This window comes from Anomaloglossus baeobatrachus, chromosome 12, assembly GCF_048569485.1.
Source record: "Anomaloglossus baeobatrachus isolate aAnoBae1 chromosome 12, aAnoBae1.hap1, whole genome shotgun sequence".
Lineage (NCBI taxonomy): Eukaryota > Metazoa > Chordata > Amphibia > Anura > Aromobatidae > Anomaloglossus > Anomaloglossus baeobatrachus.
This window is the reverse complement of record NC_134364.1, coordinates 127,522,577-127,665,618: the sequence shown is the minus strand read 5'-3', so window position 1 is coordinate 127,665,618 and position 143,042 is coordinate 127,522,577. Positions and strand designations below refer to the sequence as shown.

At 51.8% G+C, this 143,042-nt stretch overlaps 3 protein-coding genes across 3 annotated transcripts in view; 2 read left to right on the top strand and 1 right to left on the bottom strand.

Annotated features, from left to right (window-relative positions):
• Positions 1 to 22,928: 22,928 nt before the first annotated feature.
• Positions 22,929 to 81,091, bottom strand: LOC142258387 (NACHT, LRR and PYD domains-containing protein 3-like). The gene is given in 10 exon segments (XM_075330972.1): positions 22,929 to 23,872; positions 38,177 to 38,347; positions 38,900 to 39,070; positions 40,581 to 40,751; positions 41,123 to 42,815; positions 62,368 to 62,433; positions 70,423 to 70,594; positions 70,768 to 70,934; positions 77,015 to 77,099; positions 81,051 to 81,091. Coding segments are annotated over 9 exon segments (2,724 nt in total). The 5' UTR covers positions 77,040 to 77,099; positions 81,051 to 81,091; the 3' UTR covers positions 22,929 to 23,784.
• Positions 81,092 to 95,312: 14,221 nt separating this feature from the next.
• On the top strand, positions 95,313 to 100,949 carry CCT3 (chaperonin containing TCP1 subunit 3). Its single transcript, XM_075329548.1, is given in 18 exon segments — positions 95,313 to 95,447; positions 95,798 to 95,859; positions 95,930 to 95,980; positions 96,053 to 96,115; positions 96,193 to 96,289; positions 96,368 to 96,485; positions 96,661 to 96,847; positions 96,929 to 97,078; positions 97,463 to 97,595; positions 98,978 to 99,015; positions 99,018 to 99,061; positions 99,148 to 99,328; positions 99,418 to 99,501; positions 99,504 to 99,581; positions 99,583 to 99,648; positions 99,650 to 99,667; positions 99,736 to 99,867; positions 100,641 to 100,949. Coding segments are annotated over 18 exon segments (1,638 nt in total). The 5' UTR covers positions 95,313 to 95,419; the 3' UTR covers positions 100,749 to 100,949.
• Positions 100,950 to 142,836: 41,887 nt separating this feature from the next.
• The window catches only part of GLMP (glycosylated lysosomal membrane protein), a 5,735-nt gene continuing 5,529 nt past the window's right edge, over positions 142,837 to 143,042 (top strand). Inside the window, exon 1 of the mRNA XM_075331129.1 lies at positions 142,837 to 142,985. Within this exon, the coding sequence (XP_075187244.1) occupies positions 142,905 to 142,985 (81 nt within the window). The 5' untranslated portion in view covers positions 142,837 to 142,904. The remainder of the gene's footprint in view (positions 142,986 to 143,042) is intronic.

The following is a 143,042-nucleotide window of genomic DNA, read 5'->3' as shown; positions in this document are numbered from 1 at the left end:
GACGACATGATGGAGGAGCAGATCGAGATGGAGGAGATTAAGATGGAGGAGGAGGAGATCGAGATGGAGGAGGAGGAGGTGGACTTCCCTCTTAATTTCTTCCCCCTCCTCCAACTCGATCTCCTCCTCCTCTTCCTCCTCCTCCTCCTTCTTGATCTCTTCCTTCTCCTCCTCCTCCTTTATATCGATCTCTTCCTCCTCCTCCTCCTCCTCCATCTCCTTCTCCTCTTCCTCCTTTATCTCGATCTCCTTCTCCATCTCGATCTCCTCCTCCTCCTTCATCTCCTCTTCCATCTCAATCTCTTCCTCCACCCCCTCCATTTCGATTTTTTTTCTCATCCTCCATCTCCTTCTCCTCCTCCATCTTGATTACCTCCTCCACATCCTCCTCCTCCATCTCCTTCTCCCTCATTTCGATCTCCTTCTCCTCCTCCTCCATTTCCTTCTCCTCCTCCTCTTCCTCGTCTCCTCCATCATGTTGTTCTCCTCCACCTCCTCCATCTCAATCTCCTTCTCCTCCTGAGAGATGGAAGAAGAGGAAGAGGAGGAAAGAAAACGAGGAGGGGGAGGAGATCGGGATGGAGGAGGAGGAGGAGGAGGGGGAGGAGATCGAGATGGAGGAGGAAGAGATCGAGAACGAGGAAGAGGAAAAGGTGATCGAGATGGAGGAGTTGATTGAGATGGAGGAAAAGGAGGTGATGGAGATGAAGGAGGAGGTGATCGTGATGGAGGAAGAGGTGATCAAACTGGAGGAGGAGGAGGTGATGGAGGTGGTAGTGAAAGAGAAGGAGGAGGAGGAAAAGGTGATGGAGGAAGAGGAGGAGGTGGGGGAGGAAAAAGAGAAGGAGGAGGTGGGGGAGGAGGAAGAGAAGGAGGAGGTGGTGATGGAGGAGGAGGAAGAGGAGGATGAGATGAAGGAAGAGGACGTGATCGAGATGGAGGAGGAGGAAAAGGAAAGGTGATCGAGATAGAGCAGGAGGATGTGATCGAGATGAAGGAGAAAGTAATCGTGATGGAGGAAGAGAAAGAGGTGATCAAGATGGAGGAGGAAGAGGTGATTGAGATGGAGGAGGAGGTGGTGATCGAGATGGAGGAGGAGGAGGTGATCGAGATAAAGGAGAAGGTGATCGTGATGGAGGAAGAAGAGGTGATCGAGATGGAGGAGGAGGAGAAAGAGAAAGAGGTGATCGAGATGGAGGAGGAGGGGATCGAGGAGGAGTAGTAGGTGATTGAGGAGGAGGAGGAGGAGGAGAAAGAGGTGATCGAGATGGTGGAAGAGGAGGAGTAGGAGATCGAGTTGGAGGAAGAGGAGGATGAGATCAAGATGGAGGAGAAGGAGATCGAGGAGGAGGAGGAGGAGATCGAGGAGGAGGAGATTGAGGAGGAGGAGGAGGAGAAGATCAAGGAGGAGGAGATCGAGGAGGAGGAGAAGATCGAGGAGGAGGAGATCGAGGAGGAGGTGGAGGAGAAGATCGAGGAGTAGGCGGAGATGGAGTTCGAGGAGGAGTTCGAGGAGGAGATCGAGGAGGAGGTCGAGGAGGAGGTGGAGGAGGTGCTGAGGGAGGAGTAGGAGGAGGTGATCGAGATGGAGGAGCAGGAAGAGGTGATTGAGATGGAGGAGGAAGAGGAAGAGGTGATCAAGATGGAGGAGGAAGAGGAAGAGGTGATCGAGATGGAGGAGGAGGAGGAAGAGGTGATCGAGATGGAGGAGGAGGATGTGATCGAGATGGAGGAGAAGGAGAAGGAAGAGGAAGAGATCAAGATGGAGGAGGAGGAGGAGGTGGATGAGGAGGAGATCGAGGAGGAGGTGATGATGGAGGAGGAGAAGGAAGAGATCAAGATGGAGGAGGAGGAGGTGGTGTTGATTGAGGTGGAGGTGGTGGTGGAGGAGGAGGAGGAGGAGGAGGAGGATGTGAAGATGGAGGAAGAGGTGATGGAGATGGAGGAGGTGATCGAGATGAAGGAGAAGGTGATTGTGATGAATGAAGAGGAAGTGGTGATCGAGATGGAGTAGGTGATCAAGATGAAGGAGGACAAGGTGATCGTGATGGAGGAAGAGGAGGAGGAAAAGGTGATCGAGATGGAGGAGGAGGAGGAAGAGGATCGAGATGAAGGAGGAGGAAGAGGTGATCGAGATGGAGGAGGAGGTGATCGAGATGGAGGAGGAGGTGATCGAGATGGAGGAAGAGGAGGAGAAGGTGGAAGTGGAGGAGGAAGAGGAGGTGGAGGTGGAAGTGGAGGAGGAGGAGGTGGAGATAGAGGAGGAGGTGATGAAGGAGGAGGTGGAGGAAGTTGTGATGAAGGATGAGGAAGTGATGAAGGAGGAGGAGGTGATGACAGAGGAGGAGGTGATGGAGGAGGATGTGATCGAGATGAAGGAGAAGGTAATCGTGATGGAGAAAGAGGTGATCAAGATGGAGGAGGCGGAAGAGGTGATCGAGATGGAGGATGCGGAACAGGAAGAGGAAAAGATCGAGATGGAGGAGGAGGAGGAGATGATCGAGATGGAGGAGAAGGAGAAGGAAGAGGAAGAGATCGAGATGGAGGAGAAGGAGGAGGAGGAGGTAATAGAGATGGAGGAGGAGAAGGAGCTTGAGATGGAGGAGAAGAAGATCCAGATTAAAGAGGAGGAGATGGAGATCGAGATGAAAGAGGAGGAGAAGATCGAGATGAAGGAAGAGAAGGAGAGGAGATCGAGATGGAGGAGGAGGAGATCAACATGATGGAGGAGAAGAGGAGGAAGAGGAGGAGGAGGAAATTGAGATGAAGGAAGTAATCGAGATGGAGGAGGAGTAGAAGAAAATTGAGATGGAAGAGGAGAAGGAGATCGAGATGGAAGAGGAGGAGAAGGAGAACGAGATGGAGGAGGAGGAGATGGAGGAAAAGAAGAAAGAGGAGGAGGAGCCAACATGATGGAGAAGATCGAAATGGAGGAGATCAAGATGGAGGAGGAGGTGGACTACCATCTCAATTTCTTCCTCCTCTTCCAACTCGATCTCCTTCTTCTCTTCCTCATCCTCCTCCTTTATCTTGATCTCTTCCTCCTCCTCATCCATCTCCTTCTCCATCTCAATCTCTTCCTCCTCCATTTCGATCTCCTTCTTCACTTCCTCCTTCATCTCGATCACCTTCTCCATCTTGATCTCCTCCTTCATCTCGATCTTCTCCTCCTCCTTCATCTCCTCTTTCATCTCAATCTCCTCCTCCTCCCCCTCCATCTCGATTTTCTTTTTTCTCATCCTCCATCTCCTTCTCCTCCTCCTCAATATCGATTACCTCCTCCACATCGTCCTCCTCCATCTCCATCTCCTTCTCCTCCTCCTCCATCACCTCCTCCATCTCTCTCCATCTCTTCTCCTCCTATTCCATCTATATTACCTCCTCCACCTCCTCCTCCTCCATCTCGATCTCCTCCTTCATCTCGATTTCCTTCTCCTTCTCCTCTTCCTCGTTTCTTCCTTCTCCTCCATTAGGCTGATCTCCTCCTCCTCCTCCATCTCGATCTCCTTCTCCTCCTCATTTATCTCAATCTCCTTTTCCTCCTCCTCCTCTTCCTCCATCTCGATCTCTTCCTTCTCATAGTCTTCCATCTCGATCTCCTGCTCCTTCATCTCGATGTGCTTCTCCTTCATCTTGATCTCCTTCTCCTCCTCCTCCATCTCTATTTCCTCCTCTTCCTCCATCTTGATCTTCTCCTACTCCTCCTCCTCCATCTTGTCGATCTCCTACTCCACCTCCTCTTTTATCTGGAGGAAGAGGAAGAAGAAATTGAGATGGAGGAGGAGGAAGAGGAGGAAGAAAACGAACAGGGGGAGGAGATCGGGATGGAGGAGGAGGAGGAGAAGATGATGATTATGGAGATCGAGATGGAGGAGGAGATCAAGATGGAAGAGGACGAAGAGGAGGAGGAGGAAATAGAGATTGAGGAGGGGGAGGAGATCGAGATGGGGAGGAGGAGAAGGAGGAGATCGAGATGGAGGAGGAGAAGATCGAGAAGGAGGATGGAGGAGGAGGTGATGAAGGAGGAGGTGGAGGAGAAGGTGATGAAGGAGGAGGTGATGGAGGAGGAGGATGTGATCAAGATGAAGGAGAAGGTGATCGTGATGGAGGGAGAGGAAGAGGTGATCAAGATGGAGGAGGAGGAGGTGACTGAGATGAAGGAAGTGATCAAGATGAAGGAGGAGGTGATCGAGATGGAGGAAGAGAAGGAGGAGGTGGAGATCGATTAGGAGGTGATCGAGGAGGAGGTGAAGGAGTAGGAGGAGGAGGTGATGGAAGAGTTGATAGAGGAGGATGAAGTGTTGATGGAGGAGAAGGAGGAGGTGGTGATGGAGGAGGAGGAGAAAGAGGTGGTAATGGAGAAGGAGGAGGATTAGGTGGTGATGGAGGAGGAGGGCGAGGAGGAGGAGGAGGTGGTGATGGCGGAGGAGGAGGAGAAGGAAGAGGTGAAAGAGATGAAGGAGAAGGTGATCGTGATAGAGGAAGAGGAAAAGGTGATCGAGATGGAGGAAGAGGAAAAGGTGATCGAGATGGAGGAGGGGGAATAGGAGGAAGAGGTGATTAAGATGAAGGAGAAGGAGATCGTGATGGAGGAAGAGGTGATCGAGATGGAGGAAGAGGAGGTGAAGGAGATGAAGGAGGAGGTGATCGTGATGGAGGAAGAGGAGGTGAAGGAGATGAAGGAGGAGGTGATCGTGATGGAGGAAGAGGAAAAGGAGGTGATCGAGATGGAGGAAGAAGAAAGGTGATCGAGATGGAGGAGGAGGAATAGGAGGAAGAGGTGAACGAGATGGAGGAGGAGGAAGAGGTGATCGAGATGGAGGAGAAGGTGATCGAGATGGAGGAAGAGGAGGTGAAGGAGATGAAGGAGGAGGTGATCGTGATGGAGGAAGAGGAGGTGAAGGAGATGAAGGAGGAAGAGATCAAGATGGAGGAGGAGGTAATTGAGGAGGGAGTGGAGGAGGAGGTGGATATGGAAAAGGAGGAGTTGATGGAGGAGGAGGTGGTGATGGAGGACGTGGTGATGGAGGAGGTGATCGAGGAGGAGGTGGAGGAGGTGGTGATGGAGGAGGGGGTGATTAAGATGGAAGAGGAAGAAGAGGAGATCGAGATCGAGATGGAGGAGGAGGGGGAGGAGATCGAGATGGAAGAGGAGGGGCAGGAGGAGGAGGATGAGATTGATATGGAGGAGATCGAGATTGATGAGGAGGAGGAGTGGGCATTGGTGTATGACACCTTCATACCTTGATGATGACGTTGTTGCAGCTGCAGTGTTGAACTCTAGGACGTCGAGGCTGGGGTTGTCCTCATCTGGGCCTGTTGGTCGATGAACCTGCAGAAGGGAATAAATGGGGAAAGGTGACCTCATGCACTCTTCTGTACCTTGAAACTGAGGTGTGGGCTTGTGCAGGCATGCACTGTTGCAGGGTAGATTACTGTATGAGCCCTGTTACTAGGCAGATTCCAGAGAGAGTTACAGGGTTCTTAGGGATCTGAAGGTGGGGTATTGGGCTTAAGGAAGTATTTGACTTTGGGCTGTAAAGGAGTTTTTGACTGTTCTGTCCCCATTAAAAGGCGATTGAAGGTAGGTAGTTGGACAGTGATATAAAGACCAAAGAAAAAAAATCCCCTAAAACATTACTTTATTTCTATTATTTAAAACGGTTATACCCCAGAATCATTAATATAATTCTACCAGACGGTAGTCAAGTGAAGGGGGTGAGGTGCAAGAAGCAAGGTAGGGTACGATAAAGTGGTGAATAGGGTGACAGTGTTCACCGCTACTTCCAAAAATTGAATTAGCATTTTTGACAGTGCGGTCCCACTCAGCGCTGCTACTGTACATCTCCATAGAGCAGGGGTGGGCAATTCATTTCCCCATGGGGCCGCATGAGAAATTGGGATGGTTTTAGAGGGCCGGAGTAATATAATTAACTCAGTTCTACCCAATATTACCATCCTCACACATGAACTGACTAGAACTAACATGGATGCCAGGATGTGAGGTCACATATAGGGCTGAAAACACTCCCACAGGCTGGACTAAAAAGAACCAGGGGAACAGCAGGGCCTGACCAGTAGGTGGCAGCAGAGGACAAGTGTGAAACATAAACAACATAAGACATTGATAACAGTGGATAGAATATGAGGTAACCGGTAGGAACGGCACAACATGCGCAACCAACATGCATTACTGTGGGAATCTTCCTGCGCTAAAATGCGGACTATCGGGCCTACCTAACCACCGGCAGCCAAATCAACGTGTCACCACTGGCAGCCAAATCAACCGTGTCACCACCGGCAGCCAAATCAACCGTGTCACCACCGGCAGCCAAATCAACCGTGTCACCACCGGCAGCCAAATCAACCGTGTCACCACCGGCAGCCAAATCAACCGTGTCACCACCGGCAGCCAAATCAACCGTGTCATCACCGGCAGCCAAATCAACCGTGTCACCACCGGCAGCCAAATCAACCGTGTCACCACCGGCAGCCAAATCAACCGTGTCACCACCGGCAGCCAAATCAACCGTGTCACCACCGGCAGCCAAATCAACCGTGTCATCACCGGCAGCCAAACCAACCGTGTCACCACAGGCAGCCAAACCAACCGTGTCACCACAGGCAGCCAAATCAACCGTGTCACCACCGGCAGCCAAACCAACCGTGTCTGCTGCTTCTTCCTCATCCTGCATCACCGTTGAAACTATTGTCCCACAGGTCTCTGGCCGCAGAACCTCCACTTGTTTACCCGCGAGGTGAGTGAGAGCCCGTCAGCTGTTATTGAGGTGCCCATACCTGGTGGTTTTGACCCTTGTGAGACACCGAGCACACCACGTTTCTCAATCCCCCATTACATCTCCACCTACAGCTTCCTCACAGTCCTGCAGTTGGTTGAGTACACCCTGCTCCACCATCTCTCAGCACAGCAGCCAGCCCTCGGTCCGCCACTCACGTAAAAGATCATTTCCCTCCACATAAATGCCAAATTGAAGAGCTTGAACTTGACCATAGGTAAACTGCTGGCTGTGGAAATGCTGCCTATCCGCCTGGTGGATACAGACAGTTTCCGAAACCTGATGGCCGTTGCAGTCCCTCAGTACTAGTTGCCCAGTCACCCAGTCACCATTACTTCTCTAATAAAGCTGTACCTGCGTTTCACCATCATGTTGCAGATATTACCTTTTCCTTGAAAACCTCTGCATCCCAGGGTGCATTTCCCCACTGACACCTGGATGAGAAAACATGGCCATGGGCGTTACATATCGCTGACTGGGCACTGGGTTAGGCTACTTTCACACATCCGTTTTTTTCCATCAGGCACAATCCGGAAAAAAACGGATAAAACGGATCCGGCGCCGGATCCATTTTATCCCCATCGATTTGTATTAGCGCCGGATTGTGCCTGATGGCCTTGCGTTGCATCCGGCTTCTGCCGGATCCATCATAATTGGCTAATATGGCGGCCGGATGGAACGTCTCTTGTAACGTTTTTTGTCTCTGACAAAAAAACGCATCGCGCCCAATGCGCGATACGGCGTGATTTACAATGGAAGCCTGTGGGCGCCGGATCCAGTGTAATGCGTCAAAAAACGGATGCGGCCGCCAGATCCGTTTTTGTAAACTGACATGCTCCAATTTATTGAAAAAAAAACGGATCCAGCAAAAAACGGACAAAACGGATGCAAAAAAAAAAAGATGCGCCGGATCCGTTTTTTGACAGATCTGGTATACCGGATCTGTCAAAAAAAAGGATCAGGCGCATCCGTTTTTGCATATTCTGCGCCAGATACGTTGCATTAGGCACACACCGGATTGTGCCTGATGCCAAAAAACTGATGTGTGAAAGTAGCCTAAAGGGGGCTTTACACGCTACGACATCGCTAGCGAAGTCGTTGGGGTCACAGAATTGGTGACGCACATCCGGCCGCATTTGCGATGCCGTTGCGTGTGACACCTAAGAGCGATTTTGCATCGTCGCAAAAACGTGCAAAATCGCTCATCGGTGACATGGGGGTCTATTCTCAAATATCGTTACTGCAGCAGTAACGAAGTTGTTCCTCGTTCCTGCGGCAGCACACATCGCTCCGTGTGACACTGCAGGAACGAGGAACCTCTCCTTACCTGCTTCCCGGCCGCTATGCGGAAGGAAGGAGGTGGGCGGGATGTTACGTCCCGCTCATCTCCACCCCGCCAGTCACAGCGACGTCGCCGGGCAGGTAAGTACGTGTGACGGGTCTGGGTGATGTTGTGCGGCACGGGCAGCGATTTGCCCGTGTCGCACAAAAGATGGCGGCGGGTACCCACGCTAGCGATATCGGTACCGATATCGCAGCGTGTAAAGCGGCCTTTAGGCGGCTTTCACACATCAGTTTTTTGCCATCAGGCACAATCCGGCAAAAACATGAAAAAACGGATCCGGCATCTATTGCCGCTGGGTCCGTTTTTTCCCCCCATAGACTTTCATTAGCGCCGGATTGTGCCAGATGGCCTTGCGTTTCATCCGTTTTTTGCCGGATCCGGTAAAATTTACTTGTCCGGCGGCCAGATGAAACGTTGAAGTGAATGTTTTTGTACACTGTACGGCGTGTTTTATAATGGAAGCCTATGGACGCCAAATCCGGCGTAATGCGGAAAAAAAAAACGGATCCGGCCGCCGGATCCGTTTTTTTTTAACTGAGCATGCTCAGTATCACACCGGATCTGTCAAAAAACTGAAGGAACTGATGGAAAAAACTGATGCAACTGATCCGTTTTTTTGCCGGATCCGTCGCATCAGTTTTTTTGCCGGATCGTGCCTGATGGAAAAAACTGATGTGTGAAAGCAGCTTTAGGCTGCTTTCACTCCTCCGGTTTTAGCAGAGCCGGCCAATCCGGCTCTCAAACCTGTGCAACGGATGCGGCGACAAAACCGCATCCTTTGCATAAGTTTTTTACATGCGGCCCGTCCAGTTTTTGCCGCTTGCTGCACGCTACTGAGCTTGCGCAGTGGAACAAAAGGCATGCGGAGGCCGGATGCGGTTTTTGCCGCATCACGCCGCATCCGGCGTCCATAGGCATGCATTGGAAAAAGCGCCGCATCGCAGCGTTCGGATGCGGCGCGATGTGGGTTTTTTTGCCGGACAAAAAAACGTGCCAGGCAACGTTCCAGCCGGCTGCCGCATGGGCTAAATATGCCGCATGCGGCAAAAACCGGACCGAACGCAAGGCCATGCGGTACAATCTGGCACTAATGAAAGTCTGTGCGGAAAAAACGCAACCGGCGGCAAAGAAAAATGGTTGCGTTTTGTCTGCAACGTGCTGGATTGTGCCGCACAGCTAAAACCGGATGTGTGAAAGCAGCCTATCTCTGGTGCCTGCGGGGGCAGGTGGGGAAGGGGCTGCTTCCCAAGTCTTGAAATCCCCAAGGCTTGCAGGACAAACCTCTGGATCTACCGCTTCCTCTGCTGCTTCTGTTTCCTGCACCTCCTCTAGGGTCTCCACCTGCACCCTCAACCTCTCCATTAATGTAAGCCATGGAGTTGTGGACCGCTATCCAGGCCGAGTTTGATCAATAGCTGTCTTCACTGAACCTGGAGCCAGGGAAGGCTGTGTGCGATAACAGTGCAAACCTGGTGGTGACACTATGCCTGGGCGACATTATGCCTTGTATGGCTCACATCGTCAACATAGTTGTACAGAAATGTATAGGCCACTATTCCAGCCTGGATGCGCTGCTGCAGATGGCACGGTTGCTGTGTCATACCTCCCAACATTTAAAAATGAGAAAGAGGGACAAAGTATGCGTCGCGCGTAGCGTGCAGCGGCAATTTTAAGCCACGCCCCCTAACCACACCCGTTTTGCAATCTGTCACGCCCACATCCAATCCTTTTCAGCACTGCTGATCACATTGTTTAAGGCTGCATGCCCACGATCAGTATTTGCAGCATTTTGGATGTAGCATGTTTTTGCTGTGTCTAAAACGCCGCATTGTACAGTACAAGCACAGTGGAGGGATTTCCAGATATCCCGTACCCACTGAGCTTGTTTTTTCTGCAGCAAACACTGACCTGCGGAGCGTTTTTCCAGACTGCAGCATATCAATTGTTTGCTGCAGTTGTATGCGTCCTCCGTAGGGAGAACACAGCAGGAGACCGCAGCGCACTGAACCCTGATCGTGGGCACAGGCAGCTGTGGTCTCCTGCGGAGGAGACGTGCAGCTTCGCAGGTCAGGACCCGCTGCCTCCAGGACACAGCGAATCCTGATCGTGGGCACAGGCAGCTGTGGTCTCCTGCGGAGGAGACGTGCAGCTTCGCAGGTCAGGACCCGCTGCCTCCAGGACACAGCGAGTCCTGATCATGGGCACAGGCAGCTGTACTCTCCTGCGGAGGAGACGTGCAGCCCCGCAGGTCAGGACCCGCTGCCTCCAGGACACAGTGAGTCCTGATCGTGGGCACAGGCAGCTGCGGTCTCCTGCGGAGGAGACGTGCAGCCCCGAAGGTCAGGACGTGCTGCCTCCAGGACACAGCGAGTCCTGATCGTGGGCACAGGCAGCTGCGGTCTCCTGCGGAGGAGACGTGCAGCTTCGCAGGTCAGGAGCCGCTGCCTCCAGGACACAGCGAGTCCTGATTGTGGGCACAGGCAGCTGCGGTCTCCTGCGGAGGAGACGTGCAGCCCTGCAGGTCAGGACCCGCTGCTTCCAGGACACAGCGAGTCCTGATTGTGGGCACAGGCAGCTGCGTTCTCCTGCGGAGGAGACGTGCAGCCCCGCAGGTCAGGACGCGCTGCCTCCAGGACACAGTGAGTCCTGATTGTGGGCACAGGCAGCTGCGTTCTCCTGCGGAGGAGACGTGCAGCTTCGCAGGTCAGGACCCGCTGCCTCCAGGACACAGCGAGTCCTGATCGTGGGCACAGGCAGCTGCGGTCTCCTGCGGAGGAGACGTGCAGCCCCGCAGGTCAGGACCCGCTGCCTCCAGGACACACCGAGTCCTGATCGTGCGCACAGGCAGCTGTGGTCTCCTGCGGAGGAGACGTGCAGCCCCGCAGGTCAGGACCCGCTGCCTCCAGGACACACCGAGTCCTGATCGTGGGCACAGGCAGCTGCGGTCTCCTGCGCATTCCCGCCGCAGTCTCTTTTATCTAGGTAATGTTATCTTTGCACAATGATCCTTCCATTCAGTGCCTGGTGCCCTTGATGCAATGGCAGCATGCTCTCCCCTTCTGACACGCAGTAATTGTGATATATGGATACTCTATCTTTGAGCAATCAATACTGCGGAGTGTCCCTGTCAGTGCTGGTTCTCACCGCTGCTGCAGAGACACACATAGACCCTAGTGTGAGTGTATGCGTATCGAGATGTGTATATTGATTTATAAGATATTTATCTCTCACTGTAATTGATATCTGTGGTCTGTGTGTTCTTCTGCTGCTGCGCTGATTCCCATCGCTGACATAGGTATACAGCACATGGTGTCATTTATATAGTATACTTTCCTCTTTGTATTGGGAAGTGGAATATCCGATATCTATGGCTTTCTCTTATATATACTAGGTTTTTCTAGTCCCATATATATTGTATCTTATATTAAGAGTTGCCTTTTGCACCATCTCTGTGAGTATGCTGTTTTGAATTTTCTACCGTGGGCCACAATTTGTCCTGCTTGGATAGGATATTTATACTAATTTTTATAGAATCAGTGTATTATTACTAATTTTGTATTGACTGCGGTGATGTACACCGTTTCCCCTTTTCCCATCACCTCTCCGCATGTTTAAAATCACAATATAAATATCAATAAAAATAAGTTGAACCTATGATCGCCTCTCTCTTGTGTTTTTCGTGTTCATATTGTCCCCTGTAGTATTGCGCCCATATTGTGCCCTGTGGTAATGTCCTCATATTCTCCCCTATGGTATTGTGCCCATATTGTCCCCTGTGGTATTGTGCCCATATTGCCCCTTTATAGTAATGTGCTTATATTGTCCCCTTGTAGTAATGTGTCCACATGGTCCTCTTGTAGTAATGTGCCCATATTGTCCCATCTTGTAGTATTGTGCCCATATTGTCCCATCTTGTAGTATTGTGCCCATATTGTCCCCATCTTGTAGTAATGTGTCCATATTGCCCCCTTGTAGTAATGTACCCATATCGTTCCCTTTGGTAATGTGCCCATATTGCTCCCTTGTAGTAGTGCGCCCATATTGTCCCCTTGTAGTAATGCACCCATATTGCCCCCTTGTCGTAATGTTCACAAACTAAAAAAAAAAAAAAAAAAAAGAGATTTTTCTCACCTGTTCTCTGTTCCCTTGGTGTCCTCTCTACTTGCTTCTTTCAGCCCGCAGGGCTGAGAGCCGTGGCGATTGCTGTCCGGTACACACTGCCAACGACATCAGCTTTTTTTCTACTGGGGAACGGTTTGCAGCGCTGCCCTCCTCACATCTTTACTAATGTCAACCGCGCCAGCCAATCAGAACACACCCACACTAGCTCCTGGCCTCTGATTGGCCAGCGGCAGCTGCCATTAGTAAAGCTGTGTAGAGGCGTGCTTCTCTGCGCGGTGCCGCAAATTATACTTGCCAGAAGGAAAGTGCTGACGGCGGCGGCGGTCCAGTGTGTGTACCGGTGCGCAATTGTCACGGGGTCTAGGTGTCTGCGGGCCGTAAGAAGCAGCCTCAGGGGCTGCATGTGGCCCGCTGGCCATGTGTTTGAGACCTCTGCCCTAGAGCAACCTTAAGATGACACTGCACAAGCTACCGTACCTATCACCAGAATTATTAACGATACCAGGTACTTATATAAACGGTCGTAACAATGATGTAACAAAGCGATTAATCCCATAGTGTTCCGACACGTTTCTCCCCAGTAGCAGATACACGGGTGTTCATCAGGGGACATTACCAACCAGAAACGAAGGAATCCAAGAAAACGAACACCAGGCACCAATCATCGGTAGACCTGTTGAAGTGCTTGTTAAGCACGAAACGGCCGTCGTCTGCTGTGCCGTGCATCCCTCCCCCCTCCCCTCCGCTGTTTTTATATTTTACCTGATGCTGAAAAAAAACGGATTCTTCGGTATACGGCAGCCCGGTGAGTGCCCTCCTATTCTTTTGCTTCTTTGGACATTAACAACCAATATTCAGGGGTCCTAGGTCCAGAGACCCCCCCAGAAAGAAGCTGTGCCAAAGTCTGAGGAAGATACCAAACAGACAGACACAGAATATGGGGTTAGTGTCTTATAACATTCTGTATGATTTAGACAGAGGGTTAGTCCGCTCTCTCCATGCTGATTCACATTAAATATAAGTTGGATGCTGTAAAAATATGAAAATATTATAACACTGCAATAGGCGTTCACATGATGGATAGGAGCAGAGGAGGAAGCACAGATAAGCACTTTTTATACTGTATAAACTGCGTTTGTTATGGAAGGCAGAGATGGTTATAAACTATCTCTGCCTTCACTAAGAGGAGTCCGGCTGTGTCTGACAGGTCCCATTTCCTGCAGCGGTTTCTCTTCAATAACGTTTCATTGTTACGGCGAAGTAAAATGCGTGGACCTCTCAGATATTTAAGTCTATGACCTCAACTAGTATATTTGGTTATAAAGTCTTACAAAAAATACTCAGAAAATGTAAGTTTATTAGTATGTATTAAAAGATAGGAAGTCCAAAAATTAGAAAAAAAACAGAAAAGTAAACATAAATGGGGGGCACTGTACTGTAACTATACCTCTTGCCTCAAGGCCCCCTACCAGGGCTCAGAAGATGTCTACATTGAGTGGGGGCACAAACTGCGCAGGAATAGTGTGCCATCCTACGCAGCAAGGTAGGCCTCAGTACTGGGGTGTAGTAGGGATCGTGCTCACTTTTTATTCATGTGTGTCTCTTTCGGATTTTCTAATTTTTGGACTTTCTGTATATGTTAATACATACTAATAAACTTACATTTTATCAGTATTTTTTGTAACTCTATGTGACCTTTTCAGTCATGGCATCGCTCTTTTTGTTCTTATATTTGGTAATTTAGAGGCTGCATCGGGCAATTTATTGCCATCATCATATAAGGGGTCTAGTATCATTATTCTGGGTACAAGGGGGAGATGGGGCTGGAATGAAGGGTCCTTCTTTTTGATCTGTAACGCAGACTACATGGCTACATGGATAAGTCAGGGCATCTGATCTTTTCTGTTTGTCTTCTCTTTCAGAGCTTCCAAACTCTGCATGGAATTGGTTGGCTTATTGGCGTATAGCCCCTGCCATCGTCATCCCTCTGGGCATTGTGATTGCTGTCATCTGTACCCTCTGTATGTAATAATAATAATAATAATAATCTTTATTTCTTTAGCGCCAACATATTCCGTAGCGCTTTACAATTCAGGAGGATCATATACAAACAAGTAACAGTTATAGAAATACAATATTTAGAGGGGAAAAAAAATACAACCCTGCTCGTGAGAGCTTACAATCTACAATGAGATGGGGGGAGAGGCAAGGTTCAAGTGCTTATTTACAATGACAATCCAACCATCTCACGGAAATGGGGCTGGATAATGGTTTCCTGGACCAGTGGGCCCGAGCCTTGAGATGCCTTTGGGTGCCATGGAGTTTGATGTGGAGCTATGTTGTGAGAGGTTGTAGAGGGACTATGTGAATCGAATCTGATTAGGGAGTGTGATAGGCCGCCCTAAAAAGATGCGTCTGTAACTAATGATATCACAGACTACACAGAAGTCTATGGAGGAAATCTCCCATCTTCATTTACTAAGATAATGGCTATATTTTGGTGTAGACTTCTCGCGCCCCATAAACATGTGACTCTGGATTTCTGCCATAGGGGAACTGTTGGATAGATATTGTGCATTGTAGAAAAAGATGCAGATTGATGAATATACCCAAAATAATGGTGTGATGACATGGACTCTGTCAGTGCCTAGCATGGGTGAAGTTTCTTAAGATTCAGCCAGACATGAAGATCATTTGTTTATAGATGGGGGATAAGCCCCTCATTGTTTCTATAAGACTCTTAGGAGCAGTGGCGTAACTAGAGTGCGATGGGCCCCGGTGCGAAAGTTGGACCTGGGCCCCCCTTCGGACGTTGGTCAGATGAACGGGTACCTGTAGCGATCTAAATCCTATAAAGACATATTAATTGCCCCTTCCCCCCCTTCATTATGCAGTAATGTTCCCAATCCTGGTACATATGTCCCCCATACTGGTATATATGTCCCCATCCTGGTATACATGGTATATAACGTCCCCATCCTGGTATATATTTATCCAATCCTGGGCCGATCCTAGTAAAAATGTTGCACATCCTGGGCCCATCCTAATATATGTCTCCCATCCTGATATACAGTATATGTTCCTCATCCTGGTATATATGGTCTGGGACTGTCTCTAATAATTGCCTCTGCTCCCACATCACTAAGTGTCCTCTGTAGCAAGCGCGGAGTGGCCTGCAGCTGACATTGGAGTGCGTGTCATAGCGCATGACAGTACTACCATGCGCTGCCCCCAGTCATTGTATGGATGTCAGCTCCAGGCCACTGTTTGCCCGGCAGCGTGTATCACAGTGCAGGGACCCAGAGGGTCTATGTGCTGTGATGCATTTTAGCTGGATGTGCGCCCTCAGATGCATATCCAGCTGAAGTAGGAGCTGGGGTCGGCTGGTCCCCTGTACCTTTGGACCTGGTAACAATCTCTGCGTGTGTGATCGTTACGCCCCTGCCTGCTCTCATCACTCCATCCACCAACTATTGGCTGCTGAAGTCAGCTCATGTATTGTAAAGATAAAGCACCCTCCCAGGACATATTGCATCAAATCTACTTTAGGCTATGTGCCCACATTGCGTTTTTATGTGCAGAAAATCTGCACATAAAACACATGTTTGGAATGAAAAAAAGCAACTGAAAAACAAGCATTTTTTATTGCGTTTGCGTGTTTTTTCACCTACTTCTTTTTGAGCGTTTTTTAGTCATGGCGATCATGGGGGTTCAAGAGCTGTATCCCCTGCGGTCACCTGATCTCAAAGCCAGGACCTGGCTCTCGCTGCCAGGAGCAGTACCAGCGCCGCTCTCGGCAGTTTAACCCTCTAAATGCTGCAATCGATGCGATTGCTGCATTCAGAAGGCAGGGAGAGGCATCGCTTACCCCTCTCTGGCGATCGGGTCCCTGTTGTGCAATCACAGGGACCCGATTGCTGCCATGGCAACCCTGGGTCATCACCATGATGACCCCGGTTTACTGAGGTATGCATCGCCTCACAGACCAGGGCACCTACGTCAGCAGAGTTCCCTGCAACAAGATCCCGCGGTAAAGACCACAAGGCCTAGGTGCAGGAAACCCTGGTGACATCACAAGGTGAACTGAGTTCATGGCGGCGGATCTGCAGGAAACCCCGGTGATCCGCAGGCATGAACTCGATTCACCATGTGATATCACCAGACTTCACAGAAGCAATGTCCTGCAGTAAAGACTGAGATGAGGAAATGGCTGCAGGGAGCCCCAGTGTCCTCAAAAAAGAAGAGAACACACAAATATTCAACGTGGGCATTACACATGCATTTTTTTCCTGCATTTTTCACTGACTCCATTGAAGTTAATTGGTGAAAAACCAGGAAAAAATACAGAAACAACTGACACGCTGCTTCTATTTTCAGCAACAAAGACTGCAAAAAACAGCGTGGGCACAGCAAGTGAGGATTCACAGACTTTGCGGGGATGATTTTTCTTTATGATTAAAAAAGCAAGGAAAAACGCATGAAAAAAGCCACGTGTGCACAAGGTCATCTGTGTATGTAGCAGAGGCGTGCACAGTAATTTAGCTGGATTTAGGAACAGGACCTGGCTGTGCGGCTTTCATCAAACTGCTGCACACTTCCCCACTGCTCACCCTGTGACTGATTCTGTGGCCTGGCCCCCATCACCTTATCAGCCTCATCCCCCCCCAAATCCCAAAGTGTCCAAAGCAGCACCTGAACGGTTTACATTAAGATAACATAGAACGTAAAGGTCAGATGCACTTTCCTGCCACAGCTCACCCTCTCCACATGGTCGCACATAACTATATATACAGAGTATATACAGCCTGCGCTGCTGGGACAGAGGGACACTGTAAGTGCTGCCCTCACCTGATCTATCTCCTGCAGAGGCCGGCAGCACAGTGTACAGTAATCCCATGCAGAGACAGGAGGGGGCGGAGCTCACGCTGCCCGGCCGCTGCTACTGAAAATGCACGAACAGCGCAGCTCTTCTCACTGACAGGAGCCGGCTGCTGATCTGCTGCGCGGGCCCTAACCCTGAGGGCCCAGTCGCAATCGCGACCCCTGCGACCGCGGTAGTTACGCCCCTGGGAACGGCCTCCGGATAACGTGTCGCGTAATCCATCACTACCAGGATGTGCTGGTGACCACGGGCTGATTTTACAATGGGTCCGATCAGATCCATAGCAATCCGCTCAAAAGGCACCTCTATAATGGGTAAAGGTATCAGAGGACTACGGAAACGGTGCGTTGGTGCGGTCAACTGACAAACTGGGCAGGACTCACAGAACCTCTTAATTTCTGCGCCGACCCCTGGCCAGTAAAACCGCTGAAACATGCGTTCCCGCGTTTTCTCTTCACCTAGGTGCCCACTCATTAGGTGGTTATGAGCCAATTCCAAGGTCTGACGGCGGTACGGCTGAGGGACCACCAACTGTTCCACTATTTCCCCCCGGATTGTATCAACCCGATAGAGCAACTCTCGCTTTAGAGCCATGTAGGGAGTTTCCAGCCTGGCACCAGGCCGCTGGGGTACCCCATCAATTACCTGTACATTTCCACGTCCAGGAGCCAATGTGGGGTCCCGGAGCTGTGCTGTTCTGAAATTATCTGGAGACACGTTCAACTCCGGGATTGCCTCGGGTGGCTCAACCTCTCCTGCCATTACCTCTAGGGGGAACCTGGCAGGGTTACACTCTGTCCCTATACTGGTGACCCCTACGGCAGGTATCCCTGAGTCGGGATCGTCCGGCTAAGGGCCTGGTTCAATCGAACACCTCGGAGGGCTAGGTCGCCTCCCACATAATGTCCAGAACAGGGGAAAGTCTCTTTCCAAAATAACAGCATATGGAAGTCTTTTCATCACCCCCACTTCATGTTGAACCTCTCCACACGAGGTAGCAATGGTGACCCTTTCCATAGGGTATTCACGTAGGTCTCCATGAATACAAAGTACCCCTACTTTATGTCCCGTAGGGTTTTCCCCGGAGACCAAGGAGGCATGTACAAGAGTCACTAAACTTCCTGAGTCCAACAAAGCCTCTGCTGTATAGCCATTAACACGTACTTTGCAGAGATGGGGCTCCTCCCCCATAGTAACAGTGCTTACGGTACAAACAGTATGGGCATACATTGATACCCGGCGAGCGTACCGGCAGTCCATGGGTTCTGATGTGAGTGGGCACTGTGCCATCACATGCCCGAGCTGATGGCACCGCCAGCACATAACAGCAGAGGTGTCCCTGTTTCGGGTGTCTGACTTTGGGGAACCGGGACTCCTGCTGACCTTAGTCTGGGGTTTACTCTCTGCCAGGGCTGAAGACGGGGCAGCACCCGAGGAGGGACGGGAGTCTTTTACCAACTGTGAAGGGGGCGTATCCCTACGGAGTGCCCGCCGTGAAGCAGCGTCCCGGACCAACTCCTGGGTAGCTGTGTAGCGTTCCACCAAATTCACTAGCTGGTCTAGGGTACCGGGGTCCCCCTGTCCCACCCACCGTTGAATGGGGGCTGGCAAAGTCCGCACAAACCGTTCAATCACCACCCGCTCAATCATCTGTCCGGGGTTCAAGGTCTCCGGCTGCAGCCATTTTTTTACAAGGTCCAGTAAGACATGGGCCTGTGAGCGTGCAGGTTTTCCCTCCTCAAAGGACCACTGGTTCACTCGTTGGGCCCGGAGATAAGTGTTAACCCCCATTCGTGCAAGGATCTCACCTTTCAGTGTGCCATAGTCCTTGGCATCCTCTGTGCTGAGATCCAGGTAGGCTTTTTGGGGTTCACCCACCAAGAATGGGGCCACAACATCAGTCCAACAGTCGATAGACAATTTCTCTCGCTCAGCGGTCCTTTCAAACACGGAGAGAAAGGCTTCTGGGTCATCCTCTGCACTCATCCTCGTAAGTGCTGCCCTTACTCTGTCCTGGGCCGCAGGAAGGACTGGATGACCTGGAGTTACCGCTGGGAGCGCTTCTCGCAGAGCAGAAAGCTGCTTAGCCAACAAGCTGTTTGTCTCCTGTTGCTGAATGAACGCCCGCTGGAGCTGGACATTGGTTTGTTGCTGCTGAGCAGTAGACTGGGCCAGCTGCTTTACAAGATCCTCCATAGTGGCTGCTGAGTTAAACTGTAACTTTGCAGGCTTGATCATAAACATGTGAAAACTGGGTTGTTGCCCCTAGCAACCAGGCTGCAACGCCTGTAAGCTTCGTGGACCCGCCGATCCACCGCAAACAGTCAGCAAAAAAAAAACAATTCCTTTTTTTTTTTTAATTCTCCCGGGTAAGTACCTCTTAGGCCATTGCCCTTAGCAACCAGGCTGCAGTGCCCGCATTCTCCACCATAATGTGAGGTAGCAGCGTTGCTTGGGCAAAGACGTGAGGCAGTGAGGCAGCAGCGTGTTCACACCAACAGTCTATTTATTGTTGCAGCATAAATAGATCCAATTTCCCACTGTCAAAGTCTCTTCCGGATCACAGCCGGTGCATATAGACAAATTCTTTGCATCAAAAAGTCTTGTTACCTTAGGACCCCGTTAACCGCAGGGATCTGTGTAAGGTTCTCCTAGGCTCACACTCTTGGCCTGTGTTCACTCCACACAGAGCCAGCCCAGCTCACACAGCATGTGTTAGCTTCACCAAGCCTGGCTCTCAACTGAGACACACCCTGCTGTGCTCTGCATGATTTAAATGAAAATGCCGGACATGAGGATTGCTACAAAACCTGGACTGGGAGGAGGGATCTGTCTCCCTGTTACCCTTTGTGCTATACTCCCAGTAATAGCTATAGCAAACTCAGAGGGTTTCCAGACACATTCTGGGGGACACATAGCGGTCTTCAAATATTACCCCTGTCACTGCCTCACAATATATATATATATGAGAATTACCTGATATATGGTGATTTGGGTTCTTCCACTGCTGTTAACCACTTAGATTTTGCTGTCATCCTTGGAATAATGGAGGACGGTGCTTTACCCTTTATATGTGACCTGTAATCCCTGGATTGTGGACATTCAGCCGGTGAGCTGTATGTTATTTTGCATCTTTCTTTGCTAGTGAATTTAATGAGTGACAATCTACAGTGCCTCGATCTCATATTGCTCAATTTCAATGGATCCAGTGAGTTACTGGTGATACCAGTCCCGGGTAACTCTAAGGTGTCACCGGGTGTACATATTTATTGCAGTTGACTCTTTTGGTAGCAACCGCTCTACTAATCTGTGTCTGTTGTATGTGGATATGTGGTTTTGCACTTAGCACTTTATTCTGGTAAATTTGGTGATGGTTATCTTCATGTTAGTAAGGGATATAATAGGGGCAGCCGCTGTGGAATGGGGGCACCAAGAAAGTTAGGGTGCTTAAAGCCCCATTGCTAGGCAGGGACCAATTAAGGGTGAGTCATATCCCCGAGGGTCCAGCATCTGAATCTATTAGATTTATTTACCATTGATCTGCACGGCCCCTAGATACAATTACCCTTACACTTTCCATCCGGTGTATCTAACACTATATGCACACTGTGTGTCTCTGGCTGCAGGAATATAACCTTTTTAATTGATATAGAAATAAAGTATACATTTTTATTAGGATTTTTTTTTTGTTTGGTTTAATTAGTTGATGCCCCTGATACTATATCCTTTTGGTCTTTTGGTTTTTTTTTGGACAAGGACCAAGATCGGCAGCAGCAATAGGTGCTGCAGCCGCCCTCCCACTCCGCTGCCAGGAAGACCGTCTCACAGCACCAGAAACAGCCTCAGCATCGTCGGAGCAGCACTGGGTCCGGTGGAAGACTCTCTAGTAAGAGTGGTACCCGGTCCAGTCAGCAAAGCCAACAGCATGACAAACCCGACAGCAGAGGAGCCTCGAGGGGAGAAATGTCTATGGCAGCGCTCCTCCCCCCGACCCGGTACCGCCTCTTTACATCGGAGTGGTGAGTGATCTTTGGGAAAGTTCACTTTGTAAAGAGGGTTTTTGTGTCTCCCCTCCTTCCCTGTTTGTGTTAGGTGGATAAGCCGAAGAGCTTTTACCTTTTATTGAAGCTCTGCCAAAAACAATCCAGAACATTCCATACTCCATACTCTAGGTTGGCGTCTGCTCTACCCCAATAAGAGTTCAGTTTCTCTGCTGTGTTTAGTGTAATCCTCCCGCTGCTACTTCCCTACCTAGGAAGAGGTATCTTGAAAATCCCAGGATTTCAAGGCAGGCAGATTCTGGATCCATGATCCCTTCCAGCGAGCAGGCAACTCGAATCCTATAGGAACACTTACTGTTGCTTGTAGAAGTTTTCAGATTCAATGATGTCGCTGAGTTACTGGGCAATTCACTGCTCATTATAAAAATGATCCAAGCAGTCTATCAGTTTGCCACTGACCCTGGAAGTCCAGGTGGCCTAGGGACTGATACCCCTGTCTTCTCAGCTAGCCCCTTCAGAGGACTCAAAAGTCACCTCAGTCCAGGACCGTCTCCATTTGACACTCTCCTCACACGCACACTTTGACAACTGACTTTTCCTCACACTCAAGTTCCTCCCTCTCTGCTTCAAGGGCTCACAGTCAAGCCTTGTTATCAGCTCATGTGAACAGCCCCAGTATGGGAGTGTAGGCATTTGTGTATATGTAGTGAACAGCAGAGAAACCGAATCTCATTAAAGCTGGCAATCCATGTTATACATATTGAAATACACATGTAGCCATTATTTGTGGCGATCCAGGTACAGGGCGCCACATTATAAGTCAATATTTCTTATATATTTCTATATATGCATGAAATATATCACCTATTGTGGTTGGTCAAGAAATTGCATGACAATAATAAAACACTCACAATGAGACAAAATAAGACATTGTCTAAACTCTTAAAAATTCCTATAGACAATTAAATACACGTGATGGTGTGATATTGTGGGTTATGTACCATTTTGTGTGGGTTCATGTTTTGGGCGTGGTGGTCTGTCTATTCGATATATTGTTTGTCCTCTTAAGTCAGGTTATATCCCCTTGAAATGCTACTGTCCCTAGGTCTGGGGGAGGGGGCCTGGGATCCACCTAAACTCTCTGTTTACCTGAGAGTTTATTTATTCTGGGTGAGACTTACAAGAGAGAAAAAGCAAGATTGAACCTCTGAGGGAGAGGCTGAGGCTGCAGCCAGCACCCCAGAGAGACTGTGAGAAACCCCGATTTCCCTGGAAAAGGACTGCTGCAGGATTGTGACTGAACTCCCGGACATTTATGCCATTTCTGGACTATTTTACCCCTTTTTGTGGTGGATTATTTGATGGTAATTCTGTATTGCATGGAATAAATATGCTTTGGATTGTTCACTCATCTCTTGCTCTGTTGATTGTGTGATATCGGAGAAGGACCCCGTCACAACACACATAGGCATGCATGGAATGCAAGAAAGTTGAATCTTAAATATCCATACTAACCTCCATAATCTGACTGGAGAGGTTTCCGGAAGGAGGAGAGCACATGTACGACAATGTCTTACCTACCTACCGTAGTTTTTATATCTCTCCACCTTTGAAAAATGTCTAATTTTTCAGTTCTTTTAGTTTGCTTTGGTATCCCAACGACGAGCCCCCAACTGTTGGAGCAGTTCTAACTCCAATTAAAAGTTTCTGGGATTCATTCTATGGCACCAGTGAGAATTAAATACACAGACATGTGATTTCCAAAGCTCTCCAAATGAATTTAATGAGAAGCAGATGTTTTATACTCTTCATAAAAATAGGCGTACCATGTACCAATTTAGGTGTTTCTTAAATGATAGCAAATAATAGAATACATAACTTCATAATAAGTAAAAACACTCCCGGCATCCACCCAGCTTAGCCATACCCCTCAACAATTATTTCTTTCAAAAATGAAATCCCACACACTAAGAACTTTTTGGCAGACCTGAAAGACATCACTTCCTTCCTTACTTTAACCTGGACTAAAAATTAAAGAAAAAAAAGTTGTTGTTTTTTTAAATATATAAAAACTAAAATTCCTTACCTCACCTCCGTATTACCTTATTAAAGAAATGTATAAAATATACACGCGCTGCATGTATAAATATCCAATCAAATTATACATTTACAATACGAAAAAAGCCATCGATATAACAAAAAAAATAAAAGTGACATCATTTTAGTTTTATGGTCGCTGCAATTCCAGGAAAAAATGCAAACAAAACATCATATCTACCCCAAAATGATAATTAAAACAACAACTTGACAAGCACATAGTCCTCGTATAGTTCCACTGACATAAAAATTACAACGTTTCGACTCTCAGAAAGCAACAAAACAACATTTGTATTTCATTTTTCAACAAATATTACCATTTTATATAAATTATACAAAAGTTTCCTATCCCCATCATCATTCTGACCTGTAGAATCACATTATCAGGTAATCTGGGGCCCTTTAAAATGTCAGAACATTTACTCGAAGGCTTGATGCAGGGCGTCATTTCTAAAATGGAGTCGCAGTGTATTTGCCCGTCTAGGATTTCTGGTTCAAGGCAAAAAATGATCACAAATAGAAATCTGGCTTCTTGTATGTTCAGTAAGACAGCACCATATCTGGTTTGAGTTCTTCTAGTTTTCTCATTTCTTCCTCCTCCTCCTCAGACAATTTATTACCTATAATACTAGAAAAGAAGACCCCCATAGTGTTATGACTGTATGGAGAGGATTTTCGCACATCTCTGGATAGTCAGTGAAGTGATCAGCTTTATGTCGCATTCAAGAACGAACCACGATGCACGGACAGCCCGCGGGGCTCTTGACCTGGGCTGGACAGCCCGCGGGGCTCCTGACCTGAGCTGGACAGCCCGCGGGGCTCTTGACCTGAGCTGGACAGCCCGCGGGGCTCCTGACCTGAGCTGGACAGCCCGCGGGGCTCCTGACCTGAGCTGGAAATCCCGCGGGGCTCCTGACCTGAGCTGGACAGCCCGCGGGGCTCCTGACCTGAGCTGGACAGCCAGCGGGGCTCCTGACCTGAGCTGGACAGCCAGCGGGGCTCCTGACCTGAGCTGGACAGCCCGCGGGGCTCCTGACCTGAGCTGGACAGCCCGCGGGGCTCCTGACCTGAGCTGGACAGCCAGCGGGGCTCCTGACCTGAGCTGGACAGCCAGCGGGGCTCCTGACCTGAGCTGGACAGCCAGCGGGGCTCCTGACCTGAGCTGGACAGCCAGCGGGGCTCCTGACCTGAGCTGGACAGCCCGCGGGGCTCCTGACCTGAGCTGGACAGCCCGCGGGGCTCCTGACCTGAGCTGGACAGCCAGCGGGGCTCCTGACCTGAGCTGGACAGCCAGTTGGGCTCCTGACCTGAGCTGGACAGCCAGCGGGGCTCCTGACCTGAGCTGGACAGCCAGCGGGGCTCCTGACCTGAGCTGGACAGCCCGCAGGGCTCCTGACCTGAGCTGGACAGCCCGCGGGGCTCCTGACCTGAGCTGGACAGCCAGCGGGGCTCCTGACCTGAACTGGACAGAGCTGGACATTCTTATATATGCCCATCAGGATGTCAAAGGACTCATCAGGGGAAAGGCAAACAGTTCCTCACAGACAGGGCTAAATCTGGTGCTTGCATCAGCCTGGTGGTATGTTCATGCACCAGATTTAACCCTGTCTATGAGGAACTGTTTGCCTTTCCCCCGATGAATCCTATTTAGGGATGAAAAGCGTCGGGGGCACTTTGGGCATTAAGGAAGATGGTAAACAAAAACATACAGTACAGACCAAAAGTTTGGACACACCTCATCTCTAGAACAACTGTTAAGAGGAGACTTTGTGCAGCAGCCTTCATGGTAAAATAGCTGCTAGGAAACCACTGCTAAGGACAGGCAACAAGCAGAAGAGACACAAGGAATGGACATTAGACCAGTGGAAATCTGTGCTTCGGTCTGAGGAGTCCAAATTTGAGATCTTTGGATCCAACCACCGTGTCTTTGTAGAAAAGGTGAACGGATGGACTCTACATGCCTGTTTCCCACCGTGAAGCATGGAGGAGGAGGTGTGATGGTGTGGGGGGGCTCTGCTGGTGACACTGTTTGGGATTTATTCAAAATTGAAGGCATACAGAACCAGCATGGCTACCACAGCATCTTGCAGCGGCGTGCTATTCCATCCGGTTTGCATTTAGTTGGACCATCATTTATTTTTCAACAGGACAATGACCCCAAACACACCTCCAGGCTGTGTAAGTGTGTCGCCCTGGGCAAGCCAGGGGACACAGGTCAAACACCACCACACCCCACACTCCAGGTAGGCACATCACAGCTAACCACAAATCCTTGTTGCCTTCCTCCAGAGGTTGATGATGCACACCAGGGGGTGGGCCAGGCGGTTGGCTCCGCCCACCAAGGAGCTCACAACTCTGGAGGCAGGAAGTAACCAGGCAGATAGCCCAGGCAGGGCAAGTGAGAAGAGCTCAGGGAGAGCTTGAGTGAGGAGTCTAGTCAGGGAGGAGGAAGTGGAAGGAGTGGAGGAGTAGTCTAGACAGGGCAAAAGTAAACAACTAAGTGAAAGTGAAGGAAGGAAAGTAGTAAAGGAGGAAAAGCAAGTAAAGTGACAGAAGAGAAAGACAGCCTGAAGGGTCCAGCTTTGTGAGGGCCAGAACAGCAAGGTCAGCAACGGCGGTGACTGTCTGGAGGGGGACCGTTTGGAAGTTCCTGGAAGGACCCCGTTGGCTGTGTGCCCGGTGGTCTGGAGCAGTGTTCCGAAGGACAGTCAGCACCAGGGCAGGGGCCTCTCGGACCCCGGCAAGGCTAGGAGTCGCCAGATTTGCCAAATCCGTCAGTGACGGGGACGCAGATCCCCCAACAACCAAGTCCCGATTGAAGGCAACAGCCCAACCCGTATTGGAGAGACACCGCCACCGCCACGGCACAAGTTTCTCAGGGCCAGCGCCTGCGGGCAAAGTGTAGAGCTCCTCCGGCCCAGATTGCAGCCGGGGAGCGGGTAACCGGAGGGAATCCACCGCTACCATCAGTCAACACAGGTGCAAGGAAGAGAGACATCACCGTCACCTACCGGGAGTGCAGGTGCAGCCGTCTGTGGGACCGTCCTACCAACCGTTGGTTTACCGTACAAACTGTGTCCGTGTGTCAGGCTGAGTGAGTACCATAATGCCGCAAGGCACAGCGCTGCCCCCGCGTCCCTGCGCCCTCCAGGCCCTACACTTCACATCTCATCACCGGGCCCCGGGATCACCAACCCCTACCCACGGAGGGGCAACACAACACCTGGCTGCTCCGCATCACCATCCCCGGGACCCCCACACTGAGCAGCGGTGGTGCAATCACCACAACCGTGGGTGGCGTCACGAACTATAACAATCCCCACACCCAACAAACACCCCCTTTCACTCACGGGCGAGGAGTGTCGCTCGAGAAACCCCGGGATCCGGCCCACGGCTCGAGCCACCAGGAGCAGCTGCCGGACCCGAGCAGAAGGGGTGAGCGCGGTGTGCTGACACCCTCCTCCCCGCCCGCGACAACTTGGCGTCACGAACAGGATCTTACCGCTCTGCCGTCAGGTAGAGGTGCGCCTTGTTACCGCCGGAGGCATCCGGCAGAAAAATTTCAGAAGCCGCCATCTTTGGCGCGAAAAGTTCCCGCTCGAGCGTCTTCTCGAGCAGTAGAGGCGCGAAGGCCAAAACCCCGCCCCGAGAGAGGAGGGGCCGGAAAGAGCTAAGGGGGACGCGATGGCGGCTGGACGCATGTAGCTGCGGCTATAAATGCAGGGACGCCAGGACCTTGCAAGGATACCGTTCCTGGAAGCAACCAGTGAAGACACCATGTGGATGCCGTCCCGCGACACCGTACCCCCCGCGCCTGGAACCGCGGCGTGGGTGGAGATCCGGACCGCGCAGCTCTATCAACGGCTGCAGGTCAAGATGCAGCTCCTCATGGAGGAGTGGGAGGCCGACATGGCGGACGTTGTAGCCACCGTGCGGAGACGCGAGGAGGAGTCGGAGAAAGGGAGGGTGAGTGACCCACGTCCCAATGCCCTTGCAGGGCCGGTCATCGCGGCTGTGGGGCCCGGTGTGACGGGGTGTACATCAGAGCAAAGAGAGACAACAGGCCGAGGATGATCCAACAGGTTTACTAACAGGAATACAGGAACAGCACACGACAAGTCCAAATAAAACAGATTCGGGGGCACCTCCCGATAATCCAGAGTGCCAGATCACAACGTAATAGTCCTTTTCAGAGTCCCAGAAATCCCACACAATCCACTGGACGGCGAGGTCTGTCCGCAGAATCAGATCTCGCTCCCAACCTCTTCAAAAACTCAACTCCCAACTGCATTTAGAAACAGGAGTGAATTGTCTGAGCTCGTGGGCCCGCCCCTCAAGGGTAGGGGTCTATGCAATGGTTGGGCCCACTAGAAGATTCTAGAAGGTTGGCTCCGAGATGTCTACAGGTTTGTGTAGTTGGCGTTATCCACTGCTTACGAAACAATGAGAAGTTCCCCTGGCTGTGTGGACAAGAGATAATTGCATTATGGGCCCAGAGACACAGGAGATGGGGGAAGGTATGGTTACTTACATCCCAAGACATTTCAAAGTGTTCAGTAAGTACAACCAAAGGAAAGTGACATCACATCCTGACATAGTATTACAGCAAATACAGTGAGAAGGTAAAATACATCATGACAATCCCTTTCCCTCCCAACTTGTGTACGTACTAGGGACCTCTACAGGTCGCTGGTTAAGTACACGCAGGAATGGCTGACAGGACTCAGGGCTCCTCTTGCCTGGACAGTCCATCTGCATTTTGGTGTTGGCTGCCCCTTCTATATTGTATGGTAAAGTTATAGGGCTGCAGAGCCAGGCTCCATCGCAGTAAGCGTCCATTGTCCCCAGAGACTCTGTTCAGCCAGGTGAGGGGATTGTGATCAGTAACCACAGTGAATTCCCGTCCATACAGATACGGCCGTAGTTTCTTAAGGGCCCACACTACAGCCAGACATTCCTTCTCAACAGTTGCATAGGCCACTTCTCGGTCCAGCAGTTTCCGGCTGAGATAGGCGATGGGGTGCTCGTCCCCAGCTGCATTCACCTGGCTGAGGACAGCTCCCAGTCCATAAGCAGAGGCGTCTGTTTGCACAATGAATCTCCTCTTGTAGTCTGGAGCAGCCAGGACAGGATCGCAGATCAAAGCATCCTTCAGCCGGTTAAAAGCCTCATCACAGGCTGGAGTCCAGATCACCAGCCGGGGCATTGTTTTCTTGGTCAGGTCGGTAAGAGGCTTGGCCACAGTACTGAAATGAGAAACAAATTTTCGGTAATAACTGGCAGTGCCCAGAAAAGCCATAACTTGTTTCTTAGTTTGGGGTACAGGCCAGTCTCTAATAGCCTGGATTTTGGCAGGCTCAGGTCGGAGCTTCCCTCCTCCCACTCTATGTCCTAGGTACTGGACTTCCCCCATCCCCAATTGGCATTTATCGGGTCGAATAGTTAGGCCGGCTGCAAGAATCAGGTCCAAAATAATGGCTACTTGATTCAGATGTTCCTCCCATGTGTGGCTGAAGACGGCGATATCATCCAAGTAGGCACAAGCAAAGTCATCACATCCCCGGAGGATCTGATCCATTATTCTCTGGAAGGTGGCCGGGGCATTTTTCATTCCAAAAGGCATGCTTAGAAATTCATACAGACCAAAGGGGGTTATAAAAGCGGACCGTTCTCTCCCTTCATCCGTTAGAGGGATCTGCCAGTATCCCTTACTGAGATCCAAGGTAGTGACATATCGGGACCCAGCCAGTCGGTCTAGAAGTTCGTCAATACGAGGCATTGGGTAAGGATCGCTGACGGTATGGTCGTTTAGTCGCCGATAGTCCACACAAAATCGAGTACTCCCATCCTTCTTGGGTACTAACACCACAGGGGAGGCCCAAGGGCTATGGGAGGCCTGGATTACCCCAAGCTGTAACATCTCCTCCAGTTCGTGCTGCATGGTGTTTCGAACTGATTCAGGTACCCGGTAAGGAGCCAGTTGTATGGGACGGATGCCCTGAGTGTCCACATGATGTTGGGTGACGGTGGTTCGACCTGGTTGGGATGAGAAAGCAGCCCGTCTCTGTTGAAGCACTTCCAGCATCTGGATTTTCTGTAAGGAGTCCAGGTAATCTCCCAGGGGAACCTGTTCCACAGTGGATGGGGCTCTCGCTGCTTCCACGAGATCAGGTAGAGAGTCCTCATCCTCTTGACCATCTTCTGAAGCCAACCGACAGCTTGCTATCATTGGAATGTTCCGGTCATGGTACTCCTTAATCATATTCACATGGACAGTCTTTTGCCTTAGCCCCTGATCATCTAAAGCAAGAAGGTAATTGGTATCATTCAGTTTTCTGAGAACCCGGAAGGGACCCTCCCATGTGGTCTGCAGTTTATTCTGCCGATGGGGAACAATCATTAAGACTTGTTGTCCTTCTACAAACTCCCGATAGCGTGCTTTACGGTCATACCATGTCTTCTGTCTGGTTTGAGCCATACGCAAATGACTCTGTGCAAAACTAGCAAGTTGGGCCAAGGTTTCTCGCAGCTTTAGGACATAAGGGACAACAGGGGTTCCTGTATCTTCAACTTGCCCCTCCCAGTATTCCTTGAGCAGGGTTAAGGGTCCTCGGACCTTTCTTCCATAGAGTAGTTCAAAGGGGGAGAACCCAGTGGACTCCTGGGGAACTTCCCGATAGGCAAACAAGAGATGGGGTAGGTACTTCTCCCAGTCTGAATCTCGGTCCGTGAAGGCCCTCAGCATATTCTTCAGAGTGCCGTTGAATCGTTCACAAAGTCCATTTGTTTGGGGATGATACGGGGTCGTTCGGATCGCTCGTACTCCACAGGTGCGCCACAGACACTGGACCAACTCTGACATAAACTGGGAGCCTTGGTCCGACAAGATCTCACTGGGGAATCCTACTCTGGTAAAAATAATAACCAAGGCCTCGGCCACCTTGGCTGCAGAGATACTTGACAAGGCCACGGCTTCTGGATATCGGGTGGCGTAGTCCACAACAGTGAGAATGTACTGCTTTCCAGATTTACTTGGTTTAGCCAGAGGTCCAATGATATCAACAGCTACTCTTTGAAAGGGTTCTTCTATTATAGGGAGCGGTTGCAGGGGTGCCTTTGGGTGATCTCCGGGTCGCCCTCTACGCCGACATATGTCACAAGTTCGGCAGAAATGCGCCACTGCTTGGGAAATCCCCGGCCAATAAAAAGTTTGAGTCAATCGTCTCTCGGTGCGGGTTTTGCCTTGATGGCCAGCCGTAGGAATGTCATGAGCCAGGTGTAATAGGGGAATTCTGTACTTCTGAGGAACAATCAGCTGTTTGCTCTTGGAATATATCTCTGGGTACCTCCTGCCAGTTCAATGGCAATTCCTGGTCCCTTTTGAATTGCTTGTGGTTGAATTACTCGGGGATCGGCTATGGTGAGGAAAGCCCCAGTGTCACGGAAGCCAACAACTTTTTGGCCATCCAGCACGACCTCCTGTAGATGTTTGTCCTGAAGATCAGAAGAACAGGTGGCTGGAGCTCGCACCCCATAGACTCCGGGTAGGGGAGCCAGGATATCTGAGTCACTTGGCAAGTCATCAGGCACAGAATCCAGCTCTTCTCCTGGTGAAGGTGTCTGTAGGTAATGAACAGGCAAAGGCGGTCTGTAGCTGTTCTGTCTACGAACACCTGGACATTGGAATTGCATGTGCCCAGGCTGCCCACATCCATAACATCTGCGCTCTGGGATTCTTCCTCTGCGTCGTATTCCCAAAGGTGGAGCATGAGTAATGCGAGGCACAGTCACACGAAGGTCCCCATGAGTTGACGGTCTAGGGTGATGGTGAACATTGGGGCCAGAAGGACCAGGGGCCACCAGCGTTGGGGGGTTGGTGTTTTTTTTCTCACTGGGTAGTAGTTTTTTCCACTGAGGCTTGATGGTGAGAGCCTCATCAGCTAGAGCTGCAGCTTCCTCCACAGTGGCTGGTCTCCTTTCACGCACCCATTCCCGGATCTCAGCGGGGCACTTGAAGTAAAACTGCTCTTTTAGGAGGACCTGGAGGACGGTCTCCAAGGTTAAGGCCTCCTCTGCCTCCAACCAACGATGCCACAGATGTTTGAGTTTGTGGGCATACATCTTGAAGGACACTTCCTCATCACATGCTAGAGTACGGAACTGAGTCCTGTAAGTGTCTGGCGTTACAGCATAATGTTCTAGAATAGTCTGTTTAATATCCGCATACTCACAGTTCCACCGAGGGTCCATAGCTCTATAGGCTGCAGCAGCTCCACCCTCTAAGAGCCCAACCAGATGCCGGACGCGCTCCCTTTCTGGGACTTCCATTAATCGACACTGATGCTCAAAGTCCTGGAAGAAGCCCTCAATGTCCCCAGCAGCCTCATTAAACTGCTTGAAGTATTTGCGGGACACTCTGGGAAGTTCCCTCATGATGGGTGCTGGGGTTACAGTCTGTCTGGAACCTCTCGCGGCTTCCACAGCGAGCTGCTTATCCAGCAATGCCATCTCCTCCATCCTGCGCTCCTTCTCTTCAGCTCCACGCATGGCCTCCCTCTTATCTTCTATGGTGGCCTCATCTCCAAGCAGTGCCATCTTTTCCTTGTACCACACAACCCATTGACTTTTTTGGGTATTCACCTCCGGCTCCCGTCTTTGCTCCCCTTGCTGTGGAAATTGTTCCTCGGTGCCATCTTGCAGGCAAGCGTGTTCCAATGCCTCAATTAGTTGCTCCTTAGAGAGTCCTTTGTAGCCGACACCTAATTCACGGGCCTTTGTTTGTAGACTCGCCACAGTCCAGTTCCTGTATCCTGAGGTTCTGGTTTCAGACGTCGATTGGCTGTTGTCCTCCATTTCTTCTGCTCTGATCCCGCTGCTGCCACCAGTTTGTGACGGGGTGTACATCAGAGCAAAGAGAGACAACAGGCCGAGGATGATCCAACAGGTTTACTAACAGGAATACAGGAACAGCACACGACAAGTCCAAATAAAACAGATTCGGGGGCACCTCCCGATAATCCAGAGTGCCAGATCACAACGTAATAGTCCTTTTCAGAGTCCCAGAAATCCCACACAATCCACTGGACGGCGAGGTCTGTCCGCAGAATCAGATCTCGCTCCCAACCTCTTCAAAAACTCAACTCCCAACTGCATTTAGAAACAGGAGTGAATTGTCTGAGCTCGTGGGCCCGCCCCTCAAGGGTAGGGGTCTATGCAATGGTTGGGCCCACTAGAAGATTCTAGAAGGTTGGCTCCGAGATGTCTACAGGTTTGTGTAGTTGGCGTTATCCACTGCTTACGAAACAATGAGAAGTTCCCCTGGCTGTGTGGACAAGAGATAATTGCATTATGGGCCCAGAGACACAGGAGATGGGGGAAGGTATGGTTACTTACATCCCAAGACATTTCAAAGTGTTCAGTAAGTACAACCAAAGGAAAGTGACATCACATCCTGACATAGTATTACAGCAAATACAGTGAGAAGGTAAAATACATCATGACACCCGGTCCAAGCCCTCTCCCCCCGTTGCCTCCCTCGCCACCCGTCTCGGAGGCCGTGACCCCGCCACTAGGCCCGCTACCACCACAACCGGTAGCGATACCCAGCCCGTCCGCCCCAGCGGACCGACCTGTAGCCGGAGCCCGCAACAAACCGGAGGCATTACCATGGAAGGCCCCGAAGATTGTGCCAGAGACCGTCCCCGAGCAGTTTCCCGAGCCGGAGCCGACGACCCGCTCCGAGCCGAAGGCCCGGCTGCGGAAAGCCCCTGTGCCCATCCCCCACACCTCGGCTGAGGTGGCGCCGGGTTGTTGCTGGAAGGCAGCGCCCAAGGCCATGACACCGCGGGATACGCTACCCACCTTCCTGACAGTGGGTAACGTGCTGGATGTCCCGCGGGGCTCAACCCGTGCGCCGGAGCAGGTAGCAGCGCCATACTGGGACAGGGAGCCGACAAAGCTGGGCCTGGAGATCGCGGAGAGGGAGAGAAGGAAAGCCGAGCTGGTGGCCCGAGCCATTCGGGAAAAAGAAAACTTGCGGCAAGCGACCTTCCGTGTCCGGGGCCCGTTCTACGAGGGACAGGTGAGGCGATTCGATATCCGCCGGGGCTACGGATTCATATACGAACCGGGCCTGGAGGCCGAGGTGTTTGTGGCCCGGCGGGACGTGCATGCCCATCTGCCCGAGGAGCATCCTGGCCGCAATCTCATACCAGGGGACATGGTGCGTTACACCCGGCACTGCGGAGAGAGGGGGTGGTTTGCCCTGGACGTAAAGCTGAGGGGCAGCCCGGAGAGCAAGGTGTGCTCTGCATCCCCTCCCTCGGATGAAGCAGAAAAAGGACCGGAGTAGGGCAGCGGATGCCCGTTGCACCGTCCCCGTTGGGACCACCACTGAGTTGCTTGTTTGCTGTGTGTTGTTTGAAAAAGTTTGAAATGATAAGAAGAAAATGATTATACCGAGTTTTTCACCTGATTTGCTTTGTTGATTTGCAACCGGCTGGAGCCGGCACCGTTGTCCCCGTGGGGACCGTTTAAAGTTTATTTGCATGGGAACTATCCATGGACAAGCCCGTGAACTTGCAGGGCACCACAAACGTTAAGTGGCTTGTAAATATGTTGGGTACCGTTACCGTTTCCGCCATACCGCCTCCGGAGAGGCAGGTTGGAGGGAGGGCCCTGAGCAGAGCAGGCCAGGGCCCAGCCACCAAAGGAACCGGTGGCCACCCTCTGGAGGGGAAGGACAGATCCCGCTCGGGTGACTTGTGCTGGACTGTGGGTCAAGGGGTGCTGCCTGGGTTTTAGGGGCAGCATCAGGGCCAGGTTGCTTGGGTGGGAGAGAGCGGAAACCGTGACCGTATACCGTTGCAACGTTTAAGTAAATGTGCCTCCCGTCTTGGGAAGAGTTTTTGATTAAAAATGTATTTATGTTTTGCTTAACCCTGTTATCCCCTTTTTACAGAAAAATAAAACCGGTGTAGGACGGCAGCCCGCGGACGGTCTGCATTTTGCTAAGGGGGAATGTGTCGCCCTGGGCAAGCCAGGGGACACAGGTCAAACACCACCACACCCCACACTCCAGGCAGGCACATCACAGCTAACCACAAATCCTTGTTGCCTTCCTCCAGAGGTTGATGATGCACACCAGGGGGTGAGCCAGGCGGTTGGCTCCGCCCACCAAGGAGCTCACAACTCTGGAGGCAGGAAGTAACCAGGCAGATAGCCCAGGCAGGGCAAGTGAGAAGAGCTCAGGGAGAGCTTGAGTGAGGAGTCTAGTCAGGGAGGAGGAAGTGGAAGGAGTGGAGGAGTAGTCTAGACAGGGCAAAAGTAAACAACTAAGTGAAAGTGAAGGAAGGAAAGTAGTAAAGGAGGAAAAGCAAGTAAAGTGACAGAAGAGAAAGACAGCCTGAAGGGTCCAGCTTTGTGAGGGCCAGAACAGCAAGGTCAGCAACGGCGGTGACTGTCTGGAGGGGGACCGTTTGGAAGTTCCTGGAAGGACCCCGTTGGCTGTGTGCCCGGTGGTCTGGAGCAGTGTTCCGAAGGACAGTCAGCACCAGGGCAGGGGCCTCTCGGACCCCGGCAAGGCTAGGAGTCGCCAGATTTGCCAAATCCGTCAGTGACGGGGACGCAGATCCCCCAACAACCAAGTCCCGATTGAAGGCAACAGCCCAACCCGTATTGGAGAGACACCGCCACCGCCACGGCACAAGTTTCTCAGGGCCAGCGCCTGCGGGCAAAGTGTAGAGCTCCTCCGGCCCAGATTGCAGCCGGGGAGCGGGTAACCGGAGGGAATCCACCGCTACCATCAGTCAACACAGGTGCAAGGAAGAGAGACATCACCGTCACCTACCGGGAGTGCAGGTGCAGCCGTCTGTGGGACCGTCTTACCAGCCGTTGGTTTACCGTACAAACTGTGTCCGTGTGTCAGGCTGAGTGAGTACCATAGTGCCGCAAGGCACAGCGCTGCCCCCGCGTCCCTGCGCCCTCCAGGCCCTACACTTCACATCTCATCACCGGGCCCCGGGATCACCAACCCCTACCCACGGAGGGGCAACACAACACCTGGCTGCTCCGCATCACCATCCCCGGGACCCCCACACTGAGCAGCGGTGGTGCAATCACCACAACCGTGGGTGGCGTCACGAACTATAACAATCCCCACACCCAACAAACACCCCCTTTCACTCACGGGCGAGGAGTGTCGCTCGAGAAACCCCGGGATCCGGCCCACGGCTCGAGCCACCAGGAGCAGCTGCCGGACCCGAGCAGAAGGGGTGAGCGCGGTGTGCTGACACCCTCCTCCCCGCCCGCGACATAAGGGCTATGTGACTAAGAAGGAGAGTGATGGGGTGCTACGCCAGATGACCTGGTCTCCACAGTCACCAGACCTGAACCCAATCGAGATGGTTTGGGGTGAGCTGGACCGCAGAGTGAAGGCAAAAGGGCCAACAAGTGCTAAGCATTTCTGGGAAGTCCTTCAAGACTGTTGGAAAACCATTTCCGGTGACTACCTCTTGAAGCTCATCAAGAGAATACCAAGAGTGTGCAAAGCAGTAACGAAAGCAAAAGGTGGCTACTCTGAAGAACCTAGAATATAAGACATATTTTCAGTTGTTTCACACTTTTTTACGTATTTCATTCCACATGTTTTCATTCATAGTTTTGATGTCTTCAATGTCAATGTGAATCTACAATTTTTAGAGTCATGAAAATAAAGAAAACTCTTTGAATTAGAAGGTGTGTCCAAACTTTTGGTCTGTACTGTATGTGGACCGTCCTTGTAAGGGTGGGAGTCTTTGGGTATTAGGGCAAGGTGAGCTGTATACAAGACCTGATGCCCACCTGGAACTCCATAGTGTAAAGGGCAGGAGGAATCCTGGGTGGGCGAGACCCTTCTGATCCTATAGATTTTGCTGTCTGTAATTGATATCTAGGAGAGCTGTACATGATGGCTTGGGTGATTTGAGCACTGTCTATTTCTAAGCTATTTATTCCCTCCATGATTTAGACAATGATGTATTGTTCTTTGTTGGAATAGCTGATTACACACCTTCATCACTGGTTATACCCTGGTCTGCTGCCGCTCAGGCGAGGTGATTACTGCACAGCGCACTGTGCTCGGGCTCTGTGTTTTGTGTCTTTTTATATGTTTGGGTAATTTAATTTTAATCCTAATTTATTAAAGGTTACGATTTATCCTATCCCTCGCCTAGGTGCTTTAGCTGGGGCATGTTCAATAAACTAGCCTATTTCACCAAGGAACTGTGCCTATGTGAAGCCACCTGCCGCTAAAGTGAGTGCACCCTTACAATGGTCACTTGCTATTTTATCGCACTTTTGATGCTGTGCTTTTTGCTGGGATTGGAAACATCTCTTATCCATATGGCTCTGCCCTGTACACATCTATCCGTGCGTCTCCATCCTGTACACGTCTCTTATACTCATACGTCTGTATCTTTTAGGCCTTTTATACTCACAAGTCTCCATCCTGTACATGCGTCTTCTACTTGCATGTCTCCGTCCTCTACAAGTCTCTTATACGAGGGGCTGCTGATAAGTCTTTGGCTTTGTGATTTTTTTTTTGTTTCTATGAAAGCCTTTTGCGTCTATTATATGTTTTCAAAATGTTGTGTTTGTTGCTTATGGGAACAGTGTTCTCCGCACGCGGGAAAACAAAATGGCGGAGTCTAATGCGATATTCACAGCAACTGAGAGCAGAGGAGGATAAAATTCTTGTTTCTGCAAGGAAAGTCCGCGAAGGATATTCATGGTGATATGTCGCAGACATTGGGGGATCACTGCCCTTCATATTCCACAGGTAAGAACTGGGTTGCCAAATGTAAATCGGGCCACTTCAGCCGCAATGATGAGGAACGTCCTGGACGCCCGAGAGTGGTTGTTGTTCCGGAGATCATCGATGCTGCGCACAACCTCATACTGGAGAATTGAGGAATTTCAGATAAAGCAATAGCAGACATCATGGGGATTTCCCATGAATGTGTTTGTGTCATTATCCATGAACATTTGGACATGAGGACGCGATCTGCAAAGTGGGTCCCAAATGTCTGACAACAGATCAGAGAAGCAGCGAGTGACAACTTCCCGCTCCATTTGTCAGTGTTTCCGGACTGATAAGAACTTCCTGGAGCGACCGGTCACTATGGATGAGACCTGGATTTATTTGTATGACCCTGAAAACAAAGAGCAGTCAAAAGAGTGGAGGCACAGTGGTTCTCCTCGTCCAAAGAAGTTCTGGGTGCAAAAATCAGCCACTAAGGAGATGTCATATGTGGAGGGTGTGCTGCTAGTGGACTACCTTCAAAAGGGTTCCACCATCAATGCAAGATATTACATTGAACTTTTGCACCAATTGAAGGCAACTTTGAAGGCCAAAGGGTGCGGCAAGCTGTCCAAAGGAATCTTGTTCCTGCACGACAATGCCTCCGCTCACACTGCACAAGCAACCACGGCAAAACTGGCAGAGCTGGGCTTCCAGCTGGTGACCACCACCTTATTCACCAGATCTAGCTCCTTCTGACTATCATCTGTTTCTAAAACCTGAAGAAACACCTCAATGTACTAAATTTCACACCATTTCTGATGCCATTGCTGCTATGGATGCCGGGTTTGAAGGACAACCAAAATCCTTCTTTTTGCTAGGCTTACAGAACTTGGAATACCGATGTAAGAAGTGTGATGTCATCAGTGGAGAGTGTGTGGAATAAATAGAAAGTTTCATCATCCTAGCTCGTTTCTTTCTAGGTAAAGCCAAAGACTTATCAGCAGCCCCTTGTACCTGCATGTCTCCGTCCTGTACATCTTTTATACCTGTACGTGTCCAACGTGTACACGTCTCTTATACCCGCACGTCTCCATCCTGCAGACATCTTTTATACTCGTATGTCTCTGTCCTGTACGCGTCTCATATACTTACTCTAATTCCTCTAGCCTGCAGTCTGGACTGGACAGAGCTTCAATCAGGACACTGAAGTGAGGACCCGACAGATCGTTACCAGACAGATATAGTGTCTTCAGGGACTGGTTATTTATTATTACAGACGCTAACTGGATGCAGGACATTTCGGTCAGCTTATTCCTTTCCAATCTATAAGAATAAGATGTTGAGATGTGAGTGACAAAAATTGGTGGTGTAGATATGGTTGAAAACACCCGTCCACCTAATCGTCACCCTCCTTTTTCCTCTTTATGGTCCCCCTACAGTAGAAGATACAAATTTTTCTTTTTCACAATTGAAAGCAAAGCTATACGATATAAGTCCACTCAATGAGTGATTCACGCTGTCAATATCTACCAATGCTGTGTGTAGACTCTCCAGTACAATCAATCACAGCCGTACGGTGCTTGTAAGAGCTGACAAGGAGGACACCATCACAAGCAGGAGGCGGGTGAGACAGGTGAGACCGGCTGATGCTGCATCACATTAGACACAGAAAATCTGCATTCAGAGACAGAGCACAACCTTCATATGTCCCTGGACAGTCAGTAGATAAGAACCAACATCTCGGGAAGAGATACCTCAGACGGGCAATCAATAAATTATTACAGTCTGCTGAGGATAACAAGTGTGGAGCATAAAACATAATAAAATCCATTTGTAATTTGTGTTCTCCGACCTGTGCACCTCTCTAATACTCACTCCAATGTCTCTATTCTGCTGTCTGGACTGGACAGAGCCTCCATCAATTCACTGAAGTGAGGACCATATAGATAGTTAACCGATAAGCCAAGTATCTTCAGGGACATTTGTTTTCTTATTAGAGATGCCAAATGGATACAGCAAGTTTCTGGTAACTCATTACCATCGAATCTGTAAGAATCAATAAACAAGATGTGGGTGAGGTACCACAAAGTGTTAGTAGAACATACAAAGCTGTTCGTGGAGGCGATGTCACGACTGGTGGGACTCTTGTCAACTAAGAGAGCAGGGGCTCTGTGTCTATTGTTTTCCAATCACATTCAATGTCAGAGATAATTTAGAATCTGTATTAGGTTTCAAAACTTAGAAACTCTATGCAGAGGCTCATTGGTAGCACTCACTGGTTAGCAATGCGGTCTTGCATGGCTCCCACCAAAAACATCTCCATGGAGTTTGTATGTTCTTCTGTGTAGACATATTGGTAAGGAATTTAGATTGTATTTTTGTATGCAATATGTGACAACTCAGCGTTTGGCCACTTATGTGGGGGTTGAACTATTCTTAATTAGGCCAGACGTATGGTTCTTTTGTTTGTTAATCCAAGAGAAGTTAGTTGTTGTCTCATGTGACACTTATTGGAGCCCTATTGTATGTAAATGTGGATAGTCTTTTAAATGTGTATTCTCTCAGGCCTTCTGACTACATAGTTCAGAGGAAAATTATGTAGTCGGATTGAACTAGTGACCAATGACAGAGCAGCCATTTCCACCAATCCAGTAAGAGAACTGAGTGGTATGAAAGTATGAAAGTGCCTTGCTTCTGTCACCAGCGGAGTTGTTCTTCATGACCTCAGCGGAGAAGCTATGGTTCCAGCTGGAGGAATCACAGAACTGCTTCACTTGAGTTCACATGAGCTCAGCGGAGAAGCTACAGTTCCAAATGGGGAAACACAGAACTGCTTCACTTGAGTTATTCTACATTACCTTAGTGGAGGAGCTACAGTTCCAGGTGGGGAATCACAGAACTACTTCACTTGAGTTATTCTATGTGAGCTCAGCAGAGAAGCTACGGTTCCAGCTGGAGAATCACAGAACTGCTTCAAGATTTATTCTACAGAATTTCAGCCCAGCATCCACTGTTCCAACTGAAGGTACACAGAACTGCCTCACTGCTCAACACTGAGCCCACAAATTTGCTTGGAGAACCAGGTTGGGACTACTCGGTTGCCTGGCTACATACCTTGTTGTACTCGTTCAGCTTCCTAAGCTTGGCACTATCTCTTCTCAGTGAGTGCCTGCCAAAAGAAGGGTGTTGCTGGACTAGGATATTTGGCCCTTGAAGCCCCAAAGTCACAAAGATTCTAAACCCTGGTGGGCCAGCGGAACAATGAGACTCAGTCACTTGTACCATACTGTGTTTTGCTGGGAATGTACAATATGTTTTTGCCTGTTGGTGAACCAATAAAATCTTACCAATGTGTGGTTCCCTCACCCTGTGTTGTCTGAGTAGTGTTTTGCCCACGAGGAAGGAATGCGAGTGTTCAGTGGGATGAGCCCTGGTCTGAGCGGTCTTTCTGAAAAGAGTGAGGCCAACAGATGACAGCACCCACTGACCCTCATGTCTCCACACAATGTATTGTGTGTATGTATGACTTTGTGCTACCAACACATCTCATACTCACCGTAATTCCTCTATCCTACACTCTGGACTGGACAGAGCCTCCATCAAGTCACCGAAGTGAGGACCAGACAGATGGTTATTAGACAGGTCAAGTCTGCTCAGGGACTGGTTATTCTTTATTGCAGATGCTAGATGTTTGCAGGCAGTGTCTCATAGATCATTACCATCCAAACTGTAAGAATTAGAAGACGTGATGTGGGTGATGTGGCCACAAAGTGTTAGTATAAAACAATGTAGATTGTGACTGAGAAGAGAAAATGTCTTGGGATGTTAGTAAAATACATAAATATCATCACTAGTAGCCGCCTCTTGTATGTGGTGGAGGTCAGGGAAGCCGGCAGCTAAATGATGTGTCCACTGACACCAGAAATCCAGAATCCCTGGACCTTCCTCTGATACATCGAAAAATAAAGCAGGGCTGGGTGATACTAATAGACTTGGCTTCGGCCATACTAATAGACATGAAATATAAATGCAGTAAGTTAATCATATGATTTTCAGAACCTTAAGACGACAAATTATTAAATATAACAAGTATTTTACTTTAGATTCTTCACGTTATGTAACGCTGGTGAAAGTCTTTCCAATCCTTCAGTGTCTAAGGAACATCCAGATAGGTTGAGTTCTTCTACATGTGTGCAGGTCTCCAGGATGAACGCGAGCACCGAGCAGTCTAGAGTTGACATGTGAGCATAAGAAAGGTCAACAATTTTGTCTGATTTCAAGGATCCCAGCGTTAGAGCCTTATTCCGACTTTCAAAAAGATAGGAAAACATATTGAGAAGATGTCGCTTGTTTTTACTTCCCACCATTCTCTGTTGGCCAATAATGAAGTCCTTCACCCAAGTGATGACTTCTCTGGAGGCCTGAGCTGCTCGTGCGTCCAGATATCCAGTTAGGGCTGACCTGGTGGAGTTATCTGATAGACCACACAGGAACCGGAGGAATATTTCACCACGGCCATCAGAATGAGTTTTGGCTTCTTTTAGTGATTTCCGTAACTTCCCAGAATAATCCACATAATGAACCAAGGCGGAGAAGAATTCCTGCACAGTGAGATGTAAGAAGGAATAGGACGCAGTTTCCTCTGATTCCATCAGAAAACTTGATAAAAGCTTTGACGTCTTGTCCACATGGAAAGAATCCAGATCTCGGTCATCAAAAATAACCCTGTGATTCATTACCCCATGTTCTGCCATCCACCCGATGGAGCGCAGGAGCTCCTGGGCGCCACTTTTGTGCAGGCTGTGATTGGACAGGATGTTGGCAATAAATATGGCAAAGAGTTGTGTCACAGTTTTTGGTAATAATGACACCGGCTGATCATTACTTGTGGCCTGGAAGCTCCTGGATAACACTGTACAGATGATCCAGCAGTAGGACGGGAGGTAACAGAACGTGTACAGCGTCTCATTCTGCTTCACGTAAGTAAAAGCCTTTTCTGCCAATTCAGGGTTGGAGAAGAAATTCTCAAAGTAAATCTGTCGTTCTTCTGGAAAAAATCCAACGATTTCTACTACTCTCTGGAAAACACTACAATCTATAGATGCCAGTCTCGTTGGACGACTGGTCATCAGAACGGAACAACCATTCAGAAGAGACTTTTTCACCAAACTGACCACAATCTGACCACAAGGTTCGGCCTGCTTAGGATGAGAGCACAAGTCATGGGATGTGAAATCCAATGTATGAAGACTTTCATCTAATCCATCAAATATAAAGAGAAGTTTCTCTGGATCTTCTAAGATGTTCCCGAGCTTCTCCTCCAGATGTGGGTACTGGTGAAGGATCAGGGTCTCCAGACTAAGATTGTCCAGTCTGTTCAATTCCCGGAATTTGAAGAAAAAGACAAAGGAGAATCTTTGATAGAGATCGCCCCTCGTCCAGTCATAGACAAACTTCTGCATCAGGGTGGTCTTCCCTACACCGGGCACTCCGCTCACCATTACCATATGTGGCACAAGTCTGGATCGTTGACACCAACGGAATAACTTGCTGGTGGAAATGCGTTGTAGTACAATTTGGGTTTTCTTTAAGTATTCCTCATGTTTTACCCCAGTCTCGATAAGCTCATTCTCCGAACGTTGTCTGAAGTTATCAGTCGAAACCACCATGAGGTTCACATAACGAATACAAAATGAGAAACCTTCCTCTCCCTGGAGACATCCTGGAGGTTGATTCTCTAAAAGCTTCTCAGTTGCTTTGTGCAAATGTTTCTTGTGACAGTGTTGGATGTCTATGAAAAATATAAAAAAAATAAGGGTGAAGATCGGATATTGAAAGAAAATGAGAAGTTTTTTTGGGAAAACTTGTATTACATATGATTTTAACATTTGCTGAAATCAGAAATATATTTTATTGGAAAAAACTGATTTGACAAAATTATGGAAACTTTGATTACTCGAAATTTCTGTTTCTTGGAGTCCTTCATCAGAAACAGCAGTGGGTTAAGCTTACTTCATCATTATAGGCCTGAGCACAGATTTATTAGTAGGCATGGATAAACTTATTATTGGATAGACTAATCTAAAATGTATAAACAGCGGTTTGTTCCCTATAAGACCCATATATCCAGGAAACTAAGCAACAATCAATTTATTGGTGGCGGGGTTACTTATGCCATTCTAAACTCCAGTAAACAGAAATTTTGTGTAAGCAAATTCCATATTCCTGATTGTCCTTCGGCAACACAGCAATGGGACATACTAAGCAATATTGGGGAGGGTACATTTTTAGAAGAACGCCTTTTGCGTGCCAAAAACTACCTTTTTTGAGGCAGCCATATCCAATCTGTAATGCTTGAAGAATGCAGAAGAGGAGGACAACATTGCTGCTTTCCAAAGGAGATCACACGGGATGTTCTGGCCAAGAAAATACCGTGACCTAGTAGAATTGGCCTTCATCTTCTAATGCCCACACCGACATACTTGCACTGTCCTGCCCCTCCCCTCCCCCAGCGAGGACGTTAATATCCTCACCTGTCTGGGCGTCCTGTGATGGCGGTCCCGTCTCCGTCCCATGCTGCTGTCTCCCAGAGTGTCTGTGCATATTACAGGCTTCCAACCTCTGGCCATAGGGCGTGTCAGCGGCCATGTTCCTTTTCTTAAAAGGCCAGCATCCTCCTAACCCAAAAGTGCCTCCCAGGTCAGCTAGGAGGTTGCAGATACTTAAGGCACCTCTGCCCTATTGGAGGTGCTTGGACAATGCGTTACTTTAGTTGCTTGTTCTCAGGTCCTCAGTGCTGCTGCTGCTATTTCTGCTGTTGCTGACTGTATCGCTGTTACAGTATCTCCATATTTGCTGCTGCTACCATCTGTACCGCCCCGCGGCCTCTGCTGCAGCCGCCGAGCCGCTCAGATCCGTGCTCGTGTACTGCGTGTGGTGGCTTGAGCCTCTCACGGACCCGGGGGTCATGTCGCTCTGCAAGGGGGTTGGCGCTACGCTCAGGGCGATGCAGGTGTTCGGTTTGGAATGATAGTTCGTGACGCCACCCACGGGTTGTGGTGATCGTGGACACCACCACTGCGGTGAAGGTACGGGGACTCCCGGGAGCGATGTAGTGGCGCAGCTAGGTGTTGACCCCTCCGTGGGCAGGGGATGTTGGTCCCGGGACCCGGTTGGTGAGGGCCGGGGTGCAGGGCGCGGTGTTGCGGTGCAGCGCGGTGCGGTGCCTGATGGCACTGGTGTATTCACTCTGACACAAGACACTGGAGTTGCTGGTAAACCAAACGGAGTGATGAACGGGACCCGCAGCCCGCTGCAGCTTTTCCAGTTAGGGTGACAATGTCCGCCTTTCTCCTGCACCTGTGTGTGAATCTTGACTTCAGTGCCTGGGCACCGGTAGTCTGCTCCCCGGCGTATAAGTGTCGTAGGAGCCTGTTTGCCCTCAGACGCTGGCCCTTTGGATCTCTTGCCTTTGGCGGTGGCACTTATCCGGACTGGCTGGGCTGTTGCCTTCGATCGGGACTTAGGTGGGAATGAACCCCTGAGGTCCAGACCGCAATCAGTTGATTTGACTATGGTGGTGGCTTATAGCCTAGTTCGGGGTCTGAGTACCCTGCCTGGTGCTCCGGTATCCAGTTGGCTCCCCGGTTCGGTTACGGCGGGCCACTACCCTGCCCCGGTCCCTTACGGTTCCACCGGTCGTATTCCCGGTCTCCTGCAGGCGGCCACTACCGTCTGCCTCCTTGCCAATGGTGACCGGGCTCTAACCCAGCCACCTGAGTAGTCTTTGGCAGGCCTCAGCAGAGGTCTGCTTCTGGACACAACCTCCCTCCTTCACTGTCAGAACTCCTCTCTCAACTACTTGAACTTGACTTCTTAGGTTCCCGCCTCCAGGCCTGTGAACTCCGCGGTGGGTGGAGCCAACCACCTGGCTCCACCCCCCCCCCTGGTGTGGACATCAAACCTGGAGGGTGGTGACAAGGTTTTCTGTGTTTGACTGCTGTGACCTAACTGGAAGGGGTGTGATGTTGTGTGTATGACTACCTGGGACGACCTGGATAGTCCAGGGCGTCACACATCCACACCGGCTGTCTCCTACTATAAAAGCTGCTTCAAGTATCCACAATGGCCGCTGCTGCCAACAATCATCCATTCTGGATGGATCCACCCCTCTACCTACTGCTGCTGCCATTTCCACCAGAGACGTTACTGAGTTTGTGGTGCCAGCTGCCAGGGTACCGCAGATCCCCTGGAGCTGCCCTCTGCCAGCTGCTTACCAGCACATGTACCTGCTGCCACAGTTGCAGGCAGTAGTGAAGCCTCAGCGACCGGTCAGTTCGCACCCCCAGTCAAGTGAACGGTACTTTCGGTCCAGTAGACCTACTAATCAGTTCTCGCCCCGCGAGCGTAACGTATCTTCTGGGAAGAATCCAAATCCTGAGGATTATAACCAAATTTGATGCTGGATTTTATTAAATTAGAGAGGGATGCATTGCTAGCCCTGGCACAATTAATTCTTCCCTGATGTTGAATGAAAAAGGCTTCAGAATTTCTGAAAGTCTTCACTCTCCCAAGATAGGTTAGAACAGATCACTTGACATTCAGAACATGTAGAGGATCATCTCCGCTCTCCAAAAGAAATTCTGGTAACACAATCTCTCCTAGCACGGCTCTCAGGATGATGGCTTTGAAGACACAGCCCTGTTCAATGTCTAAAAAACAAAAAGCCAGCACCAAATGTGCACTTCAGCACTAAACATTCCAAACTGTACTTATTATAAAGATTTTGAGATTTTTGGCAAAAAATTGCAATTTCTTGAGCTGCCTCGCCACGTCACGGCAAATCTCATTTGAGGCAGTCCTACACTAAAATATTTCCATAAAATGTGCCATACGGCCTCACATATGAATAGTAGAACTGCTCTTAGCAGCACTCACCTGGTCTATTTCAATCCCGTACCCATGACTGAGTCATGGCTGTGGGCGGGACAGGTCCAAGCAAATGCTGCATGAAGTAAATAGTCTGTGGACAAGGCCTGATGACTTAATGTGAACAGTCACCAACCGCCAAAATCTAGACAGATGGAATACATCCCAAATTGGGGTGCATAGCAAGGTGGAGGTCAACCACCGACCAATTCAATGAAGAAAAAAACAAAAAGCCAGCACCAAATGTGCACTTCAGCACTAAACATTCCAAACTGTACTTATTATAAAAATTTTGAGATTTTTGGCAAAAAATTGCAATTTCCTGTTCAATGTCTGTCAGGGGTTAATGTTCTTAATTTGGCCAGAAACAGGCCCCTTTTGTGTGGTAACTCGTGTTTGTTAATTCATTGTTTTCTGCTGGACTCATCAGAGCCGTCCATTGTCTGAGATTGTGTATTGCTAATGTAATATACATTCCCCAGCCTCTCTGTCTACCTAACTCAGAGGAGCATTATACAGGAGAATTACCTATGCGAATTGGAATGCCACCCAATAAGAGCACAGCCTTGTTCCACCAATCAGGTAAGACCACAATACCCTGGGATGAGTGCCCGGGAGATCTAAAAAGGGACTGCTTCAGTCACCATGGTGTTATTTTTGCTACATGGCTTCAATCTAGGAGTTTCAGTCCCCATTGGAAGTCAATTACCCAGTCTAGGCACTTCGGTGCCAGTTAGGGAATCTGAAACTGGATTACATTGTGCTGGAGCACTGCCGAGGATTCTAGGATTCGGCTGGAGGAAACCCAGGTTGGGACGATACAGTTACCTGGCTACGGACTTTGCTGTGCTCGAGAAGCTTCCTACGCTTGTCACTATCCTGTTCTCGGTGGGTGCCTGCCAAAATCGGAGTGCTGCTGGTTTAGGGTATGTGGCCCTGGAGGTTCCAAAAGCACGAATAGTCTACTCCCTGGTGAGCCAGCGGAAGGGTGAGATTCTGTTGCCTGTTACCTCGTGTGATTTGCATGTTTTTTTGTGTTATATGCCTTTGACTGTTGGGGATCCAATAAAGTCTAATTATTTTGGTTCCCGCACCCTGTGTTGTCTGAGTAGTGTTTTAAATACGGGAAAGATTTCGGGCATTCAGTTGGGATGAGCCCTGGGCCACGCTGTCTTCCTAAAAGCGGCTGGGCCAGCGAACAAGAGCACCCACTGACCCCCGTGTCTGCACAATTCGTGGCAACAGTGGGATACTACTCAACCTGGGTTATCAAGGGGAGCTGCAGAGGACTGGTGTTCGTGGACATCGTCCAGGGGGCTCAAGAACCAGGGAGGCATAAACAGTGGTTACAGAAAGTATTCAGACCCCTTTACATTTTTCACCCTGTTTCATTGCAGCCATTTGGTAGATTCAAAAAAGTTCATTTTTTTCTCATTAATGTGCACTCTGCCCCATCCCCCATCTTAACAGACAAACAACAGAAATGTAGAAATTTTTGCAAATTTATTAAACAAGAAAAACTGAAATATCCCATGGTCATAAGTATTCAGCCCCTTTGCTCAGTGTTGAGTAGAAGCCCCCTCCCTTTTGAGCTAGTAAAAAGAAAAAAAAATGTATTTTTTTGAATTTACCAAATGGCTGCAATGAAACAAAGAGTGAAAAATTTAAAAGGGTGTGAATACTTTCCATACGCACTGTAGACATACCCAGCAGATTATAGGTGAGGCATACAGGTTTCGGACGCCGCCATATCCATCCCCACCAGCTCAGCCTTGGGAAGAGGACCAGAGTGGATAGTAGTGTTCTGCCCACAGGTAAGGAGGTCAGTGTTCAGTTGGGATGAGCCCTGGGCCACGCTGTCTTTCTAAAGGCGGCCGGGCCAGCGGACGAGAGCACCCACTGACCCCCGTGTCTCCACAGGAGAACACCCACTGACCCCCGTGTCTCCACAGGAGAGCACCCACTGACCCCCGTGTCTCCACAAGAGAGCACCCACTGACCCCCGTGTCTCCACAGGAGAGCACCCACTGACCCCCGTGTCTCCACAGGAGAGCACCCACTGACCCCCGTGTCTCCACAGGAGAACACCCACTGACCCCCGTGTCTCCACAGGAGAGCACCCACTGACCCCCGTGTCTCCACAGGAGAACACCCACTGACCCCCGTGTCTCCACAGGAGAGCACCCACTGACCCCCGTGTCTCCACAAGAGAGCACCCACTGACCCCCGTGTCTCCACAGGAGAGCACCCACTGACCCCCGTGTCTCCACAGGAGAGCACCCACTGACCCCCGTGTCTCCACAGGAGAGCACCCACTGACCCCCGTGTCTCACAATGTCATTGTCCATAACTCTTAGAAAAGGCTCTTCAAAAAATCAAAGCTTAAACGTCACTGATTCTTCTTGCTGAAGTGATGGCTTATATTTTGCATCTTGAGCTGACGTTTTCAGTGATACCATTTTGCGCAGATGCTACGTTTTGATCGCCCATTATTTCATTTTTAAAAAATTCTGCGGTGATCAAACAACATAGTTTTGGTATTTGGATTTTTTTGGGGCCATGCCATGTACCAATCAGATTATTTGATTTTATATTTTGATAGATAAAGCATTTCTGAATGTGGCGATACCAAATATGTGTATATTTTTAAGGGCGGTGATTTGAACTTTTAGGGTTTTTTTAAGTTTTTCATAGTTTTAAAAACTTTATATTTAATTTTTTTATTTATTTTACTAGTCCCTCTAGGGGACTTTATGGATCAGCAGTCTGATTCCTTGTGTATTTCTGTTGATCAGAGCTGCACAGCTCTGAACAGCAGAAATGCAGCGTTCCTGTTAGAGCCGACACTCTAAATATATAAAAAAAACTGACCCGCACATCCAATAGTCTTTGAGTCTTTTTCTGACTGAGCTCTCCGCCCTAAGACCTGGCTGTGTTCATAACCATTATAGCATGAGCCTAGCTGCCCATACATGGAGGTTTGTAGTCCAAATAGTGGCATTTTGCCCAGATACGGATGTTTTTAACCCAGATAGTGGCATTTAAGTTAGGTTCCCGGATTACAGAGATTACCTTGGCGTTGGTGTCCGGGCTTACATGCACTGGCCAATACATAAACTAAATATCTCTCTTTTGCAGTAATGCAGTGCCATATTTTCCTTTGTACATTTTTGGCTTTTTCAGTGTGCAACTGTATGCATTTATAGAGCCGGCACTCTGTCAGCTCCAACAGGAAATACGTCATGATAGCGACAGGGGCCGTCGCTACCATTGGCTCCCTGTGATATCGCATCACAGGGCCTCTGATGGCGGTGGGGAACAGTGCTCTACGGCCATTTAAATCGCTCTGTTAAGTTTTGACAGTGCGATCTAAGGGGTTAGCAGGCACGGGTGGATCGTGGATCCTCCCGTTCCTGTCTGCCCCACTTTTGTTGTTCAAATCAGCAGACATGTGTAGGGATCACTGCTGGCTCAAAGCAGCAGTCGGCGGTGTTTACCCTGACATGACCAAGGACGTACTGGTACGTCCTTGGTCCTAAAGGGGTTGCACTGTCTTAGAGAAATTGTAGGATGTCTGCTAATTTAGGGAAAAAAAAATCAAATGGGAAGAGCACCATGCATAAAAGATTTAACACATTCAGTGGTACACACATGTGAGAGAACAGAATCAATTTTGGTCTCTCTAGTATCCATCTTGTACTTAACTCTGATGTCATAGTGATCGAATAACACTGAATGGGAGGGGAAATTCACATTTCTGATCATGCCCTTTTTCTTCCTATTGTCCCATAAGTTGGAGCCAATATTGCTTTGTCTGTTACACTATATAAAGTGCCAACATGTGCCAGTAAAGGATAAGTCATATTTAGTCTACCAAAGAAGGCTGTGCTGTATTGATTTCCTTGAGATCTTGAAACATATTTAGTATTTGGAGTTCAGAAGGCATAAAAGAGAGTGAATTTTGCTAACATAATGTTGGTGCCGAAAACCAGGATCAGGTGCACATTATACCATCTGGATCTTGAGTGAGGAGAACCCTCCAGCCAAAGTGAATTCTAAAGCTGCAGCATAAGGTAAGAAATTTATTCTTACAATTATATTTCACTTTTCTGAGAGGCACTCGCAAGTGTGCTGCGTCTTGTTTGGCTGTTGAGTCGGATCAACTCAATAGATAGGGTATCTTGTATTCCATTTCATGGGATTTTGTAGAGTTTTTAGTGGCTTTGGTGACTTGTATATAATACTTTTATAAATATTATAGAATTTTATCTGTGGTGCCTACCTACATAGGAAAATGTCTGCTAGCACGGATACAAGCTTTAAAGGTATTTAGCCTGAGGGAGCTTGTTGGTGGCTAGTATGGGAGACTTGTTGAGTAAATGGAGAAAAACAGGTACAACTCAAGGAAAGCCTGCAAAGAGAAGAGATAAGGAACGTGAAGGAAAAGAGGCTGTGAAACATTGTAATAGGATATTAAAAGAAGCTGGAATGCCTTCAGAGTCTGGATGTGAGGAAATGGAAGTTATTCTTGAAAGAGTGTCATGGATGGTTGCTTGATAATGGGCTAACGTCTAAAGCTGAACAGTGGAGGAAAGTGGCTGAGGAAGTGACCAGTGGGGGCCGTAAAGAGACCCCAATAGGACACAAAGTGTTGTATGAATGTTTTGACAATGGACAGGACAGACAGACAGAATCAGACAGAACCATTAGTAGCTCCTCCTTATAATGGACCAGGACGTTGGACATGTAAAGTACAGAAAGCAGCCAGACTGGCTTGCAAAGTCTCCATAAGGAGAATAGTGTTCCCCCGTGATCCCCACATAGCTTTCTCATGAGCCAGATCAGACACCCCCATACTTTGCACTGACGAGGGGCAAGCACCCCGAAACACCGTGATTCTGATCTGGCATATATATCCTAAGTTATATGTAAAGGGTTGTTAAAAATCCACATTTAACTTTTAGGAGCGCTACTTCCAATAGGTGGCGCTGCGCTAGAGTTTGTCTCCAGTCCTGGAGAGACAATTAGAATCTACAATGGAAATATTAGTTGTTCAAATTGTAGTTTAACCAGATCTAAGGCCAGTTCCACACATGCTCCTGGTATGCCTGTAATTTCAAGAACCCATGAGGTAGCTGGAGACAATACACCCTGTCCCCCACAACTAATGACTTGGGATTGGGAGGAGGGTGAGGATGCTGCAGGCGGTGGAGCTGATAGAGGATATCTCCAGACACCAACTACTAGTATACCTTATACACAATGGAAGGCAATGCCTCAAAATGTAACTACAGTTGGCTACCGGCCCTGGAGCCTGTCACAAACCACCGGGGGGTCACTCAGAAATCCCCCGCGCTGGCTACCAGTACGTCACAATCGGGGGGTAACAAGTGGGGGGTCACCCCTCCTTTATACCTCCCGACCGACAGACAGAGCACGTGACGCGCTCTCTAGCGCCCCTCTTATAGTCAGGCCAATTATGGAATTGCCCGACAATAAGCAAGGAGGCCGCTATACTACTTATGCCGATTATTGAAGGGTCCCCGGTGAGAGTAGGGTATATATTCCCCCGACCTCCGCGGGCGGAATATATAATATCTTCCCGAATCTCACTGGCCTCCCCACAATAATCCTTGGCACAATTCGCTGCCACCAACCGATTTACGGTAACTATTAGCCGAACACACAGACGTGGGATTCAAGATCGAGATAACAGAACAGCCCAAGATTAATTATATAATTTAATCGCCTAAAGCACACTAGAAACTACAATATATACAATAGGGAATCTACAGAATATACATATGTCAGAGTACAGTTACAGATAAAGCATGGTTTACAACAGGTATGCAATTCAATCAGTTACCTTGTGCGTCTGGCCACAGGGGGGCGCTGTAGACCAGGTTTCCAGGAACTCTCTCACAGGTCTGTCCCAACCAGGCCCCCGAGCAGAAGAACCCTGGAAAATGGCCGAAGTAGGGTTATCAACCTGGGCAGATCCAGGTCCCCTCCTACCTTAGTGACCTCACAGGGAAGCACTGCCACTCCCCCTGCATGGATCAGAATTATCCAGCAAAGGGGATTTTGGCTATAACTTTGCCTGGGAGCGTCGTAGGCAGACGCCAATGCTCTCATTGTGACAGTTATGAATTTAGCTACAGAACGAGGGGACTCATGACCTGTCTGCCAGTTCCCCATTGGCTGATATCACGCCTGGGGCATTTCCCAATGTCCTGTTCCCATAAAAAGGGGGTGCCGGCATCGTCCACATGCGGAGACACCATTTTTATGGTTGCCATATTTATCGGAAATATGGCTTGCGAGATATGAACCATTTTTTACTGGAGTCGTTCTGTCTGGCTATTTCCATAGCCTTGCTAACTAGCTAGCAGCTCCTACTACAGGGTGACGGCAGGGAGTCATCCTGTGTCCATTGTCCTAAAGCCACCTAATTTCCATATCACAGGACATGGCCATGGATTTGTTGCTAAACCAGTTGTGTGAAGGGAAGGGGGTAGTGACACCAGGAGAGGGCTTCCTGACATGACTTGAATGTCATGATTTATCGTCATATCTCCGGATTTACCTCACACCTCCCCCCTTTTGAGGGCGCTAGGGGGCAGCACACTCCGGTGTTCCCCCGTGCGCCCGTCCGCGACCTCTCCTTGTCGGGACAGCCCGTCTGCGTTACCGTGGTCACGGCCCCTTTTGTGGCGAATGGTGAAGTTGTATTGCTGGAGCGCAAGGCTCCATCGCAACAATCGCCCATTCGTCCCAGAGACGGTGTGCAACCAGCTGAGGGGATTGTGGTCCGTCTCCACGATGAAGTGGCGCCCGTATAGATAGGGTTGCAGACGCTGCAGGGCCCACACTATGGCCAGGCACTCCTTCTCCATTGTAGAATAGGCCACTTCCCTTGGTAACAGCTTCCTGCTCAGGTACAAGACTGGGTGCTCTTGGCTCGCAGAGTCCACCTGGCTGAGCACCGCACCGAGGCCGAAGTCACTGGCGTCGGTCTGTACTACAAACGGCCGCGTGAAGTCGGCTGCCTGTAGCACGGGCGGGCTGGACAGGGCGTCCTTTAGGGCCCGGAAGGCTGTCTCGCAGTCCACTGTCCAATCGACTGCAGAGGGCAGCTTCTTCTTGGTGAGGTCCGTCAAGGGCTTTGCCAGGCTACTATAGCATGGAACAAACCTCCTATAGTACCCAGCGGTCCCCAAGAAGGACATCACCTGCTTCTTGGTCCTGGTGGTGGGCCAGGATGCGATGGCCTCCACTTTCTCAGGCTCGGGCTTCAGCGTTCCCCCACCTACCCGGTGACCGAGGTACTGGACCTCGCTCATGGCCAGCTGACACTTTCCCGGCTTGATGGTCAAACCTGCCCGGTGGATCCGCCTGAGCACCTGTGCTAGATGCTCTAGGTGGTCCTCCCAGGTGGGACTGAAGACGGCAATGTCATCTAGGTACGCGGCCGCGTACCCTTCAAGTCCCTTGAGCAGGGTGTTGACCATCCGCTGGAAAGTGGCAGGGGCATTCCTCATCCCGAATGGCATCACCGTGGACTCGTACAGTCCAAATGGGGTAATAAAGGCAGAGCGTTCCCTGGCCTTGCGAGTCAGGGGGATCTGCCAATATCCCCGGCTCAGATCCATGATGGTCAGGTACTGAGCCCCGGCCAACTGATCGAGCAGGTCATCGATGCGTGGCATTGGGTACGCATCGGCGACCGTGACCGCATTGAGCCCCCTGTAGTCCACGCAGAACCGAGTGGTTCGGTCCTTCTTAGGGACGAGGACTACAGGCGAGGCCCAAGCGCTGTTGGATGCCTGGATCACCCCCAGCTCCAGCATCTCGTCAATCTCCTGGCGCATGTGTTGCTGCACCTCCAGGGAGACCCGATATGCTGAACGCTGGATCGGGGGATGATCCCCAGTGTCCACGTGATGGACAGCCAAGTCAGTCCTTCCGGGCTGGTTGGTAAACAACCCCCGGAAGGGGAGGAGGGTGGCCCACAGCTGGGACCGTTGGTCTTCCAAGAGCTGGTGGCCAACCTCCACATCCTCAATGGATCCGCCTGCCCTAACCTGGGCTAGCATATCCAAGAGGGTTTCCGCTTCTCCCTCCTCGGGCAGGTTGCACACGGGGAGCGCACATGCCTCCCGCTCATGATGTGCCTTCATCATGTTCACATGGAAGGGCTTCCGCCTTCCACGGGCAGGGTCCAGGGTGACCAGGTACGTCACAGGGTTGAGCTGCTGGTACACGAGGTATGGGCCTTCCCAGGCTGCCTGAAGCTTGTCCTGTGGTACGGGGACCAGTACCCACACCTCTTGACCCACTTGGTAGGTCCTCTCGCAAGCGTTCTGGTCGTACCAACGCTTCTGATCGGCCTGGGCTTGAGCCATATTGTCGTGTACCAGTTGCGTCAAGGCCTGCATTTTGTCCCGGAAGCGCATGACATACTCGATGACCGACACTCCAGGGGTGGCCAAATCCCCTTCCCAAGCCTCTTTCACCAGAGCCAGGGGGCCCCGCACACGTCGCCCGTACAGGAGCTCAAACGGTGAGAATCCTGTTGAGGCCTGTGGAACCTCCCGGTAAGCAAATAACAGGTGTGGGAGATACCGCTCCCAGTCACGCCCATGGGAGTCGACCAACATCTTAAGCATCTGCTTTAAGGTGCCATTGAACCGCTCGCACAGGCCATTAGTCTGTGGATGGTACGGGCTGGCCACCAGATGTCGCACCTGGACTTGCTTACAGAGGGTCTCCATCAGCTGGGACATGAATTGGGTCCCCCGGTCGGTGAGCATTTCCTGGGGAAAACCCACTCGGGAGAAAATCTCCAGCAATGCGGTGGCCACCTTGTCAGCCCGAATGGACGACAAGGCCACTGCTTCTGGGTACCGGGTGGCATAGTCCACTACCGTCAGTATGAAGCGTTTCCCGGAGCTGCTGGGGATGGCCAGCGGGCCGACCAGATCCACAGCCACCCTCCTGAAAGGCTCATCGATGATGGGCAGAGATACCAGTGGGGCTTTGGGGCGTGGCCCCGCCTTCCCCACTCTCTGACAGGTTTCACACGAACGGCAGTAGGCAGCCACATCGGCCCCCATTTTTGGCCAGTAGAAATGCTGGTTTAACCTGGCCTTGGTCTTAGCGATCCCTAGGTGTCCGGCCATCGGAATCTCATGTGCGATCCGCAACAACTCCGTCCGGAACGGATAGGGTACCACCAACTGTCGGTCCCTGGGCCACGCCTCCGGTGAACCCTGCTGGACCGTGGCCCGGTACAGCCGTCCTTGGTCCCAGACCACTCGCTCCGGGTCCGAGTCCGAGGGAGGCTGTGCCGCCTGCTCCTTAAGAGCTTTCAGGCTGTCGTCAGCTTCTAACGCTGCCTGAAACCCCTGACTAGATGTGGCCAGAATCGACGAGACTGTCACATCTTCGGTCAGTACCCCGGGACCTGTGTCCTGGCCTCCACCTGACTCGGCTGCCACTTGGTCAGAAGGGGAAGAGCTATCGGACCTCCGGGAGGCCCCTTGGCTTCCAGCACTCCCACTGCGGGTGACAGCGGCCACAGCCGCTGCGACCGTGGGTCGTGCCTGCTCCTCCTCCGTTCCTGACCAAGTCGCCGGTTCAGGCAGACCTACCTGGCTTCCTGACACCCCGGTTGTGGGGGAACCCTGCACCGAGATCTTACCTGGGAGCACTTCCGCTCCTGGACCGGCCCCAATCTCACCTGCCTGTTCCCCCCCTGCAGCAACAGAACCCCGCTGTGAAATCTCTGGGGACCCCACATTTGCTGTGGTAGCCCCCACCCCACACACTGGTCCTCCCCCTGCAGCACCCTGCTCTCTGCTTATCCCTGCAGAGGGCAACAGATCCCAGCTCACAGGCTGATTACTTGTAGAGGCATTGTCACACCTTTCTCTGACCCCCTCCCCTGTCACAGCTGCAGCTGCGTGTGTGTCTATGGTGTCTGTGCAAGCAGAAATATCAGAGTTCACTCCCTCCTCCCTTACATCATTCATAGATAACACATTAACATTGTCCGGAGGCACGTCAGCACTGGCTGAAGGTTCAGCCTTTGGGGCGGGGCCAAACTGGGAGGTTATTTGCCCCAAATCTGTCCCAAGTAGCACGTTTGCAGGGATCCGATCAGTTACCCCCACCTCCCTCACCCCTCGCCCTGCGCCCCAGTCCACATAAATGTCAGCAACAGGCAGCGCCGGGTCAATGCCTCCAATCCCGGAGACAGCGAGGGTTTTTCCAGGGATCAAGTCTTGGGGGGACACCATCTCAGGCCGCACCAGAGTCACTTCCGAGGCGCTGTCTCGCAGTCCTATGGTCACAGACTGGCCGACGGTGACAGGTTGGAAGCTGTCCAGGGACCTACCACCACCCCCACCCACACAATACACCTTGGGCGGCCCTTGGGACGGGGACGGAGCCGGGGCCTTGGGACGCTGAGGGCACATGGCCTTGAAGTGTCCAGGTAGGTTGCACTGGTGGCACCGTCTTGGTTCCGCCACGGGCCGGGAGAGGGGAGTTGAGGGGGACACCCCCTGCAGTCTAGGGGCAGGTGGGGCAGTCGCAGAATTCATCTTACCCCCTCTCCAGGTGCTGCTGGTGGCCGCTCTCCTGGCCTCAGGGGCCCGGTTGTTGGTGTAGTCATCGGCAAGGGCAGCTGTAGCCGTGGACCCCTTTGGCTTCTGGTCTCGGATGAACTGGCGGAGATCCTCAGGGCAGTTCCACAAGAGTTGCTCCGTGATGAACAAGTCCAGGATCTCCGGTCCGGTGGAAAGCTGCAGGCCTTGGGTCCAGTGGTCGGCAGCTCGGGCAAGTGCCCGCCGGTGGTCAGCCCAGGAGTCCTTTGGTCCCTTCTGTAGGCTCCGGAACTTCTTGCGGTAGGACTCCGGGGTGAGGTTGTACTGTTGGATCAGGGCCCGCTTGATGGTGTCGTAGCCCTGATCTGCCTCAGCAGGCAAGTCCCCAAGGATATCCAGGGCCTTACCCCTTAAACGGGGGGTCAGGTATTTGGCCCACTGGTCCTTGTTCAGATGGTGCTGCAAGCAAGTCCGCTCAAAAGCAGTCAAGAAAGAGTCCAAGTCTCCATCCTTCTCCAGCACTGGGAAGTCCTCAACACGGACCTTTGGAAGTTTGGTGTCTTGAAGGTCACGTGTGGCTGATGAGGGCCGGAGCTGAGCTAGCTGCAGCTGGTAGTCACGCTCTGCCTGGCGCTCTTCACGCGCTGCCTGCCGCTCTGCCCTGCGCTCTGCCATGAGTATCTCGTAGGTATCCCGGTCTCCAGCCTGGAGAAGGGCCATAGCCATTTGAAGAAGGCTATCCGAGCCTCCCAGGCTCGGTGGAATGGCACGTGGTGATCTGCGGCCCGCTGCGGAGCCTGGTGCTTCACTGTCCATTGCAGAGCGGAGGGCTGGCATCTGGCTCGTTGAGGAACCTTGGGTGAGCTCCTCCTCATCTTGTCCAGCAGTGCCAGGTTGCGCAATGTCCTCGGCAGAACGGTTTTCTGGCGTCGAGCTCCTGGAGGACTCGTGGGCAACCTCCTCATTGCTGTCCACAGCACCGTCCTCCCTCTCTTCGGCTCCTGCCTTAGCATTGGCCAGTTGCATAGCTCTGCTCCTGGTGCCATCAGCCATTCTTGCAGACTTTTGGTCACTGACACAGAACTGACACCTGATGCCTCCACACACCTTACAGTATCTGCACTCTGACACTCTAGTGTTGAGCTAGTCTGAAGACCCCAGCAGCCACAGCTGCTGCAGGCAGTCTTTAGTGTCTGGGAGTATGGGTCTCACACTCCCACACACTATTATCTCGATCCCACCGCTGCCACCAATATGTCACAAACCACCGGGGGGTCACTCAGAAATCCCCCGCGCTGGCTACCAGTACGTCACAATCGGGGGGTAACAAGTGGGGGGTCACCCCTCCTTTATACCTCCCGACCGACAGACAGAGCACGTGACGCGCTCTCTAGCGCCCCTCTTATAGTCAGGCCAATTATGGAATTGCCCGACAATAAGCAAGGAGGCCGCTATACTACTTATGCCGATTATTGAAGGGTCCCCGGTGAGAGTAGGGTATATATTCCCCCGACCTCCGCGGGCGGAATATATAATATCTTCCCGAATCTCACTGGCCTCCCCACAATAATCCTTGGCACAATTCGCTGCCACCAACCGATTTACGGTAACTATTAGCCGAACACACAGACGTGGGATTCAAGATCGAGATAACAGAACAGCCCAAGATTAATTATATAATTTAATCGCCTAAAGCACACTAGAAACTACAATATATACAATAGGGAATCTACAGAATATACATATGTCAGAGTACAGTTACAGATAAAGCATGGTTTACAACAGGTATGCAATTCAATCAGTTACCTTGTGCGTCTGGCCACAGGGGGGCGCTGTAGACCAGGTTTCCAGGAACTCTCTCACAGGTCTGTCCCAACCAGGCCCCCGAGCAGAAGAACCCTGGAAAATGGCCGAAGTAGGGTTATCAACCTGGGCAGATCCAGGTCCCCTCCTACCTTAGTGACCTCACAGGGAAGCACTGCCACTCCCCCTGCATGGATCAGAATTATCCAGCAAAGGGGATTTTGGCTATAACTTTGCCTGGGAGCGTCGTAGGCAGACGCCAATGCTCTCATTGTGACAGTTATGAATTTAGCTACAGAACGAGGGGACTCATGACCTGTCTGCCAGTTCCCCATTGGCTGATATCACGCCTGGGGCATTTCCCAATGTCCTGTTCCCATAAAAAGGGGGTGCCGGCATCGTCCACATGCGGAGACACCATTTTTATGGTTGCCATATTTATCGGAAATATGGCTTGCGAGATATGAACCATTTTTTACTGGAGTCGTTCTGTCTGGCTATTTCCATAGCCTTGCTAACTAGCTAGCAGCTCCTACTACAGGGTGACGGCAGGGAGTCATCCTGTGTCCATTGTCCTAAAGCCACCTAATTTCCATATCACAGGACATGGCCATGGATTTGTTGCTAAACCAGTTGTGTGAAGGGAAGGGGGTAGTGACACCAGGAGAGGGCTTCCTGACATGACTTGAATGTCATGATTTATCGTCATATCTCCGGATTTACCTCACAGAGCCCAAGTGGAACAGTTAGCTATGAAGAAACCACTCCCTAACCCTGGTGAGGAGCCTGTACCATTCTTTAGACAAATTAAGCAGATACAGGTTACTTATAACTATATGTGATGCCCTGGCCTATCAGGTCGTCACAAGGTATTGTGCAATTTGCCCTTCTGCACAGTATCCACCTCCTCCTTGGTTACGGGTCCCTAACCAAATGGTATTGCCAAAGACCAGCTAATCAAAATCCTAGGAACACTCTGCACCACACCAACCAGACACACCAGTGGACGGCCTGAGTGGAATAGGGTCGCCCACTTGGGAGGTTGGTTAAGGGGAGGTCAGGAGTGTCAGTCAGTTGGAGTAAGAGAGGGAGAGTGTAGTGTTTTAGGTGAAAGTGAGAGGAGAGGTCAGGAGCTGGGCTCCTTGGAAGTACTAGGTAGCAGACGTTGGTCTGGGCCTGGTAGGAGCTGGAACCCCGGTCGCAGGGGATCGTGACAAGGGGCACGGCATTGTCGTGGAGGACAGCCGGCAGCCTTGTACCATCATCGGGCAGGGGCCAGGGCACGATTGGGTACGTGGACTTAGGTCAGGGAGTAGATGCCGGCAACCTGACAATTTACCGGACAAGAATGGAGCCTTCAAGATCCGCTCTCCACCCGCTCCAAAATCGGGGTACTAGTGCAACAAGAGGGATAGGACTTTCCACAAATACGGTCCAAGAAATCCCAAGCGTGAACCCTGAGAGCAAGCTCCCTCAGTTAGCCACACTGGGGAGCGGGACCCGACTAGTTTCAGGCTACAGGGACTAACCAGAGAGAAACAAGATGCCAAGGGAAAGGTCACAGATCAACAGGCAACACCAACTGGCACGGGATCCAGGCGTGCTCCCCCTCAGCGGCAGCGGTGTCCAGAACTTTGGTTTACTACAGTTGTCGGTGTCAGCGTTATTGGACTGAGTGAGTACGCAAGTGACCCTTACCTCCCCAACGGCATCTCCCTGTCACCATCACCGAGTCTTGGGGCATCTCCCCTACCCGTGGAGGGGTTAAACACCTGGCTGCCCACTCCATCGCCACCGGGTACTCCCAGCCGCAGCAGTGATACTCCACCTTACCACACACCACGGGTGGCGTCACGAACTATTCCACACAATATCCCCTTCATGGAGAATAACCACATCCGATTCCTTTGATGACCTCTACTTGTGTTTTTTTGCAAGATTAGTAGCAAAGGTCTGGAAGACATTCGAGAGCTGAGCCTTCAACCAGCTCAGGACCTGCACGTCTTTGTTTTGAGCGTATGTCACATAAGTGTCCTGACCATAGTCATCTAGCAGGGGTGTTCTGGCTGAATCAGGGCAGTGGATCAGCATGGTGAGCCAGGACGCGAACATGCTGGAGGTCTCACGATGATGGGAAGACTCATGCAGACCACCATTAGACCACCACCGGTGGTGTGAGAAGTCTGCGCATGCGCCAAAGCAAAGCCAGATTTCTGCAAGATACTACTGAAATGTATCCGTAGTTATTCATACCTTACACTCCGTTCACTGCTGAAGAGGAAAACCCTCCTGATAAACCAGCTCCACAGCATGGGAAGGAGACCACCACTGTACAGTTTTTTGGGGCAATTTCATACAAGGTCCACGATACCAGCTTATGTGGATGTGAAACACACAGATACAAACCTGTCTGAAGACAGAAGGAAATATTGGGTACATAGGTGTTATGGGGGACACATGGTGGTCTATCCATTTTTAATCATTGCTAATTAAACTATGTTCTGCCCAATGAGGCTGAAGTAAACTTAACCCATTACTGTGCTGCCGAAGGATGATCAGGAAGAAGATTCAGTGATAGCTCCATCAAGTGCATGAGTTTATGAAGCTGTAAAAATGGCGCAGGCGGCACAATATATGTGTTACAAATTGCTGAGTACACCTCCAGCTCACGGCTGCGGCACACTTATAATTTACTGTAATTTATATCTCTTTTTGTAGATCATTTCTTTTCAAATATTTTGCTACTTTCTTCAAGCAAATAATCTAAAATTACCGCCTCCATGAGAATAAGCCATACACACAGCACAGGTATGGTGCAGGCCCAGCTCCTGAGTCCACTCAGTACAACCACAGCCATACATCACACATTGAAGGGGATAAACATGGCTAAATCACGGCAAAAAGGGGCACAAATTACGCCATAGTTCAGGTACTGTAGCTTAGTGAATCGGCCCCGATGTCTACCTATTGTTTGATTGTAGTGTAATACGGTATATCCTAAACTGCAGCATGAAGTGGCAGCCCAATTTGACAGACAGCCACATCTGTGCGACACCCGTCACACTTCTTTTGCCTGTGTTTTTTGGTCAAGAAAAGCTTGTAACAGTGTTTATTTTACATGTATTTTTATGGCCATTTTTTGTGTTTTTTTCTATGCTATGTGTGTTTTAGTAACTGCGGGTTTCATAGAAGGATTTGGCTTGACAATCTTTTACAGGGAGGCTTCTGCTGCAGTCAGTTGTCCTACAGCCACACACAGGACAGGGAGCAGGAGGAAGGGAAATGGGCAATCTCAGGACAACAGAGATTATCTCTGCATACACCTCTATGTTTTACTTGTAATATGAGGCAATGTAGGGTCATGTTACTGAACACTCCCGTAAAGGGGGCTTTACATGCAGCGACATCGCTAGCGATGTCGCTCGTGAAAGCACCCGCCCCCGTTTGTGCGTCACGGGCAAATCGCTGCCCGTGGCGTACAAAATCGCTAGTACCCGTCACAAGTACTTACCTTCCTAGCGACGTCGCTGTGGCCGGCAAACTGCCTCTTTTCAAAGGGAGCGGTTCGTGCGGCGTCACACGACAGGCGTCCAATTGAAGCGGAGGAGTGGAGAGCAGCCGCGTGAAAGTCGTTCCTGGGGTGTCACACGTAGCGATGTGTGCTGCCTCAGGAACGACGAACAACCTGCGTCCTGCACGAGCAACGACATTTGGGAAATGGACGACTTGACAACAATCAACGATTTTGTGAGTATTTTGCATCATTAGCGGTTGCTCGTAAGTATCACACGCAACGGCGTCGCTAACAAGGCCGGATGTGCAGCACGAATTCCGTGACCCCAACGACATCTCGTTAGCGATGTCGTTGCGTGTAACGGGGCCTTTAGAATATGGAATCATGAAACATTTCTAGTTCAAGTTTTATTTTTTGTAAAAATAAAGGAGGCGATGTAGTAATATACTTTATTTTCCAGGGAACCAATTCATATATTGTCCACTTACCTGTCAGTTCTGGGTGAAGGTGATGTCCGTTTTCATCCACTAGGATTTCCTCCACCAGAGTGTTACCTAATAAAAAGGTTTTGGTCAATTTTGTAAAGATGGGGAGGAAATCGAATCACAATTCTGGACATTTAGCTTGGTACATGTACTGTACTGACTGTGCCTGTCATGAACTGAGCCGGGAGGGTCACTCTGACGTCCCTTCGCTCGGTCGGGACTCTGTCAATCTGTGATGAAAGACACCTCGCAGCCCGACCCTGACGTCTCTAATACGTTGGAGCCACACGATATGACCTCATCACTTCCGCCAACACACGACGATCCGCACCCCCAAGGGGTACGTAAGGTTAGCTTGGCGCAATGTAACACTGATACCTCCTGCCCCAAGGGACAGGGAGGCACGGGGATAGAGCAGGCCGCGCAAGCTCTGGCGTGGCACGCAGCTCTCACAGCCTCAATCAGCCACCAGAACCTTTCCACTAGCCCGAATGGAATAGTATTCTGATGGTCCAGTACAGTGGGGTAGACTGCCACCTGTTCCTCGTTAGATATAGGCCTGGTCCGTTAACAGGACTATATTTAGTCAGTAACCAGCCCAGGTAGCGTTTAATATTAAGTCAAACTCATGGACATGGGGTTCGGGGATCGAGGTAAAAGAAACAGCTCAAGATTAAATTTTATATTTAATTGCCTTAAGGGCACACTAGATCATACACTATATACAAGGTGGAATTTACAGAATATATATGTCCGAAGTACAGTTACAGATAAATGACGGTTGCAAACAGGTACACAGATGGATCAGTTACCTAGTTCCTTTATGATTGGTCCTGGTACTGTCTTGGTACAGGGGGGCGCTGTGGAGCCATGGGTTTCCTCACACGAGTGCCGCACGTGACCTCTCAGAGAAGAACACTCACAAAATGTCCACTCTGACTTTTGTGAACCTACGTATCTCCTATATCCCAATCTACTGTTAACGGTTGATGACTTAGACGGAGGATGGTACATACAAATCTAAGCGCAACCCAGGGTCACCGTCCTATGGATGGATATAGCTGCTAAGAGCCCGAAGAGCCGGACGGACAACTACAGACTTCAGTGTAATAAGACTCAAATTAACAGGGCGCTAAATAGTCAGTGTTAATAGCACACTCACTCTATTACGAGCAACCGTGGGGTAAGGCGACCACCGCGCATGAGAAGGAGCGCCAATAGAACTAATAGAAGCACAAATGCAGCAGAGTCACACCATGCAATCTGTGCAGAGGCGCCTGCTGCAAATAATAAGGTTCCAACCAACGGCTCACTTAACCAGCGCAACTGCCTACTAAAGTAAAGGTACACCTAACCAGCGCAGTGACACTAGTAGAGGTGACGCAGGCTCTGGAACAACAGTGGCTTCACCAGCACTGTCACTGCCACTAGGATTGTGGGTAACAGTATGCTAGACTGCACCGACACGGCTATTACTACTAGGTAGCGATTAGATTAGAGAGACCTGGTTAAGAAACGCTCTCACCGCAAGGCAGGTAAAGACTGAGCGCCGTCCGGCGTCGTCCATATATAACCTAAGCACCGTCTAGTCGCAGTTCACGCCCAATCAGCGTAGCTGACGTCCAGCGGCCAATCCTGAGAAGCCTCATCAACGGGGTATCTGATGTTCAATGGCCAATCCAAAGATGCCACATCCTGCGCATGCGCATTGGCCAAAGAATCAGGCTCAGGATAAGACTCGGCCTGCGCATGTGCACTCGCCCGCTTTCCACACTTTGACTCTGGCGGCTGAACAGCTACCAGTAGCACAGCGGAGAATTGTACCAACCACTGAGAACGGTGCTGAGGCGGAGTAGAGCCCACAGAATGAGTCTCGAGCAACGGAGAGATAGGGAGGCACCCTGACTCTGACCCAAGAAGGAGGAAGCCTCCGGCGTATGTTGGGAAACACCAACTTTGTGACCTAAGACTGGGCTGAACATGGGCTGTGCCTTTGGTTTCCAGAAAGTTAAGAATTTGCTGTTTTCCCCACATCTCTGCCCTTGAGTATCCCATGCAGAAGATATGACCATCGTTTTTCCAGTTATGATTTGATCTATCTATAGATAGGAAACACGAGGTGTCGGTTGGCTTCCCTCAGTGAGTTATTAATTTTGGGCTAATCCGCATATCACACTAATAATAAAAATTCTGTGTGACGTACCTCTCGCCATTGTGAAACTGGAAATATACCTGCCCTATTTGTGGGAGTGACGCGCTCCCCAATATTGTAACTTTTATACAGGAGCCCTAAAGTGTAAGGTTCTTGTTTGAAGTGTAGTGCCCCTGAGACTGGTCGCTACAGGGTATTGTATTTTAAGTATTTTATATATTTTATAATAACCTCTTCCTGCCCAGGATGGACGGACAAGTCTGGTAAGTTTCGTTTTCTGCATCACACAGCCTTGCAAACACAGACAGCAGGTGCCTCACACAGAGACAGGGGGAATTCCTGAGGTGGGGACGTGAGCAGGAGGGAGTTATAAAATAGAGAGCTTGGTGTCACTTTACCTCAGAACGGCTTGAGAGACCAGACAGAGTGGACACTCAATGACCAGCTTCCTGGGGGAGCTCTCTAAAGGAGGCAAAGCAGAGGAACAACCAGGTCCAGACCGGTTCATACACCCTTTCCTTACCTTTGACCGGGCGAGTGGATGGCTGGGGGCCCCTAAGCTGAGAGAGCGGATGTCGCCAGTTAGGAGGAACCAGGTCCATCAGCCGGCAGAGACTTGGAATGGGAGAGGTGGCAAACCGGGAAGGAGTTAAGAGCCTGGGACCGGTAGTCATGCGGCATGGAGGAGAAGAGGGTTACAGAGGGGAGGATTCTGTTGCCCCCTTGGAACCAGCGCAGCTTCGGGTGGCAGAGTAGCGGGTCCCAAGAGCTTCAGAAACTAGGAGGGGACCACCACACGAGCGAACAAAAGGAGAAAGCCCACAGGCTGCCGTACCAGACTTTGACCTCTGCCCTACCTGGGAACTGAGTCATTGCAGTAAAGTCCAGCATCCTGGGTGCAACATAAAGACCTAAACCTAAAGTTGCCCGCCCATTTTGCTGGCTGTATACAGTTACTCAGTTCAGCAAGGGGATTTCCTGGGGACGAGAGCTTCTTCCTTAATCTTAATTGAATTCTGTCACCTGGTCATTTGGTCCATAATAGGATGATTTCTTCTTGCTGCAGGGGGCCAGGGGGTGCATAAATGAAACAGTGACAGCTGACTGAAATGTATGAACGTCATATTCCTCAACCTTTTCCTCACAGTGCCTATAACATAAGAATCACATTGTACAACAGTTTTAAGGCCCCATACTCATTAGACTAAAGCCTCCATTATCGGCAGGATGGTCTGTGTATGGGAGGGGTCCCTACTGTCCCCTGACAGCATGATGGCTTTCTGACAGCTTGTCCTTCTGTTCTCTGGGAGATAAGCCACCGCTGCAGGACAACCCTTTTAAATTCCTATATTTCTACATTGATTGCGGTTTTATTTGTTTGTCAGTAGAGCATCTAGAGGGCACTTTTTGCAGAAATGGCTAATTTTAGTTGGTACTAAGGAGGTTCACCGTTTTTTAGTTCAGATTTTCATGGTTATGTAAATACCAATTATTTGTTTGTTTTATATGGCAAGCATGTGTAACTTGTATTTATGTATTAGATATGTATGTGTGCGTAATATTGGTGTATGTAATGTGCATATTTTGCATGAATGCATATGTGTAAAGTGTATGTACAGTATGTGTATAATTGTAATGAATGAATATGTGTATGTATAGGTGACATTTGTATTTATTAGCTACAGTTGAAACCAGAAGTTTCCATCCGGTCTCTAAATAGACACATCTGCAGGTTTTCCCTCCGCTCTCTATACATACACATATGCAGGTTTTTCCCTCCGCTCTCTATACAGACACATCTGCAGGTTTTCCCTCTGCTCTCTATACAGACACATCTGGAGCTTTTTCCCTCCGCTCTCTATACAGACACATCTGGAGCTTTTTCCCTCCGCTCTCTACACAGACACATCTGCAGGTTTTTCCCTCCGCTCTCTATACAGACACATCTGCAGGTTTTGCTTGTGGTTGTGGGTGCATATTGCACCTGACAGGTTCCCTTTAATGTCTTTGTTCCTGTTGCATTTGCAAACATTAATCTGGCTTTTTCTGTTTGCTTTGGAGTAATGGCTTCTTCCTGGCAGAGTGGCCTTTCAGCCCATGTTGATACAGTACTGGTTTCACTGTGGATAATGACACAATCTTACCAGCTTCCGCCAGCATCTTCACAAGGTCTTTTGCTTTCGATCTTGGGTTGATCTGCACACGTCTGACCAAAGCACATTCATCTCTGGTACACAGAACCCGTCTCCTTCCTGAGCGGGATGATGGCTGCACATTCCCATCTTGTTTGTACTTGCGTATAATTGTTTATACAGATGAACGAGGCACCTTCAGGTAAATGGAAATTGCTCCCAAGGATGAACCAGACTTGTGCATATCCACTATTCTCCTCCTGAGATCTTGGCTGATTTCTCTTGACTTTCCCATGATGCTGCACAAAGAAGCCGTGTGTGTCAGGTGCATTACAATACATCCACAGGTGTGTCTGTAATTAACTCAGATGTTGCCAATAAACCTATCAGAAGCTTCCAAAGACATGATATCATCACATGGGCGGTCCCATATTGTTTAAAGGCACAGTACTGTCAATTCTTTTTGCCATTTGGGTTTTGCACTGCAAAGCTGAGTTTTTGCCCAAAGTTCTGCCACAAAAAGGTGCGGTTTAGAAAACCAAATTCCCATAGACTTTGCTTGAAAAGCAGAACACATCCATTTTGGCATTAAACGCTGCAGTTGAAAAAGCAGGTAAAAAGCAAAGTGCGTTCTTACCCTTAGTGTATGGAATTTTTCACTTTGCAGAAAGTAATCAAAATACCTGAAAACACTCTCTCTCTCTCTCATTATTCTGGCATTTGACAAATATAAATAATTTTGGTTCCTAATTCACCTAAAACGGGAAAAGGTTTATTCTGATTTCATGTCAGATAGTGAGAAAAACCTGCAGATGTGTCTGTATAGAGAGTGGAGGGAAAAACCTGCAGATGTGTCTGTATAGAGAGGGAAGGGGAAAACCTGCATATGTGTCTGTATAGAGAGTGGAGGGAAAACCTGCAGATGTGTCTGTATAGAGAGCGTAGGGAAAAACCTGCATATGTGTCTGTATAGAGAGTGGAGGAAAAAACCTGCAGATGTGTCTGTATAGAGAGGGAAGGGGAAAACCTGCAGATGTGTCTGTATAGAGAGTGGAGGGAAAACCTGCAGATGTGTCTGTATAGAGAGTGGAGGGAAAACCTGCAGATGTGTCTGTATAGAGAGTGGAGGGAAAAACCTGCAGATGTGTCTGTATAGAGAGCAGAGGGAAAAACCTGCAGATGTGTCTTTATAGAGAGTGGAGGGAAAACCTGCAGATGTGTCTGTATAGAGAGCGGAGGGAAAAACCTGCAGATGTGTCTTTATAGCTTCTATGAGGATGTAAGCTCTCACGTGGACCGAGGAGAATCATTGGATGTCATTTATCTCGACTTCGGTAAAGCATTTGACACTGTCCCACATAAAAGACTGCTAAGTAAAATGAGAAAGCTTGGGCTCGGGGAAAATGTGTGTAGATGGGTAGGTAGCTGGCTTAGTGATAGAAAACAAAGAGTGGTTATTAATGGTGCACACTCAGATTGGGCCAGGGTTACTAGTGGGGTGCCACAGGGGTCTGTATTGGGCCCCCTACTATTTAATATATTTATTAATGATCTGGTGGATGACTTACAGAGTAAAATATCAGTATTTGCAGATGATACAAAACTATGTAAGGTAGTTAACACAAAGGAGGACAGTTTGCAACTACAGATGGATTTGAGTAAATTGGAGAATTGGGCTAAAAAATGGCAGCTGAGGTGTAACACAGATAAGTGTAAGGTTCTGCACATGGGAAGGAGAAACAGATGCTACGATTACTTACTAAATGGGAAACCGCTGGGGAAATCAGACATGGAAAAAGACTTAAGGCTACTTTACACACTGCGATATCGGTCCCGATATCGCTAGTGTGGGTAGCCGCCCCTATCTGTTGCGCGACACGGGCAAATCGCTGCCCGTGCCGCACAACATCGCCCAGACCGGTCACACATACATACCTGTCCAGCGACGTCGCTGTGACGGGCGAACCGCCTCCTTTCTAAGGGGGCGGTCCGTGCGGCGTCACTGAACCGCCGCCCAATAGCAGCGGAGGGGCGGAGCTGAGCGGGACGTAACATCCCCCCCACCTCCTTCCTTCCGCATAGCGGCCGGGAGGCAGGTAAGGAGAGCTTCCTCGTTCCTGCGGCGTCACACGCAGCGATGTGTGCTGCCGCAGGAACGAGGAACAACCTCGTTACTGCTGCAGTAACGAGATTTGAGAATGGACCCCCGTGTCGCCGATTAGCGATTTTGCACGTTTTTGCAACGATGCAAAATCGCTTATCGGTGTCACACGCAACGGCATCGCTAATGCGGCCGGATGTGCGTCACGAATTCCGTGACCCCAACGAGTTCGCATTAGCGATGTCGCAGCGTGTAAAGCCCGCTTTAGGCATCTTAGTCAATAAGAAGCTAAATTGGAGTGCCCAGTGTCAGGCAGCAGCCACCAAAGCAAATAGGGTGATGGGATGCATTAGAAGAGGTCTGGGGGCACGAGATGAAGACATCATTCTCCCTCTGTACAAATCACTCGTCAGACCACACTTGGAGTATTGTGTGCAATTTTGGGCACCGGTGCTCAAGAAAGACATTACTGAACTTGAAAGGGTTCAGAGGCGGGCTACTAAAATAATAAATGGAGTGGGTGCATTACAATACACGGAAAGGTTATCAAAATTAGGTCTATTTACTCTAGAAAAGAGAAGACTTAGGGGAGACCTAATAAATATGTACAAATATATCAGAGGGCCATATAGAGATCTCTCCCATGATCTGTTTGTACCAAGGACTATGACAAGAACAAGGGGGCATTCTCTTCGATTGGAGGAAAGAAAATTCCTACATCAGCATAGAAGAGGGTTCTTCACGGTAAGAGCAGTGAGGCTCTGGAACTCTCTTCCTGAGGAAGTGGTGATGGCCAACTCACTGAATGAATTTAAGGGAGGAATGGATGCTTTTCTTGATAGCAAAAGTATAGAAGGTTATAAATAGCATAATCTTACAGGTAGATAGAAGAGCGACCTAGATTATTAGAGGAATGGGGGGGCTGCAATACCATGACAGGAAAAACAAAGGCTTAGGGGGATCTAATCACAATGTATAAATATATGAGGGGACAGTACAGAGACCTTTCCAAAGATCTCTTTACACCTAGGCCTGCGACTGGAACACGGGGGCATCCGCTACGTCTTGAGGAAAGAAGGTTTAATCATAATCACAGAGGAGGATTCTTTACTGTACGAGCAGTGAGACTATGGAACTCTCTGCCGCATGATGTTGTAATGAGGGATTCACTACTAACATTTAAGCAGAGCCTGGACGCCTTTCTTGAAGAATGTAATATTACCAGTTATGTATATTAGATTTTATGACAGGGTATTGATCCAGGGAACTAGTCTGATTGCCGGATGTGGACGAAGGAAGGAATTTTTTTCCCCATTGGAGCTTATTTGACACATTGGGGTTTTTTTGCCTTCCTCTGGATCAACATGTTAGGCTACGGGTTGAACTAGATGGACTTAGAGTCTCCCTTCAACCTTAAAAACTATGAAACTATAATGTATTAGGTAGGTGTAATAATGTGTATGAATATGTGTAGAATGTGTATCAATGAATATTGTATTGTGTATGTATTGGTGCACACTGGGTATGCATATGTGTGTAACGTGTATTTATGAATACATATCATGGCTTTTTGGTTTACAGAAATTGGCAAAAAAATTATCAGATGCATATATACTATTGTGGACAATATAAGTTATAAAAACATGGCTGACACGTGTCCTACACAATGTTACCTCTGTGACGGAGCTCGTCCAGTACAGCGCCCAGACCGGGGGAATCATGGCTTCTGCGTAACACAAAGAGACTGACCCACAGTCCCAGCACCGCGGCTCTTCCCTTGTCAAAAATGTCCTGCACTAAAGTCCGGGCCAAGGATTTTCTATCATTTTCTAGACTCTGGTATTTCTAGAAAACAAGAATGTAAATACTGAAAGGTTTACACACGTATTTCATGTCGCGTTTCTCTATAATGTGTTGGTCCAGAGGCCAGACGAATGTGTATCCGGAATATAAACTTGTCCTATAACACAGTATGTGTATATACAGTATGTATATAGCTCCGGGCGCTCTTTTCTCACCTGAATACCAGGGATATTTCGGGAATGGAGCTCAGTGAGAAGTAATCGAGGGCTCAGGTTCTCTACAATGTGGAGCAGATCCTCCTGGAAATGCTCATACATCATCCTCACCGCATGGTCTTCATACTGAGAAAGCTGCTGGAGAAAATCCAGGGTCTCATCATCATCTAGGATATAAAGGAGAAGCAAGAATGAGATATCTTTAATCTAGAAGAAGACAGGCGGTATTTTATGTATTTTATATTATATTGATAAACGCTGTATACAAAAAATGGAGAAAAATACACTGTCAATTCAATTCAAGTCCACAAGGTGGCATCAAAGGACCCTATGGAAAGGCAGCAACATGTGGAGTGCAATAAACAGAATATATACATATATACAGCAGAGACAATGCCAGATAATGTCTGCAAAACGCAGTCTAACAAGAAAACAGTCACACAACCGCATAAAGAGAAAGAGAATAGAGAAAAAAATAGTCTAATGGCCCCACATACACCTCCAAATAGTGTAATGGTGAAAGAAAGCTGCAGCCCCCATCTGTCTGCTTTATCTTGGCTGGGTATCAAAATACAAGGAACCCGACGAGGGTTCTTTTAAATTATAGAAATAATTAAAAAATAATGACAAGGTGTGTCCCCCCCAATTTGGATACCCAGCCAAGATAAAGCAGACAGCTGGGGGCTGGTATTCTAAGGCTGGGGAGGCCCATGGTTATTGGGCCCTCTCCAACCTAAAATTCACAGCTCACAGCCACCCCAGAAGTGGAGCATCCTTTAGATGTGCCAATTATGGAGTTTAACCGACTCATCCGGATTGCCCTGGAGAGGTGGCAATTGGGGTAATATAAGGGGGGTTAATGACAGCTGTGATTTGTTAAAAAATCACAGCTGCCACAAAGCTCTGGATTAGTAATGGGGAGGAGACTATTAACCCCCCCCCCATTACTAATCATGTAAGTAAAAATAAACACACACACACAGAAAAAAAATCTTATTTAAAAAATCAAAAACACCCTCTTTCTCCAATCCATCTCTGCTGGTGCAACGTAATTCACACCACAGCGATCCGGCTGTGCTACATCTGAAGTGGGAGTGGTTCTCATAGACCCCTACCCAATACTAATCCAGGGCTTGTGGCAGCTGTGATTTTTTGATAAACCACAGCTGTCATTAACCCCTTATATTACCCTGATTGACACCGCATCAGGGCAATCAGGATGAGCTGTGTAAGTGCCAAGAGTGGTGCAACTAATGGATGAGCCAATTCTGGGGTACTGCAGGCTGCTATTTTATGCTGGGGAGGGCCTAATAACCATGGGATAACCCAGCCTGAGAATATCAGCCCCCAGCTGGCTGCTTTATCTAGGCAGGGTATCAAAATTGGGGGGACCTCCAAGTCATTTTTTTTAATTATTTATTACACTGGTCAACAAAAAAAAATCATCAGCAAAGATAATATGTCTGTTTTATGGAGTTTGATGTGCTGGTTCCAAAAATCTGCTTACTTTTGCTCTATCACAAAGTTTCTGAGATAGAAGTATTTTTGTTATTACGTTATTTCTGCATTTTCAATGTATACTGGGTCCCTCATGTGATATGGTCAAGTTGTTCAAATGGTCTTCATGAGGGATGAGGGGTTGAATATGAGGAAAATGGCTATGCTATCCCATGATGTGGAGAGAACCCAACAATCATAGTGATGACTGCTACTAGTGTTTTGCCAAACTGAAGGGCTTTTCTACAAAGAACAAATATAAGATTAATTATCCTGAACCTGAATCTGCGATTAGGCCAGTTCCACATGATGGGACCTTGCCAGTTCCTGTATGATCGTTGTCTGGATTGGACGAAAATGAAGTAGAATGTGAAGACTATGGAGCTGAAGCTACTGGCGAAAACATGGAGACCTCAAGTCAAGATGAGTCTGTACCTGATGGAGCAGCCGAGCAGCCAAAATGCTTTACTCAACATGAATTAAATGATCTCATCGGAGACCTTTCATTGTCAAAAGATAAACCCAAACGTTTTGTATCTAGGTTGAAACAGAAGCATCTTCTTCATAATGAAGTCAGTGTGTTATTACCGAAACAGAAGTAACATTTTAACACAATTTTTCACAGCTGATGGAGCAATGGTGGACTGTAACAATGTGAGTGGCCTCTTTGAAGAACTGAATCAAGAGTATTTTGGCGATTGTTTATTGACTCATCCCAGAAAAGTTTGAAAGCAGTGTTACTTCATAATGGAAATATGAAACCATCAATCCCTATTACTCGCTTATGTCATCTAAAGGAAAGTTATGAAAATCTACAATATAAGCATCATCAATGGAATATCTGTAGAGATGTGAAGGTGATTGGTCTGCTGATGAGAATGCAAGGAGGTTTCACACAATATTGCTGCTTCTTGTGTTTATGGGACAGTAGAAATGCAGTAGAGCATTATGTTCCTCATGATTGGGGACAGAGAAACATCTCTGATCCAGGTACAGACAATGTTCAGCAAAATCCTTTAGTTGCTCCAACAAAACTTCTTCTTCCTCCACTCCATATAAAGTTGGGATTGATTAAAAACTTTGTGAAAGCCAAAGACAAATTCACAAGGGTTCTAGTACATGTCACAGAAATTCTCCAGCATTTCACCAGCAAAACTGAAGGAAGGGGTATTTGTTGGTCCTCAGATCAGAGAGCTTATGAAAGATGATATGCTTGAAGGAAATGTGGCACCCCTGAGGCCCGGGTCACCACAGTGAACTGCACCTCAATTAAGGTCCGGTATCTATCTCAGGAAGGGGGACAATCACCGGTGTTCCACATTTACACTCTACATACAGCTTAGGAGCCTTCTCACAGGGTGGGATGACTCAGGGCATGCAGGGGGTGGCCATCACGATACATGGGACTTCCCTGGTCACTGAAGCCAGCTACCTGGGGGGCAGGGTCCACTTGGGGGTAGAAGTAGGCTCAACACACTCACACAACTCAGATCTGTTAGGACCATAGTTCTGACAAGACATCTCTCGGAAACTTGGACTTTACTGGGCCTGGGGCTTGGAGCTGGAGCTGAGCCATGGTACCTAACCGCTGAGGGGGACACCCTAGAAATAGGACTCTCTCTCCTTCTCTTCTAAAACACCGGTGGTGGCCCCCCTACCTGTCTGGGATTGACCAGAGCCCATCACGGCAGTGACCAGTACTACTGGGCGATTGAAGCTGTGAGTAAACTACACCCTTATCGGCATCGCTGTCCAGTGCTTAGGCGCCAACAGGCATAAAAACCCTCATCATCCACCCGAGGCCCGCTCCGCCTGTGGGGAACGATACCATCCCGGCTGCCATAACACCTGCCCTGGTGAGGAATTCTGCAGCGGCGGCTACTCCCTGGCCGCGTACCACAGGTGGCGTCACAACAAACTTTCCCCAATCACCCTGCTTCCCCAACCGGGCAAGGCCACCTGTGACATCGCCTGACCCAACCCGATCGGCCCGGCAACGAGTAGGTTAACCACCTGCCCCGTGGGGCGCTGCAGAACTCTAAATGATAAGGAATTGGGATCTTGGAAAGGCTTCAAGTGGATCTGAGAAAATTTCTTAGGAAAAAATAAATCTCCAGAAGGAGTTGAGGAACTGCTGAATGCAGCCAGTGTCTTGGACGTCGCATGGCTCTGAAAATGCACGTTTTGCGTCACATTCAGATTTCTTCCCCCCAGTCTTGGGGATGTAAGTGATGAACAAGGCGAGAAGTGTCACTAGGACAGTGAAGTAATGGAACTCAATGATGGCAGATCACTGCTGGGTGTTATATAGGGACAACCCTGAAAAATCTCATCAGCCACAGTCTGATGTCAGAACTACTCATTTCTGCTCAGATTTTGGTTTCTATTTTGCAGGTGAAATTATTTTGGTTCAATAAAACTGTTTTGTGGTGCAGCATTTTTTTTGGATATGTAGATTACTGTTTTCTCCATGTCGCCAGTATATTTCCTATATAATAATGATGCTGCTCCATGGAAACTCTATGTGCTACAGAAACTATACACATAATCAGGACAAAAAGATGATGCAGAAAAGTACTAAAGGCCCCGTCACACTAAGCAACATCGCTAGCAACATCGCTGCTAACGAACAACTTTTGTGACGTTGCTAGCGATGTTGCTGTGTGTGACATCCAGCAACAACCTGGCCCCTGCTGTGAGGTCGTTGGTTGTTGCTGAATGTCCTGGGCCATTTTTTAGTTGTTGCTGTCCCGCTGTGAAGCACAGATCGCTGTGTGTGACAGCGAGACAGCAACAACTAAATGTGCAGGCAGCAGGAGCCGGCTTCTGCGGAGGCTGGTAACCAATGTAAACATCGGGTAACCAAGAAGCCCTGTCCTTGGTTACCCGATATTTACCTTTGTTACCAGCCTCCGCCGCTCTCACTGTCAGTGCCGGCTCCTGCTCTGTGCACATGTAGCTGCAGCACACATCGGGTTAATTAACCCGATGTGTGCTGTAACTAGGAGAGCAGGGAGCCAGCGCTAAGCATTGTGCGCTGCTCCCTGCTCTCTGCACGTGTAGCTCTGAGCGGTGGTAACCAAGGTAAATATTGGGTTGGTTACCCGATATTTACCTTAGTTACCAAGCGCAGCATCTTCCACGCGGCGCTGGGGGCTTGTCACTGGTTGCTGGTGAGCTCACCAACAACTTGTGTAGAGACGCTCCAGCGATCCCTGCCAGGTCAGGTTGCTGGTGGGATCGCTGGAGCGTTGCAGTGTGACATCTCACCAGCAACCTCCTAGCAACTTACCAGCGATCCCTATCGTTGTTGGGATCGCTGGTAAGTTGCTTAGTGTGACTGGACCTTAAGTCTCCTGCGAGGATTACAACAAATATTTGTTTTGTAGACCTGTGTAATGATTAGAAAAAACCTGCCCAGGGTCCCTCGTATTTACACAGCCAAGATAAAGCAGACAGCGGGGGGCCGCGGCCTGTAGCCATCTGCTTTATCTGCGCTGGTATCAAAATACAGAAGACCCTACACCAATCTTTCCAATTATTTATTTTTACACTCCACTTAGGGGACCCAGACAGCTAGTTTGAGAGCAGCCAATCACAGATACCGGCAGTCTGACTGCAACCAATCACAGACGCAGTCACAGAGGGTGGGCGGGGGAAGCAGTGAATATTCATAAGCTTTAATGAGCGGACCAGGAAGCAGTGTGACAGTGGTAAGTATAAATACAAATCAGGAATATTACTGCATGTGGGGGGGATGGATAAATGGGGGAACGGGGATAAAGCAGAGGATCAGTGCAGTGTCACTTCCTATGTAATGTCCTAGTACAGTCTGACCCTACATATAGAGATCAGTAATATTACCGCATGTAGAGGGGCTAGATAAATGGGGGAACGGGGATCAAGCAGAGGATCAGTGCAGCGTCACCTCCTATGTAATGTCCTGGTACAGTCTGACCCTACATAAAGAGATCAGGAATATTACTGCATGTGGGGGGGGGGATAAATGGGCGAACGGGGATAAAGCAGAGGATCAGTGCAGTGTCACCTCCTATGTAATGTCCTAGTACAGTCTGACCCTACATAAAGAGATCAGGAATATTACTGCATGTGGGGGGGGATAAATGGGGGAACGGGGATAAAGCAGAGGATCAGTGCAGTGTCACCTCCTATGTAATGTCCTAGTACAGTCTGACCCTACAAATAGAGATCAGGAATATTACTGCATGTGGGGGGGGGGATAAATGGGGGAACGGGGATAAAGCAGAGGATCAGTGCAGTGTCACCTCCTATGTAATGTCCTAGTACAGTCTGACCCTACAAATAGAGATCAGGAATATTACTGCATGTGGGGGGGGGGATAAATGGGGGAACGGGGATAAAGCAGAGGATCAGTGCAGTGTCACCTCCTATGTAATGTCCTAGTACAGTCTGACCCTACATATAGAGATCAGGAATATTACCGCATGTGGGGGGGGTGGATAAATGGGGGAAAGGGGATAAGGCAGAGGGTCAGTGCAGTGTCACCTCCTATGTAATGTCCTAGTACAGTCTGACCCTACATAAAGAGATCAGGAATATTACTGCATATGGGGGGGGTGGATAAATGGGGGAATGGGGATAAAGCAGAGGATCAGTGCAGCGTCACCTCCTATGTAATGTCCTGGTACAGTCTGACCCTACATACAGTATAGGTCCGTCCTTATCACACACTGGACTCTGGAGACACGCGCGTGGCCTCAGATTTTACCTGTCTTTCCTCGCTCAGTCGCCATTGCTGCATTTGTGAAGTCTCAGAAGTGAAAGTCCAGACCCTGGTGTAGAATTACCTTCACCTACAAGGAAATGAGATCCCGGTAACGCCTTTAACCTAAAGACAATGTGTTATCCCACACCGACAGTATACACTAAGCACACAGACATACAGGGGATGCAGAACGGGCACGTGAGGGCCAAGTAAAGCGGGCTTTACACGCTGCGACATCGCTAATGCGGAGTCGTTGGGGTCACAGAATTGGTGACGCACATCCGGCCGCATTAGCGATGCCATTGCGTGTGACACCGATAAGCGATTTTGCATCGTTGCAAAAACGTGCAAAATCGCTCATCGGCGACACGGGGGTCCATTCTCAAATCTCGTTACTGCAGCAGTAACGAGGTTGTTCCTCGTTCCTGCGGCAGCACACATCGCTCCGTGTGACGCCGCAGGAACGAGGAAGCTCTCCTTACCTGCCTCCCGGCCGCTATGAGGAAGGAAGGAGGTGGGCGGGATGTTACGTCCCGCTCAGCTCCGCCCCTCCGCTGCTATTGGGCGGCGGTTCAGTGACGTCGCTGTGACGCTGCACGGACCGCCCCCTTAGAAAGGAGGCGGTTCGCCCGTCACAGCGACGTCACCGGACAGGTATGTATGTGTGACGGCTGTTGTGCGACACGGGCAGCGATTTGCCCGTGTCGCGCAACAGATGGGGGCGGGTACCCACACTAGCGATATCGGGACCGATATCGCAGTGTGTAAAGTAGCCTTTAGGGTAATGGGGCGGTATGGGGGTTTTCTGTGAAATGGATCTGTCAATCAGGGAGAGGAGGGTGGGACAGGGGAGGTGCTCGGACACGCCCCCAATGCACTTCCAGGCTGATTTGCATATAGTTTCTATACCAGATTGCTCACTCCTGGCACATGGGATTGGATTTGGTGAATTTTCCATAGAAGTAGATACAAGCCAGGGCTGGACTGTCAATCCTGGCAAATGCCAGACGGGACGGCACAACCGTGGGCAGCATAAATTGCAACTCTTCCCAGTATCAGTGTCCTTGGGGCGCCGGTACTGTTACCAGCAGTGGCGGAGCAAGGAGCGGTGTTTCTGTGCTTTGTCACTTACTCTGGCCGGCCGCAGGCCAGCGTCACGCAGGTAATGTTGTACGGCACGATGCTGCCAGAGACTACTGCAACAGAGGATAAAAGAGGACACAGCAGATCCAGTGGACATAGGCGCTGCATTAGGGGAGTATACGGTTTTGGGTTTTTTTGTAAGCTGGAGCACCCACAATACTTTGTAGAGGGGACAATCATCCTGTATTGGGGCTGCGAGGGGGACTATCATACTATATGGGGGGCTATGGAGGACCATCATACTGTATTGGGAGTGCGAGGCAGACAATCATAGAATATGGGGGCGATGAGGAACAATCATACTGTATTGGTGCTGCGAGGGGACCATCATACTATATGGGGGACCATCATACTGTATTGGAACTGTGGGGGGACCATCATACTATATGGGGGGTTATGGGGAAACAACATACTATATTGGGCTGTCAGGAGCATCATACTGTATTGGGGCTGTGGGGTAACCATTATAATGTGAGGGAACATCATACTGTTTGGGGAGCTATGGTGGACATTAAACTGTGTGGGGGTCAGTGGTGGCATTCATACTGTTTGGGGGCTGTTACTGTGTGTGGGGCACAGAGAGGGCACTGTTACTAAGTGAGGCACAGAGGGGGCACTGTTACTGTGTGGGCCACAGAGGGGGCACTGTTACTGTGTGGGCCACAGAGGGGGCACTGTTACTGTGTAGGGCACAGAGGGGGCACTATTACTGTGTGGGGCACAGAGGGGGCACTGTTACTATGTGGGACACAGAGGGGGCACTGTTACTATGTGGGCCACAGAGGGGGCACTGTTACTGTGTAGGGCACAGAGGGGGCACTATTACTGTGTAGGGCACAGAGGGGGCACTATTACTGTGTGGGGCACAGAGGGGGCACTATTACTGTGTGGGGCACAGAGGAGGCATTGTTACTGTGTGGGGCACTGTTATTGTGTGGACCACAGAGGGGGCACTGTTATTACAGTGTGGACCACAGAGGGGGCACTGTTACTGTGTGAGGCACTGTTATTGTGTGGAGCATAGAGGGGGCACTGTTAGTACAGTGTGGAGCACAGAGGGGGCACTGTTACTGTGTGAGGCACTGTTATTGTGTGGACCACAGAGGGGGGCACTGTTATTACAGTGTGGACCAAAGAGGGGGCACTGTTATTACAGTGTGGACCACAGAGGGGGCACTGTTACTGTGTGAGGCACTGTTATTGTGTGGAGCACAGAGGGGGCACTGTTAGTACAATGTGGGGCACAGAGGGAGCACTGTTACTGTGTAGGGCACTGTTATTGTGTGGAGCACAGAGGGGGCACTGTTAGTACAGTGTGGGCCACAGAGGGAGCACTGTTACTGTGTAGGGCACTGTTATTGTGTGGAGCACAGAGGGGGCACTGTTAGTACAGTGTGGGCCACAGAGGGGGCACTGTTACTGTGTGAGGCACTGTTATTGTGTGGAGCACAGAGGGGGCACTGTTAGTACAGTGTGGGGCACAGAGGGGGCACTGTTACTGTGTGAGGCACTGTTATTGTGTGGAGCACAGAGGGGGCACTGTTAGTACAGTGTGGGGAACAGAGTGGGCACTGTTACTGTGTAGGGCATTGTTATTGTGTGGGACACAGAGGGGGCACTGTTATTACAGTGTGGGGCACAGAGGGGGCACTGTTATTGCTGTGTGGGGCACAGAGGGGGCACTGTCACTGTGTGGGGGGCACAGAGAGGGCACTGTCACTGTGTGGGGGCACAGAGGGGGCACTGTTACTGTGTGGAGCACAGAGGGGGCACTGTCCTGTCACTGTGTGGGGGCACAGAGGGAGCAGTGTTACTGTGTGGGGGCACAGAGGGGGCCCTGTTACTGTGTGGGGGCACAGAGGGGGCAGTGTTACTGTGTGGGGCACAGAGGGGGCACTGTTACTGTGTGGAGCACAGAGGGGGCACTGTCACTGTGTGGGGGCACAGAGGGAGCAGTGTTACTGTGTGGGGGCACAGAGGGGGCAGTGTTACTGTGTGGGGCACAGAGGGGGCACTGTTACTGTGTGGGGGCACAGAGGGGGCAGTGTTACTGTGTGGGGCACAGAGGGGGCACTGTTACTGTGTGGAGCACAGAGGGGGCCCTGTTACTGTGTGGGGCACAGAGGGGGCACTGTTACTGTGTTGGGCGCTGCTTATAGTGCTGTATGGCTTGTGTGGTGGTGAGGAATGTGAGGACTGAGATCACCATTACATGGTCACTGTATGACGGTAATATCAGCCCTAGTACAGGTTTTCCTCCCATGCCGGGCTGGACTTGGGCTGACAATCAGCCCTGGCATGTGAAATCAGACAGGCGCACTGATATGAAGTTGATGTAAAATAAATGTGTGGCTTTGTGGATTGCCTGAGCAAGTGTGTACAGTGACCGAACTGCTCCGAGGCTGGAATTATACTGTGTGGAATTTAAGTTTCCTACAGAAAATTTAGAGGATTAGTCTAAAGCTATGTTCACACGCGGCATCTTTTTTTACCACAGACATGTAGCGTTTTTGTCCCAAAAAATGCACCAAAAACGCACTGCCGCAAAAATGCATCAAAAACTGCAATGCGTTTTTGACGCGTTTTTACCGCGTTTCGCCCAATGCATTTTTTAAGTCAAATCTATTGGGCTCAAAATCATAGAAATCTCATAGACTTTGCTGGGGAAGGAAATGCTGCATATAAAATGCACCAAAAACGCAGCAAAGGCCGCCCTGTGTGAACGTAGCCTGAGGGTTCGTGCACTAAGTAAATTGTGCAGCATTTCTGCATCTCTTGGTAACTAAAATGCAGCACAAAATCCTCGCGTTTTTCACATGGATTTTTAGTGCAGATTTTTTACCTGTCTGAAATTTTAAGCAGAAATGCTGAAAGAATCAGCGCGCTGCAGATTTACCTGTGCCCCAAATCTTCAGGGAAAAATAGTCAACGTCATGAGATTTCCGGATTCTTATTCATTTTGCTGACATCAGGAAACCTTTTGGTTTTTGTGACAAATCTGCACTGATGAAAAAAAGCATAAAAAACTCGTCAAACACAAATTTGTGCACACGTTTCAGACGTCCGTGTTTAATCAGGCACAAGCCACACGCATGGTTATGGTCATACGTGTGTTATACGTGTGACATGTACTGGAGAAAACACAGGTCTGTGAAATATAAGATGTTCTATATTCCCCTGTATCCAGCGCTGCTTTCTCCGACTCTGCTGCCTCCTGCTCCTGACCTCCGCTCATTATACTTACTGAATATTCACTGCACTGAAGAGCTGGAAGCATTGAGGGAACAACGCTGGGGACAGCAACGAGGAGACAGGTGAGTATCCTGCCAGCAGTGTGTGTGCAGTGACGTCCTGGAGGTCATTGGAGTTCCCAATGAACTCTGATGACCTCCTGATGACACCCCCGCAACACCTGTGCAACAGCGGGTGTCACCACGGTGACTTCACGGGTTCATCAGAGAACTCTGATGACCTCCTGGACGTCCCTGCACACACACTGCTTGCTGAATACTCACCTGTCACTGGCGATGGCGATGCTGTCCATGGCGCTGTCCCCGGCATGCTCTGGCTTCCAGGTCCTCCCCACACACACACTGCTGGATACTCACCTGTCTCCAGCGATGCTCCGGCTTCCAGGTCCTCCCCACACACACACTGCTGGATACTCACCTGTCTCCAGCCCTGCTCCGGCTTCCAGGTCCTCCCCACACACACACTGCTGGATACTCACCTGTCTCCAGCCCTGCTCCGGCTTCCAGGTCCTCCCCACACACACACTGCTGGATACTCACCTGTCTCCAGCCCTGCTCCGGCTTCCAGGTCCTCCCCACACACACACTGCTGGATACTCACCTGTCTCCAGCCCTGCTCCGGCTTCCAGGTCCTCCCCACACACACACTGCTGGATACTCACCTGTCTCCAGCGATGCTCCGGCTTCCAGTTCCTCAGTGCAGTGAATATTCAGTGACTATAATGAGTGAGGGTCAGAAGCAGGAGGCAGCAGAGCCGGAGACAGCAGCGCTGGATACAGGTGAATATAGAAAATCTTTTTATTTGAAAGACCTGTTTTCTCCAGTACGTGTCACACTAATCACATCAGTGTGTCCTCCGTGTGACACCTGTGCTGCCGTAAAAAAACGGACATGTCTCAGTGTGAGCGTGCGGGGTCACAAGGGGTCACACGGTCCGTGTGAAAACACAGACGTGTGAGGAACAGCATAGAATAACATTTGTACGTGTGGAATCCGTGTTAAAAACTGATGTCACACGTATCTGAAACACGGACGTCTGAAACCGGCCTTCCACTCACCTCCTGCGCTGTTCTGTTGGCGCTCACTTTCCTGCGGCTCTTGTTAGATTGGGCGCAGGACTCACATGACAGAACAATCAGCGCTGGTTTCACTCTTCCTGCTTTATGGACAGAAACATCAAAAGGAAGTGACCAGCCGCAGCTCGGACTGCCTTTACAATTCATCTGAAGGCGAGAAGAGGGAAACCAGCGGTGACTGAGCACAGGGATCGCCTGACAGGACGATTAGGGGCTTTATAACAGGGCTTTCATGCCTGCCACTTTGGATTTACAGATATGAGCCGGTATAGACACTGGAATGATAGTAACCTGACACTAGCTATATATATATATATATATATATACACACACACATACAGACCAAAAGTTTGGACACACCTTCTCATTCAAAGTTTTCTTCTTTATTTGCATGACTCTGAAAATTGTAGATTCACATTGAAGGCATCAAAACTATGAATTACCACATGTGTGAAACAACTGAAAATCTGTCTTATATTCTAGGTTCTTCACAGTAGCCGCCTTTTGCTTTGATTACTGCTTTGCACACTCTTGGCATTCTCTTGATGAGCTTCAAGAGGCAGTCACCGGAAATGGTTTTCCAACAGTCTCGAAGGAGTTCCCAGAGATGGTTAGCACTTGTTGGCCCTTTTGTCTTCATAGTTTTGATGCCTTCAATGTGAATCTACAATTTTCAGAGTCATGAAAATAAAGAAAACGCTTTGAATGAGGTGTGTCCAAACTTTTGGTCTGTACTGTATATATACTTGTACCGCCCCAGGGCTATGGGGTACTCGGTCCCGGGCAGTGTACTACTGGGACGTGTCACTGGGTGGCCGTTGCCTGATTCCGTGACCCTGGGGTCGCTTGCAGGGGGTTATGTACAGGGGAATATTTATAAAGTCTGTATCGTGACGCCACTTGCGGGTTGCGGTTATGGAGATAGAACCGCTGCTGCACAGTCCCTCCGCTGGGGCTGGTGTTGACGGCAGCCTGGATGTTGGGCCCTCCACAGGAAGGGCTGGGGCCCCAGGGGGTAGGTGATGGAGTTAGGTGCGGGAATAAGGTAGGTCACACAAGGAATTGCAGTGTAACTGGTTCTCTTTCCTCACAGTAGGTGGTAACTGGTACTCGGAGGATGGCTGGTGTTCACCTCTGGTTCCCTTAGTCCCAGTGCCGGTTGGTGACCTGGTGGCTTCTTTACCCTGCACCTTTCTCAAGTTAGTGGGTCCCCGTGGATTGGAGCGGCTTGGGGTCCCCTCCTGTTTGTCTCTCAGTCTCTGGTCCATACGGCGGCAGTATGAACCCTGTGGGGTCGGTGCTCAGTTCTGGTCCCTGGTTCTCCCGTTACTGCTGGTGCTTCCGGACCTCTAAAGTCAGTGAGGTCCTGGATGGTCCCCTCACTGTGCAGTTTTTATCAGGTCTGCCTGGAGCGTTTACCTGACCTAGGGTTCTGTACCCCGTCGGTGCTATGGTTCCGGGAGTACTTCGCCGTACTACACCGGCAACCACATGCCTGGGACACCGTCGCACACTCCCGTCAGTGCGGTTATGTGACGCCCTGGCCTACCAGATTGTCACAGGACATTGTGCAATCTGCCCTTCTGCATGGTGTCCATCTCCTCCTTGGTTACGGGTCCCTGGCCTGTGGTGTTGCTAAGAACAAGCTAATCAAAATCCTAGAAACACTGTGCACCACACCCACCAGACACACCAGTGGACAGCCTGAAGAGAATAGGGCTGGACACTTGGGGGGGCTGGTAAGGGGAGGTCAGGAGTGTCAAGAGTAGTCAGTCAAGTGGTGACTCTTGAGAGGAGAGGTCACAAGTCGTTGGAGGAGGTCAGGAGCTGGGCTCCTCAGTTACTAGGTGGCAGACGTTGGTCTGGGCCTGGTAAAAGCTGGAACCCCGGTCGCAGGGGATCGTGTCAAGGGGTACGGAACCGCCGAGCAGGGCAGCCGGCGGCCTTGAGCCATCTCTGGGCAGGGGCCAGGGCATGGCGGGGTACGTGGACCCTAGGCCGGGAAGTAGCTTCACGCATCCTGGTAATTTACCCGATGAGAGCGAAGACTTCACGATTCGTCCTCCACCCGCTCCAAAATCGGGGTACTAGCGCAACGAGGGGGATAGGACTTTCCCAATACACAGTCCAGAAAATCCCAAGTGTGAACCCTGAAAGCAAGCTCACTCCCTTAGCCATACGGGTGAGCAAGACCCATTCAGTTTCAAGCTGAGAGGGACCAACTACAGACAAAGGTGTCAAGGTCAAGGTCACAGGCTAACAGGCAACACCATAGGGCACGGATCCAAGCGTGCTCCCTCCTTGCTGCAGCGGTGCTAAGAATTCCGGTTTACAAGTTGTCGGTGTCAGCGTTATTGGATTGAGTGAGTACACAGTGACCGTTACCTCCCCAACGGTGCTCTCCTCTCACTATCACTAAGCCCCGGGGCATCACCCCCTACCCACGGAGGGGTTAAACATCTGGCTGCCATACCATCGCCACCGGGCGCTCCCAACAGCAGCGGTGTTACTCCACCTTACCAAACACCGTGGGTGGTGTCACGAACTCTAACCACAAGATCCCCTGTAAATACCCCCCTTTCAGTTCGAGTGTCCGCGCAACCCCACTCGGGTCTGGAGACCCCTTGAGCCACCGCGGATCCGGATCCAAGCAGAAGCCCGGCTGCTGGGGCGGTACAGTTACGTCCGTCTCCTTTCACTTCCACTTACTAACTGTCTGACTGTCCGTCCCCTCCCACCTGGTTGTTGTCTAGTGGACTGGATTGGGTCCACCCCTGGGTGGCCATCCATTGGGGCCAATTCTAGTCTGTCACCAGTCCTTGAGGATGGGGAAAAAAACGGGGATTACCGGCACTGGTCTTCCAGGTCCCTGGGGGTAAGCCCTACATCTTTGACAGGATGCCGTACCTTGTAGTGCCCTGATGGGTTCAGAAGCGCTACATACTCAACCCTACAATAGATATATATAATAGATATAAGGATATATGTAGACCATGAGGCTGCGTGCTCACGTCACTATTCACAGCGTTTGGCTGCAGCATGTTTCCTCTTATCATAGTTCTGTATAGTAACATATACTGTATATTATGAGTGGGAACACATATCTTAGCCTGTGCGGTCCTGCAGCTGCGCCATATTAGGCTAAGTTCACACATCCTGTGTTTTGCATCAGTCACAATCCGTCGCCTTGGGGAATTACGGTAAGGCTAAGTTCACATTTCCGCTAAAATCTATCAGTCACAATCCGCTGCTCTTGTAAACAGCGGAATCCGTTTAGCGGATTCCGCTGCTCCCATAGACTTGTATGAGCAGCGGATTGTGACTGATGATGTTGCGTTGCACCCTCCGCCCGACTGATCAGTCGTGGAACGACTGACCGCCGGGCGGGAGGAACGCAGCATGTAACGTTTTTTGAGCAGCGAGATCCGTCGGATTTCGCTGCGCATGCTCTCTGGCTCCCTGCACACGTCACCAGCTTTGGTTGGTTACCCGATATTTACCCTGGTTACGGTGCAAGGAGCCAGCGGTAGGCCCGTAACCAAGGTAAATATCGGGTAACCAAGGTAAACATCGGGTGCTTTGCTGTTACTCGATATTTAGGCTGGTTACGTGTGCAGGGAGGCCGACACTTCCCCGCTCGGCCCCGCCCCCTCCCGCACTCCGCACATGTATGTACACACACACACACACACATACACACACCTGTCCCCAGCCATGCAGACAAGCACTGACACCCTCGTCTGGCCCCGCCCCCTGCTCGGCTCCGCCCCCTCCCGCACTCTGCACATGTATGTACACACACACCTGTCCTCAGCCATGCAGACAAGCACTGACACCCTCGTCTGGCCCCGCCCCCTGCTCGGCTCCGCCCCCTCCCGCACTTTGCATGTGCATACATACATACATACATACATGCACATACACACACTCACTCACTCACACATACACTCACCTGTCCCCAGCCATGCAGACCGCAGCACTTCTACTGACATCCTCAGCGCCTGGCCCCGCCCCCTGCTCGGCTCCGCCCCCTCCCGCACTTTGCATGTGCACACACACACACATACATACATACATACATACATGCACATACACACACTCACTCACTCACACATACACTCACCTGTCCCCAGCCATGCAGACCGCAGCACTTCTACTGACATCCTCAGCGTCTGGCCCCGCCCCCCGCTCGGCTCCGCCCCCTCCCGCACTTTGCATGTGCACACACATACATACATACATACATACATACATGCACATACACACACTCACTCACTCACAGATACACTCACCTGTCCCCAGCCATGCAGACCGCAGCACTTCTACTGACATCCTCAGCGCCTGGCCCCGCCCCCCGCTCGGCTCCGCCCCCTCCCGCACTTTGCATGTGCACACACATACATACATACATACATACATACATGCACATACACACACTCACTCACACATACACTCACCTGTCCCCAGCCATGCAGACCGCAGCACTTCTACTGACATCCTCAGCGCCTGGCCCCGCCCCCTGCTCGGCTCCGCCCCCTCCCGCACTTTGCATGTGCACACACACACACATACATACATACATGCACATACACACACTCACTCACTCACAGATACACTCACCTGTCCCCAGCCATGCAGACCGCAGCACTTCCACTGACATCCTCAGCGCCTGGCCCCGCCCCCCGCTCGGCTCTGCCCCCGAACTCCGCCCCCCGCACACAACGGAATCCGACAAAGAATTCTGTTCTTTGTCATCCGTTGTACAGCGTTGAACAGCGCATCAGTCACATGCGTCAAGCGACGCATGTGACTGATACAAATCAACGGAAATGTGAACTTAGCCTTACAACGGAATCCAGCGCAGGATTCCGTCATGCTCTACTGAGCATGCCCAGCATGCTTGGCACGCCCACTGGGCTGTCCCAAACACAGACGGATCATGACTGATCCGTCAAAAAACGGACGCACAGCGGATGTAACGGACGCAACTGATCCGTTTTTTCACAGGATTCCTGTGAAAGGAATCCTGTGAAAAACACATCAGTTGCATCAGTTGACATCTTGAAAATGACTGATCCGTTGCTGACGGACCTGACGGATTGAAAACACAGGATGTGTGAACTTAGCCTAAGACGGATTACGACGGAATCCAGCACCATAGACATGCATTACAAGCTTGACGGATGGCGACGGATTCCTGCGCGGCGCGTTAATTTTGACGGCCCGAAAAACGTTACATTCTGCGTTGCTCCCCGCTCGGCGGTCAGTCAAAAACGACGGACTTCGACGCAGCGGATGCAACGCAGGGTCATCAGTCGCAATCCATCACTAATAGAAGTCTATGGGGAAATACAGGATTCCTGCAAAATATTTTGCAGGTTAGTGCTGCATGGATCCTGTCCACTCCTGCGTGTGACTGAGGCATGAGGGGATTTGTGGCAGCTGCTGGGAAGTCTCATAGATCGGGGGATGCTCGGGCGATTTGCACTTAGTGTGACCAGATTGTCTGAAAGTTCAAGCAGCAGCCATAAATGTCATCCTACTGCAGACACCTCCTCACTGGCCACAATAGAGGCCTCCGGCCCCGGGTACAGGCACGAATCTTGCTGCAGCCATTCCCCCTGCCACTGATGCCAGTCCCGGATCTCTCTGCAGGCGTCCTCTCACCTCACATCGTGACCCTGTCACCCCTTCACCCACGAAAACACCCTGCAAAAACGTGTGGAACCTTGCCAGTATTTGCAAACCCCCGGTTGTCCTTCGAGACCCGTGGTTCCTTACTCTGACCAGTGATGCAACAACCTTGAGAAAGGCTCTATGCCGAAACGTTGGTGCTGTTGCTCTGGTTAGGTTCCTTTTGCAGTGTATCAATAAATTCACTTTTGCATAATTTCCCCCTTGTGCTGGGATTCTTTTTACTATATGACTCCTTATCCCATTAGCACCTCCAGTATATGTGGTGAAGCCTGTAATTTCTATACATTGCGCTGTGTGTACAGGCCCTGCAGTGACTGGCTCTGATGTGAAGCAGCTTGCGCTGTGTGTACAGGCCCCGCAGTGACTGGCTCTGATGTGAAGCAGCCTGCGCTGTGTGTACAGGCCCTGCAGTGACTGGCTCTGATGTGAAGCAGCTTGCGCTGTGTGTACAGGCCCCGCAGTGACTGGCTCTGATGTGAAGCAGCCTGCGCTGTGTGTACAGGCCCTGCAGTGACTGGCTCTGATGTGAAGCAGCCTGCGCTGTGTGTACAGGCCCTGCAGTGACTGGCTCTGATGTGAAGCAGCTTGCGCTGTGTGTACAGGCCCCGCAGTGACTGGCTCTGATGTGAAGCAGCCTGCGCTGTGTGTACAGGCCCTGCAGTGACTGGCTCTGATGTGAAGCAGCCTGCGCTGTGTGTACAGGCCCCGCAGTGACTGGCTCTGATGTGAAGCAGCCTGCGCTGTGTGTACAGGCCCTGCAGTGACTGGCTCTGATGTGAAGCAGCTTGCGCTGTGTGTACAGGCCCTGCAGTGACTGGCTCTGATGTGAAGCAGCCTGCGCTGTGTGTACAGGCCCTGCAGTGACTGGCTCTGATGTGAAGCAGCCTGCGCTGTGTGTACAGGCCCCGCAGTGACTGGCTCTGATGTGAAGCAGCCTGCGCTGTGTGTACAGGCCCTGCAGTGACTGGCTCTGATGTGAAGCAGCTTGCGCTGTGTGTACAGGCCCCGCAGTGACTGGCTCTGATGTGAAGCAGCTTGCGCTGTGTGTACAGGCCCTGCAGTGACTGGCTCTGATGTGAAGCAGCCTGCGCTGTGTGTACAGGCCCTGCAGTGACTGGCTCTGATGTGAAGCAGCTTGCGCTGTGTGTACAGGCCCTGCAGTGACTGGCTCTGATGTGAAGCAGCCTGCGCTGTGTGTACAGGCCCTGCAGTGACTGGCTCTGATGTGAAGCAGCCTGCGCTGTGTGTACAGGCCCCGCAGTGACTGGCTCTGATGTGAAGCAGCCTGCGCTGTGTGTACAGGCCCCGCAGTGACTGGCTCTGATGTGAAGCAGCCTGCGCTGTGTGTACAGGCCCCGCAGTGACTGGCTCTGATGTGAAGCAGCCTGCGCTGTGTGTACAGGCCCTGCAGTGACTGGCTCTGATGTGAAGCAGCTTGCGCTGTGTGTACAGGCCCCGCAGTGACTGGCTCTGATGTGAAGCAGCTTGCGCTGTGTGTACAGGCCCTGCAGTGACTGGCTCTGATGTGAAGCAGCCTGCGCTGTGTGTACAGGCCCTGCAGTGACTGGCTCTGATGTGAAGCAGCTTGCGCTGTGTGTACAGGCCCTGCAGTGACTGGCTCTGATGTGAAGCAGCCTGCGCTGTGTGTACAGGCCCTGCAGTGACTGGCTCTGATGTGAAGCAGCCTGCGCTGTGTGTACAGGCCCCGCAGTGACTGGCTCTGATGTGAAGCAGCCTGCGCTGTGTGTACAGGCCCCGCAGTGACTGGCTCTGATGTGAAGCAGCCTGCGCTGTGTGTACAGGCCCCGCAGTGACTGGCTCTGATGTGAAGCAGCCTGCGCTGTGTGTACAGGCCCTGCAGTGACTGGCTCTGATGTGAAGCAGCCTGCGCTGTGTGTACAGGCCCCGCAGTGACTGGCTCTGATGTGAAGCAGCCTGCGCTGTGTGTACAGGCCCCGCAGTGACTGGCTCTGATGTGAAGCAGCCTGCGCTGTGTGTACAGGCCCTGCAGTGACTGGCTCTGATGTGAAGCAGCCTGCGCTGTGTGTACAGGCCCTGCAGTGACTGGCTCTGATGTGAAGCAGCTTGCGCTGTGTGTACAGGCCCCGCAGTGACTGGCTCTGATGTGAAGCAGCTTGCGCTGTGTGTACAGGTCCTGCAGTGACTGGCTCTGATGTGAAGCAGCCTGCGCTGTGTGTACAGGCCCTGCAGTGACTGGCTCTGATGTGAAGCAGCTTGCGCTGTGTGTACAGGTCCTGCAGTGACTGGCTCTGATGTGAAGCAGCTTGCGCTGTGTGTACAGGCCCCGCAGTGACTGGCTCTCATGTGAAGCAGCTTGCGCTGTGTGTACAGGCCCCGCAGTGACTGGCTCTGATGTGAAGCAGCCTGCGCTGTGTGTACAGGCCCCGCAGTGACTGGCTCTGATGTGAAGCAGCTTGCGCTGTGTGTATAGGCCCTGCAGTGACTGGCTCTGATGTGAAGCAGCTTGCGCTGTGTGTACAGGCCCTGCAGTGACTGGCTCTGATGTGAAGCAGCCTGCGCTGTGTGTACAGGCCCTGCAGTGACTGGCTCTGATGTGAAGCAGCCTGCGCTGTGTGTACAGGCCCCGCAGTGACTGGCTCTGATGTGAAGCAGCCTGCGCTGTGTGTACAGGCCCCGCAGTGACTGGCTCTGATGTGAAGCAGCCTGCGCTGTGTGTACAGGCCCCGCAGTGACTGGCTCTGATGTGAAGCAGCCTGCGCTGTGTGTACAGGCCCTGCAGTGACTGGCTCTGATGTGAAGCAGCCTGCGCTGTGTGTACAGGCCCCGCAGTGACTGGCTCTGATGTGAAGCAGCCTGCGCTGTGTGTACAGGCCCCGCAGTGACTGGCTCTGATGTGAAGCAGCCTGCGCTGTGTGTACAGGCCCTGCAGTGACTGGCTCTGATGTGAAGCAGCCTGCGCTGTGTGTACAGGCCCTGCAGTGACTGGCTCTGATGTGAAGCAGCTTGCGCTGTGTGTACAGGCCCCGCAGTGACTGGCTCTGATGTGAAGCAGCTTGCGCTGTGTGTACAGGTCCTGCAGTGACTGGCTCTGATGTGAAGCAGCCTGCGCTGTGTGTACAGGCCCTGCAGTGACTGGCTCTGATGTGAAGCAGCTTGCGCTGTGTGTACAGGTCCTGCAGTGACTGGCTCTGATGTGAAGCAGCTTGCGCTGTGTGTACAGGCCCCGCAGTGACTGGCTCTCATGTGAAGCAGCTTGCGCTGTGTGTACAGGCCCCGCAGTGACTGGCTCTGATGTGAAGCAGCCTGCGCTGTGTGTACAGGCCCTGCAGTGACTGGCTCTGATGTGAAGCAGCCTGCGCTGTGTGTACAGGCCCTGCAGTGACTGGCTCTGATGTGAAGCAGCCTGCGCTGTGTGTACAGGCCCTGCAGTGACTGGCTCTGATGTGAAGCAGCTTGCGCTGTGTGTACAGGCCCCGCAGTGACTGGCTCTGATGTGAAGCAGCCTGCGCTGTGTGTACAGGCCCTGCAGTGACTGGCTCTGATGTGAAGCAGCCTGCGCTGTGTGTACAGGCCCTGCAGTGACTGGCTCTGATGTGAAGCAGCCTGCGCTGTGTGTACAGGCCCTGCAGTGACTGGCTCTGATGTGAAGCAGCTTGCGCTGTGTGTACAGGCCCCGCAGTGACTGGCTCTGATGTGAAGCAGCCTGCGCTGTGTGTACAGGCCCCGCAGTGACTGGCTCTGATGTGAAGCAGCCTGCGCTGTGTGTACAGGCCCTGCAGTGACTGGCTCTGATGTGAAGCAGCCTGCGCTGTGTGTACAGGCCCTGCAGTGACTGGCTCTGATGTGAAGCAGCTTGCGCTGTGTGTACAGGCCCCGCAGTGACTGGCTCTGATGTGAAGCAGCTTGCGCTGTGTGTACAGGTCCTGCAGTGACTGGCTCTGATGTGAAGCAGCCTGCGCTGTGTGTACAGGCCCTGCAGTGACTGGCTCTGATGTGAAGCAGCCTGCGCTGTGTGTACAGGCCCCGCAGTGACTGGCTCTGATGTGAAGCAGCTTGCGCTGTGTGTACAGGCCCCGCAGTGACTGGCTCTGATGTGAAGCAGCCTGCGCTGTGTGTACAGGCCCTGCAGTGACTGGCTCTGATGTGAAGCAGCCTGCGCTGTGTGTACAGGCCCTGCAGTGACTGGCTCTGATGTGAAGCAGCTTGCGCTGTGTGTACAGGCCCCGCAGTGACTGGCTCTGATGTGAAGCAGCCTGCACTGTGTGTACAGGCCCCGCAGTGACTGGCTCTGATGTGAAACAGCCTGCGCTGTGTGTACAGGCCCCGCAGTAACTGGCTCTGATGTGAAGCAGCCTGCGCTGTGTGTACAGGCCCTGCAGTGACTGGCTCTGATGTGAAGCAGCCTGCGCTGTGTGTACAGGCCCTGCAGTGACTGGCTCTGATGTGAAGCAGCTTGCGCTGTGTGTACAGGCCCTGCAGTGACTGGCTCTGATGTGAAGCAGCCTGCGCTGTGTGTACAGGCCCCGCAGTGACTGGCTCTGATGTGAAGCAGCCTGCGCTGTGTGTACAGGCCCCGCAGTGATTGGCTCTGATGTGAAGCAGCCTGCGCTGTGTGTACAGGCCCTGCAGTGACTGGCTCTGATGTGAAGCAGCTTGCGCTGTGTGTACAGGCCCCGCAGTGACTGGCTCTGATGTGAAGCAGCTTGCACTGTGTGTACAGGCCCTGCAGTGATTGGCTCTGATGTGAAGCAGCTTGCGCTGTGTGTACAGGCCCTGCAGTGACTGGCTCTGATGTGAAGCAGCTTGCGCTGTGTGTACAGGCCCTGCAGTGACTGGCTCTGATGTGAAGCAGCTTGCGCTGTGTGTACAGGCCCTGCAGTGACTGGCTCTGATGTGAAGCAGCTTGCGCTGTGTGTACAGGCCCTGCAGTGACTGGCTCTGATGTGAAGCAGCTTGCGCTGTGTGTACAGGCCCCGCAGTGACTGGCTCTGATGTGAAGCAGCTTGCGCTGTGTGTACAGGCCCTGCAGTGACTGGCTCTGATGTGAAGCAGCTTGCGCTGTGTGTACAGGCCCCGCAGTGACTGGCTCTGATGTGAAGCAGCTTGCGCTGTGTGTACAGGCCCCGCAGTAACTGGCTCTGATGTGAAGCAGCCTGCGCTGTGTGTACAGGCCCTGCAGTGACTGGCTCTGATGTGAAGCAGCTTGCGCTGTGTGTACAGGCCCTGCAGTGACTGGCTCTGATGTGAAGCAGCCTGCGCTGTGTGTACAGGCCCTGCAGTGACTGGCTCTGATGTGAAGCAGCTTGCGCTGTGTGTACAGGCCCTGCAGTGACTGGCTCTGATGTGAAGCAGCTTGCGCTGTGTGTACAGGCCCTGCAGTGACTGGCTCTGATGTGAAGCAGCTTGCGCTGTGTGTACAGGCCCTACAGTGACTGGCTCTGATGTGAAGCAGCCTGCGCTGTGTGTACAGGCCCTGCAGTGATTGGCTCTGATGTGAAGCAGCCTGCGCGGTGTGTACAGGCCCTGCAGTGACTGGCTCTGATGTGAAGCAGCCTGCGCTGTGTATACAGGCCCTGCAGTGACTGGCTCTGATGTGAAGCAGCCTGCGCTGTGTATACAGGCCCTGCAGTGACTGGCTCTGATGTGAAGCAGCCTGCGCTGTGTGTACAGGCCCTGCAGTGACTGGCTCTGATGTGAAGCAGCTTGCGCTGTGTGTACAGGCCCTGCAGTGACTGGCTCTGATGTGAAGCAGCTTGCGCTGTGTGTACAGGCCCTGCAGTGACTGGCTCTGATGTGAAGCAGCCTGCGCTGTGTGTACAGGCCCCGCAGTGACTGGCTCTGATGTGAAGCAGCCTGCGCTGTGTGTACAGGCCCCGCAGTGATTGGCTCTGATGTGAAGCAGCCTGCGCTGTGTGTACAGGCCCCGCAGTGACTGGCTCTGATGTGAAGCAGCTTGCGCTGTGTGTACAGGCCCTGCAGTGACTGGCTCTGATGTGAAGCAGCTTGCGCTGTGTGTACAGGCCCTGCAGTGACTGGCTCTGATGTGAAGCAGCCTGCGCTGTGTGTACAGGCCCCGCAGTGACTGGCTCTGATGTGAAGCAGCTTGCGCTGTGTGTACAGGCCCCGCAGTGACTGGCTCTGATGTGAAGCAGCTTGCGCTGTGTGTACAGGCCCTGCAGTGACTGGCTCTGATGTGAAGCAGCCTGCGCTGTGTGTACAGGCCCCGCAGTGACTGGCTCTGATGTGAAGCAGCTTGCGCTGTGTGTACAGGCCCCGCAGTGACTGGCTCTGATGTGAAGCAGCCTGCGCTGTGTGTACAGGCCCCGCAGTGACTGGCTCTGATGTGAAGCAGCTTGCGCTGTGTGTACAGGCCCCGCAGTGACTGGCTCTGATGTGAAGCAGCCTGCGCTGTGTGTACAGGCCCCGCAGTGACTGGCTCTGATGTGAAGCAGCTTGCGCTGTGTGTACAGGCCCTGCAGTGACTGGCTCTGATGTGAAGCAGCTTGCGCTGTGTGTACAGGCCCCGCAGTGACTGGCTCTGATGTGAAGCAGCTTGCGCTGTGTGTACAGGCCCTGCAGTGACTGGCTCTGATGTGAAGCAGCTTGCGCTGTGTGTACAGGCCCCGCAGTAACTGGCTCTGATGTGAAGCAGCCTGCGCTGTGTGTACAGGCCCCGCAGTGACTGGCTCTGATGTGAAGCAGCTTGCGCTGTGTGTACAGGCCCTGCAGTAACTGGCTCTGATGTGAAGCAGCCTGCGCTGTGTGTACAGGCCCCGCAGTAACTGGCTCGCTCATGGCTCCCTCTTCACACACTAAACTGCAGCATCTTCACCTATTTTGGTCATATGAGGGAGTATCCACAAAAAACTACAACTCCCACCATGCCAGGCGAGTCCCTATTGCTGGTCTATGGCGCAAATTCAGGCTCCTCAGATTACCGCCCGCTATGTAACCATAGCACCAAGAGCATGGACTACATTTCCCGGCAAGCTGTGTGACAGTTGCGCATGCGTACAACCCAATTGGTTACCATGCGGCTTCAACGGCAAGTGCTGAGCCAACCAAGCTTGCCCAACCTAGCCCTTCTCGCCCCGCCTCTATGAGATGATTGGTGGAGGCGCAGCGGCCGGCTCTGCTATTGGCCGTAGTGCCTGTTCCTTCCGGTTAGTGTGCGCTCAGGAGACGGCTCTGCTCTTTCTTTCTCCAGAATCTTCTCCCGTTGCCGGCTCTGTGGTCTCCGCTCTCCGCCGCCTCCAAGATGATGGGCCGCCCGGTACTCGTGTTAAGTGAGTGATGGAGGGGGAGAGACTCCGCACAGTCATAGTGAGGGCCACAGACATGGGAGGAGGCCGCTGCACGACTCCTGGCTGCACAGTGCTACTCCTGTGCATTTATGCAAATGAGGTGGAATATTAATGAGGTCACCTGTCATCTGTGAAAAAAAGGGGCCTTCGTTACCTAGCAACCGCATTCATGTCTACTGGGTGACTACCTGTATGACCGGTGCAGGAAAAAAAATGGCCGCCATGCCCTGTGCTGGAAGAACAAGCAATTCCTGTCCAGTGTGCCGGACTGTGGGGGGCTGCAGTTACAAGGGGGTCAGATCCTGTCACTGAGTGTGATGTTTGTGCCTCAGGTCAGAACATGAAGCGAGAGTCCGGGAGGAAGGTCCAGGCCGGGAACATCAACGCGGCCAAGGTAAGTACACGGAGGTCGTGGCGTCATCTTCACCTGGGACGAGCCCCCAACGTCTCTCTGTCTCTTACAGACCATCGCGGACATCATCCGGACCTGCCTGGGCCCCCGCGCCATGATGAAGGTGAGTGACCGGCCCTCGGCCCCTAGGTCGTCCGCTCTTCAGACTTTGTAGTAAGCGCTTTGTACTTTTTAGATGTTACTGGACCCAATGGGCGGAATCGTGATGACCAACGATGGAAACGCCATCCTGCGAGAGGTGGGTGACGGGACGAGGGCCTCCGGGGACGCTCTTCGGGCAGAGATGGGTGACGCTCTCTCCTCTGTCTCCTCCAGATCCAGGTGCAGCACCCGGCCGCCAAGTCCATGATCGAGATCAGCCGCACGCAGGACGAGGAGGTTGGAGACGGCACCACGTCTGTCATCATCCTTGGTGAGGCTGGTGGCCACCTTCCCGGGTTGTTGTGCGTTGTTCCTCGCTTCTCCTCATCTTTCCTTCTTGTCTCCACAGCCGGGGAGATGCTGTCCGTGGCCGAGCAGTTCCTGGAGCAGCAGATTCATCCCACTGTGGTGATCAGCGCCTACCGCAAGGCCCTGGATGACATGATCGGCATCCTGAAGGACATCAGGTGACCACTACTTGCCCCTGATGACTAATTATATCTCAGGTTTCATGGAAACCTGTAAAACGTCAGGAGAGATGAGGATGGGGCAGTGGGTACACGCCGCCACCAGAGGAGGTTTGGGGGGGTGTTTTAGGCCGGATGCAGTGTCGGTGTGCTGATTCCTCATCCTCCGTTCTAGCACTCCTGTGGACACGAGTGACCGGCAGCTCATGCTGAAGATCATCAACAGCGCCATCAACACCAAGGCCATCAAGCGCTGGGCGGACATGGCCTGTAACATCGCCCTGGACGCCGTGAAGACGGTGGAGTTCGAGGAGAACGGCAGGAAGGAGTTTGACATCAAGAAGTACGCCAAGGTGGAGAAGGTGAGTCCTGCGGAGAGAAGTGCCAGGGTCACATTTAGCCGAGATGTTCCGGTCCTGATTTATATTCTCTGCCGTCACCAGATTCCGGGTGGGATCATCGAGGAATCCTGTGTCCTGAGAGGCGTCATGGTGAACAAGGACGTCACGCACCCCAAGATGAGGAGGTTAATAAAGAACCCGCGCATCGTCCTCCTGGACTGCTCCTTGGAGTACAAGAAGGGAGAGAGCCAGGTACGGAGTATGACGTCGGTCACCACTATGGAGCTCCCCCAAGAGTTCAAGCTGGACCACCGCTCCTTGCAAATGAGGCCGGTTGGGTCCTGTTCTCGGGTTCAATGGATACTGCGGTCAATGGGAGCTGTATAAAATGGTGTGCGCCTCCTAGTGGTGGCCACGAGTAACAGTTCAGTCTGGCGAAAAGCCCAGCTGGACCGCTGCTCTGTTCAATCAAGGGACTTCAGGCCCTGTTCTCGGGATCGATGGGGTCCCAGATGCTGAGGTCAGGGGGACCTGTATGATTTGCTGTGCGCCTCCTAGTGGTGGGTAACGGGTCAGTCAGATGAGGTTGGTGGGTCAGGACACCCATCATAGTGCCTCTGTTCCCTTTCCTCACAGACTGAGATCGAGATTACCCGGGAGGAAGACTTTGCTCGCATCCTGCAGATGGAGGAAGAATACATCCAGCAGATCTGTGAGGACATCGTCCGCCTGAAGCCCGACCTGGTGATCACCGAGAAGGGGATCTCCGGTGAGAACAGATCTGCAGGATCCCTACACGACTGTCTGATGAGGCTGGATGCCCCGGCCTATAATAAGAATGGCCACAAGGGGCGCTGATGACCCCTACATGATTGATGCTGATTGTGTGTGGAGTCTCTTAACCCCTTCACGACCGGTCGATTTTGCGCTTTCCGTTTTTGTTTTTTCGCTCCTCTTTGTCCGAGAGCCGAAACTTTTTTTATTATTGCGTCAATCTTGCCATATGAGGACGTATTTTTTGCAGAATGAGCTTTACTTTTAAATGAAAACACGAGTTTTACCATATAGTGCACTGGAAAACGGCGAAAAAGTGCAATAACACATTAGTTTTTGGGATGTTTTATTAACTGTTCACTATATGGTAAAAATGATGTGTGGGTGTGATGCCTCAGGTCGGTGCGAGTTCATAGACACCATCGTGCATAGGTTTCCTGTTATTTAAGGGGTTAAAAAAAAATCAAAAGCTTGTCCAAAAACAGTGGCGCACGTTTTGCGCCATTTTCTGCGATCTATGGCTCAGTAATGGCTTATATTTTGCGTCTTGAGCTGACGTTTTTAATGGTACTATTTTTGCGCAGATGCTACGTTTTGATCGCCTGTTATTGCATTTTGCGCAACATTTGCAGCAATCAAAAAAACATTTTTTTTGCCACTGCGCTGTCTACCAATCAGATTAATTGATTTTATATCTTGATAGATCGGGCGTTTCTGAACGCAGCGATACCACAATGTGTATATTTTCAATTTTTGTAACTATTTAATTTTCAGTGCGGTGAAAGGGGGGTGAGTTAAACTGTTAGGTTTTTTAATATTTTTTTTTTTAATTTTTCAAAACTTTTTTTTTTTTTTTTTTATTTTACTAGTCCCCCTAGGGGACTATAAGGATCAGCAGTCTGATCGCTCATTGTTTTCTCCCGATCAGAGCAGCAGAGCTGAGATCGGGAGAAACTCATCTCCTGTAATCTGCAGCACTCGGCCGCTGGTTACTGGACCTGAGTCATGTGAGCTTCAGGAGTCCTCACATCACCCTGTGCTACCATGACAACTACTGGATCCACGTGATCATGTCATGTAACATCTGGTGGTGGCCGGTGAGTAAAGTTTCAGCGTGACTGCCATTTTGACAGCGCCATTTAAGGGATAACAGGTACAGGTGGAAAGTGAGTCCACTGGTGCCTGCAAGACACACATGTCAGCTGTCCACCCCCCCCCAGCAGCCCGCAGCAGCCGGTGGGGATTAACACTGACCGCTAGGATGTAACTTTACTGCTTATGGTCAGTAGGGGGTGAAAGTGATTATTCTCCCCCCCCCCCCCCCCTTTTTTTTTTTTTCTTTTCTCTCCCAATATAACGTACTCTCCTTGAGTTTAGACCTTGCTCAGCATTACCTGGTCAAAGCCAACATCACCCAGCCATCCGGAGAGTGCGCAAGACTGACAACAACAGAATAGCCAGGTAAGGCTCGAGCGTCAGGCGGGTGGGCCACGATGAGCGGTCACCCGTGTGGTCAGGTCGCTGAGGGCGTCTCCTCTTCCCACCAGGGCTTGTGGTGCTCGTATCGGCAGCCGCACAGACGAGCTCCGGGAGGAGGACGTGGGGACCGGCGCCGGCCTCTTCGAGGTGAAGAAGATCGGTGATGAGTATTTCACATTTATCACAGACTGCAAAGACCCCAAGGCCTGCACCATCATGCTGCGCGGAGCCAGTAAGGAGATCCTGGCGGTGAGTGTCACGCTGCGATATCTTTCCATCGCGCTCCGCTCGCGTCCTGCCGTCTCCGGAGTGATGATTGTCCTTTGTTTTCTCTACAGGAAGTGGAGCGCAACCTCCAGGACGCCATGCAGGTCTGCCGCAACGTGCTGGTCGACCCGTTCCTGGTGCCGGGAGGTGGAGCCCAGCCGAAATGAGCGTCGCCCACGTCCTGACAGAGAAGTCCAAGACCATGACCGGGGTGGAGCAGTGGCCGTACCGCGCCCGTGGCCCAGGCCTTAGAGGTCATCCCGAGGACGCTGATTCAGAACTGCGGAGCCAGCACTATCCGGCGTGCTGACATCGCTGCGGGTACAGCGCGTCCTGGGGGGAGGGGGGGCGGAACCGCGGGTCATCAATCCTTCATTATCTATCCACAGGCCAAACACACGCAGGACGGCTGCCAGAGCTGGGGCGTGGACGGTGAGACCGGGGTGCTGGTCAACATGAAAGACCTGGGGATCTGGGAGCCTCTAGCCGTGAAGCTGCAGACGTACAAGACGGCCGTAGAGGTAAGAAGGAGGCCATTCTTGCCCTTCTGTGGGTTACGGCCTGAGGGATCCCCCGCCCTGCCTTACCCCCCCCCCCCCGGTTCCCGCCTGCATTCACCTCCCCCCCCCCCCCCCCCCCCCTCCCCCGAGGGTTTCCCGCCTGCCTTTCCTCACCACCAACCACTTCCCCCCCCCAGGGTTCCCGCCTGCCTTTCCTCACACACACCCCCCCACACCCCCCCCCCCAAGGTTCCCGCCTGACTTCACCTCCCCAACCGAGGGTTCCTGCTTGCCTTTCTTCACCCCCCCCCCCCCCCTCTCCTCCCGGGTTCCCGCCTGCCTTCCCTCCCCCGAGGGGTTTCCGCCTGCCTTCCTTCCCTCCCCATACCCCGAGGGTTCCCGTCTGCCTTTCCTCACCACCCCCACCCCAGGGTTCTCGCCTGCCTCTCCTCACCCCCCCCCCAGGGTTCCCGCCTGGCTTCACCTCCCCCACCGAGGGTTCCTCCTTGCCTTTCTTCACCCCCCCCCCCCTCTTCCCGGGTTCCCGCCTGCATTCACCTGCCCCCCTCCCTCGAGGGTTTCCGCCTGCCTTCCCTCCCTCGAGGGTTTCCGCCTGCCTTCCCCTCCCTCGAGGGTTTCCGGCTGCCTTCCCTCCCCGAGGGTTTCCGCCTGCCTTCCCTCCCCGGAGGGTTTCCGCCTGCCTTCCCTTACCCCCACCCCGAGGGTTTCCGCCTGCCCTCCCCGGGGCCTCTGCTACCTGCCTGTAGTGATCCGCTGTCCTCTCTCACCCACAGACCGCCATCTTGCTGCTCCGCATTGATGACATCGTATCCGGTCACAAGAGGAAGGGAGACGATCAGGGGAAGGCACCGCCCGCAGCTCCGGGGAACCCCCAGGAGTGATCACCCCTCCCGCAGGGAGGCGAAACCCACGGCGTACTGACCCCTGCAGGAAGCGCATCCAGCACCTGAGACGTCTGCGGTTGTCAGAGACTCCGCCCTGTTCTCTGGCGGGGAGACCATTTTTTTTTTATTTATTGCTGTCTGAGGACGGAGGCTGCAAAGTGCGGGGACCTCCGAGAAAAATAAAGCTGTTCAAATCAACTCTGTGTGAGATCTGCTTCATGCGCTGTAATCACCTCCAGCAGGGGGTGCTGTGACACTGGCTCCTATAGCCAGCACCATGGGGGAGGGGGTGCTGTGACACTGGCTCCTATAGCCAGCACCATGGGGGAGGGGGGTGCTGTGACACTGGCTCCTATAGCCAGCACCATGGGGGGAGGGGGTGCTGTGACACTGGCTCCTATAGCCAGCACCATGGGGGAGGGGGTGCTGTGACACTGGCTCCTATAGCCAGCACCATGGGGGAGGGGGTGCTGTGACACTGGCTCCTATAGCCAGCACCATGGGGGAGGGGGGTGCTGTGACACTGGCTCCTATAGCCAGCACCATGGGGGAGGGGGGTGCTGTGACACTGGCTCCTATAGCCAGCACCATGGGGGAGGGGGTGCTGTGACACTGGCTCCTATAGCCAGCACCATGGGGGAGGGGGTGCTGTGACACTGACTCCTATAGCCAGCACCATGGAGAGGGGGGGGGGGTGCTGTGACACTGGCTCCCTATAGCCAGCACCATGGGGGAGGGGGTCGGGGGGGGGGACTCCTCCGTATAGTGCGGCGGCCCCCAGGAACAGAGGAGAAGCATCACCATGGAAGTGAAGCATAAAGGAAAACTCCACCCTTCTGAGAATTGCTACTTCATGGCCTCAGCTTTTCTGTGTCCGGGGCAACCGCCTGAATAGCTGTTAGTGGCTCACGTATAGCTCCCTCTGCTGGTGAGCACGGTGTAATGAGGTGTGGCTCCCTCTGCTGGTGAGCATAGTGTAATGAGGTATGGCTTCCTCTGCTGGTGAGCACGGTGTAATGAGGTATGGCTCCCTCTGCTGGTGAGCACAGTGTAATGAGGTATGGCTCCCTCTGCTGGTGAGCATAGTGTAATGAGGTATAGCTCCCTCTGCTGGTGAGCATAGTGTAAATGAGGTATGGCTCCCTCTTCTGGTGAGCACAGTGTAATGAGGTATAGCTCCCTCTGCTGATGAGCACAGTGTAATGAGGTATGGCTCCCTCTGCTGGTGAGCACAGTGTAATGAGGTGTGGCTCCCTCTGCTGGTGAGCATAGTGTAATGAGGTATAGCTCCTCTGCTGGTGAGCACAGTGTAATGAGGTATGGCTCCCTCTGCTGGTGAGCACAGTGTAATGAGGTATGGCTCCCTCTTCTGGTGAGCACAGTGTAATGAGGTATAGCTCCCTCTGCTGGTGAGCACAGTGTAATGAGGTATGGCTCCCTCTGCTGGTGAGCACAGTGTAATGAGGTATGGCTCCCTCTTCTGGTGAGCACAGTGTAATGAGGTATGGCTCCCTCTGCTGGTGAGCATAGTGTAATGAGGTATAGCTCCCTCTGCTGGTGAGCATAGTGTAATGAGGTATGGCTCCCTCTTCTGGTGAGCACAGTGTAATGAGGTATAGCTCCCTCTGCTGATGAGCACAGTGTAATGAGGTATGGCTCCCTCTGCTGGTGAGCACAGTGTAATGAGGTGTGGCTCCCTCTGCTGGTGAGCATAGTGTAATGAGGTATAGCTCCCTCTGCTGGTGAGCACAGTGTAATGAGGTATGGCTCCCTCTGCTGGTGAGCACAGTGTAATGAGGTATGGCTCCCTCTTCTGGTGAGCACAGTGTAATGAGGTATGGCTCCCTCTGCTGGTGAGCACAGTGTAATGAGGTGTGGCTCCCTCTGCTGGTGAGCATAGTGTAATGAGGTATAGCTCCCTCTGCTGATGAGCACAGTGTAATGAGGTACAGCTCCATCTGCTGGTGAGCACGGTGTAATGAGGTATGGCTCCCTCTGCTGGTGAGCACAGTGTAATGAGGTACAGCTCCATCTGCTGGTGAGCACGGTGTAATGAGGTATGGCTCCCTCTGCTGGTGAGCACGGTGTAATGAGGTATAGCTCCATCTGCTGATGAGCACGGTGTAATGAGGTATAGCTCCCTCTGCTGGTGAGCACAGTGTAATGAGGTATGGCTCCCTCTGCTGGTGAGCACGGTGTAATGAGGTATGGCTCCCTCTGCTGGTGAGCAGTGTAATGAGGTATGGCTCCCTCTGCTGGTGAGCAGTGTAATGAGGTATGGCTCCCTCTGCTGGTGAGCACAGTGTAATGAGGTATGGCTCCCTCTGCTGGTGACCACAGTGTAATGAGGTATGGCTTCCACTGCTGGTGAGCACAGTGTAATGAGGTATGGCTCCCTCTGCTGGTGAGCACAGTGTAATGAGGTATGGCTCCCTCTGCTGGTGACCACAGTGTAATGAGGTATGGCTTCCACTGCTGGTGAGCACAGTGTAATGAGGTATGGCTCCCTCTGCTGGTGAGCACAGTGTAATGAGGTATGGCTCCCTCTGCTGGTGAGCAGTGTAATGAGGTATGGCTCCCTCTGCTGGTGAGCACAGTGTAATGAGGTATAGCTCCCTCTGCTGGTGAGCACGGTGTAATGAGGTATAGCTCCCTCTGCTGGTGAGCACAGTGTAATGAGGTATGGCTCCCTCTGCTGGTGAGCACAGTGTAATGAGGTATGGCTCCCTCTGCTGGTGAGCACAGTGTAATGAGGTATGGCTCCCTCTGCTGGTGAGTACAGTGTAATGAGGTATGGCTCCCTCTGCTGGTGAGCACAGTGTAATGAGGTATGGCTCCCTCTGCTGGTGAGCACGGTGTAATGAGGTATGGCTCCCTCTGCTGGTGAGCACGGTGTAATGAGGTATGGCTCCCTCTGCTGGTGAGCACAGTGTAATGAGGTATGGCTCCCTCTGCTGGTGAGCACAGTGTAATGAGGTATGGCTCCCTCTGCTGGTGAGCACAGTGTAATGAGGTATGGCTCCCTCTGCTGGTGAGCACGGTGTAATGAGGTATGGCTCCCTCTGCTGGTGAGCACAGTGTAATGAGGTATGGCTCCCTCTGCTGGTGAGCACGGTGTAATGAGGTATGGCTCCCTCTGCTGGTGAGCACGGTGTAATGAGGTATGGCTCCCTCTGCTGGTGAGCACAGTGTAATGAGGTATGGCTCCCTCTGCTGGTGAGCACAGTGTAATGAGGTATGGCTCCCTCTGCTGGTGAGCATAGTGTAATGAGGTATAGCTCCCTCTGCTGATGAGCACGGTGTAATGAGGTATGGCTCCCTCTGCTGGTGAGCACGGTGTAATGAGGTATAGCTCCATCTGCTGATGAGCACGGTGTAATGAGGTATAGCTCCCTCTGCTGGTGAGCACGGTGTAATGAGGTATGGCTCCCTCTGCTGGTGAGCAGTGTAATGAGGTATGGCTGCCTCTGCTGGTGAGCACAGTGTAATGAGGTATGGCTCCCTCTGCTGGTGAGCACGGTGTAATGAGGTATGGCTCCCTCTGCTGGTGAGCAGTGTAATGAGGTATGGCTCCCTCTGCTGGTGAGCACAGTGTAATGAGGTATGGCTCCCTCTGCTGGTGAGCACAGTGTAATGAGGTATGGCTCCCTCTGCTGGTGACCACAGTGTAATGAGGTATGGCTTCCACTGCTGGTGAGCACAGTGTAATGAGGTATGGCTCCCTCTGCTGGTGAGCACAGTGTAATGAGGTATGGCTCCCTCTGCTGGTGACCACAGTGTAATGAGGTATGGCTTCCACTGCTGGTGAGCACAGTGTAATGAGGTATGGCTCCCTCTGCTGGTGAGCACAGTGTAATGAGGTATGGCTCCCTCTGCTGGTGAGCAGTGTAATGAGGTATGGCTCCCTCTGCTGGTGAGCACGGTGTAATGAGGTATGGCTCCCTCTGCTGGTGAGCACAGTGTAATGAGGTATGGCTCCCTCTGCTGGTGAGCACGGTGTAATGAGGTATGGCTCCCTCTGCTGGTGAGCACAGTGTAATGAGGTATAGCTCCCTCTGCTGGTGAGCACAGTGTAATGAGGTATGGCTCCCTCTGCTGGTGAGCACAGTGTAATGAGGTATGGCTCCCTCTGCTGGTGAGCACAGTGTAATGAGGTATGGCTCCCTCTGCTGGTGAGTACAGTGTAATGAGGTATGGCTCCCTCTGCTGGTGAGCACAGTGTAATGAGGTATGGCTTCCTCTGCTGGTGAGCACAGTGTAATGAGGTATAGCTCCCTCTGCTGGTGAGCACAGTGTAATGAGGTATGGCTCCCTCTGCTGCTGAGCACAGTGTAATGAGGTATGGCTCCCACTGCTGGTGAGCACAGTGTAATGAGGTATGGCTCCCTCTGCTGGTGAGCACAGTGTAATGAGGTATGGCTGCCTCTGCTGGTGAGCACAGTGTAATGAGGTATGGTTCCCTCTGCTGGTGAGCACAGTGTAATGAGGTATGGCTCCCTCTGCTGGTGAGCACAGTGTAATGAGGTATGGCTCCCTCTGCTGGTGAGCACAGTGTAATGAGGTATGGCTCCCTCTGCTGGTGAGCACAGTGTAATGAGGTATGGTTCCCTCTGCTGGTGAGCACAGTGTAATGAGGTATGGCTCCCTCTGCTGGTGAGCACAGTGTAATGAGGTATGGCTGCCTCTGCTGGTAAGCACAGTGTAATGAGGTATGGCTCCCTCTGCTGGTGAGCATGGTGTAATGAGGTATGGCTCCCTCTGCTGGTGAGCACGGTGTAATGAGGTATGGCTCCCTCTGCTGGTGAGCACAGTGTAATGAGGTGTGGCTCCCTCTGCTGGTGAGCACAGTGTAATGAGGTATGGCTCCCTCTGCTGGTGAGCACAGTGTAATGAGGTATAGCTCCCTCTGCTGGTGAGCACAGTGTAATGAGGTATGGCTCCCTCTGCTGGTGAGCACAGTGTAATGAGGTATGGCTCCCTCTGCTGGTGAGCACGGTGTAATGAGGTATGGCTCCCTCTGCTGGTGAGCACGGTGTAATGAGGTATGGCTCCCTCTGCTGGTGAGCACAGTGTAATGAGGTATGGCTTCCTCTGCTGGTGAGCACAGTGTAATGAGGTATGGCTCCCTCTGCTGGTGAGCATAGTGTAATGAGGTATGGCTCCCTCTGCTGCTGAGCACAGTGTAATGAGGTATGGCTCCCTCTGCTGGTGACCACAGTGTAATGAGGTATGGCACCCACTGCTGGTGAGCACGGTGTTATGAGGTATGGGCTCCCTCTGCTGGTGAGCACGGTGTAATGAGGTATGGCTCCCTCTGCTGGTGAGCACAGTGTAATGAGGTATGGCTCCCTCTGCTGGTGAGCACAGTGTAATGAGGTATGGCTCCCTCTGCTGATGAGCACGGTGTAATGAGGTATGGCTCCCTCTGCTGGTGAGCACGGTGTAATGAGGTATGGCTCCCTCTGCTGGTGAGCACGGTGTAATGAGGTATGGCTCCCTCTGCTGGTGAGCACAGTGTAATGAGGTATGGCTCCCTCTGCTGGTGAGCACAGTGTAATGAGGTATGGCTCCCTCTGCTGGTGAGCACGGTGTAATGAGGTATGGCTCCCTCTGCTGGTGAGCACGGTGTAATGAGGTATGGCTCCCTCTGCTGGTGAGCACGGTGTAATGAGGTATGGCTCCCTCTGCTGGTGAGCACGGTGTAATGAGGTATGGCTCCCTCTGCTGGTGAGCAGTGTAATGAGGTATACCTCCCTCTGCTGGTGAGCATGGTGTAATGAGGTATGGCTCCCTCTGCTGGTGAGCACGGTGTAATGAGGTATGGCTCCCTCTGCTGGTGAGCACAGTGTAATGAGGTATGGCTCCCTCTGCTGGTGAGCACGGTGTAATGAGGTATGGCTCCCTCTGCTGGTGAGCACAGTGTAATGAGATATGGCTCCCTCTGCTGGTGAGCACAGTGTAATGAGGTATGGCTCCCTCTGCTGGTGAGCAGTGTAATGAGGTATGGCTCCATCTGCTGGTGAGCACAGTGTAATGAGGTATGGCTCCATCTGCTGGTGAGCAGTGTAATGAGGTATGGCTCCCTCTGCTGGTGAGCACAGTGTAATGAGGTATGGTTCCCTCTGCTGGTGAGCACAGTGTAATGAGGTATGGCTCCCTCTGCTGGTGAGCACAGTATAATGAGGTATAGCTCCCTCTGCTGGTGAGCACAGTGTAATGAGGTGTGGCTCCCTCTGCTGGTGAGCAGTGTAATGAGGTGTGGCTCCCTCTGCTGGTGAGCAGTGTAATGAGGTGTGGCTCCCTCTGCTGGTGAGCAGTGTAATGAGGTATAGCTCCCTCTGCTGGTAAACACAATGTAATGACGTATGGCTCCCTCTGCTGGTGAGCAGAGTGTAATGAGGTATGGCTCCCTCTGCTGGTGAGCACAGTGTAATGAGGTATGGCTCCCTCTGCTGGTGAGCACAATGTAATGAGGTATGGCTCCCTCTGCTGGTGAGCACGGTGTAATGAGGTATGGCTGCCTCTGCTGGTGAGCACAGTGTAATGAGGTATGGCTCCCTCTGCTGGTGAGCACAGTGTAATGAGGTATGGCTCCCTCTGCTGGTGAGCACGGTGTAATGAGGTATGGCTCCCTCTGCTGGTGAGCACAGTGTAATGAGGTATGGCTCCCTCTGCTGGTGAGCACGGTGTAATGAGGTATGGCTCCCTCTGCTGGTGAGCACGGTGTAATGAGGTATGGCTCCCTCTGCTGGTGAGCAGTGTAATGAGGTATACCTCCCTCTGCTGGTGAGCATGGTGTAATGAGGTATGGCTCCCTCTGCTGATGAGCATGGTGTAATGAGGTATGGCTCCCTCTGCTGGTGAGCACAGTGTAATGAGGTATGGCTCCCTCTGCTGGTGAGCACGGTGTAATGAAGTATGGCTCCATCTGCTGATGAGCACAGTGTAATGAGGTATGGCTCCCTCTGCTGGTGAGCACAGTGTAATGAGGTATGGCTCCCTCTGCTGGTGAGCACAGTGTAATGAGGTATGGCTCCCTCTGCTGGTGAGCACAGTGTAATGAGGTATGGCTCCCTCTGCTGGTGAGCACGGTGTAATGAGGTATGGCTCCCTCTGCTGGTGAGCACAGTGTAATGAGGTATGGCTCCCTCTGCTGGTGAGCACGGTGTAATGAGGTATGGCTCCCTCTGCTGGTGAGCACAGTGTAATGAGATATGGCTCCCTCTGCTGGTGAGCACAGTGTAATGAGGTATGGCTCCCTCTGCTGGTGAGCAGTGTAATGAGGTATGGCTCCCTCTGCTGGTGAGCACAGTGTAATGAGGTATGGCTCCATCTGCTGGTGAGCAGTGTAATGAGATATGGCTCCCTCTGCTGGTGAGCACAGTGTAATGAGGTATGGCTCCATCTGCTGGTGAGCAGTGTAATGAGGTATGGCTCCCTCTGCTGGTGAGCACAGTGTAATGAGGTATGGCTCCATCTGCTGGTGAGCAGTGTAATGAGATATGGCTCCCTCTGCTGGTGAGCACAGTGTAATGAGGTATGGCTCCATCTGCTGGTGAGCAGTGTAATGAGGTATGGCTCCCTCTGCTGGTGAGCACAGTGTAATGAGGTATGGTTCCCTCTGCTGGTGAGCACAGTGTAATGAGGTATGGCTCCCTCTGCTGGTGAGCACAGTATAATGAGGTATAGATCCCTCTGCTGGTGAGCACAGTGTAATGAGGTGTGGCTCCCTCTGCTGGTGAGCAGTGTAATGAGGTGTGGCTCCCTCTGCTGGTGAGCAGTGTAATGAGGTGTGGCTCCCTCTGCTGGTGAGCAGTGTAATGAGGTATGGCTCCCTCTGCTGGTAAACACAATGTAATGACGTATGGCTCCCTCTGCTGGTGAGCAGAGTGTAATGAGGTATGGCTCCCTCTGCTGGTGAGCACAGTGTAATGAGGTATGGCTCCCTCTGCTGGTGAGCACGGTGTAATGAGGTATGGCTCCCTCTGCTGGTGAGCACGGTGTAATGAGGTATGGCTGCCTCTGCTGGTGACCACAGTGTAATGAGGTATGGCTGCCTCTGCTGGTGAGCACAGTGTAATGAGGTATGGCTCCCTCTGCTGGTGAGCACAGTGTAAAGAGGTATAGCTCCCTCTGCTGGTGAGCACAGTGTAATGAGGTATGGCTCCCTCTGCTGGTGACCACAGTGTAATGAGGTATGGCTGCCTCTGCTGGTGAGCACAGTGTAATGAGGTATGGCTCCTTCTGCTGGTGAGCACAGTGTAATGAGGTATGGCTCCTTCTGCTGGTGAGCACAGTGTAATGAGGTATGGCTCCCTCTGCTGGTGAGCACAGTGTAATGAGGTATGGCTCCCTCTGCTGGTGAGCACAGTGTAATGAGGTATGGCTCCCTCTGCTGGTGAGCACAGTGTAATGAGGTATGGCTCCCTCTGCTGGTGAGCACGGTGTAATGAGGTATGGCTCTCTCTGCTGGTGAGCACAGTGTAATGAGGTATGGCTCCCTCTGCTGGTGAGTACAGTGTAATGAGGTATGGCTCCCTCTGCTGGTGAGTACAGTGTAATGAGGTATAGCTCCCTCTGCTGGTGAGCAGTGTAATGAGGTATAGCTCCATCTGCTGGTGATCATAGTGTAATGGGGTATAGCTCCATCTGCTGGTGATCATAGTGTAATGAGGTATGGCTCCCTCTGCTGGTGAGCACAGTGTAATGGGGTATAGCTCCCTCTGCTGGTGAGCACAGTGTAATGGGGTATAGCTCCCTCTGCTGGTGAGCACAGTGTAATGAGGTATGGCTCCCTCTGCTGGTGAGCACAGTGTAATGAGGTATAGCTCCCTCTGCTGGTGAGCACAGTGTAATGAGGTATGGCTCCCTCTGCTGGTGAGCACAGTGTAATGAGGTACAGCTCCCTCTGCTGGTGAGCACAGTGTAATGAGGTATAGCTCCCTCTGCTGGTGAGTACAGTGTAATGAGGTATGGCTGCCTCTGCTGGTGAGCACAGTGTAATGAGGTATAGCTCCCTCTGCTGGTGAGCACAGTGTAATGAGGTATGGCTCCCTCTGCTGGTGAGCACAGTGTAATGAGGTATGGCTCCCTCTGCTGGTGAGCACAGTGTAATAAGGTATGGCTCCCTCTGCTGGTGAGCACAGTGTAATGAGGTATAGCTCCCTCTGCTGGTGAGCACATTGTAATGAGGTATGGCTCTTTCTGCTGGTGAGCACAGTGTAATGAGGTATGGCTCTTTCTGCTGGTGAGCACAGTGTAATGAGGTATGGCTGCCTCTGCTGGTGAGCGCAGTGTAATGAGGTATGGCTCCCTCTGCTGGTGAGCACAGTGTAATGAGGTATGGCTCCCTCTGCTGGTGAGCACAGTGTAATGAGGTATAGCTCCCTCTGCTGGTGAGCACAGTGTAATGAGGGATGGCTCCCTCTGCTGGTGAGCACAGTGTAATGAGGTACAGCTCCCTCTGCTGGTGAGCACAGTGTAATGAGGTACAGCTCCCTCTGCTGGTGAGCACGGTGTAATGAGGTATGGCTCCCTCTGCTGGTGAGCACAGTGTAATGAGGTGTGGCTCCCTCTGCTGGTGAGCACAGTGTAATGAGGTACAGCTCCCTCTGCTGGTGAGCACGGTGTAATGAGGTATGGCTCCCTCTGCTGGTGAGCACAGTGTAATGAGGTACAGCTCCCTCTGCTGGTGAGCACAGTGTAATGAGGTACAGCTCCCTCTGCTGGTGAGCACGGTGTAATGAGGTATGGCTCCCTCTGCTGGTGAGCACAGTGTAATGAGGTGTGGCTCCCTCTGCTGGTGAGCACAGTGTAATGAGGTACAGCTCCCTCTGCTGGTGAGCACGGTGTAATGAGGTATGGCTCCCTCTGCTGGTGAGCACAGTGTAATGAGGTATAGCTCCCTCTGCTGGTGAGCACAGTGTAATGAGGTGTGGCTCCCTCTGCTGGTGAGCACGGTGTAATGAGGTATAGCTCCCTCTGCTGGTGAGCACAGTGTAATGAGGTGTGGCTCCCTCTGCTGGTGAGCACAGTGTAATGAGGTATGGCTCCCTCTGCTGGTGAGCACAGTGTAATGAGTTATGGCTCCCTCTGCTGGTGAGCACGGTGTAATGAGGTATGGCTCCCTCTGCTGGTGAGCACAGTGTAATGAGGTGTGGCTCCCTCTGCTGGTGAGCACAGTGTAATGAGGTATGGCTTCCTCTGCTGGTGAGCACAGTGTAATGAGGTATAGCTCCCTCTGCTGGTGAGCACAGTGTAATGAGGTATGGCTCCCTCTGCTGGTGAGCACAGTGTAATGAGGTATGGCTCCCTCTGCTGGTGAGCACGGTGTAATGAGGTATGGCTCCCTCTGCTGGTGAGCACGGTGTAATGAGGTATGGCTCCCTCTGCTGGTGAGCACAGTGTAATGAGGTATGGCTCCCTCTGCTGGTGAGCACAGTGTAATGAGGTATGGCTCACTCTGCTGGTGAGCACAGTGTAATGAGGTATGGCTCCCTCTGCTGGTGAGCACGGTGTAATGAGGTATGGCTCCCTCTGCTGGTGAGCACAGTGTAATGAGGTATGGCTCCCTCTGCTGGTGAGCATAGTGTAATGAGGTATGGCTCCCTCTGCTGGTGAGCACAGTCTAATGAGGTACAGCTCCCTCTGCTGGTGAGCACAGTGTAATGAGGTATGGCTCCCTCTGCTGGTGAGCACAGTGTAATGAGGTATGGCTCCCTCTGCTGGTGAGCACGGTGTAATGAGGTATGGCTCCCTCTGCTGGTGAGCACAGTGTAATGAGGTATGGCTCCCTCTGCTGGTGAGCATAGTGTAATGAGGTATGGCTCCCTCTGCTGGTGAGCACAGTCTAATGAGGTACAGCTCCCTCTGCTGGTGAGCATAGTGTAATGAGGTGTGGCTCCCTCTGCTGGTGAGCACAGTGTAATGAGGTATGGCTCCCTCTGCTGGTGAGCACAGTGTAATGAGGTATAGCTCCCTCTGCTGGTGAGCACAGTGTAATGAGGTATGGCTCCCTCTGCTGGTGAGCACAGTGTAATGAGGTATGGGTGCCTCTGCTGGTGAGCACGGTGTAATGAGGTGTGGCTCCTTCTGCTGGTGAGCACGGTGTAATGAGGTATGGCTCCCTCTGCTGGTGAGCACGGTGTAATGAGGTATGGCTCCCTCTGCTGGTGAGCGCAGTGTAATGAGGTATGGCTCCCTCTGCTTGTGAGCACGGTGTAATGAGGTATGGCTCCCTCTGCTGGTGAGCACAGTGTAATGAGGTATGGCTCCCTCTGCTGGTGAGCACGGTGTAATGAGGTATGGCTCCCTCTGCTGGTGAGCACAGTGTAATGAGGTATGGCTCCCTCTGCTGGTGAGCATAGTGTAATGAGGTATGGCTCCCTCTGCTGGTGAGCACAGTCTAATGAGGTACAGCTCCCTCTGCTGGTGAGCATAGTGTAATGAGGTGTGGCTCCCTCTGCTGGTGAGCACAGTGTAATGAGGTATGGCTCCCTCTGCTGGTGAGCACAGTGTAATGAGGTATGGCTCCCTCTGCTGGTGAGCACAGTGTAATGAGGTATGGCTCCCTCTGCTGGTGAGCACAGTGTAATGAGGTATGGGTGCCTCTGCTGGTGAGCACGGTGTAATGAGGTGTGGCTCCTTCTGCTGGTGAGCACGGTGTAATGAGGTATGGCTCCCTCTGCTGGTGAGCACGGTGTAATGAGGTATGGCTCCCTCTGCTGGTGAGCGCAGTGTAATGAGGTATGGCTCCCTCTGCTTGTGAGCACGGTGTAATGAGGTATGGCTCCCTCTGCTGGTGAGCACAGTGTAATGAGGTGTGGCTCCCTCTGCTGGTATGCGCAGTGTAATGAGGTATGGCTCCCTCTGCTGGTGAGCACGGTGTAATGAGGTATGGCTCCCTCTGCTGGTGAGCACAGTGTAATGAGGTGTGGCTCCCTCTGCTGGTATGCGCAGTGTAATGAGGTATGGCTCCCTCTGCTGGTGAGCACAGTGTAATGAGGTATGGCTCCCTCTGCTGGTGAGCACAGTGTAATGAGGTATGGCTCCCTCTGCTGGTGAGCACGGTGTAATGAGGTATGGCTCCCTCTGCTGGTATGTGCAGTGTAATGAGGTATGGTTCCCTCTGCTGGTGAGCACAGTGTAATGAGGTATGGCTCCCTCTGCTAGTGAGCACAGTGTAATGAGGTATGGCTCCCTCTGCTGGTATGCGCATTGTAATGAGGTATGGCTCCCTCTGCTGGTGACCACGGTGTAATGAGGTATGGCTCCCTCTGCTGGTATGCGCAGTGTAATGAGGTATGGCTCCCTCTGCTGGTGAGCACAGTGTAATGAGGTATGGCTCCCTCTGCTGGTGAGCATAGTGTAATGAGGTATGGCTGCCTCTGCTGCTGAGCACAGTGTAATGAGGTATGGCTCCCTCTGCTGGTGAGCACAGTGTAATGAGGTATGGCTCCCTCTGCTGGTGACCACAGTGTAATGAGGTATGGCTTCCACTGCTGGTGAGCACAGTGTAATGAGGTATAGCTCCCACTGCTGGTGAGCACAGTGTAATGAGGTATGGCTCCCTCTGCTGGTGAGCGCAGTGTAATAAGGTATGGCTCCCTCTGTTGGTGAGCACGGTGTAATGAGGTATGGCTCCCTCTGCTGGTGAGCACAGTGTAATGAGGTATGGCTCACTCTGCTGGTGAGCACGGTGTAATATGAGGTATGGCTGCCTCTGCTGGTGAGCACGGTGTAATATGAGGTATGGCTCCCTCTGCTGGTGAGCACAGTGTAATGAGGTATGGCTCCCTCTGCTGGTGAGCACAGTGTAATGAGGTATGGCTCCCTCTGCTGGTGAGCACGGTGTAATGAGGTATGGCTCCCTCTGCTGGTGAGCGCAGTGTAATGAGGTATTGCTCCCTCTGCTGGTGAGCACGGTGTAATATGAGGTATGGCTGCCTCTGCTGGTGAGCACGGTGTAATATGAGGTATGGCTCCCTCTGCTGGTGAGCACAGTGTAATGAGGTATGGCTCCCTCTGCTGGTGAGCACAGTGTAATGAGGTATGGTTCCCTCTGCTGGTGAGCACAGTGTAATGAGGTATGGCTCCCTCTGCTGGTGAGCACAGTGTAATGAGGTATGGCTCCCTCTGCTGGTGAGCACAGTGTAATGAGGTATGGCTCCCTCTGCTGGTGAGCACAGTGTAATGAGGTATGGCTCCCTCTGCTGGTGAGCACAGTGTAATGAGGTATGGTTCCCTCTGCTGGTGAGCACAGTGTAATGAGGTATGGCTCCCTCTGCTGGTGAGCACGGTGTAATGAGGTATGGCTCCCTCTGCTGGTGACCACGGTGTAATGAGGTATGGCTCCCTCTGCTGGTGAGCACAGTGTAATGAGATATGGCTCCCTCTGCTGGTGAGCACAGTGTAATGAGGTATGGCTCCCTCTGCTGGTGAGCACGGTGTAATGAGGTATAGCTCCCTCTGCTGGTGAGCACAGTGCAATGAGGTATGGCTCCCTCTGCTGGTGAGCACAGTGTAATGAGGTATGGCTCACTCTGCTGGTGAGCACAGTGTAATGAGGTATGGCTCCCTCTGCTGGTGAGCACGGTGTAATGAGGTATGGCTCCCTCTGCTGGTGAGCACAGTGTAATGAGGTATGGCTCCCTCTGCTGGTACGCATAGTGTAATGAGGTATGGCTCCCTCTGCTGGTGAGCACAGTCTAATGAGGTACAGCTCCCTCTGCTGGTGAGCACAGTGTAATGAGGTATGGCTCCCTCTGCTGGTGAGCACAGTGTAATGAGTTATGGCTCCCTCTGCTGGTGAGCACGGTGTAATGAGGTATGGCTCCCTCTGCTGGTGAGCACAGTGTAATGAGGTGTGGCTCCCTCTGCTGGTGAGCACAGTGTAATGAGGTATGGCTTCCTCTGCTGGTGAGCACAGTGTAATGAGGTATAGCTCCCTCTGCTGGTGAGCACAGTGTAATGAGGTATGGCTCCCTCTGCTGGTGAGCACAGTGTAATGAGGTATGGCTCCCTCTGCTGGTGAGCACGGTGTAATGAGGTATGGCTCCCTCTGCTGGTGAGCACGGTGTAATGAGGTATGGCTCCCTCTGCTGGTGAGCACAGTGTAATGAGGTATGGCTCCCTCTGCTGGTGAGCACAGTGTAATGAGGTATGGCTCACTCTGCTGGTGAGCACAGTGTAATGAGGTATGGCTCCCTCTGCTGGTGAGCACGGTGTAATGAGGTATGGCTCCCTCTGCTGGTGAGCACAGTGTAATGAGGTATGGCTCCCTCTGCTGGTGAGCATAGTGTAATGAGGTATGGCTCCCTCTGCTGGTGAGCACAGTCTAATGAGGTACAGCTCCCTCTGCTGGTGAGCACAGTGTAATGAGGTATGGCTCCCTCTGCTGGTGAGCACAGTGTAATGAGGTATGGCTCCCTCTGCTGGTGAGCACGGTGTAATGAGGTATGGCTCCCTCTGCTGGTGAGCACAGTGTAATGAGGTATGGCTCCCTCTGCTGGTGAGCATAGTGTAATGAGGTATGGCTCCCTCTGCTGGTGAGCACAGTCTAATGAGGTACAGCTCCCTCTGCTGGTGAGCATAGTGTAATGAGGTGTGGCTCCCTCTGCTGGTGAGCACAGTGTAATGAGGTATGGCTCCCTCTGCTGGTGAGCACAGTGTAATGAGGTATAGCTCCCTCTGCTGGTGAGCACAGTGTAATGAGGTATGGCTCCCTCTGCTGGTGAGCACAGTGTAATGAGGTATGGGTGCCTCTGCTGGTGAGCACGGTGTAATGAGGTGTGGCTCCTTCTGCTGGTGAGCACGGTGTAATGAGGTATGGCTCCCTCTGCTGGTGAGCACGGTGTAATGAGGTATGGCTCCCTCTGCTGGTGAGCGCAGTGTAATGAGGTATGGCTCCCTCTGCTTGTGAGCACGGTGTAATGAGGTATGGCTCCCTCTGCTGGTGAGCACAGTGTAATGAGGTATGGCTCCCTCTGCTGGTGAGCACGGTGTAATGAGGTATGGCTCCCTCTGCTGGTGAGCACAGTGTAATGAGGTATGGCTCCCTCTGCTGGTGAGCATAGTGTAATGAGGTATGGCTCCCTCTGCTGGTGAGCACAGTCTAATGAGGTACAGCTCCCTCTGCTGGTGAGCATAGTGTAATGAGGTGTGGCTCCCTCTGCTGGTGAGCACAGTGTAATGAGGTATGGCTCCCTCTGCTGGTGAGCACAGTGTAATGAGGTATGGCTCCCTCTGCTGGTGAGCACAGTGTAATGAGGTATGGCTCCCTCTGCTGGTGAGCACAGTGTAATGAGGTATGGGTGCCTCTGCTGGTGAGCACGGTGTAATGAGGTGTGGCTCCTTCTGCTGGTGAGCACGGTGTAATGAGGTATGGCTCCCTCTGCTGGTGAGCACGGTGTAATGAGGTATGGCTCCCTCTGCTGGTGAGCGCAGTGTAATGAGGTATGGCTCCCTCTGCTTGTGAGCACGGTGTAATGAGGTATGGCTCCCTCTGCTGGTGAGCACAGTGTAATGAGGTGTGGCTCCCTCTGCTGGTATGCGCAGTGTAATGAGGTATGGCTCCCTCTGCTGGTGAGCACGGTGTAATGAGGTATGGCTCCCTCTGCTGGTGAGCACAGTGTAATGAGGTGTGGCTCCCTCTGCTGGTATGCGCAGTGTAATGAGGTATGGCTCCCTCTGCTGGTGAGCACAGTGTAATGAGGTATGGCTCCCTCTGCTGGTGAGCACAGTGTAATGAGGTATGGCTCCCTCTGCTGGTGAGCACGGTGTAATGAGGTATGGCTCCCTCTGCTGGTATGTGCAGTGTAATGAGGTATGGTTCCCTCTGCTGGTGAGCACAGTGTAATGAGGTATGGCTCCCTCTGCTAGTGAGCACAGTGTAATGAGGTATGGCTCCCTCTGCTGGTATGCGCATTGTAATGAGGTATGGCTCCCTCTGCTGGTGACCACGGTGTAATGAGGTATGGCTCCCTCTGCTGGTATGCGCAGTGTAATGAGGTATGGCTCCCTCTGCTGGTGAGCACAGTGTAATGAGGTATGGCTCCCTCTGCTGGTGAGCATAGTGTAATGAGGTATGGCTGCCTCTGCTGCTGAGCACAGTGTAATGAGGTATGGCTCCCTCTGCTGGTGAGCACAGTGTAATGAGGTATGGCTCCCTCTGCTGGTGACCACAGTGTAATGAGGTATGGCTTCCACTGCTGGTGAGCACAGTGTAATGAGGTATAGCTCCCACTGCTGGTGAGCACAGTGTAATGAGGTATGGCTCCCTCTGCTGGTGAGCGCAGTGTAATAAGGTATGGCTCCCTCTGTTGGTGAGCACGGTGTAATGAGGTATGGCTCCCTCTGCTGGTGAGCATAGTGTAATGAGGTATGGCTCCCTCTGCTGGTGAGCACAGTGTAATGAGGTATGGCTCACTCTGCTGGTGAGCACGGTGTAATATGAGGTATGGCTGCCTCTGCTGGTGAGCACGGTGTAATATGAGGTATGGCTCCCTCTGCTGGTGAGCACAGTGTAATGAGGTATGGCTCCCTCTGCTGGTGAGCACAGTGTAATGAGGTATGGCTCCCTCTGCTGGTGAGCACGGTGTAATGAGGTATGGCTCCCTCTGCTGGTGAGCGCAGTGTAATGAGGTATTGCTCCCTCTGCTGGTGAGCACGGTGTAATATGAGGTATGGCTGCCTCTGCTGGTGAGCACGGTGTAATATGAGGTATGGCTCCCTCTGCTGGTGAGCACAGTGTAATGAGGTATGGCTCCCTCTGCTGGTGAGCACAGTGTAATGAGGTATGGTTCCCTCTGCTGGTGAGCACAGTGTAATGAGGTATGGCTCCCTCTGCTGGTGAGCACAGTGTAATGAGGTATGGCTCCCTCTGCTGGTGAGCACAGTGTAATGAGGTATGGCTCCCTCTGCTGGTGAGCACAGTGTAATGAGGTATGGCTCCCTCTGCTGGTGAGCACAGTGTAATGAGGTATGGTTCCCTCTGCTGGTGAGCACAGTGTAATGAGGTATGGCTCCCTCTGCTGGTGAGCACGGTGTAATGAGGTATGGCTCCCTCTGCTGGTGACCACGGTGTAATGAGGTATGGCTCCCTCTGCTGGTGAGCACAGTGTAATGAGATATGGCTCCCTCTGCTGGTGAGCACAGTGTAATGAGGTATGGCTCCCTCTGCTGGTGAGCACGGTGTAATGAGGTATAGCTCCCTCTGCTGGTGAGCACAGTGCAATGAGGTATGGCTCCCTCTGCTGGTGAGCACAGTGTAATGAGGTATGGCTCACTCTGCTGGTGAGCACAGTGTAATGAGGTATGGCTCCCTCTGCTGGTGAGCACGGTGTAATGAGGTATGGCTCCCTCTGCTGGTGAGCACAGTGTAATGAGGTATGGCTCCCTCTGCTGGTACGCATAGTGTAATGAGGTATGGCTCCCTCTGCTGGTGAGCACAGTCTAATGAGGTACAGCTCCCTCTGCTGGTGAGCACAGTGTAATGAGGTATGGCTCCCTCTGCTGGTGAGCACAGTGTAATGAGGTATGGCTCCCTCTGCTGGTGAGCACAGTGTAATGAGGTGTGGCTCCCTCTGCTGGTGAGCATAGTGTAATGAGGTATGGCTGCCTCTGCTGGTGAGCACGGTGTAATATGAGGTATGGCTCCCTCTGCTGGTGAGCACAGTCTAATGAGGTACAGCTCCCTCTGCTGGTGAGCATAGTGTAATGAGGTGTGGCTCCCTCTGCTGGTGAGCACAGTGTAATGAGGTATGGCTCCCTCTGCTGGTGAGCACGGTGTAATGAGGTATGGCTCCCTCTGCTGGTGAGCATAGTGTAATGAGGTATGGCTCCCTCTGCTGGTGAGCACAGTCTAATGAGGTACAGCTCCCTCTGCTGGTGAGCATAGTGTAATGAGGTGTGGCTCCCTCTGCTGGTGAGCACAGTGTAATGAGGTATGGCTCCCTCTGCTGGTGAGCACGGTGTAATGAGGTATGGCTCCCTCTGCTGGTGAGCACGGTGTAATGAGGTATGGCTCCCTCTGCTGGTGAGCACAGTGTAATGAGGTATGGCTCCCTCTGCTGGTGAGCACAGTGTAAAGAGGTATGGCTCCCTCTGCTGGTGAGCACAGTGTAATGAGGTATGGCTCCCTCTGCTGGTGAACATAGTGTAATGAGGTATGGCTCCCTCTGCTGGTGAGCACAGTGTAATGAGGTATGGCTCCTTCTGCTGGTGAGCACAGTGTAATGAGGTATGGCTCCCTCTGCTGGTGAGCACAGTGTAATGAGGTATGGCTCCCTCTGCTGGTGAGCACGGTGTAATGAGGTATGGCTCCCTCTGCTGGTGAGCACAGTGTAATGAGGTGTGGCTCCCTCTGCTGGTGAGCACAGTGTAATGAGGTACAGCTCCCTCTGCTGGTGAGCACGGTGTAATGAGGTATGGCTCCCTCTGCTGGTGAGCACAGTGTAATGAGGTATAGCTCCCTCTGCTGGTGAGCACAGTGTAATGAGGTGTGGCTCCCTCTGCTGGTGAGCACGGTGTAATGAGGTATAGCTCCCTCTGCTGGTGAGCACAGTGTAATGAGGTGTGGCTCCCTCTGCTGGTGAGCACAGTGTAATGAGGTATGGCTCCCTCTGCTGGTGAGCACAGTGTAATGAGTTATGGCTCCCTCTGCTGGTGAGCACGGTGTAATGAGGTATGGCTCCCTCTGCTGGTGAGCACAGTGTAATGAGGTGTGGCTCCCTCTGCTGGTGAGCACAGTGTAATGAGGTATGGCTTCCTCTGCTGGTGAGCACAGTGTAATGAGGTATAGCTCCCTCTGCTGGTGAGCACAGTGTAATGAGGTATGGCTCCCTCTGCTGGTGAGCACAGTGTAATGAGGTATGGCTCCCTCTGCTGGTGAGCACGGTGTAATGAGGTATGGCTCCCTCTGCTGGTGAGCACGGTGTAATGAGGTATGGCTCCCTCTGCTGGTGAGCACAGTGTAATGAGGTATGGCTCCCTCTGCTGGTGAGCACAGTGTAATGAGGTATGGCTCACTCTGCTGGTGAGCACAGTGTAATGAGGTATGGCTCCCTCTGCTGGTGAGCACGGTGTAATGAGGTATGGCTCCCTCTGCTGGTGAGCACAGTGTAATGAGGTATGGCTCCCTCTGCTGGTGAGCATAGTGTAATGAGGTATGGCTCCCTCTGCTGGTGAGCACAGTCTAATGAGGTACAGCTCCCTCTGCTGGTGAGCACAGTGTAATGAGGTATGGCTCCCTCTGCTGGTGAGCACAGTGTAATGAGGTATGGCTCCCTCTGCTGGTGAGCACGGTGTAATGAGGTATGGCTCCCTCTGCTGGTGAGCACAGTGTAATGAGGTATGGCTCCCTCTGCTGGTGAGCATAGTGTAATGAGGTATGGCTCCCTCTGCTGGTGAGCACAGTCTAATGAGGTACAGCTCCCTCTGCTGGTGAGCATAGTGTAATGAGGTGTGGCTCCCTCTGCTGGTGAGCACAGTGTAATGAGGTATGGCTCCCTCTGCTGGTGAGCACAGTGTAATGAGGTATAGCTCCCTCTGCTGGTGAGCACAGTGTAATGAGGTATGGCTCCCTCTGCTGGTGAGCACAGTGTAATGAGGTATGGGTGCCTCTGCTGGTGAGCACGGTGTAATGAGGTGTGGCTCCTTCTGCTGGTGAGCACGGTGTAATGAGGTATGGCTCCCTCTGCTGGTGAGCACGGTGTAATGAGGTATGGCTCCCTCTGCTGGTGAGCGCAGTGTAATGAGGTATGGCTCCCTCTGCTTGTGAGCACGGTGTAATGAGGTATGGCTCCCTCTGCTGGTGAGCACAGTGTAATGAGGTATGGCTCCCTCTGCTGGTGAGCACGGTGTAATGAGGTATGGCTCCCTCTGCTGGTGAGCACAGTGTAATGAGGTATGGCTCCCTCTGCTGGTGAGCATAGTGTAATGAGGTATGGCTCCCTCTGCTGGTGAGCACAGTCTAATGAGGTACAGCTCCCTCTGCTGGTGAGCATAGTGTAATGAGGTGTGGCTCCCTCTGCTGGTGAGCACAGTGTAATGAGGTATGGCTCCCTCTGCTGGTGAGCACAGTGTAATGAGGTATGGCTCCCTCTGCTGGTGAGCACAGTGTAATGAGGTATGGCTCCCTCTGCTGGTGAGCACAGTGTAATGAGGTATGGGTGCCTCTGCTGGTGAGCACGGTGTAATGAGGTGTGGCTCCTTCTGCTGGTGAGCACGGTGTAATGAGGTATGGCTCCCTCTGCTGGTGAGCACGGTGTAATGAGGTATGGCTCCCTCTGCTGGTGAGCGCAGTGTAATGAGGTATGGCTCCCTCTGCTTGTGAGCACGGTGTAATGAGGTATGGCTCCCTCTGCTGGTGAGCACAGTGTAATGAGGTGTGGCTCCCTCTGCTGGTATGCGCAGTGTAATGAGGTATGGCTCCCTCTGCTGGTGAGCACGGTGTAATGAGGTATGGCTCCCTCTGCTGGTGAGCACAGTGTAATGAGGTGTGGCTCCCTCTGCTGGTATGCGCAGTGTAATGAGGTATGGCTCCCTCTGCTGGTGAGCACAGTGTAATGAGGTATGGCTCCCTCTGCTGGTGAGCACAGTGTAATGAGGTATGGCTCCCTCTGCTGGTGAGCACGGTGTAATGAGGTATGGCTCCCTCTGCTGGTATGTGCAGTGTAATGAGGTATGGTTCCCTCTGCTGGTGAGCACAGTGTAATGAGGTATGGCTCCCTCTGCTAGTGAGCACAGTGTAATGAGGTATGGCTCCCTCTGCTGGTATGCGCATTGTAATGAGGTATGGCTCCCTCTGCTGGTGACCACGGTGTAATGAGGTATGGCTCCCTCTGCTGGTACGCGCAGTGTAATGAGGTATGGCTCCCTCTGCTGGTGAGCACAGTGTAATGAGGTATGGCTCCCTCTGCTGGTGAGCATAGTGTAATGAGGTATGGCTGCCTCTGCTGCTGAGCACAGTGTAATGAGGTATGGCTCCCTCTGCTGGTGAGCACAGTGTAATGAGGTATGGCTCCCTCTGCTGGTGACCACAGTGTAATGAGGTATGGCTTCCACTGCTGGTGAGCACAGTGTAATGAGGTATAGCTCCCACTGCTGGTGAGCACAGTGTAATGAGGTATGGCTCCCTCTGCTGGTGAGCGCAGTGTAATAAGGTATGGCTCCCTCTGTTGGTGAGCACGGTGTAATGAGGTATGGCTCCCTCTGCTGGTGAGCACAGTGTAATGAGGTATGGCTCACTCTGCTGGTGAGCACGGTGTAATATGAGGTATGGCTGCCTCTGCTGGTGAGCACGGTGTAATATGAGGTATGGCTCCCTCTGCTGGTGAGCACAGTGTAATGAGGTATGGCTCCCTCTGCTGGTGAGCACAGTGTAATGAGGTATGGCTCCCTCTGCTGGTGAGCACGGTGTAATGAGGTATGGCTCCCTCTGCTGGTGAGCGCAGTGTAATGAGGTATTGCTCCCTCTGCTGGTGAGCACGGTGTAATATGAGGTATGGCTGCCTCTGCTGGTGAGCACGGTGTAATATGAGGTATGGCTCCCTCTGCTGGTGAGCACAGTGTAATGAGGTATGGCTCCCTCTGCTGGTGAGCACAGTGTAATGAGGTATGGTTCCCTCTGCTGGTGAGCACAGTGTAATGAGGTATGGCTCCCTCTGCTGGTGAGCACAGTGTAATGAGGTATGGCTCCCTCTGCTGGTGAGCACAGTGTAATGAGGTATGGCTCCCTCTGCTGGTGAGCACAGTGTAATGAGGTATGGCTCCCTTTGCTGGTGAGCACAGTGTAATGAGGTATGGTTCCCTCTGCTGGTGAGCACAGTGTAATGAGGTATGGCTCCCTCTGCTGGTGAGCACGGTGTAATGAGGTATGGCTCCCTCTGCTGGTGACCACGGTGTAATGAGGTATGGCTCCCTCTGCTGGTGAGCACAGTGTAATGAGATATGGCTCCCTCTGCTGGTGAGCACAGTGTAATGAGGTATGGCTCCCTCTGCTGGTGAGCACGGTGTAATGAGGTATAGCTCCCTCTGCTGGTGAGCACAGTGCAATGAGGTATGGCTCCCTCTGCTGGTGAGCACAGTGTAATGAGGTATGGCTCACTCTGCTGGTGAGCACAGTGTAATGAGGTATGGCTCCCTCTGCTGGTGAGCACGGTGTAATGAGGTATGGCTCCCTCTGCTGGTGAGCACAGTGTAATGAGGTATGGCTCCCTCTGCTGGTACGCATAGTGTAATGAGGTATGGCTCCCTCTGCTGGTGAGCACAGTCTAATGAGGTACAGCTCCCTCTGCTGGTGAGCACAGTGTAATGAGGTATGGCTCCCTCTGCTGGTGAGCACAGTGTAATGAGGTATGGCTCCCTCTGCTGGTGAGCACAGTGTAATGAGGTGTGGCTCCCTCTGCTGGTGAGCATAGTGTAATGAGGTATGGCTGCCTCTGCTGGTGAGCACGGTGTAATATGAGGTATGGCTCCCTCTGCTGGTGAGCACAGTCTAATGAGGTACAGCTCCCTCTGCTGGTGAGCATAGTGTAATGAGGTGTGGCTCCCTCTGCTGGTGAGCACAGTGTAATGAGGTATGGCTCCCTCTGCTGGTGAGCACGGTGTAATGAGGTATGGCTCCCTCTGCTGGTGAGCATAGTGTAATGAGGTATGGCTCCCTCTGCTGGTGAGCACAGTCTAATGAGGTACAGCTCCCTCTGCTGGTGAGCATAGTGTAATGAGGTGTGGCTCCCTCTGCTGGTGAGCACAGTGTAATGAGGTATGGCTCCCTCTGCTGGTGAGCACGGTGTAATGAGGTATGGCTCCCTCTGCTGGTGAGCACGGTGTAATGAGGTATGGCTCCCTCTGCTGGTGAGCACAGTGTAATGAGGTATGGCTCCCTCTGCTGGTGAGCACAGTGTAAAGAGGTATGGCTCCCTCTGCTGGTGAGCACAGTGTAATGAGGTATGGCTCCCTCTGCTGGTGAACATAGTGTAATGAGGTATGGCTCCCTCTGCTGGTGAGCACAGTGTAATGAGGTATGGCTCCTTCTGCTGGTGAGCACAGTGTAATGAGGTATGGCTCCCTCTGCTGGTGAGCACAGTGTAATGAGGTATGGCTCCCTCTGCTGGTGAGCACAGTGTAATGAGGTATGGCTCCCTCTGCTGGTGAGCACAGTGTAATGAGGTATGGCTCCCTCTGCTGGTGAGCATAGTGTAATGAGGTATGGCTCCCTCTGCTGGTGAGCACAGTCTAATGAGGTACAGCTCCCTCTGCTGGTGAGCACAGTGTAATGAGGTATGGCTCCCTCTGCTGGTGAGCACAGTGTAATGAGGTATGGCTCCCTCTGCTGGTGAGCACGGTGTAATGAGGTATGGCTCCCTCTGCTGGTGAGCACAGTGTAATGAGGTGTGGCTCCCTCTGCTGGTGAGCACAGTGTAATGAGGTATGGCTCCCTCTGCTGGTGAGCACGGTGTAATGAGGTATGGCTCCCTCTGCTGGTGAGCACGGTGTAATGAGGTATGGCTCCCTCTGCTGGTGAGCACAGTGTAATGAGGTATGGCTCCCTCTGCTGGTGAGCACAGTGTAATGAGGTATGGCTCCCTCTGCTGGTGAGCACAGTGTAAAGAGGTATAGCTCCCTCTGCTGGTGAGCACAGTGTAATGAGGTATGGCTCCCTCTGCTGGTGAACATAGTGTAATGAGGTATGGCTCCCTCTGCTGGTGAGCACAGTGTAATGAGGTATGGCTCCTTCTGCTGGTGAGCACAGTGTAATGAGGTATGGCTCCCTCTGCTGGTGAGCACAGTGTAATGAGGTATGGCTCCCTCTGCTGGTGAGCACAGTGTAATGAGGTATGGCTCCCTCTGCTGGTGAGCACAGTGTAATGAGGTATGGCTGCCTCTGCTGGTGAGCACAGTGTAATGAGGTGTGGCTCCCTCTGCTGGTGAGCACAGTGTAATGAGGTATGTCTCCCTCTGCTGGTGAGCACAGTGTAATGAGGTATGGCTCCCTCTGCTGGTGAGCATAGTGTAATGAGGTATGGCTCCCTCCGCTGGTGAGCACAGTCTAATGAGGTACAGCTCCCTCTGCTGGTGAGCATAGTGTAATGAGGTGTGGCTCCCTCTGCTGGTGAGCACAGTGTAATGAGGTATGGCTCCCTCTGCTGGTGAGCACGGTGTAATGAGGTATGGCTCCCTCTGCTGGTGAGCACGGTGTAATGAGGTATGGCTCCCTCTGCTGGTGAGCACAGTGTAATGAGGTATGGCTCCCTCTGCTGGTGAGCACAGTGTAATGAGGTATGGCTCCCTCTGCTGGTGAGCACAGTGTAAACAGGTATAGCTCCCTCTGCTGGTGAGCACAGTGTAATGAGGTATGGCTCCCTCTGCTGGTGAGCACAGTGTAATGAGGTATGGCTCCCTCTGCTGGTGAGCACGGTGTAATGAGGTGTGGCTCCTTCTGCTGGTGAGCACGGTGTAATGAGGTATGGCTCCCTCTGCTGGTGAGCACGGTGTAATGAGGTATAGCTCCCTCTGCTGGTGAGCACGGTGTAATGAGGTATGGCTCCCTCTGCTGGTGAGCACGGTGTAATGAGGTATAGCTCCCTCTGCTGGTGAGCACAGTGTAATGAGGTGTGGCTCCCTCTGCTGGTGAGCACGGTGTATTGAGGTATAGCTCCCTCTGCTGGTGAGCACAGTGTAATGAGGTGTGGCTCCCTCTGCTGGTGAGCACAGTGTAATGAGGTATGGCTCCCTCTGCTGGTGAGCACAGTGTAATGAGTTATGGCTCCCTCTGCTGGTGAGCACGGTGTAATGAGGTATGGCTCCCTCTGCTGGTGAGCACAGTGTAATGAGGTGTGGCTCCCTCTGCTGGTGAGCACAGTGTAATGAGGTATGGCTTCCTCTGCTGGTGAGCACAGTGTAATGAGGTATAGCTCCCTCTGCTGGTGAGCACAGTGTAATGAGGTATGGCTCCCTCTGCTGGTGAGCACAGTGTAATGAGGTATGGCTCCCTCTGCTGGTGAGCACGGTGTAATGAGGTATGGCTCCCTCTGCTGGTGAGCACGGTGTAATGAGGTATGGCTCCCTCTGCTGGTGAGCACAGTGTAATGAGGTATGGCTCCCTCTGCTGGTGAGCACAGTGTAATGAGGTATGGCTCACTCTGCTGGTGAGCACAGTGTAATGAGGTATGGCTCCCTCTGCTGGTGAGCACGGTGTAATGAGGTATGGCTCCCTCTGCTGGTGAGCACAGTGTAATGAGGTATGGCTCCCTCTGCTGGTGAGCATAGTGTAATGAGGTATGGCTCCCTCTGCTGGTGAGCACAGTCTAATGAGGTACAGCTCCCTCTGCTGGTGAGCACAGTGTAATGAGGTATGGCTCCCTCTGCTGGTGAGCACAGTGTAATGAGGTATGGCTCCCTCTGCTGGTGAGCACGGTGTAATGAGGTATGGCTCCCTCTGCTGGTGAGCACAGTGTAATGAGGTATGGCTCCCTCTGCTGGTGAGCATAGTGTAATGAGGTATGGCTCCCTCTGCTGGTGAGCACAGTCTAATGAGGTACAGCTCCCTCTGCTGGTGAGCACAGTGTAATGAGGTATGGCTCCCTCTGCTGGTGAGCACAGTGTAATGAGGTATGGGTGCCTCTGCTGGTGAGCACGGTGTAATGAGGTGTGGCTCCTTCTGCTGGTGAGCACGGTGTAATGAGGTATGGCTCCCTCTGCTGGTGAGCGCAGTGTAATGAGGTATGGCTCCCTCTGCTTGTGAGCACGGTGTAATGAGGTATGGCTCCCTCTGCTGGTGAGCACAGTGTAATGAGGTATGGCTCCCTCTGCTGGTGAGCACGGTGTAATGAGGTATGGCTCCCTCTGCTGGTGAGCACAGTGTAATGAGGTATGGCTCCCTCTGCTGGTGAGCATAGTGTAATGAGGTATGGCTCCCTCTGCTGGTGAGCACAGTCTAATGAGGTACAGCTCCCTCTGCTGGTGAGCATAGTGTAATGAGGTGTGGCTCCCTCTGCTGGTGAGCACAGTGTAATGAGGTATGGCTCCCTCTGCTGGTGAGCACAGTGTAATGAGGTATGGCTCCCTCTGCTGGTGAGCACAGTGTAATGAGGTATGGCTCCCTCTGCTGGTGAGCACAGTGTAATGAGGTATGGGTGCCTCTGCTGGTGAGCACGGTGTAATGAGGTGTGGCTCCTTCTGCTGGTGAGCACGGTGTAATGAGGTATGGCTCCCTCTGCTGGTGAGCACGGTGTAATGAGGTATGGCTCCCTCTGCTGGTGAGCGCAGTGTAATGAGGTATGGCTCCCTCTGCTTGTGAGCACGGTGTAATGAGGTATGGCTCCCTCTGCTGGTGAGCACAGTGTAATGAGGTGTGGCTCCCTCTGCTGGTATGCGCAGTGTAATGAGGTATGGCTCCCTCTGCTGGTGAGCACGGTGTAATGAGGTATGGCTCCCTCTGCTGGTGAGCACAGTGTAATGAGGTGTGGCTCCCTCTGCTGGTGAGCACAGTGTAATGAGGTATGGCTCCCTCTGCTGGTGAGCACAGTGTAATGAGGTATGGCTCCCTCTGCTGGTGAGCACAGTGTAATGAGGTATGGCTCCCTCTGCTGGTGAGCACGGTGTAATGAGGTATGGCTCCCTCTGCTGGTATGTGCAGTGTAATGAGGTATGGTTCCCTCTGCTGGTGAGCACAGTGTAATGAGGTATGGCTCCCTCTGCTGGTGAGCACAGTGTAATGAGGTATGGCTCCCTCTGCTGGTATGCGCATTGTAATGAGGTATGGCTCCCTCTGCTGGTGACCACGGTGTAATGAGGTATGGCTCCCTCTGCTGGTATGCGCAGTGTAATGAGGTATGGCTCCCTCTGCTGGTGAGCACAGTGTAATGAGGTATGGCTCCCTCTGCTGGTGAGCATAGTGTAATGAGGTATGGCTGCCTCTGCTGCTGAGCACAGTGTAATGAGGTATGGCTCCCTCTGCTGGTGAGCACAGTGTAATGAGGTATGGCTCCCTCTGCTGGTGACCACAGTGTAATGAGGTATGGCTTCCACTGCTGGTGAGCACAGTGTAATGAGGTATAGCTCCCACTGCTGGTGAGCACAGTGTAATGAGGTATGGCTCCCTCTGCTGGTGAGCGCAGTGTAATAAGGTATGGCTCCCTCTGTTGGTGAGCACGGTGTAATGAGGTATGGCTCCCTCTGCTGGTGAGCACGGTGTAATATGAGGTATGGCTGCCTCTGCTGGTGAGCACGGTGTAATATGAGGTATGGCTCCCTCTGCTGGTGAGCACAGTGTAATGAGGTATGGCTCCCTCTGCTGGTGAGCACAGTGTAATGAGGTATGGCTCACTCTGCTGGTGAGCACGGTGTAATATGAGGTATGGCTGCCTCTGCTGGTGAGCACGGTGTAATATGAGGTATGGCTCCCTCTGCTGGTGAGCACAGTGTAATGAGGTATGGCTCCCTCTGCTGGTGAGCACAGTGTAATGAGGTATGGCTCCCTCTGCTGGTGAGCACGGTGTAATGAGGTATGGCTCCCTCTGCTGGTGAGCGCAGTGTAATGAGGTATTGCTCCCTCTGCTGGTGAGCACGGTGTAATATGAGGTATGGCTCCCTCTGCTGGTGAGCACAGTGTAATGAGGTATGGCTCCCTCTGCTGGTGAGCACAGTGTAATGAGGTATGGTTCCCTCTGCTGGTGAGCACAGTGTAATGAGGTATGGCTCCCTCTGCTGGTGAGCACAGTGTAATGAGGTATGGCTCCCTCTGCTGGTGAGCACAGTGTAATGAGGTATGGCTGCCTCTGCTGGTGAGCACGGTGTAATATGAGGTATGGCTCCCTCTGCTGGTGAGCACGGTGTAATGAGGTATGGCTTCCTCTGCTGGTGAGCACAGTGTAATGAGGTATGGCTCCCTCTGCTGGTGAGTACAGTGTAATGAGGTATGGCTCCCTCTGCTGGTGAGCACGGTGTAATGAGGTATGGCTTCCTCTGCTGGTGAGCACAGTGTAATGAGGTATGGCTCCCTCTGCTGGTGAGTACAGTGTAATGAGGTATGGCTTCCTCTGCTGGTGAGCACGGTGTAATGAGGTATAGCTCCCTCTGCTGGTGAGCACGGTGTAATGAGGTATGGCTCCCTCTGCTGATGAGCACGGTGTAATGAGGTATGGCTCCCTCTGCTGGTGAGCACAGTGTAATGAGGTATGGCTCCCTCTGCTGGTGAGCACAGTGTAATGAGGTATGGCTCCCTCTGCTGGTGAGCACAGTGTAATGAGGTATGGTTCCTTCTGCTGGTGAGCACAGTGTAATGAGGTATGGCTCCCTCTGCTGGTGAGCACGGTGTAATGAGGTATGGCTCCCTCTGCTGGTGACCACGGTGTAATGAGGTATGGCTCCCTCTGCTGGTGAGCACAGTGTAATGAGATATGGCTCCCTCTGCTGGTGAGCACAGTGTAATGAGGTATGGCTGCCTCTGCTGGTGAGCACAGTGTAATGAGGTATGGCTCCCTCTGCTGGTGAGCACAGTGTAATGAGGTATGGCTCCCTCTGCTGGTGAGCACAGTGTAATGAGGTATGGCTGCCTCTGCTGGTGAGCACGGTGTAATATGAGGTATGGCTCCCTCTGCTGGTGAGCACGGTGTAATGAGGTATGTCTCCCTCTGCTGGTGAGCACGGTGTAATGAGGTATGGCTCCCTCTGCTGGTGAGCACGGTGTAATGAGGTATAGCTCCCTCTGCTGGTGAGCACAGTGTAATGAGGTGTGGCTCCCTCTGTTGGTGAGCACGGTGTAATGAGGTATGGCTCCCTCTGCTGGTAAGCACAGTGTAATGAGGTATAGCTCCCTCTGCTGGTGAGCACAGTGTAATGAGGTGTGGCTCCCTCTGTTGGTGAGCACGGTGTAATGAGGTATTGCTCCCTCTGCTGGTGAGCACAGTGTAATGAGGTATGGCTCCCTCTGCTGGTGAGCACGGTGTAATGAGGTATAGCTCCCTCTGCTGGTGAGCACAGTGCAATGAGGTATGGCTCCCTCTGCTGGTGAGCACAGTGTAATGAGGTATGGCTCACTCTGCTGGTGAGCACAGTGTAATGAGGTATGGCTCCCTCTGCTGGTGAGCACGGTGTAATGAGGTATGGCTCCCTCTGCTGGTGAGCACAGTGTAATGAGGTATGGCTCCCTCTGCTGGTAAGCATAGTGTAATGAGGTATGGCTCCCTCTGCTGGTGAGCACAGTCTAATGAGGTACAGCTCCCTCTGCTGGTGAGCACAGTGTAATGAGGTATGGCTCCCTCTGCTGGTGAGCACAGTGTAATGAGGTATGGCTCCCTCTGCTGGTGAGCACAGTGTAATGAGGTGTGGCTCCCTCTGCTGGTGAGCACAGTGTAATGAGGTATGGCTGCCTCTGCTGGTGAGCACGGTGTAATATGAGGTATGGCTCCCTCTGCTGGTGAGCACAGTCTAATGAGGTACAGCTCCCTCTGCTGGTGAGCATAGTGTAATGAGGTGTGGCTCCCTCTGCTGGTGAGCACAGTGTAATGAGGTATGGCTCCCTCTGCTGGTGAGCATAGTGTAATGAGGTATGGCTCCCTCTGCTGGTGAGCACAGTCTAATGAGGTACAGCTCCCTCTGCTGGTGAGCATAGTGTAATGAGGTGTGGCTCCCTCTGCTGGTGAGCACAGTGTAATGAGGTATGGCTCCCTCTGCTGGTGAGCACGGTGTAATGAGGTATGGCTCCCTCTGCTGGTGAGCACGGTGTAATGAGGTATGGCTCCCTCTGCTGGTGAGCACAGTGTAATGAGGTATGGCTCCCTCTGCTGGTGAGCACAGTGTAAAGAGGTATGGCTCCCTCTGCTGGTGAGCACAGTGTAATGAGGTATGGCTCCCTCTGCTGGTGAACATAGTGTAATGAGGTATGGCTCCCTCTGCTGGTGAGCACAGTGTAATGAGGTATGGCTCCTTCTGCTGGTGAGCACAGTGTAATGAGGTATGGCTCCCTCTGCTGGTGAGCACAGTGTAATGAGGTATGGCTCCCTCTGCTGGTGAGCACAGTGTAATGAGGTATGGCTCCCTCTGCTGGTGAGCACAGTGTAATGAGGTATGGCTCCCTCTGCTGGTGAGCATAGTGTAATGAGGTATGGCTCCCTCTGCTGGTGAGCACAGTCTAATGAGGTACAGCTCCCTCTGCTGGTGAGCATAGTGTAATGAGGTGTGGCTCCCTCTGCTGGTGAGCACAGTGTAATGAGGTATGGCTCCCTCTGCTGGTGAGCACGGTGTAATGAGGTATGGCTCCCTCTGCTGGTGAGCACGGTGTAATGAGGTATGGCTCCCTCTGCTGGTGAGCACAGTGTAATGAGGTATGGCTCCCTCTGCTGGTGAGCACAGTGTAATGAGGTATGGCTCCCTCTGCTGGTGAGCACAGTGTAAAGAGGTATAGCTCCCTCTGCTGGTGAGCACAGTGTAATGAGGTATAGCTCCCTCTGCTGGTGAGCACAGTGTAATGAGGTATGGCTCCTTCTGCTGGTGAGCACAGTGTAATGAGGTATGGCTCCCTCTGCTGGTGAGCACAGTGTAATGAGGTATGGCTCCCTCTGCTGGTGAGCACAGTGTAATGAGGTATGGCTCCCTCTGCTGGTGAGCACAGTGTAATGAGGTGTGGCTCCCTCTGCTGGTGAGCACAGTGTAATGAGGTATGGCTGCCTCTGCTGGTGAGCACGGTGTAATATGAGGTATGGCTCCCTCTGCTGGTGAGCACAGTGTAATGAGGTATGGCTCCCTCTGCTGGTGAGCACAGTGTAATGAGGTATGGCTCCCTCTGCTGGTGAGCACGGTGTAATGAGGTATGGCTCCCTCTGCTGGTGAGCGCAGTGTAATGAGGTATTGCTCCCTCTGCTGGTGAGCACGGTGTAATATGAGGTATGGCTCCCTCTGCTGGTGAGCACAGTGTAATGAGGTATGGCTCCCTCTGCTGGTGAGCACAGTGTAATGAGGTATGGTTCCCTCTGCTGGTGAGCACAGTGTAATGAGGTATGGCTCCCTCTGCTGGTGTGCACAGTGTAATGAGGTATGGCTCCCTCTGCTGGTGAGCACAGTGTAATGAGGTATGGCTGCCTCTGCTGGTGAGCACGGTGTAATATGAGGTATGGCTCCCTCTGCTGGTGAGCACGGTGTAATGAGGTATGGCTTCCTCTGCTGGTGAGCACAGTGTAATGAGGTATGGCTCCCTCTGCTGGTGAGTACAGTGTAATGAGGTATGGCTCCCTCTGCTGGTGAGCACGGTGTAATGAGGTATGGCTTCCTCTGCTGGTGAGCACAGTGTAATGAGGTATGGCTCCCTCTGCTGGTGAGTACAGTGTAATGAGGTATGGCTTCCTCTGCTGGTGAGCACGGTGTAATGAGGTATAGCTCCCTCTGCTGGTGAGCACGGTGTAATGAGGTATGGCTCCCTCTGCTGATGAGCACGGTGTAATGAGGTATGGCTCCCTCTGCTGGTGAGCACAGTGTAATGAGGTATGGCTCCCTCTGCTGGTGAGCACAGTGTAATGAGGTATGGCTCCCTCTGCTGGTGAGCACAGTGTAATGAGGTATGGTTCCTTCTGCTGGTGAGCACAGTGTAATGAGGTATGGCTCCCTCTGCTGGTGAGCACGGTGTAATGAGGTATGGCTCCCTCTGCTGGTGACCACGGTGTAATGAGGTATGGCTCCCTCTGCTGGTGAGCACAGTGTAATGAGATATGGCTCCCTCTGCTGGTGAGCACAGTGTAATGAGGTATGGCTGCCTCTGCTGGTGAGCACAGTGTAATGAGGTATGGCTCCCTCTGCTGGTGAGCACAGTGTAATGAGGTATGGCTCCCTCTGCTGGTGAGCACAGTGTAATGAGGTATGGCTGCCTCTGCTGGTGAGCACGGTGTAATATGAGGTATGGCTCCCTCTGCTGGTGAGCACGGTGTAATGAGGTATGTCTCCCTCTGCTGGTGAGCACGGTGTAATGAGGTATGGCTCCCTCTGCTGGTGAGCACGGTGTAATGAGGTATAGCTCCCTCTGCTGGTGAGCACAGTGTAATGAGGTGTGGCTCCCTCTGTTGGTGAGCACGGTGTAATGAGGTATGGCTCCCTCTGCTGGTAAGCACAGTGTAATGAGGTATAGCTCCCTCTGCTGGTGAGCACAGTGTAATGAGGTGTGGCTCCCTCTGTTGGTGAGCACGGTGTAATGAGGTATTGCTCCCTCTGCTGGTGAGCACAGTGTAATGAGGTATGGCTCCCTCTGCTGGTGAGCACGGTGTAATGAGGTATAGCTCCCTCTGCTGGTGAGCACAGTGCAATGAGGTATGGCTCCCTCTGCTGGTGAGCACAGTGTAATGAGGTATGGCTCACTCTGCTGGTGAGCACAGTGTAATGAGGTATGGCTCCCTCTGCTGGTGAGCACGGTGTAATGAGGTATGGCTCCCTCTGCTGGTGAGCACAGTGTAATGAGGTATGGCTCCCTCTGCTGGTAAGCATAGTGTAATGAGGTATGGCTCCCTCTGCTGGTGAGCACAGTCTAATGAGGTACAGCTCCCTCTGCTGGTGAGCACAGTGTAATGAGGTATGGCTCCCTCTGCTGGTGAGCACAGTGTAATGAGGTATGGCTCCCTCTGCTGGTGAGCACAGTGTAATGAGGTGTGGCTCCCTCTGCTGGTGAGCACAGTGTAATGAGGTATGGCTGCCTCTGCTGGTGAGCACGGTGTAATATGAGGTATGGCTCCCTCTGCTGGTGAGCACAGTCTAATGAGGTACAGCTCCCTCTGCTGGTGAGCATAGTGTAATGAGGTGTGGCTCCCTCTGCTGGTGAGCACAGTGTAATGAGGTATGGCTCCCTCTGCTGGTGAGCATAGTGTAATGAGGTATGGCTCCCTCTGCTGGTGAGCACAGTCTAATGAGGTACAGCTCCCTCTGCTGGTGAGCATAGTGTAATGAGGTGTGGCTCCCTCTGCTGGTGAGCACAGTGTAATGAGGTATGGCTCCCTCTGCTGGTGAGCACGGTGTAATGAGGTATGGCTCCCTCTGCTGGTGAGCACGGTGTAATGAGGTATGGCTCCCTCTGCTGGTGAGCACAGTGTAATGAGGTATGGCTCCCTCTGCTGGTGAGCACAGTGTAAAGAGGTATGGCTCCCTCTGCTGGTGAGCACAGTGTAATGAGGTATGGCTCCCTCTGCTGGTGAACATAGTGTAATGAGGTATGGCTCCCTCTGCTGGTGAGCACAGTGTAATGAGGTATGGCTCCTTCTGCTGGTGAGCACAGTGTAATGAGGTATGGCTCCCTCTGCTGGTGAGCACAGTGTAATGAGGTATGGCTCCCTCTGCTGGTGAGCACAGTGTAATGAGGTATGGCTCCCTCTGCTGGTGAGCACAGTGTAATGAGGTATGGCTCCCTCTGCTGGTGAGCATAGTGTAATGAGGTATGGCTCCCTCTGCTGGTGAGCACAGTCTAATGAGGTACAGCTCCCTCTGCTGGTGAGCATAGTGTAATGAGGTGTGGCTCCCTCTGCTGGTGAGCACAGTGTAATGAGGTATGGCTCCCTCTGCTGGTGAGCACGGTGTAATGAGGTATGGCTCCCTCTGCTGGTGAGCACGGTGTAATGAGGTATGGCTCCCTCTGCTGGTGAGCACAGTGTAATGAGGTATGGCTCCCTCTGCTGGTGAGCACAGTGTAATGAGGTATGGCTCCCTCTGCTGGTGAGCACAGTGTAAAGAGGTATAGCTCCCTCTGCTGGTGAGCACAGTGTAATGAGGTATAGCTCCCTCTGCTGGTGAGCACAGTGTAATGAGGTATGGCTCCTTCTGCTGGTGAGCACAGTGTAATGAGGTATGGCTCCCTCTGCTGGTGAGCACAGTGTAATGAGGTATGGCTCCCTCTGCTGGTGAGCACAGTGTAATGAGGTATGGCTCCCTCTGCTGGTGAGCACAGTGTAATGAGGTGTGGCTCCCTCTGCTGGTGAGCACAGTGTAATGAGGTATGGCTGCCTCTGCTGGTGAGCACAGTGTAATGAGGTGTGGCTCCCTCTGCTGGTGAGCACAGTGTAATGAGGTATGTCTCCCTCTGCTGGTGAGCACAGTGTAATGAGGTATGGCTCCCTCTGCTGGTGAGCACAGTGTAATGAGGTATGGCTGCCTCTGCTGGTGAGCACAGTGTAATGAGGTGTGGCTCCCTCTGCTGGTGAGCATAGTGTAATGAGGTGTGGCTCCCTCTGCTGGTGAGCACAGTGTAATGAGGTATGGCTCCCTCTGCTGGTGAGCACGGTGTAATGAGGTATGGCTCCCTCTGCTGGTGAGCACAGTGTAATGAGGTATGGCTGCCTCTGCTGGTGAGCACAGTGTAATGAGGTGTGGCTCCCTCTGCTGGTGAGCACAGTGTAATGAGGTATGTCTCCCTCTGCTGGTGAGCACAGTGTAATGAGGTGTGGCTCCCTCTGCTGGTGAGCACAGTGTAATGAGGTATGGCTGCCTCTGCTGGTGAGCACAGTGTAATGAGGTGTGGCTCCCTCTGCTGGTGAGCATAGTGTAATGAGGTGTGGCTCCCTCTGCTGGTGAGCACAGTGTAATGAGGTATGGCTCCCTCTGCTGGTGAGCACGGTGTAATGAGGTATGGCTCCCTCTGCTGGTGAGCACGGTGTAATGAGGTATGGCTCCCTCTGCTGGTGAGCACAGTGTAATGAGGTATGGCTCCCTCTGCTGGTGAGCACAGTGTAATGAGGTATGGCTCCCTCTGCTGGTGAGCACAGTGTAAAGAGGTATAGCTCCCTCTGCTGGTGAGCACAGTGTAATGAGGTATGGCTCCCTCTGCTGGTGAGCACAGTGTAAAGAGGTATAGCTCCCTCTGCTGGTGAGCACAGTGTAATGAGGTATGGCTCCCTCTGCTGGTGAGCACAGTGTAATGAGGTATGGCTCCCTCTGCTGGTGAGCACGGTGTAATGAGGTGTGGCTCCTTCTGCTGGTGAGCACGGTGTAATGAGGTATGGCTCCCTCTACTGGTGAGCACGGTGTAATGAGGTGTGGCTCCCTCTGCTGGTATGCACAGTGTAATGAGGTATGGCTCCCTCTGCTGGTATGCGCAGTGTAATGAGGTATGGCTCCCTCTGCTGGTGAGCACAGTGTAATGAGGTATGGCTCCCTCTGCTGGTGAGCACGGTGTAATGAGGTATGGCTCCCTCTGCTGGTATGCGCAGTGTAATGAGGTATGGCTCCCTCTGCTGGTGAGCACAGTGTAATGAGGTATGGCTCCCTCTGCTGGTATGCGCAGTGTAATGAGGTATGGCTCCCTCTGCTGGTGAGCACAGTGTAATGAGGTATGGCTCCCTCTGCTGGTATGCGCATTGTAATGAGGTATGGCTCCCTCTGCTGGTGACCACGGTGTAATGAGGTATGGCTCCCTCTGCTGGTGAGCAGAGTGTAATGAGGTATGGCTCCCTCTGCTGGTGAGCACAGTGTAATGAGGTGTGGCTCCCTCTGCTGGTGAGCACAGTGTAATGAGGTATGGCTCCCTCTGCTGGTGAGCGCGGTGTAATGAGGTATTGCTCCCTCTGCTGGTATGCGCAGTGTAATGAGGTATGGCTCCCTCTGCTGGTGAGCACAGTGTAATGAGGTATGGCTCCCTCTGCTGGTATGCGCAGTGTAATGAGGTATGGCTCCCTCTGCTGGTGAGCACAGTGTAATGAGGTATGGCTCCCTCTGCTGGTAGGCGCATTGTAATGAGGTATGGCTCCCTCTGCTGGTGACCACGGTGTAATGAGGTATGGCTCCCTCTGCTGGTGAGCACAGTGTAATGAGGTATGGCTCTCTCTGCTGGTGAGCACAGTGTAATGAGGTATGGCTCCCTCTGCTGGTGAGCACGGTGTAATGAGGTATGGCTCCCTCTGCTGGTGAGCGCGGTGTAATGAGGTATGGCTCCCTCTGCTGGTGAGCACGGTGTAATGAGGTATGGCTCCCTCTGCTGGTGAGCACAGTGTAATGAGGTATGGCTCTCTCTGCTGGTGAGCACGGTGTAATGAGGTATGGCTCCCTCTGCTGGTGAGCACGGTGTAATGAGGTATGGCTCCCTCTGCTGGTGAGCGCGGTGTAATGAGGTATGGCTCCCTCTGCTGGTGAGCACAGTGTAATGAGGTATGGCTCCCTCTGCTGGTGAGCATAGTGTAATGAGGTATGGCTCCCTCTGCTGGTGAGCACAGTGTAATGAGGTATGGCTCTCTCTGCTGGTGAGCGCGGTGTAATGAGGTATGGCTCCCTCTGCTGGTGAGAACGGTGTAATGAGGTATGGCTGCCTCTGCTGGTGAGCAGTGTAATGAGGTACAGCTCCCTCTGCTGGTGAGCACAGTGTAATGAGGTATGGCTCCCTCTGCTGGTGAGCACAGTGTAATGAGGTATAGCTCCCTCTGCTGGTGAGTACAGTGTAATGAGGTATGGCTCCCTCTGCTGGTGAGCACAGTGTAATGAGGTACAGCTCCCTCTGCTGGTGAGCACAGTGTAATGAGGTATAGCTCCCTCTGCTGGTGAGCACAGTGTAATGTGGTATAGCTCCCTCTGCTGGTGAGCACAGTGTAATGAGGTACAGCTCCCTCTGCTGGTGAGCACAGTGTAATGAGGTATGGCTCCCTCTGCTGGTGAGCAGTGTAATGAGGTATGGCTCCCTCTGCTGGTGAGCACAGTGTAATGAGGTATGGCTCCCTCTGCTGGTGAGCACAGTGTAATGAGGTATGGCTCCCTCTGCTGGTGAGCACAGTGTAATGAGGTATAGCTCCCTCTGCTGGTGAGTACAGTGTAATGAGGTATGTCTCCCTCTGCTGGTGAGCACGGTGTAATGAGGTATGGCTCCCTCTGCTGGTGAGCACGGTGTAATGAGGTATGGCTCCCTCTGCTGGTGAGCAGAGTGTAATGAGGTATGGCTCCCTCTGCTGGTGAGCATAGTGTAATGAGGTGTGGCTCCCTCTGCTGGTGAGCACAGTGTAATGAGGTATGGCTCCCTCTGCTGGTGAGCGCGGTGTAATGAGGTATGGCTCCCTCTGCTGGTGAGCACAGTGTAATGAGGTATAGCTCCCTCTGCTGGTGAGCACGGTGTAATGAGGTATGGCTGCCTCTGCTGGTGAGCACAGTGTAATGAGGTATGTCTCCCTCTGCTGGTGAGCACAGTGTAATGAGGTATAGCTCCCTCTGCTGGTGAGCACAGTGTAATGAGGTGTGGCTCCCTCTGCTGGTGAGCACAGTGTAATGAGGTATGGCTCCCTCTGCTGGTGAGCACAGTGTAATGAGGTGTGGCTCCCTCTGCTGGTGAGCACAGTGTAATGAGGTATGGCTCCCTCTGCTGGTGAGCACAGTGTAATGAGGTATGGCTTCCTCTGCTGGTGAGCACAGTGTAATGAGGTATGGTTCCCTCTGCTGGTGAGCACAGTGTAATGAGGTATGGCTCCCTCTGCTGGTGAGCACAGTGTAATGAGGTATGGCTCCCTCTGCTGGTGAGCACAGTGTAATGAGGTATGGCTCCCTCTGCTGGTGAGCATAGTGTAATGAGATATAGCTACCTCTTCTGGTGAGCACAGTGTAATGAGGTATGGCTCCCTCTGCTGGTGAGTACAGTGTAATGAGGTATGGCTTCCTCTGCTGGTGAGCACAGTGTAATGAGGTGTGGCTCCCTCTGCTGGTGAGCACAGTGTAATGAGGTATGGCTCCCTCTGCTGGTGAGCACAGTGTAATGAGGTATGGCTCCCTCTGCTGGTGAGTACAGTGTAATGAGGTATGGCTCCCTCTGCTGGTGAGCACAGTGTAATGAGGTATGGCTCCCTCTGCTGGTGAGCACAGTGTAATGAGGTATGGCTCCCTCTGCTGGTGAGCACAGTGTAATGAGGTGTGGCTCCCTCTGCTGGTGAGCACAGTGTAATGAGGTATGGCTCCCTCTGCTGGTGAGCACAGTGTAATGAGGTATGGCTCCCTCTGCTGGTGAGCACAGTGTAATGAGGTATGGCTTCCTCTGCTGGTGAGCACAGTGTAATGAGGTGTGGCTCCCTCTGCTGGTGAGCACAGTGTAATGAGGTATGGCTCCCTCTGCTGGTGAGCACAGTGTAATGAGGTATGGCTCCCTCTGCTGGTGAGCACAGTGTAATGAGGTATGGCTCCCTCTGCTGGTGAGCACAGTGTAATGAGGTATGGCTCCCTCTGCTGGTGAGCACAGTGTAATGAGGTATGGCTCCCTCTGCTGGTGAGCACAGTGTAATGAGGTATGGCTCACTCTGCTGGTGAGCACAGTGTAATGAGGTATGGCTCCCTCTGCTGGTGAGCACAGTGTAATTAGGTATGGCTCCCTCTGCTGGTGAGCACAGTGTAATGAGGTATGGCTGCCTCTGCTGGTGAGCACAGTGTAATGAGGTATAGCTCCCTCTGCTGGTGAGCACAGTGTAATGAGGTATAGCTCCCTCTGCTGGTGAGCACAGTGTAATGTGGTATAGCTCCCTCTGCTGGTGAGCACAGTGTAATGAGGTACAGCTCCCTCTGCTGGTGAGCACAGTGTAATGAGGTATGGCTCCCTCTGCTGGTGAGCACAGTGTAATGAGGTATGGCTCCCTCTGCTGGTGAGCACAGTGTAATGAGGTATGGCTCCCTCTGCTGGTGAGCACAGTGTAATGAGGTATAGCTCCCTCTGCTGGTGAGTACAGTGTAATGAGGTATGTCTCCCTCTGCTGGTGAGCACGGTGTAATGAGGTATGTCTCCCTCTGCTGGTGAGCACGGTGTAATGAGGTATGGCTCCCTCTGCTGGTGAGCACGGTGTAATGAGGTATGGCTCCCTCTGCTGGTGAGCACAGTGTAATGAGGTGTGGCTGCCTCTGCTGGTGAGCACAGTGTAATGAGGTATAGCTCCCTCTGCTGGTGAGCACAGTGTAATGAGGTATGGCTCCCTCTGCTGGTGAGCACAGTGTAATGAGGTATGGCTCCCTCTGCTGGTGAGCACAGTGTAATGAGGTATAGCTCCCTCTGCTGGTGAGCATAGTGTAATGAGGTATAGCTCCCTCTGCTGGTGAGCACAGTGTAATGAGGTATAGCTCCCTCTGCTGGTGAGCACAGTGTAATGAGGTATGGCTCCCTCTGCTGGTGAGCACGGTGTAATGAGGTATAGCTCCCTCTGCTGGTGAGAACAGTGTAATGAGGTGTGGCTCCCTCTGCTGGTGAGAACAGTGTAATGAGGTGTGGCTCCCTCTGCTGGTGAGAACAGTGTAATGAGGTATGGCTGCCTCTGCTGGTGAGCACAGTGTAATGAGGTATGGCTCCCTCTGCTGGTGAGCACAGTGTAATGAGGTATGGCTCTTTCTGCTGGTGAGCACAGTGTAATGAGGTATGGCTCCCACTGCTGGTGAGAACAGTGTAATGAGGTATGGCTCCCTCTGCTGGTGAGCATGGTGTAATGAGGTATGGCTCCCTCTGCTGGTGAGCACAGTGTAATGAGGTATGGCTCCCTCTGCTGGTGAGAACAGTGTAATGAGGTATGGCTGCCTCTGCTGGTGAGCACAGTGTAATGAGGTATGGCTCTTTCTGCTGGTGAGCACAGTGTAATGAGGTATGGCTCCCTCTGCTGGTGAGAACAGTGTAATGAGGTATGGCTCCCTCTGCTGGTGAGCATGGTGTAATGAGGTATGGCTCCCTCTGCTGGTGAGCACAGTGTAATGAGGTGTGGCTCCCTCTGCTGGTGAGCACAGTGTAATGAGGTATAGCTCCCTCTGCTGGTGAGCACAGTGTAATGAGGTATGGCTCCCTCTGCTGGTGAGCACAGTGTAATGAGGTATAGCTCCCTCTGCTGGTGAGCACAGTGTAATGAGGTGTGGCTCCCTCTGCTGGTGAGCACAGTGTAATGAGGTATGGCTCCCTCTGCTGGTGAGCAGTGTAATGAGGTATGGCTCCCTCTGCTGGTGAGCACAGTGTAATGAGGTATGGCTCCCTCTGCTGGTGAGCACAGTGTAATGAGGTATGGCTGCCTCTGCTGGTGAGCACAGTGTAATGAGGTATGGCTCCCTCTGCTGGTGAGTACAGTGTAATGACGTATGGCTCCCTCTGCTGGTGAGCACAGTGTAATGAGGTATGGCTTCCTCTGCTGATGAGCACGGTGTAATGAGGTATGGCTTCCTCTGCTGGTGAGCACAGTGTAATGAGGTATGGCTCCCTCTGCTGGTGAGCACAGTGTAATGAGGTATGGCTCCCTCTGCTGGTGAGCACAGTGTAATGAGGTATGGCTCCCTCTGCTGGTGAGAACAGTGTAATGAGGTATGGCTCCCTCTGCTGGTGAGCACAGTGTAATGAGGTATGGCTCCCTCTGCTGGTGAGCACAGTGTAATGAGGTATGGCTCCCTCTGCTGGTGAGCACAGTGTAATGAGGTATGGCTCCCTCTGCTGGTGAGCACAGTGTAATGAGGTATGGCTGTCTCTGCTGGTGAGCACAGTGTAATGAGGTATGGCTCCCTCTGCTGGTGAGCGCAGTGTAATGAGGTATGGCTGTCTCTGCTGGTGAGCACAGTGTAATGAGGTATGGCTCCCTCTGCTGGTGAGCGCAGTGTAATGAGGTATGGCTGTCTCTGCTGGTGAGCACAGTGTAATGAGGTATGGCTCCCTCTGCTGGTGAGCACAGTGTAATGAGGTATGGCTTCCTCTGCTGGTGAGCACAGTGTAATGAGGTATGGCTCCCTCTGCTGGTGAGCACAGTGTAATGAGGTATGGCTCCCTCTGCTGGTGAGCACAGTGTAATGAGGTATGGCTCCCTCTGCTGGTGAGTACAGTGTAATGAGGTATGGCTCCCTCTGCTGGTGAGCACAGTGTAATGAGGTATGGCTCCCTCTGCTGGTGAGCACAGTGTAATGAGGTATGGCTCCCTCTGCTGGTGAGCACAGTGTAATGAGGTATGGCTCCCTCTGCTGGTGAGCACAGTGTAATGAGGTATGGCTCCCTCTGCTGGTGAGCACAGTGTAATGAGGTATGGCTCCCTCTGCTGGTGAGCACAGTGTAATGAGGTATGGCTCCCTCTGCTGGTGAGTACAGTGTAATGAGGTATGGCTCCCTCTGCTGGTGAGCACAGTGTAATGAGGTGTGGCTCCCTCTGCTGGTGAGCACAGTGTAATGAGGTATGGCTCCCTCTGCTGGTGAGCACAGTGTAATGAGGTATGGCTTCCTCTGCTGGTGAGTACAGTGTAATGAGGTGTGGCTCCCTCTGCTGGTGAGCACGGTGTAATGAGGTATGGCTCCCTCTGCTGGTGAGCACAGTGTAATGAGGTGTGGCTGCCTCTGCTGGTGAGCACAGTGTAATGAGGTATGGCTCCCTCTGCTGGTGAGCACAGTGTAATGAGGTATGGCTCCCTCTGCTGGTGAGCACAGTGTAATGAGGTATGGCTCCCTCTGCTGGTGAGCACAGTGTAATGAGGTATGGCTTCCTCTGCTGGTGAGCACAGTGTAATGAGGTATGGCTCCCTCTGCTGGTGAGCACAGTGTAATGAGGTATGGCTCCCTCTGCTGGTGAGCACAGTGTAATGAGGTATGGCTCCCTCTGCTGGTGAGCACAGTGTAATGAGGTATGGCTCCCTCTGCTGGTGAGTACAGTGTAATGAGGTGTGGCTCCCTCTGCTGGTGAGCACGGTGTAATGAGGTATGGCTCCCTCTGCTGGTGAGCACAGTGTAATGAGGTATGGCTCCCTCTGCTGGTGAGCACAGTGTAATGAGGTGTGGCTGCCTCTGCTGGTGAGCACAGTGTAATGAGGTACAGCTCCCTCTGCTGGTGAGCACAGTGTAATGAGGTATGGCTCCCTCTGCTGGTGAGCACGGTGTAATGAGGTATGGCTCCCTCTGCTGGTGAGCACAGTGTAATGAGGTACAGCTCCCTCTGCTGGTGAGCACAGTGTAATGAGGTGTGGCTGCCTCTGCTGGTGAGCACAGTGTAATGAGGTATGGCTCCCTCTGCTGGTGAGCACAGTGTAATGAGGTATGGCTCCCTCTGCTGGTGACCACAGTGTAATGAGGGTCGTCGCCCACCAGAGGGAGCTGTTATCCACAAATCTGCTATTGGCTATTTCTCGCCACAAATAGGCCCGGCCCCTTTCGGCTCTGGCTTTCCCCTTTCGGCGGCGGTCAGCTGACTGGCGGTCACGTGGCTGCTCCGGAAGCTGCGGCGGTGCACGGTCGCAGTCATGCGTGCGGCGGTCTGGCTGCAGCTGCTGCTGGCGGTGGTCGCGGCTCTGGGGGCCCCCGAGGACGAGGAGACTCGGCAGGTGAGAGACTGAGGTGCCCCGCATAGTGATGTGCCGAGACTACAACTCCCAGGATGC